Source organism: Raphanus sativus, chromosome 4 (genome assembly GCF_000801105.2).
Source record: "Raphanus sativus cultivar WK10039 chromosome 4, ASM80110v3, whole genome shotgun sequence".
In the NCBI taxonomy this organism is placed as follows: Eukaryota; Viridiplantae; Streptophyta; class Magnoliopsida; order Brassicales; family Brassicaceae; genus Raphanus; species Raphanus sativus.
Genome location: NC_079514.1, coordinates 33,208,671 through 33,350,314, shown reverse-complemented (window position 1 = coordinate 33,350,314; position 141,644 = coordinate 33,208,671). Strand labels below are relative to the sequence as shown.

Below are 141,644 nucleotides of genomic sequence, written 5' to 3'. Positions count from 1 at the left end.
TGCAGTTTTTTGGTAATGATTAACTGCAAAGTTCTTTGCATCGTATACAACAAAGTCTTTGTTATAGGGCTTCCAGTAAGTATACACTCGGTCATAATTCACAAACACATAAAAACATATTTTAATGGAGTATCGTTTTATCAAGTAAAAAAGCATAATATTTTTTCCCACAAAAATTAAAAAGCATAAAACTTTAAATATTATATTTTTTTTTGTTTGATGTTGAAATACATTTTTGTTTTATTGTCTACTAACTAATAGTATTCCATAATATATATTTAATAAATACTTCCTTCGTTTTATTTTAGTTGTCATTCTAGATTTTAACACACATATTAATAAAATATTTAATTTTATATATTTACTAGATAAAAATATCATTACCAATACATCTAACCACATTTCAATTAATAGAAAAATATATTAGAATAATTTATAAATTTTGCATTGAAATCATAAAACGATACTTATTTTGAAACAAAAAATTTGTTTTACAACAATAAATAATTTGAAACGGAGGAAGTATATATTTTGTTTTCATTGGCAAAAATCAAATATGATGTAAAACTTAGAACCGTCTGAAGCTACACTTTGTATCTCTAGATTTCAATATATGAATAAAATTCGTATTAGCAGTGTGAATTAATTGCTGTATGGCGTCACCACAAAATTCAAATTCTATTTAGACTCAATTGATAAATCATAGACGACTAGTCAAACAAAAAGCTGGATAATATAGTTTATAGCTTCATATCTAACCAATTGTATACTCTTCTGTCTATATTACTTTGTCTTCGACAATAATGTATGTCTTTTGTTAAGAAAATAGTGAATTAAGTACGCAAAACAAACATAACTAATATACAATTATGTATCTTTGTGGGTACGATTAAAAGAATTGACTGCAATGATGAGAAGATAGTGGCTCTTTAGAGTGTATATAATAAGAATAATTTGACTAGATACACAGCTTAGAAGAAATGTTTTGTGAGACACACCATATGATCTATGGACTGATCCATTATAAGTTTTTCAAAGTCAAGTATTAGATATAAGACGTGGTCCATAAATTGTGAATTATAGTAATCAATTAAAAATGAATTTAGTTAAATCTGAGTTAGTTAATTAGTGATATTTACGTATTACGTATGCATGATTTTTTTTAAGTTGGCTAAACTTTAAAATTGAAATTATTTAAAGAACGAAAATTGCTTTGCCAAAATATTATTTTTTTTCTGGCCCAAATAACTTTGTGTAACTTTGTAAATATCATTTACGTTGAACCATATCCATCAAATTTCTCCACACCTATATTTCGATCCATATCTAAATATTTCTTTTCTAAAACCAAAAATAAAATAACAACACACTAATCTAACCCTTTTTTCACCACACAATAAAATCACAACGTAGGACCTCACTGATCGGTAAGACAATCAAATCATATTGGTAACCATTAAACATTTGTAATTAATAATGGCATACAATGTCGTATCCATATATAATTTTATATCATGAAACATCATATCTTATGTTGTTTTGAGCTTTATGGCTCTCTCATTTTGTTCGGAAACAAAACAAATTAGATTTTGATCCGCGCTTGGAAGCGCGGAATATTTTACGATGAAAAATTTCACTAATAATATAACAAATATTTTGGTAATTTTAAAGAGTGTATTTAGAATATTTTTGCATTTAAATCAGTATTTTTAATTCAACCCGATTGTGATTATACCGGTTAATCCGGAGATCTGACAATTCAATTTAGGTTTTTAAAATATTCATATTAAAAAAAAATCATTAAAATCCGAGACTAACCGATTGAACTGTTGGATGACCGATATGTAATCTAATTTGATTTAAATTATAGTAGTTTCATAATCTGTAATCTTATAATCCAAATTTTAAAGTTTATTATTTTGCAATTTATGAAATTATGACGTTTCTACAAAATTTTAAAGAGAAAATGATAGATATAAAATAACTAAGATTAATTATTGTATTGTTTGGAAACATTGATAGTAGTATAAAAAATATATTGTTTGAAAACATTGATAATAGTATAAAAATAAGTATATTGTTTGGAAACATGGATAATAGTATAAAGAAAGAAACATTAATGATTTAATGCAAGTTTAACTATAAAGTATAAAAGTGTATTTAATTTAAAAACTTACAAAATAAATGTTAAGTCCAACAGAATGTTTCTGTTTTAATAAGATAGATTAATAACAAAAATCTTGATAGGAAAGACCAGTCCAAAAATAAGTAAAAGAAAAACAGTCTAAAACTGCATTTATCCCTAGATACTTAAGTTATAAGCTAAGAAAACAAATCTTTGTAAACCAAATGCCCAAATGTAAGAATAGTTGGATATAGCAGGTGGATGTCAATGATTTTCTTATCGTTATTTTTGAAGGTGTATATTTTTCTCACTGGGTGGTGGGTGCAATATTTATCGGTCATTTTGCAGAAATTGGGACCTCATGAATCTTAATTTTCTTTCAACCCTTCGAACGAAAAGAAAAATAGCCACTAGCTTCCATTTCACTGGGACCAATATTCTTCTGAATCCATTGACTACAGACTAGAGATATATACAACGCTCCTACATTTATACCATAAAGATTCGCCTGGACCCTTAAATTTATTTTAAACAGATGTCTTAAAAGATCTCTAAAGCAAGAACGTAGTGGTTGTCCAAAAAAAACAGGAAAAAAAAACAAGAACGTAGTTAAATATAAAAAAGCAAGACATGATAGCTTTTCGAAGGCCTTTTACAAAAAAAAGACATGATAGCTTAGTGGTGCTCATTCATCTATGGTTTGAGACAGTCAATGACCCAACGCAAGAGAACCCTTATTCAAGGAAGTCTCAGCTTAAATAATGGTCTCTCTCCGTTTAACATATTTATGGAAATTTGAATAACATAACACCACAATATTTATGTTGAACCGCCTTAATACGAGTTTTTCTTTTCGAAAGCGGATATTCATTGGTGTCATTCTCTTCAAGTTCAGGAGAATATTGGGAAAATGCCTTCCAGTCATGTGAATCGCTCTCCTGCCTCAACCAGTTTTATAATTCTTGTTTATCTACTCTTTTAGGGGGTTAATTTCCTGTTTTTATGACTTTTATAGTAACATAGTGATAACAGTACACTAGCATTTACATGAATCCTTAAGTTGTAGCTAGTGGCAAAGAATATGATCAAGAACAGAGAAAAACAGAGAGACGAGTGATCTAGCTCAAGATCATAACGCTGAAGGTCGACAAAATTGCAGAGGCGAAGATCAGTCCGATTAGATTATTCCGGCAGTGATTTGCGGATTTATAAAGGATACGATAAGTGAGCTTAAATTCCTTGTATAAACTGTTTTTCATAGATTCACCAAACATTGTTCAGCGAGTAGATCAGCGAACACCAGGTGACCAAAATCTTTTGTGTATTTGTGTCTTGATTGATATCATACACACCTGTAAAACGAAACAATTCGAAAACAATCTCAAATCAAGCTAAAACCTAAAGAAAATGATCTAAAACTCTACAAAGTTCTTTTAATTTCTGTCGGCTATTTAATTTTTATTACCGTACTTAAATTTATTCAATTTATTTTCGGTATTTTCTATATTCGTTTGTTTAGATTTTATCATTCTATTTTTATAGTTATGTATTCTACATTCTTCGACACATAAATTTAGCTTCATATTTATATATTAACTATTTTACATTGATATATATATTTCTATAGTTATATGCTTGTTATAATTATTATACTTCATTGTATTCAATTTGGGGTTTTTATATATTTGTTTCTCATTATATATATTTATAAAATTTGTTAATATTTTGCAGTTTTAACATGATTATATTGTATATATTTAATTACAAAAATCTAATGATTATTAACCAAGAAAATTATCTATATAGTATCCTCAAATACATATGTTGTATGTCCATTGATGATTTATTTTGTCAAAAAATAAATAACGCATGAAAGAATCATCAAGCCATAAATGATCCATGCAAATTATGGTTGTCAAACTGGTGATTTTTGCAAATTCCCTTACGTTAGATCTCCGCTGACCACCAGAACTGCCTTAAATGGTAAGAATACGTGGCTGCTGCGAGCTTCGTGGAATTAGTCAGTTGATTTCGGTCGGTGGATCCCCACGGTTATCAAAAAAGAAAAAAAGAACATTTTCTGATCTTGACAGTAACATTACAACCAAAGTCAAATATGATAAGCATCTAAAATGATTTGGATCTAATAAAAAGTTATTTAGTTGGTATGAGGAAAGCACCAATAAGAAGACATGTATAAGTGTGGTTTACATAATTGTTCCTAACGAAGTCAATGATGAAGTGCACTAACCACAAAGAAAGTCACTTAGAAGTGATATATATGTGCTTAGCCACTTTTCCCCTCCTTTGATAAGACTCGTTGACATTGATCTCTATTTGCTTAAAGGGAAAAAATCGGGAAAATCGCATCAAAATTCTTAAAGTGGCAACTAGGTCTCAGTAATTCAGATATCGTTTCGGTTTGGTTGAATATTTCGGGTAGTTTAGATGGAGAGCTAGAATATCTATTTACTACTTTGAACTATTTAGGTTCGATTCGATTCAGATAGTAAAATTAAAAGCCAGAAATATGTAAAAAAAAATTGGTTCTTATTTGGTTTCGGTTTGGGTTTGGATAGTTCAGGTAGTTTGGTAGTTAAGGTAAAATATAAGTTATTTAGAATAAAATATCAAATAAATAAGATGATTTAAGTAAAAAAAATTGGATATTTTGGATTATAGATATTTCGAATAGAACTATCCAGTTAGTTTCAGATACTTTCGGATAGTTCGAATACTTTATAATAATTTAGTTATCCTCAACTATTTTCATATATTTTCTATAGATTTTTAAATTAAAAATATATATTTAGTTATGTTATATATATAATTAATACTTCTATATATTAAATTCGATTATTTCAGATATAAAAATATAGAAACCATTCAGATATCTGAGGGTTTCGGTCAGGTTTCCGATTTCGGGTATTTCGATTCGGTTCCGATTCGATTCTTCGGTTCCGGTTATTTTTCTGAGGTCTAATGGCAATCACTAACACTTTAAATCTTGAATTTATTTAACAAATATTTTAACCTTCAAAATGACACTTGTATCATAAAAAAAACTTTCAATTTGTCTACATCAAGTAAAAACTGTAACCAATACTGTTCAAAATCGATGACATGTCAGGTTTGTTTTTTTCAAAAAAAAATATTTAAATGATATCAATAAATAAATATAAAAATAATGAAAAAACAAAATTCGTAAAAAAAAATTCAAAACAAATCATAAAAGTCATTAAAAATTCACAAAAATAAAAAATCATTACAAATATTTATCTAATATTATTATTAAAATAAATATAAAAATACAGAAAATATAAAATTTATAAAACTCATAAAAAATTCAAAACAAATTTACAAAAATAAAATAAATTCGAAAAATAAAAATAAAATAAAATAAACATAAAATAATAGATAAAAAAATAAAACTAAAAATATGAATTCGGGAATAAAAATTTATATTTGTTTTATAAATAATTCAGAAAACATTATATTTTAGTGTTTGTTGGTTAGGGATTTTCTAGATTTTTTACCTAGATTAATATAGGGTTTGTGAATAGCTGCTAAAACTTGGACTTTAATTTGTTTGCTTTGATTTGGTTCATTTGAAGATTTGAAGATAAATAATTGTTCTAATCTGAGTTAGACCAATCGTAATCCAGAAACTGACTGCTATTTTGGATTTTTTATTTGTTATGTTATGTGTGTATGTTGATTGAATTTGGGAAAGTTCAGGATTGTGAAACAAATGGAAGAATGGATAATAATGATAGGTTGAGGGTAGCCTGTTTACAGCACAGCCTTAAGGCACGCTACTACTAGGAACAAAAATCCAGAAAATCCTCAACCAATAAACACTAAAATACAGCATTTTCTGATTTTTTATAAAACAAATATAAAATTTTATTTTGATTTTTGTGAATTTTTTATTTTTGTGATTTTATGATTTTTTTTGCCTTTTATGATTTCTGATATTTTATACTTATTTTATTAATAAAAATATAAATATTTTGTGAATTTTTTATTTTGTAAATTTTATGATTTTTTTTAACTTTTTATGAATTTTATGAATTTTATATAACTATATATCTATTTTAGTAATAAAATAATATAAATATGTTTTTTTGATTTTCTTAAAATTTATTGACTTTTTATGATTTGTTTTGAGATTTTTTTAATGAATTTTTCTGTATTTTTATATTTATTTTATGAATAAAATTCCTTTTTTATGAATAAAATTTCTTAAATACTTAAAAATGAACTAATATGTTATCGATTTTGAATAGTATTGGTTACAGTTTTTACTTGATGTACAAGTAAATCATATTGAAAGGCTTTTATGATACAAATATTAGTATGAAGGTTTTAATTACTTATTAAATAAGTTCAACGTTTAAAGTGTCAATGATTGTCACTTTGAAGATTTTTTATACGATTTTCTCGAAAAAAATATGTGAGATTAAAGAATATGTGTATCAACACAGCAGGAAGGGAAAGTGAAAAATTACCTGTTACTGGCAAAAAAAATATTTTTGACATGTTGAACCAAATTTACACAGATTTTTGAAAAAAAAATAATAAAAAGTACTACAAAATTACAAATGTAAAAAAAAATACAAGAGAATTGTATGGATAAACATTGGGGCACTCAAGCCATAGAGAAGAGGTTTGCCTAAATCTAGAAGGTGAATTATTGGGAGTAGTCTAAAGTTAATCCAGGATTCTTCTTGGATAAACTAAAATATCATGATTTGGTATTCCACTTTGTGTGAAAAAGGCTCTTTAGTAGTCTTTACATATACAGGATTACCCACTAATAACCAACTTTTATCCTAATTATCACTTGAGAGACTTTTGTGCTAACAGTAAACAAATCAAGCTTTGAATATAATTAGAGACAAGAAAAAGTTGGTCTTCACGCTTGGTGAGAAAATTAAAATAGCGACTGTATATATAAAATCGAAATTTAATTAAAAACCATGTGGATGAACATTATTGCAGCAGAAACAAGTGAAAAAGTATTAACTGGTACAAAAGCATTTGGTTCTAATCTACCAAATTCAGTGACTCATACTTACATCGGAGTAGAAATGTGTTCTTGACCCTCTATGAGAGCTGAGTTTTTTTTTATCTAGAATGAAAGAGTGTTTTTGGTTGAACTAATTTTATATATATTAAAAATAGAATAGCAAGCTATAAATATTTTGAAACATAAATATAAGTCTTGAAAATTAAAACTGAACACACATCAGAGCAAGTGTATTTGTTCTAAACAAGCACAAAAGAGATTCCGAAGTCTTAACAAACACAGATTAGTAAAAGACTAGATGACAAGAGTTTTCAAACACACATCAGTTTAAGAAGACTGAAACATTGGAGGAACTGTGCATAATGTTTTGTTTTGAGCCTCTCAATCTTTGTTCTTCGATTTCTCCACTGCACTTGGAGCTGAACAAAGCAAACCAACAGCCATTAGGTTTTGTATTCAGAGATATCAGAGGAAGATGCTTGGCAAAAAAAGAATGGATCTTACCTAAACCAATAGAATCAGAGCCCTTCATGATCTTCAATTTCCTACACGTTTCAGTAAATATCCTGCAAGTAAGGAACAAACAACTCATAAATGAACCATCTTTTCAGCTCATGTTTGGTCCATCTTTAGTTCAAGAGAAGCTTACTCCCAAGGGACATCTCCAACAAGCATCCAGTCACCATCTTTGTCTTCATAAGTAAGCACAAACTCTGATCCGTGAAGAAGATCCTTCAACTTCACCTCACTCATTCTTTCCTTCCCATGAGCTCCATGAAGTCCACATTGACCTGAGATCACAAACTCACTGTTCTTGTTTCATTTCTTTGTAATCAAGAGTTTGATTTTGAACTCACCAAGAGTGAAGCAGCTGAACATCTTCTCAAGTGCAGAAGACAAGTGTTGATAGCAAGTGTAGGTTCCCAAATCAACTTTCCTCAGATAGGGAGCACCATCCATGCTCACCTTCACAAACAGAGCGCCGAGACCAGGTTTCCCATCAACCTCATTAGTGTTCTTGGAAGTAGAAGAAGCCATTGTGTTCTTCCTGAAGGATCTGATTGGAGGCCAACCAACAACCTGTGCCCTACAAAACCAAATGATAACATTTAAGTTCATTTACTCATAAACAAACTCATAGACTAGTTGGCATTCATTACACACTTGGCAGCAGGTGCATTGTTGGAGCCACTCTTAGCAAGATATCCTCTTTTGTTGCCTGAAGCAGAATGGTCTTTGCAAGGGAGCAGCGGGAAGAGAAGTTTCTCATCAGGAGTTCTCGGACTCAGCAAACCGAAATCAGTTTCTCTCTGAGGAGATTGAGAGTCAGGAAGACCCAGCCTTAGCTCTGTAGCTTTGAAGTTGAGGCTGCTGCTCTTCTTGTCAGCACTGGGAATGGTTGAGCTGTCAACAGAGGAGCAATCAGACAAACCGAAGTAGTTGCGTTCCTTCAGACCAGGTGATGTACCCAAACCCTCCTTGTCCACACTTTCCAATCGATAAGACATGAGATCTCTTTGTTTGCTACACAACTTGTCTTTTTATCTGCTTAGCATCATTACAAGAACAAACCAACAAGATTGCATGAAGAAACTTTCTCAAACTCAACACAGTTCAAGCAGCAACGATCTACATTGAAACTTATTGTTCTTGAATGTTAACCTAAGTGAAGCTTATAGTAGAAGTACCTGGAGAGAGAAGACGGAACACAGTAGAAGATCAAACTAACGAAGAGAGAGAGAGAGTGAGTGCACGAACGAAATCAGGAGAGAGAAGGGAAGCAGAGGTCAAGGTCCATCCATGGAAAATGATATAACAAAAGCGCAACATTCAAGAACAAGAGAGAAGAGAACAAAAAATGGAAGGAGTGGCAGTTTTGGTAATAAAATACAAAAAGCAAGGGCTCTTTTGAAAAGATAGAGATCCGACGGTTGAGAATGAGTAGATGAGAAAAGAGTCTGAGACGTTGGATCCGTGGGAGGAGTATAATAATAAATACATGTCGTTGTTACAGGTAACATGGTTTCAGGTTTCTTGTTTGGAACGAAGCTCTATAAATATATATTTTTAAAATTAAAAGTATCGTAATGACCATTTTGTCCTTGCTTTCTTTTTTTGTTGGTCCACAAATAACGTGCGTGTGTTTTATTATTGTTTTCATTTTTTTTGTCGACAACCTATTTGTTTTTCTTTTTGAACTGGACAATCTATATTTGTTTCATAATATATCATTTGTATTAGTACATGTTTTATGTTTCATCAAGATAACGTTCAAGATAATATTTATCAGATTATTTTCGTGGATGAAGCTAAGAAAATGATTAAAATAGAAATAGGACCAATGGACCATCCTAATGATTTAAGAGTCTGAGCGGTCTAAAATACCTATAAATTAATATTTTTATATAACTTAGTTTTAATAGTTATGGGACCACATATCGGTTGATATTTTGTCTGCCTGAAATTTGGCAATATTTCCCAATGAATATTAGTAAAGAAAAAAAGTAAGACAGAGCAACAAAACCAAGGGGTAAATTGGGAAATTACGAAACAATTATATAGTGTAAAAGTAGAGATAAGTTATTAGTATTAATTAGTTAATGGACTGTGAAATTATAAAAGGAGACGGATGAAAGAAGCGAGCGACAATAAAGCAGCAACTGAACTTGGTTTTGCCTGCTGTATTTCTTGTACCTAATCCGATATTTAGTTACTAATTAACTGAAATGTTTATCTACTAGTTTACCATTTCATTTTATCTATAAAAGGAAAGATAGAAAACTGCATGTATACAAAATAGCAGTTTTGCTGTGATTTTAAATAATATAAAAAATATTCATAGATATAAAAGAATTTTGCACGCATATTAAAAACAAATAATTCTTTTTTATAATTTATCATATACGTCAAAATAGTCTATTTAACAGTTTTAAGCTACAATTTGTTTCTATAATATGTTTATATAATAGAAAAAAATTGTTTCTATAATATGTATCAAAAGTAGGATATAGGTACTTAAATATCAATTCTTTTCTACTAACAAACACATATATACAGTAACTAGGTGTCTTCCTGCACCATGTGCAGAACTAAAAGTTTTAAAATTTAAATTTATTTTAAAATACAAATTTTGTTAATTTTTGATTTTGTTAATTTTTGATTTTATTATTTGCTTACAATATATAATGTTAATTTAATCATATGTAAAACTTTAATATTAAGATGTCAAAAAAAAACTTTAAGATTAAAAAAATATTTTTTATTCAATGTATATTTAGCAATATGTATTTATATATTTAAAATTACAATTTTGAAATATTCTTTAATTTATATATTTTTGTTAAAATATATTAAATCAAATTTTGTAAATGCAAGAGAAAATTTTGTTAAGTGTATAATTATCAAAACATAAAACTAAATAATTCTCTAAAATTTATGGATATTAAAAATAAACTAATAGTATTGGATTAGAAAATTACATTTAAAAACTGTATAATTTTGAAGAATTGTTTTACTAATAATAATTATAAAATAGAATTAAATTTTGAAAAATTCCAAAATAATATTATATTTTTATTTATAACATTATATTATTTATTGCTATATTAATAGGATCTATGAGTTATTACCATATTTTAAAAACTTACTAAAAATACAAATCAACAATAAATGTAAATGTCCATGTCATTATTTAAATAAATTTTTTTTTTTTCAAAATGCTTAGTATTTTGAAGAATTGTTTTTGTAATAAAAATTATATACTTATAAAATATAGCTAAATAATATTTCGAAATTTTAATTATTATTATATTTCTATTTAATTTATTATTTATTGTTATATTAATTATGATATATAAGTTATTACCATATTTTAAAATTTTACCTTAAATATAAATCAATATTAAATGTAAATATGTCATAATGATCTATAAGTTATTACCATATTTTTAAAAATTATCTTAAATATAAATCAATACTAAATGTAAATATCCATGTCATAATTTATTTTATGACATGTCATCAATGTTAGTGTGCCATGTCATAATTTTTCTTTCAAAATTAATATGGTGATGACACATGTCAAAATCACTTCTCAAATATAGACTAGGGGATATGTAAACACAGCTATATATATCTTTAGTCGTTTTGTTTTTGTTATATTATATAAGGGGTTTTAGTGAATTCTAGATAAAATTTATCAAAAGATGAATTCTAGGTAAAATTTTGAATGCAAAGAGATGAATAACTTTGGTTACTTAACATTCTAAAGTTCACATTTTTTTATAAATAAATGAACATAAGAACAAAAAAATAGGGTTATAAACAACAAAACCTTTTGATTTATCTCACTTTCGATGATTCATAAAAAAGAAAAAAAACACTAAATTTGTTTTTTCGGGGATGAATCGTGATTGTTCATGTCTACTGTTAAAATGAGTTTTAAGAATTTCATATCGTTTTCTGCAATTAAATGAAATATTACGTTTTAATTTAACAGGCTGCTGTTCAGAAAAGTAGATTTTGTTTATGAAATATTACAGTCATTAAAGATTTAATAGTTGATGGTTAAAAGCATAAAGTTTTAGTTGGAAGATTTTTTAACCAATTTAAAAATAGTTAAGAGTTTAAATCACTAAAATATATGTTGACTGTAAACATTTCGTGTTGTTTTGTGATTATATGAAATGTCGTATTTTAATTTAATGGGTATTAGTCTAGAAAATGTTTTTTGTTAATGTAAGGTTAACATCATTAAGATCATTAACAATTTATTAATTGAAGATTTAAAAAAATTTAGTTAAAATTTTTTCATCTGATCTAAAAATAGCTGAGTGTTTAAATCACTAAGAAAACCCATTATATAACCCAAGAACATTTTCAGTTTATAATATTTTCTCTTTAAATTACATTTTAAAATAAGTATTTTCTAACTTTAATGTATTTTGATACGATTTTAATATTTTCTAACTCTAATGTATTTTGAAAAACGCTCTCTCTCTAGACGAAAACGCTCCGACCTCTCAAAGCTCCGCCGCGACTTCCGTCACCGGCTGACAGGGTGGGCTACTGTAGCCACCGTCAGCCAGGTCTTCCGTTTGCGTTCCTTAGGTGTTTTCTTTTAGCTTAGTATTAGTAGCGGCTCGGTCTTTTTTCCCGACTCTTGACTCCGGCGGAGCGCTTCCCTATGGTGGTCGTCCGGCTTTGTATCTGGCGTCATCGCTTTCCTTTTGGTGCTGGCGGCCGGCTTTCGGTAGTTTCTAGGTGTCTTCGAAGAATCATATCCAGGAAGAGCTATCGAATTAAATCGGTGATGCTCTTCGCTGAAGGTGTGGTGGTGTTGAAGTTGGATGCGTGAAGGACGCATGTCAAACGAGTGCTCCGGTGACGCGTCGTTCTTTTAGCGGCGGTCTTTAGCAGGAGGTTTGCGCGCTGAGGGAATCATATACCTTCGATACTGTTGTCGGAGGTGGGTTCTCGTCGGCACTGATGACGAAGTAGGGTCTCCGATTTGGATCTAGTTGGAAGATGGGAACCGGCGACCGGCAGCCTTCACCGGCGTTCTCTGGTTTCGATGTGAAGTTGGAAGGACGCGTGTGCTGCGGGGCGGTGGAGGCGGACACGTGGGCAGTTTCTCTGCATCGATCTTAGACGCGTGGAAGGATGGCGCCGCTTCCTTTTACCATTGGGTTTTTGTTTAGGCCCAATTGCTTTATGTTTGTCTTGTATGGGCTGTACTTTTTTAGGCTGTTGGATGTATGTTATCGGTTTTGGGCTTGTCCCAGTTGGGCCTGTCCTGTTTTTAATATAAACTTATAGATGGCAAAAAAAAAAAATACGACTTCGGATCTACTTCAACTTCACAAAGGTAAAGACCACGTGTAAACCAGCTAGATCAATGTATAATGTGTGATTTCATGAGCTATAAGTCTAAGTTTATATTACTCTTACTTCGTTATCTACCATGTTCACGTGATATTTTTGATCTCTAAGAATTGATCCGCCCATTAAGAGATGTACAAATGAAATTACACTAGTGAGCTATTAAAGCGAACAACACAAAGACATCCATGACCTTATGTGAAGATCAACACGTCCTAAAGTTCAAGAAATTCGCCCTTAATATCCCCTGTATATTAATCCTGGAACATTGCAACATTATTTGGTAGCCACGTGTCATCATGAGAATTATTCTGAGGATTGTTAGAGAAATAAGTTGGTCCATCTACACATATATTATAGTTTTTATTAAATAACTATTAAATCAATTATTAATAAACAAAATAATATTCTCTATTGTTTCCTTAAATAAAAGCTACGGAACTTCCTAATATGATTGACATATATATCACCATTAATGATTATGAATAATAAAGATTTGATAATAATTTTTTATCCTCTATACTTTTCGTTTAATTTTATTTGTTAAAATAAATTAAACAATCACATTAAGCATATAATAAAAAAATTTATATTTTTTCTTATATGTTGTATTTCAAATTTTTTAAAACGATTATAAATTACTAAAAATGGTACAAACCTCATATTGAAAATTTTGTGATCAATGGTAACTTTTTTTCAGTTCAGCCTATCGTTTTTAATGGGTCTTGAACATTTTTTAATGATTAACTAAATAAATCACGTACATAAAAAAGTGTTTTGGTTTAAAAATTATTGCATACCCAAAATCAGTATGAACCATCGTCACTTTCATTTAAAATTTGGTTACAACAAAAATATATGGTTGGGAAAAAAATCCAAATCCAAATAACCGAACCAAATCCAATCTACAAAATAGTATAGAACTTTAATCAATTTGGTTAGATATCGGAACATGTTTAAAATTTTGGTATCTAAAAACCAGAACCGAACCCGATTCGGACCAAAATATTTTGGGTATCCGAATATATTCGAATCAAATTTATATACTTAAATATATTATTTAAAAAAATTAATATCTCAAAGAAATATACAAAATACTTAAGATGTTTAAATTGTCCAAAATATTTAGAAATATATAAAAATAGTAAAAATTATATATTTAAAATAACTAAACATTACTCAAAATACCAAAATACTGAAAATATCTATTCATTTTCTATCTAAATATTTAAGTTAAACCAATTTTTATGTTAAATTTAAGTATTTTGATATAAATTATTCAAATTTATATGTAACATATTATTTTATTTTTATGTTTCGAGAAATTTAAAGTATATATGAATTTTAAGTTCTTAAAAAATTAAATGGGTTATCTGAATCTAAAACCAAACCGAACATATAAATATTAGAACCAAATTTGCAAAGATCCAAACCGAACCTAACCAAACCAAATGATACCTACCCACATGTCATCCCTAATCAAATGTAAAAAAAATTATTGATAACAAAAAAATGTATTATTTATTTAGATACAACATATTTAAAAAAAAATTCACCCCGCGCAAGGCGCGGATTATCATCTAGTAATTTAAGTGAAACTGGAACAATATTTTCCTTTCCAAAACGAATCGTTTTTGAAAAGTAAAAATTAAATTCTTATTAAATTAAAGTAATACCATTTATTTTGGAGTTTATTATTTTTTCTAAAATGGTATATTAGAAATGCTAAACAAGTGTTGTTATTCAATTCAACGTATGGGCTTTTCAATTTTGTCTTTTGTTAAAAGATAGCGGTAGTTATGAAATTCGAACAGAAATACTTAACTAAAATGTAATTATTTAGAAAAGTAGTGAAATAATTACACGAATGAACAAAAATCTAAGAACACAATCAACCCGATAGTAAAAATAACAACAAATAATATCATAAAATACTAGGTGTTTTTCTGCACCATATGCAGTAGAAGAATTTTTTAACAGATAAACTATAAATTATATTTTAAAAAATTATTAATATTTTAAATTTTATTTTTCTTATCAATATTTTAATATAAATTTTATTTGATTAAACATAAACATTAAGATAAAAATAATTTTTTTAAAAATTATATTTAAGAATATGCATGTAAATATTTAAAATTATAATCTCAGATAGATTTTTTATCTTTTTATTTTAATTACATATATTAGATAAATTTGTAAAAGTTGCATAACTATCAAAAATTAAAATTAAACAATATTTATAAAATTTATAGATATATAAAAAATTAATGAGTTTATGATTAAATTTTTATAATTTTGTAAAAAAAATTGTATACATTTTTGAAAACTTAAGTGATAAAATTTTATAATTTAAAAATATATAGTTAAATGATATTTCAAAATTTGTAATGCCCATATTTGAATATATTTATTTTAATGATGATTTTATGAGTTATTAATATATTATAAAAAATATAAATCGACATTAAATAAAATATATGAGATATTACCATATTTTAAAAAATTTACAAAAATATAAATTAACATTAATTTTAATTGTTCATGTCATATTTAGCTATAAGTCATGTCATTAATTTTAGTAAACATGTCATATTATTTTTGTAAAAATGATTATAGAAATGACATGTGACAAAATCACTTAGGGGATGTATTCAACTAAGGGTTTGAAGTGATTTGTACTAAAATGACAAATCCACTATTATTCAAACATGGATTTTAAAAAACACTTTAAAATTCAGTGTTATTGAATTTGACATTTTATAAAACACTCTGAAATCAACTGTTATTGAACAAAATTTAAGTTAGAGATTTTAGAGTTATTTAAATGTTTCTAGAGTGTTTGAGGGGAGTTCCTTAGTTATAAAAATAAAAATACAAATCCCACTATTTTAGTTGAGATTCTAGAGTGTTTTAACAAAAATCACACCAAATTCTCTAGTTACTCTGCAATCATCTAAAAACTCAGTAAAAATCAAATCACTTCAAATTTCAGATTCAATACATCCCCCTTAAGGATATCTCTAATAATTAATCTCATTTTAAATGAAATAAACTCAAAACAAATTTATGTTTTGTTCTGATATTTTTTCTTATTTCTTATTCAAAAACAATATCTAAAATATACCATTATTAGTACATATTACTGATTCTAATAATGTTCTTGTTATTTTAAAATTTTATTTTGATTAGATTATTGTTGTATACATAAATATTCTAAAAACATATACAATGATTTATATAACTTTATAATTTTCTTATAATGTTAGGATTAATTTTATTAAAGTTTAAAAATTAACTCCTATATTTTTAAATATAAAAATATATAAAAAAAATTTCCTAAAACAAATTGTGTATAGTTTAGATCAAAAAATATTTCATAAATTTAATTGTTCTTTTAAAATAATGTATCATTGAAAAATGTTTTTTTCATTTTTTGTTATTTTTCTATTCGAGATTGTCAAAAAATATAAATTTCCTGATTTTAATATAGATGATGTTTTGGTAAAATATTTTGTTTTAGTTTACATGAAGTTTTGAAGTTTAAATACTGACTTTATTGAAATGTTGTTCAAACAATTAGATTTTGCAATAGTTTTTATAATTGGTTAACTGATTTAAAGTTATATATTTTTTAGAAAAATGTAATTTTTAAAAAAACTCTGTGCGGTGAAAGATATTAGGAAAGGGAGGGAGCAGAAGTTATACATTATTATCATAGTCATCATGACCAAAAAAGGACACGTTTAGGGAGAAGGGAAACAAACAAATCAGGCTTTGCAGCTTCAAAGTTGACATGCCTGTCACCTAACTCCATCATCACCCGCACAAAGCTGATATGACTATTTTTTGTCTTTTGTTTCTCTCTAAATTCTTCGTTTAATGTAAAGAGCAGGCGTACATAAAATGATCGAACTTTATATAAAACCAAACTATTCGAGGTTTCTATTAATTCCCATGGATTCTCGTAGTTTAACTTCTAAAGAAAGCAAAAGGAAACTGATATTCACTTGAATATGTCCTTTGTATCATCTTATTATTATGTTAACTAATTGACAGTGTCCTGCCTAGTGTTTAAGAGGCATATGGCAATATTTATGAATATAGTTTTTATGAAAATTTGTAAGGATAACTAATATCGTAGTAAAAATATATAACTAAGCAGTGGTAACTCAGTAGTAATCACTTGTGGCTTGGTGTATATCCACATTAATCATGGATACAATTCCTAGCCGAGAAGGTTTATAATATATATATATATATATATATATATATATATATTATATTTATTTATTTATTTTTCATGTAATATAAAATACATTTAAGTAAATATGAAAATATTTCTGAAGAGAACAATATATTACATAAAGTGACAAAGAAAAATATTCAAATTTTATATGTAATATTGTGATCATCAATGCTAATTTAAGTATAAAACATATAACTAAAATGTATAAAATTATATAGTATTCCAAATATATGAAAAACAGTGGAAACAAAAAGCTACAATGATAGATAATGCAAAGCCCATAAAAATAACATAAAAATGAAAATAGATTAGTCCAATAAATATGTAAAAATGTTTACCATGTATAGGGATGGCAATCAAGGACCTGGACCGCGGATCTGGCCTATAAAGGCTTGCTGCAGGGCGGGATTGGGCCTCCATTTGATAAGCCCGCAAAATTGCGGACCTCGCGAGACGGGTTCAAAACGGAACGGGTTCAAAGCGGGATGTACTCAAAGCGGGACGGGCCGAAAGCGGGATGGATTAAACCGCGGGATTTGGAAGATCCTCAATCCTAAATCTCCATTTCTGCTTTCACCTGAGAGAGAGAGAGAGAGAGAGAGAGAGAGAGAGAGAGAGAGAGAGAGAGAGAGAGAGAGAGAGAGAGAGAAGGGGATTAGACATTATGGAGCTCCGTTGATGGTGGTTTCAGGATCGATGATGCTTCCGGTCTCCCAAGCGCCTCTGATCTGCACTAGTGGAGGTTCTTTAAGCCATCATAAATGATGATAAATCCATTTGTTTTGTAAAAGCTTAATGTATTGATCTTGTAAGAGTATGCTCGATAATATGCAAGTTGAATCTCAATTCTTGTGTATGTTTATTTGTGCATGTAAAAACAAGTAATGTAATATTCTATGTCCTCGCGGGATAGCCCGCGAAAGCCTATATATTTCGCGGTACGAAATTAAACAGTTAGTTCGAGGATCGCATCCCGCGCGGAACAGGCCCGCCGTATACCGCCCAATTGCCATCTCTAACCATGTAGTAATGTATACTAATGACTAAAATATAAATTCTTTTAACCAAATAAAAAAATGGGGTCCTAAAGTTACTATATGAGAAGTGGGCCTGAGGCCATTGCCTCTTTCTCAACACCATAAGCACGCCTATGCTAATTGATCCTCCAAAACATAATATTGTGTTTAACTTCATCAATCAAGTACATGGTAAAAACAGGGTCGACTTTAAGGGGAGACAAGGATGCGACCGTTCTGGATCCAATCCCGTGTTGCCCTATCTTTAATATCTTATAATAATTTAAAGCATCTCTAACTCAACTCTAACTTTTACTACAAAATAGATTAAAAGTAAATATAAAATAACAAATACTTCAACCCAATTCTATATCTCACTTTATTTTGATGTTTACTCATTTTGATGTTTACTCCATTTATGGAGTAATCTATTTTTTATTTGTTCATGACTTCACTACGGATTGAAAAATGGAGTAAAATTGGAACATTTTTACTCCATATTTATTTTTACTCTATTTTGAAGGAAAAAATAGAGTTTTACATTGTAGATGCATTTAGGATCCTAATTTTTTATATGCATACATATTTTATATAAAAAATATTTTTTAGGAAAATAAATTGTAGGAACCTAAATTATTTTTATATATTTTCAGTGTTTTAAAACCCGACCCGGATCCGCGGTTGAACCGATAAATTCGGTAACCCGAAATAAGTCCGGTTTAGGTTTTGTAAAAAACCCAAAATTTAAAATCCGCAAAAACTCGTAAAACCCTACCAAAACTCGAAACCCAGTACTGGTTGAACCAATAGATAACTTTCATATTTTAAGTTTTTAATTATGTTTTTAGATTCTATTTATATTCTAAATTTCCAATTAAAAAGTAAGATTTCTTCAGTTTTTTTTGCCTGTCTTTCTCTTCTTTTGCTGACTTTACTGATTTTGTGTATCTCTCTTTTTCTTCTTTTTCTGCTTTTTGATTATTTTGTTTATTATAAATCTGTAATACTAGGTTTTTACGTGTTTTAAGTCCTGTGTATATTTTTTTTGTTGATAAGTTTTACAATTTAAATTAAACTTTCAGATTTTTAATCATACATAATACCAATTACACTATTTTATTTGTGTAAATTACAATTTAAATTAAACTTTCAGATTTTTAGATTTTGATAAAGAAATTCACTATGCCACCGGGAAAAAATGAAGTGAACTATGGTAAAACAAACCAAAATTAGTTGAGGTGTTGATTTGGTGTTAGTTTATTTTTGTTATTAACAATTTATTACAGTGACGTTTTACTTTTGGTTTATTTTGGATTTGAAGTTTAATTTATTACATTAGACATAAATATTTATAAATTTATTTTCTGATTTTTTAGATGTCATAACTCTTAACTAATTACATTTTTTTTAAATAGTCTAATTTATTTTTTGATATTTTGTATATCAAATGAAAATAAAATATAAAAAAAAAATTTAAGCATTTTCTAAATGTTTTTTAAACTTAAAATATATACATATCGAAACTATTATTTTATGTTTTAAATTACTTTTAGAAAATATTAACTTTAGTTTCTATATTTTTCTTTTTATAGTTAATATATTATTATTTAATAAATTAATTCATTTATTAATTTGTGGTTCACCTGCGGTCGATTCAATAACCCAGTAAGTCGTCAGTTTCAGTGTCCGGTCGGTTTTCAGAACATTGTGTATTTTTAATAGAATTTTGGTGATAAATTTGATAAAATCTAATTTTTGAGGGTCCAAATATTTTATTATCCAAGGGAGACTCATATAAATATATTGGGCCGGCCGCTTGCGGCCTCGAATGCTACAATGCGACTTTCTTTTCACATACAGTAGTGTAACTTTTTTTTTCTCGTAACACTCATATAGTGTAACTTGATTGCTTACTCTAGGTTTGGTGGAAGACATATACAAGTACCAACCATCAATATATTTAAGCAATAAGCTTAAGCTTCAGTCAGAGTACATTAGGACATCAGCATTGGGTATGTCTTCACTAGTGTCCAGGCAACATTATATATAAATATAACAAGCTTTCCATTTTGACAAACAAAAGAAAAACAAACATGAGTGAAAGAAAACACAAAGAGAAGCTTTTATTTATTATACAAACTTGACCGGTTTGGTATTGATTTTCAAACCACAACGGTTGTCCTCCAGGCGCAACCACTAGAGTCACCCCAACAAACACCAGATTATGCTGCTTTCACCATGTCTCCGAGTCACCCCAACAAACACCAGATTATGCTGCTTTCACCATGTCTCCGCATTCACCGCTACACCCACCGCCGCAACCGCCAGCTTTAGCTGCTTTCACCATGTTTCCACATTCACCACTACAACCACCTCCACAGCCGCTAGCTTTTGCTGCTTTGACCATGTCTCCGCATTCTCCACTACAACCACCTCCGCAGCCGCTGGCGTTTGCTGCTTTGACCATGTCTCCGCATTCACCACTGCAACCACCACCACCACAGCCGCTGGCCTTTGTTGCTTTCATCATTTCTCCGCATTCACCACTGCAACCACCACCGCAGCCGCTGGCCTTTGTTGATTTCATCATGTCTCCGCATTCTCCACTGCAACCACTACCACAGCCGCTGGCGTTTGTTGCTTTCATCATGTCTCCGCATACACCGCTACAACCACTACCGCAACCACTAGCCATAGCTGCTTTCACCATGTTTCCACATTCACCGCTACATCCACCACCGCCACAACCACTACCTTTCTCAGGTGCTATGATAGCAGCTACAGTCTGCCCATTTGTAGTGTTTCCCTTCACTTTAGTTTCCACCGTAGCTACAAGTCTGGTCTCTTTGCTTTCCTCTTTTAGTACATTACTTTTAAGGCATTCCTGTTGCGCCATTTTGGTTGTGGTATCAAACCCATTGGATCCTCCTTTCTTCAGATGAGTATTGAGTATGAAAGCAGATACAATCCCCGGCAAAACCAGCCAGTTCTCCTCTGCCTGCATGTCGAATAACAGAGCCAGATGAGCATGGCAAAGACACAAGAAAGAAAAGTAATATGCCGAGTAAAACCAAAAGTTCTACACTTGCCTCAATGGAACCAAACTTCAAATCCAACAACGCCACAGCTTTTCCATATGGATGCTGCTTAGAGAATTCGACAAGGGTCATGAAATCCTCCTCACTTCTACGTTTTGCGCAGTGTTTTGGTTCATAATCCAGCTTTCTCCCTGAGAAAAATTTCACCTGTAAAACCAATAAAAGCATTTCATCATTGAAAGGCAATACAAAGTCAAAACAAGAAGAATCTTTTGGAGTTGAAACAGCAGAACGTACCACTCTAATTCCCAAAAGCTCAAACAGTGGATTATCAACATTGGTTTGCTTGAGTGACCATTTCGAGTCCAGCAAAGACCAGAAAGTGCCAGTATACTCTGCTAGCACACGAGTTTCACCAAATTCCATCTCACCAATCACTTGTCTTTGAGCAGTGTAATCACCTTTAAGTGCCGCTCCATCACTATATAAAGTGGTTTGTGTCATCATATAGGAAAATGCGTTCATTTTGCAAGAGAGAATGTTGTTTATATACTGGCATACCTCATTTGGAGTGAGATAACCTCTGTTTCGGTTTCATCAACAACATGTGTTGAACTCTTAGCATGACGGGACTTTCTGATGATTGGAAAGAAGCAAGAGCCTTTGCACGATGGTCTCGACTGAACCATGTGCAAAACAGACGGACAGCATGTTGGCGGAGTGAACGAGACTGCAACTCTCAGGCTTATGGGTTTCGGATCTGTTTTACTACCTTTACTGGGCGTTACCTCCAGCCACTTCTCGACAGACAGTTGAGTGATAACTGGTGAGAAAAACTCATTTAGTGACAAAGATGCAAAACCTAAGTTCTTAGGTTCCCTCGAAACTGGTATTTTAGAAGGTGAAGAGGAGACAAGGTGGAAATGAAGCTCTCCTGTTGGTTCACACTGGAAGAAAGCAACTTGCTTTTCCCCAGCTTCAGATAAAATGGTCAGTCTACGCTCAGCATCGAAAAGAGAATCAGGCTGAGTCTTGCTAAACACAACGGAGAGCTTTCCTTTATGTCCATCTGGTATGTTACTAACCTCGATAATCTCCAAGAGAACCTGCAGGTTTGCAAAAAGTATCACAAGACTGCAATTATAAAAAGTGGAAAAACTGAAGAAACTACCTCAATGACTTCCACTTCTGGAACTTGGATTAAATCATCTTTTGTATTCGGTTCTTTGGCCAAAACATCAGAAACATAAGGTGAAGTTGCGACAGGTGCAGGTGTGCTGCCTCTATACATTGCACCGGCTTTCCAGTATCTTCTACCAAACGTCTCCTCCCATTGAGCAGTAGTGTTAGAGAAACCAGTATCGAGTTTCTTACCTTTGCCTCGGTCAGAATCTGTGTCATCATGCTCCAACACCTTACCGATGAGCTTCTCCAAATCATTACAGTAAGCAACCGGGTGGAGCTGATGCGTGTGCCAGATGAGGTCAACATCATAAGTCGGAACGCAAAACCGTCTCAAAGACCTTTCTCTGTTCTTCTTAATCAGGTACAGGAACCCCTTATACCTAGCAACAGCTTCTTGTAGAAAAACGTCGTTGCTTACATATGTCCTCGAAACCTGTCGCAAAGTACCACACCAACAAGATCAGAAAACATAATCATAACTGTTATCATGATGATATAGCAACAGCAACAACAACAAGTCGTCCAAAAAGTTACCTGGTAGTAAAATGGGCTTTGCCTCTTTACAGCTGAAACCAAATCATACTTGGTGCATTTCTCAAGATCTGAAATTTTTTCAGAGACTACCTTATCCAAGTCAAGGTCATAAGGCTCCTCAGGATACAACTTTTTCCATAGCTCTTCAGTCTTAAGTTTGCAGTTCCCATTCACTGAAGAGACAACGCCAGATACGTCGAGTACCCTTCCGTAGAACTGCTCACAGTCAGACTTATACCTCACCTATGGATTCAGGAACATATCACATCAAAAAGATCAGTTTTTTTCTTTATTCTTCCTAGAGATGAGAAAAAACTCTGAGTTAGCTTACCGGGTTAAGCCTGTGACAGTGCCAAATCCATTCACAGTCAAGAGGAGGAACCAAAGGCCCTTCACTAAGTGATGATGATGACTCAGAGTGTTTTGCAAGCAAAGGAAGCCAACAAGCATTGTACCTGAAACATCAGTTAAAAAGAACCCCATCAAAGAGTGGTCTGACACAAAGTAGAGAACCTATGAAGCTTGGGATCGTACCTGTAGATGGCTCTATCAAGTGCATGACCGTCGTAGAGCCGACGGTTACGATCAACAGCAGCGAGGAAGAGAAGCTGTTGCTTAGCTGCAGCAAGTAAGTCAACGCTAGTCTCTATCTTCTGCGCTTCAAGCCACTCCACTTCATGATCCATCGAATCCAATCAATTTCACCTTCAGGAAACCGATCAAAAACCCCAAATTAAACAAAACTATTTGTTGCCGGAGACTCCGAGAGAAACGCTGGTGGTACCGTGGTACTATATAACGACTTGAGAGAATCGTACGATCATCCCAAGGAAGAGGCTTGAGACACTTGTACGATCCATCACAAGGGGAGAGCATGATCAAATGACTAAATTACCCCCAACTATAATATTCGTTTAACCTACCATTATTGGATAGAAAAGGCCTAAACGAACCACTTTTAACGTCTACTGAAAGACACACACCGGTTTAAGAACATACCGGTTATCTTAATGTGTTCTAGACTTCTAGTACAATAAGAACCATATACCGGTCTCAAAAAGGGTTCGGATAAGAGTTATGGATTTGTGAGAAAGAATCAGTGAATCATGCAGAATTTTATTTGTACAAATGTGAAATCTAAACCGGTTATGTTATATTACTAACGCCCTTCACTTCTTTAAACCGGTGGATTCTTTGTATTAAGTGTGTGCCTTGCGAAAGCTGTCTTGATGAATCAGAGGAAGAAGCTTCCAGAGGATTATGACACAACTCATTTCTTCAGGGTATATAGATCATACTACTCAATAATGTTTCGTTTGTATAAATTCAAACATTCTGTGTTTTGGCCTCTGTCACAATGTTAAAGAGACAGATCCAACCGTGATTTGATTATAGATCAACAAACGCTTTTGGTTATAAACCTTTTGTGACTCTTTAGCAGCAACACAAACAGTGATCTATATATAGCCTCTTTTAGACTTGGAAAGGGCTTCTGTCTTTTTATTGGGAAGCAACATCAATGAATGGACAGATTCTTGATCAAGAAAATGATTAATAGTTCAACTTTTATTAGATTTTCACAGTGATTTTGAGACACTAATTAATTGTGTATGAAATGGTTCTTTTTAGGGAGCCTCGCAAAGATCAAAATGAAGAATAACTCCAAGTGACATAGTGAAATAATTTGGCATTCAAAAGATCTAACAAGTTACATCAACACTGGGATAGACAAAGATACAAAGTTCATGTGTGGATTCATATTATAGTTTTGGAAGAAAGAATGATTCAACGGTTCACATGCCAAAGGCTCAGACTCTGACTGTGTGTGTTTCAGGTAGCAAACAGAGAAGGATTAGCCGTGGCGGTACTCACTTGGACCTCGAGCATCTCCAAGCGACGTTCCAGAAGATCCAACTTCTCATTCAGTGATGCCAATTTGCTCTTTGTCGTCGATTCTGACCAAACACACACACAACAACATCAACTCAGAGTTACTATTAACGGAAAGCTTAGCTCAAGAGAAAGTTTCATCTTCTAAAAACCAGATGGAACTGGAGCTGACAAGATCAAAGATCTTGGATCTAAGAAGATGAACGTCAACACAAATTAGATTTCAAAATAAATAAAGTTACGAACTTTTTCATCTAAACCCATCACACCAAAACCAATCTCCCAACCCTAAAAAAAAGTTTCTAAATTTAGCAATCAGAGTCAAAAACTCAACACAGAGAAAGAAAGAAAGTTTTACCGAATTGGACGAGGAACTCGAAGAGACGACGGACATTGAGAGAGATGTGCGAGATGAACTCACGATTCTCCCAATCTGCTTGAACAGCGATTCCTACGTTCACCGCGTTCGTGATCCCTCCTGCTTTCGCCATTACTTAACTTCCCTCTTCTTCCACAAGACGCAATCAATCACACAACTCACTGTTTTTTTTTTCAGATTCAATTCAGCTGGTGAGTGAACGAATGATTGGGTAATCGATTAGAGAACGAGGGGTCACCTCCTTTTTTCTGAGTTTCTCTCAGAAAAAAAGTTATCGATTTCTATCTTCCTTTACATCGCAGGTTTGTCTTATGATTGAAGAAGGAGAAGTGGATTAGAAGAAACGGGCATTTGATGAAAGAAAGAGAAACTTAAGGGGCTGAATTGTGATTATAAGTTTATATGAAATGCGATGAAATTTTAAGAAAGGAAAACTAAAGGAGCTGAATGGTGATTATATACGTATTAATATCTGTCAATCGATAAGCTCAATATGAAATGTGATGAACGTTTGTTACATTCGGTGGGCCGGTTTGGTTTGGTAATATCATTGTAGAATGCGTAGTTTAGTATCCAATCTTTTTCGTTCTATTCAAATGTCACCATCCATTAACGAATTAGCAATCCCTGGTTCTTTGTACATGGATAAAGGAAAAAAAGATTTGTTACAACTAGTGTTTTGAAATTCAATCTGGACACTGAATCAAAAAGTTTTTCGGCTCAGCGTGTTATTCGGTCGACTATGGGTGAGTTAATAAGTTAGGGGGAAATTTCATAACTACACTTTGTGTAGTACCACAATTCAAGTTTACCACCACTTTAGGGACATTTTCACAAATACATTTTTCAGTAGTGTGAAAAATACTAAATTAACCCTACCCTATCTCTAACATATCACATCTCTCTATCGATACTTTCTTCTCTCTGTCGAGACCATCGTTTCTCTTCTTCGAATCCGTCGTCGTCATCGTCGTCGTCGTCATCGAAAATCCTCGTCGTCGTCGTCGTCATCGAAACATCGTAGTCGTCGTCATCGAAAGTCATCGTCATCGTTCCGTTGAGATCTCCGACGAGCTAACACACGGATTCTCTCTCTCATGTAATCGTCATCTCATCCCTCTCTCACACACCGTGGATCAGATGTCGAATCCTTCTCCTGTTCAAGTTTCCCAGCTGGTATGCGTATATCTCCTTTCGATTTTGTGTATTTCTGAACGAAATCTGAAACAACGAACGTTAGTAAACATTTGCTTTTATCCAAAAGGCAAACAAGGTTGATTTGGAGTTCAAGTTGAGATTAAGTCTTTATAAATAAGAACGATTTAGCAATAGAGGAGTAGTGTATATTACTTCTAGTGTTGAGATGTAGTGTCTATTACTTGCAGTGTTGAGATTAAGATTTTGGAATAGCGAACACTGTATTTCTTACAGAATTATAATCCCTTATAAATCTGGATTTCTGGATATTGTTAAAAGTACAACTCGACGATTAATAAGTCTTTATAAAGAAGAATGATTTAGCAATAGAGGAGTAGTGTCTATTACTTCTAGTGTTGAGATGTAGTGTATATTACTTGCAGTGTTGAGATTAAGATTTTGGAATAGCGAACACTGCATTTTTTTACAGAATTATAATTCATTATAAATCTGGATTTCTGGATATTGTTAAAAGTACAACTCGACGATTTATAAGTCTTTATAAAGAAGAACGATTTAGCAATAGAGTAGTAGTGTCTATTACTTCTAGTGTTGACATGTAGTGTTTATTACTTGCAGTGTTGAGATGTTTATGTTTAGACCATTACTAAAAATATTAACAAACATAGTATTAAGGTTTGGGATTATGAAAGCACGAACATTGTTTTAATGATCCCACATCTTTTATATTGTTTATAGATCAATTTTAATTAGTATTTGAAGTTTGAAGATTGAAAATTTAGAAGAGATTGAAGGAGTTGTGGAAGTCGGAGCTCGCCGTATCTTCAGAAGCAAACAAGTGTTGATTGACGTGTTCCAAACAAGGCTTATCTCCTTGACGTGTGTCTCATCTCACCGCTTTCATTACGTTTTTATTTTCTTATGTTGACCTTTGTTCTGTTGCCCAAAAAATGTTGACCTCTGTTTCAATTTGGCCTTTTTTAAACTGTGCCAATTTATGTTTTTATGCCAATAAGAGTTTATAAAATCATTTATAAGACTTTATAAATCGTTTATAAGAATTTACAAATAATTTATAAGATTTTATAAATCCACATATAACTTATATGATATAAGGGTTTATAAAAATATTATTAGAGTTTAACAATCTTCATAATATAATTTATAAGAGTTAACAAATCATTTAGAAGAATTTACAAATCCTTACAACTATAAGTATATTTATAAGTGTTTATAATTTCTTATAAATCTTTGTAAATTATTTATAATTATTTATGAATCATTGATAAGAAATTAAAAAATATTTTTAATGGTTTGTAAAACCATTTACAAGAGTCTGAAGCGGTGGAGCCTTGCTTGCTGTCCGCATGTGCTATAGAATCTACCACGTATCATCATCTCTTTACAAAGCCTGCACGTGTTCTTTAGTTTTATAAAAATATTTAAAGTTATTTATAAGGATTTATAAAATCATTTATAAAGATTTGAAGAAACCCTTATATAATTATCTATGAGTATATAAATTCATTAATCATAGTTTATAAAGGTTTATAAAACAATTTATAATGATTTATAAACGTTTATAAACTGATTTATAATGGTTTACAAGTTATTTTTCTAAAGTCCCTCCAAAAGACAATCAACACAAAAAGGCAAATCTGATGAACTTGAGAATTCTTGTGAGGAATGTTAGGCAGAATGAGTATAATAAACTCAAAAATGATTTATAAATGTTTATAAACTGATTTATAATGTCTTACAAGTTAATTTTTCTAAAGTCCCTCCAAAAGATAATCAACACAAAAGGCAAATCTGGTGAAAGAGCCACGTCCTTCAACAAGAGATATATTTCATCAACCCTCTATGTAGACTGTACAGAGACCATGCTTGTGATCAGAATCAAACAATCTCATTTCAAGGTTTAGTTTTATAAATACTACTACGTACTTTAACTCTTGTGGATGGAGAATAGAATGTGAGAAGAACCAAGATCACAAATGAAGGAAGTGGAATCAGCAGCTTGTCCTCCCTAAGAGCTCCATCTACAAGAATAATAATATATTAAGAAGACAATTCTACAACTTTTATAAAGCTTTATAAATATGTAATTCTTTGATCGTACAAACCACGTTGTTGTTCAGAGTTCCTCTTGCTTCTTCAAACAACTCACCAACCTCGTCGATCTTCAAAATCTGAATGCAAGCCAATCACATATTGTTCCTACGAATCAGCACTCACTTTTAAAAACAAAATATATCAAATCGTTAATGCATAAACACTATGTTCGTTATGGCTATATTTATAAGGTTTTATAAATTTGAGGATGAAAATTTTCTTCAGAAAAAAAACTCCTTTTCTTTTCCCAGAAACACATCGCACATCGATTCTGAGAAATCAAAATAAAATTAATGAAATAGAACAAAAATCTCATCTATTATCTTGTCACCTTCGTTGACGTCGTGAGAGAGCTTGGTCAGTTCGTCGGATCTCGTCAAGTTTTTCAGGTTCGTCGAAAGGCTCGCTGGAAAAGTCGTCAGAGAGCTCGTCAGAAAAATCATGAGCGTCGTCTAATCTCGCCGGAAATCGTCAACGTCGTTAGATCTTGCCGGGAACTCGTCATCATCACCAAATCTCGCTGTAGCATCGTCGGATCTCGCCGCATCTTCTTCGCTGGATCTCACCGTACAACTCAGCGTCACATGATCGTTTTAATATCGCCGGAATTAGTCACCGGAGAGAGTTGGCGTCGAACTTTTTCACCGGAATATATGACGATGACGATGAGATTTGGAGAGGGGAAGAGAAGATAATATGTTGTGTATACGAGGGTATAGTAGTCTTTCATCTCATTAAAATTTAATGGTAAAGTTGGTTAGTGTATTTTTGAAAAGTGGTATAAGAAAAGTGGTATTTTTGGCAATTTCCCATAAGTTGTTTTTGTTATATAATAATAAACTAGTTATTTAGAATATAAGAAATATTTTATTTTTAAAAATTTATTTAGAAAATTACTTATTTAGTTTTTTTCATTTCACATATTTAATATAAAATAATTAAGACTATTGAACAATTGGGTTTATTGACGTAATAGCCAAATTTAAGACAAACTAGATTTAAGGGCGGATATTTTTTTCACATTTTTTAATTTTTTTTATTAATATTTTTAGTTATATTTGTATTTTTATTTGTATAATATTTTTAAATGGTTAATAAGAATTTTTAATCTATTCTATTAATTTTGCAGCATGACCTATTGATAAAATGTTGTGTCTAATTTAAAATACAATGCATCTAAAATATAACTGCATAAAATAAACTATAATAAAATATAACTACTCCACGTTCCATAACTACCATAACTCAAATTGTCTGTTTTGTTCCCTGTTTTTACGTTATAAACCGTCGAGTTCAGTTCCATTCAAAACAAATCATATTTTTTCTTGCATTTAAAAGATCAACAGAACTACAGACGCATAAAATATATTGCGTTGTTGATTTTTGGATGTTCAACAAAGAAAGGAAACCACAAGAGTATGTTTTTAATGTGAATGTCTAAAACTAAAAATAGACAGATTAAAAACCACCTATTGATATACAATCATACATACAACAATGACACAAACATCAATACTATTAAAATATAAACATGATCTATTGATATAGGTTTGGTTCCACTATTTTAATATGATTATTAAAAATAATTATTAATATTTTAAGAGAAATACTATACAATAAAAAACACAAATATAATTAAAACACACAAATTTAAAAAAAAAAAAATTAAATGTAAAAAAAATATACCCGCCTTTTTAAAGGCGGGTCAAAACCTAGTAATCATATTAAAATAGTTGGACAACATCTATATTAATATGTCATATTTATGTTTTAATAGTATTGATTAGGTGAATAATACTGATTTGACATAATTCAATATAAGACTTTTATTCCACATTTCATCCGATTATGTAGTTTGTTTAACAGGATTCCAGTTGCAATTTATAAAATAGGTGACCTAATTTTTTGACATATTAACAATCAAATAAAGATATGAAGTGCGTGTTCCAGCTATATTTACCACATATGATTTAATGGTATGGAACAAAATGAATCGATAATAGTTGTACGCGTTACAGAATATAACATATCGGAGAATCAAAAGTTATAGACACAGCTATTTTATAGAGCAAAATAATATAGATTACCAAGATGTACATAATGGATTAATGCTTCTCCAATGTCAATCCCAAGCATACATAAACTAAACCCTACCAACTAATTACTAAATCTTACATGGAAATATAAATCTTAATCTAATGTAAATTTTAATCTTTCATAAACTAAACCCTAGCTACTAATCACTAAACCAAACACTTGAATATAAACCTTAACCCAAATTTCAAAATGTAAAAATAATAAATTTAAATATTCTAATTACAAAATAGCATTAGTTACATTTTAATTCAATAAGTGGTTCAACTAATAGGTGGCCAGGTCTCGGGGTTTAACATGTTTTTGTGAGTTTTACCATATTTTAAAATAATTGTTTTTTTTCTGAAACCCAAACCGGATTTGACTCACCGAATTTATTAGTTCAACTGCGGATCCAAATCGAATTTCAAAATACTAATTACGACTAATCTTTAGTCTTTCGATTTAAGATAATGTCAGCAAGTTAAGTGAATAATTTGGTAAACTAAAGAAATATTGATATAATTAGATTTTAGGATAAATCTTCTAAATGTTACAATAGTTTTCTTGACATCATCATAAATAGTTTTTACATAAATAGTACACAAGGAAAAATAACTAATATAGTATTCGACCAGTTTATTATGATAATACATTTAGCATAAATTCTAATCATAACCTATAATCCTTAAACTCATACCAAAATTTAAATCCTAATTCCCAACTATTGAACTTTATAGATTTATGTGTGTGTGTTTTTAACTTTTTAACAATGACTATTTTATGATTTTCCCCTTATCTGATATTTTGAGTCATAAAATATATTTTAATACTATTTCAGGATATTTCTCTAAATTGTATTGCTTTTAAATTATATAAAATAATTAACATTTAGCTTTTAATGCTTAGGTTCTAAAAGATGACCAAAGGAAATGAATAAAAACGTTGAATTCTTCTTCATTTTTCAGAGAGAAAATATCATAAATAATACAAAAACTATAACAAAAATAACACACAAAAACTCTAAAACAACATTAACTAAATGACTAAATTATTATAAACTCTAATTTTTACTCTAATTTCATTTTCTAAATACTAAACCATAAAACCTAATCATTAAATCCAAATAAAATATCATCTAACTTTCAATTAATATTATTTTAGAAAAACTTTCATCATCTGCTATTGTTTGTAATAAAAAATATGTTTTGGTGCCACTGTAGTATTAGAAACGGTCCATGATATATCAATATATCTCACATCAGCGGTAATAGTAGTGTATTTTAGGCATTATATAAGTATATGAGCAATTTTCTACTCTTGAACTACTTTTTGGGTGTGAGTTATACATATCACTATTATAGTATTAGAGTCTATGGTAAAAATCTAAGAGGTAATTTTCCATATAAATAATTTACTACTTATGTGGTGTATAAAAGTGGTCCATCTTGATGTGGTATGCCAAAATACTGGATTCAGATTGTTTTCATTGGCCCGTTTTCCACCATATTATAAGATGAGCTATTAATATATCATATATCAGTGGTAATAATATTCATTGGGCAATATATAAATATATGTACCCTTAAACGATTTTGGTGAGAATGCATGAGAAGGCTCCATTCCACGTGTCACTCTCTGAGCGAGTTTAAGAAAAACGGATCATTTAATTCTTTGCTTTATTTCCTTATTTGCTTCCATTACAAGAAACGTAACCAATTTTTTTTTCATTCATGGTCGCACTGTTTTTTTGTACATTGGTTTTGCATAGCTCCGAATTAAACGTCTAGAAACAACTACATTTCCAACTTATGGTTTGAATCCCCATCTCAGCATGTGGATAAAGATCGTACGAAACTCACCACCACGAACCAGAAACATTTAGAAGCATTTCCTGTCGACGATGGAAGGATCCAAGTCATCGTTCTCTCGCTTCGAGTCTTGCCGTCTTTTGTCGCTGGTTCTTGACCCGAGATCGATGAGGCAGTCCTTAGCGCTGACGAGGAGGACAAAAGTTAGGGAGAACATAACAGGTTTGCTACTGGAAAGCATGCAAAATTAAACTACTTGGCTTCTCTCCCAGCATACAAACGTCTCTGGACAACTCTCATGCCCGCGCTAGGAGAAGAAGACTACATCTACGGTAACCAAATCCTCAACAAAGAAGTCGATGTCACCAAGATCGACCGAGAAGAATGTGCGAAGTTCATCGACATGGTATTCAAAGCGCAGAACAGGACAACGAACGGATCTTGACGAAGCTAAGGAAGGGGATCGATAAATTAGGGATAATGCTTCCGTCAGTGGAAGTGAGGTACAAGAATTTGAATGTGAAAGCTGATTGTTACACCGGTGATAGATCTCTTCCTTTGCTTACTAACACGGTGAGGAACATGGTAGAGTCTCTTCTTGGTTTGGTGGGGATCCATCTTGCAAAGAAAGCACAGCTTACGATTCTTAAAGATGTTTCTTGGATTAATTGTTAAACCTTCGAGGATGACGCTTTTGTTGGATTCTCCCTCTTCTGGGAAGACAGCGCTTATGTTGGCTCTTGCCGGCCGGAAGCTAGATAAGTCTCTTGATGACACCGGGGAAGTGACTTACAATGGTTACCGCCTTAACGAGTTTGTTCCCATCAAAACATCTGCTTACATTAGCCAAAACGATCTTCATGTTGGTATCATGACCGTTAAGGAGACTCTTGATTTCTCTGTTCGGTGTCAAGGCGTTGGTTCCCATTATGGTGTAACTTATTAAACTAAACTGTTATATATTCTTTTATGTACATTGTGTGACAAGTTATGTAGTCTAATGGTACCTATCTATTATATGGCAGATCTATTAAACGAGCTGGCGAGGAAATAAAAGGATGCATGGATTTTTTCAGCACAAGTGTCTATTAAACAAGACACTATGTACACCATTTATACAATTACTTCTCAGTAATTTCAAATTTGCAGGATCTCTTTATACGCATGTTTTAAAATAGACAATATTTAATTAAAATTTTTGGTTCGGTAATAAATTATCTATGCTGGCTAAACCGGACTATTATGCTTCTGAGATTTTTACTTCATATTGTTTCCTTTTGTCATATGTCCTCTCATTGTTTCTGTTGTGTCTCAAGACCTAGACGCAATATATTTTTGAAATAGAACAATTTAATATATATTTATTTATTTATTTTAAAGAGAGTTATTTAATATATATATATATATATATTATTATATATTTATTTGAAATTGATATATTTAAAATAGAAAATTTATAGTCTTTAACTAAAATTGATTATATAGTTAGTTAGATCTAAAACTTAATATCCAGATAACCAGATCTGAATCTGATCCAAACTAAATATTTTGAATATCAAAAGTTTCTAAATCTTATTACATATTTATGTTAATTATTTACATATATTTATATATATTAGATATTCAAAAATATGAATATATCTAAAAATTATCAACGTAGTCACAAGTATCTATCTAAAAATAACCAAAAGTGTTCAAAAAACTGAAAATATTTCTTTTTTCTCCATCTAAATATTTAAATTGAACTATTTTATATAAATTTAAATATGTAGTCTTACATTATTCTAATTTTTATGTTTTATGTTATTTTATGTTTGGATTTTGAGGATTTAAGTATATTTAGATTTTTGTTAGAAAATACATAATTAAAATGGGAACCCGAATCGAGAGAGAGAGAGAGAGAGAGAGAGAGAGAGAGAGAGAGAGAGAGAGAGAGAGAGAGTTTAGGGTATATCCAAGAATTTAGGGTTTAGTGTTTGGATTTTTACCCATGGGTTTAAACTTTGTCCATGGGTTTAGGGTATAGTGTTTAGTGTTTATGATTTATTTTTTTTGTGACGGTTTTAAAATTGTTAAAAAAATTCCATCTTTTTGCAGATAATAATATTTTTCTTTTATTTTAAAAACTTAACACAAATTATTATTATTTATTTATTATATTTAAAAAAAATTGTACATTAATTGGCAAACTATGATTAGTTGGTAATTCACCCAAGAAAAATTCATGATAAAATATTAAACTAGGAATCATTTCCATATAAATAAAAATTATGGTAGTTAAAAGATAATCGATGAATTAAAAGAATGTTTACATTTTTATATTTTTCAAAAAAAAAGGTTTACGATGAGGGGATACCGAGAGAGAGAGAGAGAGAGAGAGAGAGAGAGAGAGAGAGAGAGAGAGAGAGAGAGAGAGAGAGAGAGAGAGAGAGAGAGAGAGAGAGAGAGAGAGAGAGAGAGAGAGAGAGAAAGAGAGAGATTTAGTGTTTAGGGTATACCCAAGAGTTTACAGTTTAGGATTTACCCAAGGGTTTAGGGTATATCCAAGAATTTAGGGTTTTGATTTTTACCCAAGGGTTTAAGTTTTGTCCAAAGGGTTTAGGGTATAGTGTTTAATGTTTATGATTTACTCTTTTGTGACGGTTTTAAAATTGTTAAAAAAATTTCATCTTTTGGCAGCTACTAATATTTTTCATTTATTTTAAAAATTAATACAAATTACTATTATTTTATTTATTATAGTTTAAAAAACTGTACATTAATTGGCAAACTATGATTAGTTGGTAATTCACCCAAAAGAAATTCATGATAAAATATTAAACTAGGAAACATTCCCATATAAAACAAAATTGTGGTAGTTAAAAGATAATCGATGAATTAAAAAAATGTTTACATTTTTATTTTTCTCAAAAAAAAAGGTTTACGATGAGGGGGATACCAAGAGAGAGAGAGAGAGAGAGAGAGAGAGAGAGAGAGAGAGAGAGAGAGAGAGAGAGAGAGAGAGAGAGAGAGAGAGAGAGAGAGATTTAGTGTTTAGGGTATATCCAAGAATTTAGGGTTTAGTGTTTGGATTTTTACCCATGGGTTTAAGCTTTGTCCATGGGTTTAGGGGTATAGTGTTTAGTGTTTATGATTTATTTTTTTGTGACGGTTTTAAAATTGTTAAAAAAATTTCATCTTTTTGCAGCTAATAACATTTTTCTTTTATTTTAAAAACTTAACACAAATTATTATTATTTTATTTATTATATTTAAAAAAATTGTACATTAATTGACAAACTATGATTAGTTGGTAATTCACCCAAGAAAAATTCATGATAAAATATTAAACTAGGAAACATTTCCATATAAATAAAAATTGTGGTAGTTGAAAGATAATCTATGAATTAAAAGAATGTTTACATTTTTATATTTTCAAAGAAAAAAAGGTTTACGATGAAGGGGATACCAAGAGAGAGAGAGAGAGAGATTTAGTGTTTAGGGTATATCCAAGATTTTACAGTTTAGTGTTTAAGATTTACCCAAGGGTTTAGGGTATATCCAAGAATTTAGGGTTTAGTGTTTGGATTTTTACCCAAGGGTTTAAGTTTTGTCCAAGGGTTTAGGGTATAGTGTTTAATGTTTATGATTTACTCTTTTGTGACGGTTTTAAAATTGTTAAAAAAAATTCCTCTTTTGGCAGTTACTAATATTTTCATTTATTTTAAAAACTTAATACAAATTATTATTATTTTATTTATTTAAATTTTATAAAACTGTACATTAATTGCCAAACTATGATTAGTTGCTAATTCACCCAAGGAAAATTCATGATAAAATATTAAACTAGGAAACATTCCCATATAAAACAAAATTGTGGTAGTTAAAAGATAATCGAAGAATTAAAAGAATGTTTACATTTTTATATTTCTCAAAAAAAAAAGGGTTTACGATGAGGGGGATACCAAGAGAGAGAGAGAGAGAGAGAGAGAGAGAGATAATAATTTAAACCTCAAAGTATATTGAATTAAGTAATGTCTAAAATGCTTATAGTTTTGAACCACAAAGACTGAATGGAGAACAAATTTAGTTTTAATAATACATCAAACATTTGATTAGATGGGCATTAATACGATTCGTATGTTTAAAATAAAAATATGTTAAAATCTTAATCTTATTTTTTTAAACACTCATCAATATTGATAAAATCTGAGAGAGAGAGAGAGGGAGAGAGAGAGAGAGAGAGAGAGAGAGAGAGAGAGAGAGAGAGCCATAGAGAGAGAGCCATAGAGAGATAAACAAAATGAGTTCGAGAGTAAGATGCAAAGAAAGAAATATAGAACAAGTTTGATTACACAAAAATTTACATACATAATAATTTGATTATATATTAATAATATTTATACATAAAACCTATGCAAAGAGTGTGATTACACAAATATTTACGTACATATATTTATCTTACTCGAATTAGATATTATACACAAAATCAGTTCTTCTTACATGGTTCAAAGAATACAGCCAAGTTCTGTGGAATCCTTACATGTTTGAAGTTAATGACCTATGAGGAAGGTATGTTATTATACAAAAATCATGCATATGAAAATCAAATTGTATAATAATAATTATATCTTTATATACAAGTTCTTGCAAATGAATCAGAGTAAGATAAATCACATCGGTGATATGTATAACTATTGAGACTATGGAAAAAGAGGTTTATGGACAAGCTTTTCAAACCTCAACAGTTAAGGATTTGTATAGACATCGAGCCATTCTCACTCCTACAAATGATGAAGTGGATAAAATAAATGATTACATGCTTTCGCAGTTGCCAGGTAACATGTTTTGTGTTTACTCTTATGTTCCAGTAAATTTTTACATGTCACTAAAGTAAAGAATTTACATATGTTTCTATCTCAGTGACGTCTATACCGTAAAATCAGCACCACCGAGATTAAATACAAAAAACACACACAAAACCCAAATTCCAAACTATATATATATATATATATACTTTCTAATATTTTCGAAAAATTGCTGATCTAACCATCTCATTCCGCGCAAGTCGCGGGTTACTACCTAGAATTAAACTACAATGCATGAGAATTACAAAATGTTTCTGCAGTTTTAGTGGTTAAAAGTTAGTTGTTGCCCCCACTCAACCTGGGTTCAAAATCCTTTTGCTCTTTTTTCCTTCTTTTTTCTGAGTTTCCTATTTTATGCCCCCACTCAAATTTTTTTTTAGATTCGCCACTACTTGCACCCTGAACTATATTTTTAGACGTGAATTAGACTCATTAATAAAATGATATAACCAGCTTAAGGCCTGATAAAAAGTTTTAAAAATTTAGGGCCAATTTTAACAAAAAGTGGTCAGCTGATGATATTATTGTGTCAATAATAACTGGTATGGAAGTTTCACATAAATGATAAAATGTATGGTAATAGCACCATGTTTATGTATGATAAATCTAGCTGAAGTAGCTCTGGGACTGAAAGTTCAAGCATCCTCGGAGGAAAGAGCCTTACGCTTGATTTAAAAAAACTCGATAGATATCACTGTAACATATAGAGATGAATAAATCCCTTGTGTGCTTTTGTTTGGTACTTATCCTTGTAGTGGGACTTGCTTTGTATGTTCTTAATATCGAAGTAGCTCAACTAAATTAGGGTTCTAAAGCCAAAATGATTTCAAAATTCAAATCTAATATTTAAATATTTTAACAAAATCAGCTCTTTATCAGTTTTTTATATGTCAATATATCTTAGTTCCAGAAAAAACTAAGAAAACCAAAATATGTTTTTACCCTAATAACAAAGGCTTCTTCATCATCATCACCACTCAAAACAAAAAGGTAAAACAAAGTCTAACAAAGTATGAACCCGAATAACATTCTCATATTTTAATTACTATTCACTGAAAACCGAGAAACAAACAAACTGCAATCAAGCCGAATTTCAATTTGAGCACCCTACTTAACTATAAACTGTATGCTTTTGCTTAATATTTGTTAACTCTTAAGTATATACTTAAAACCAAATGAGAAAGCTAAAACGAATATAACCGACACGCTGCTCCATTGCTCATATATATATATATATATATATCGTACATAGTTGAAACCTTCGGTTTGTCCTCTGATTATACTTGCACTTTGTCCTACATGAAAACATATTGACACATTATAAACGAGATTTCGCTATTATTATATATGCATGTATATATGTTTGAAGGGTTCATGAGAATCAGGAACACACAAGTATCTTTTCATTTTTATCTTAGCTCTTTGATGGGGAATCATAACAGGACTGTTCAGGCTGACTTAGCTGCAGCGTAACTTGTGCATGTGATTGATCGGCTGCATCTTCAAGCTCACCAAGTCCCAATAAATTTGTGCTTGACGCTGCATAAACCTGCAAGACCATTAAGTACAACTTTTGTATGTCTAGCTTCAACTAGGAGATTTTGATTCAAAGGATGAAGTTGCAAATTGAAACTTAATTAAAGTAATGAATATAGTGTTTTTATATTACTTTCTTGTGTAGTTCGACGTTTTCTTGATGAATCCTTTGTACTTTTCTCGACAATTCGAGGTTCTCATGATGAATAATATTCCTCTACAAAAGATATAAACCAGTTATAAGAACCTAAAAAATAGAAATCAGAACATAGATTATGTGCTTAGATGTGTAAGTAGTTTTATGTACTTCCTAGTTAAACACAACAAATTTATTTATTTTCCTGTTCAACCACATTTGTAAACACAAAAGCGAGTTTATAAGAAATTCAACCGTTTGCATTTAGGACTCGCAAATAATTTTGTGATAAAAAAAAATCGTTTAACATTCTGAGTGTACTTAGAATCCTAATGATAAATATCATATAGTACTGACCTTTTTGGTTAGCTCTTTGATTTCATCGGTCAACATTTGTTGCTGTAAGTTTCGAAAAATGAATATTAGTTCGAATTTTTGTCCACTATATGGTCAATCTTACATCATGACAGACGAGCTAGAGTGAACATGTATATAAACAATGAGAAATAAATTAACCTTTTTCGTACGAATTCCACGTAAACTCATTTCAAGTCTGCTCTCTATATTGTGCAATTCATTAACGCTCAACCCATTTAATTGCTCCCCCATTAGCTGTCTGCTTCATTACAAAATTTTATTGCATGTTGTACATACACAGATTTTTGTTCTCTTAACACATATTTTATTGCCCTAGTTACATGTTTACACAAAGAAATATATAACATGACTATACATCTTTCTTCACAACACATGGCTATATATATATATATAATGGTACTTACTAAGGACTTAATATCCATTACGGGAGCTTTTTCACAGCTCATAATCATAATAATATCACCAAAAGAGAAGGTGGTTACAAGAAGAAGAGAGAAGTTTTTGTTAGGAATCACATATCGCAAGTGATAGAGGCAAAAACCAATAGATAAGAAACAAGAATTTATGCACAGACTACCATTTAGATTTGAATTGAAAACTCGTGATTATTTGCAATTTTAAGCAAGTGCGTACCGATGATTTTCCTGTAACGAGTGCAGTTCTTGCCTTAGAGTTGCGGCCTCTCTCTGCCAAAACTATAACACACAACAAAGTTTAACTCATCAACTCTCAAATTCAAGTGTACACAAACATGACTAAGATCTTTGTTACGAAACTCTCCTCTCGTATGTTGTGTAAGTTTTGTATAGATATATACGTACCATAACTTCTGATGCAGGGTTCAATAGTTGTTGCTGCTCCATCTTGGTCTTGTTAAATCGTTCAATGGCCGATTTCATACTGTTCATTTTGAGATTTTTAACCTAGAATTAGTTCATAGTGTTTATTCCCTGGTAGCAAATAACATTTCCATTTCCACTGCTGATGAAAGAAAACTCAGTACATAAACGGAACTATCTTATTATTGTATTTTCTTTTGTTTTTATTTTTTATAATAAAAAGTTTCAGATTATTGTCACATAAAAATATTATAGGCAGGCATATATAATTCACTAATAGTAAATATTCACGATGATTTAATTTTCAAAGATTGATCGTTGAAACAAAGATGAAGTATATATACCATATTTGGAAGTAATATGTTTTCAAAACTTTGCTGCTAGTTTCTAGGTGTCTAGTTCACATACGGGTACATATTATAAATATATATCTGCAGCGGTAATTTTCTTGAGCTATTCTATATACACATCAATGATGATCGGTATCCCTTAAACTTCTAAACTTTAGAATCGACATATTTGTGGAAGCCCCCTTGGTCCAGTGGTTTGATTAAGAGTTCAATTGCTTCTACACCCGGAGGTCTGGGGTTCAAACTCCAGAAAATACCAAATTATGCAGATTATGGAGAAACAGGTTACAGGAGATCTTCAGTTTGGTGCAGGGCGTACCATTGAACATGGATCTCATAGGACGGCTCAGAGTGGTGCGGCTCAGAGTGGTGCAGTCAGGCGGGTATTCTCACATGGTGGTAGAATTATCGGCTGTAAAATCGTCTTTGTAATATTCTCATCATTGTAATAGCATAATTAATCGATAATAATCGATCCAGACGTTAAAAAAAAATCCACATATTTCGAGCAATATTTTAAATAAGTTTTCCTAAGTAAATAAACTATTACACTAATATTAGTTAAAATCACAACATTTTCTAATCATTCTATCATAGTCCTATATACACAAAAATATTAAGATTTATATTTGTACATACAAATTTGCATGAGAAACATCATACTACATATCAATATATCGTCTCCAAATGTGTTTATGGTGATCATCTTATACACTCATTTTATCATCTTTTAGTATGCAAACGTTGTACTTGTTTGAGCTTTGAGTATGCAATGTCCTCTACTTCCCAAATGTTTCTAAATTTGGAAAAGTCATACTTCCGTACTCTAGATACACAATTTACAGATAATGTTAACACACACATATATACATGATATAAGATTATAAGTAGACACAATGGCACATGTCCATAGACACAATAAGCCACAATGATCCTTTAAATCAGTAAACTTCCTTAATTAGTTTTTTTTTTGCTTTGGCATCCTTCATTCAAAGTCAGTTTCATTTCCAAATATTAGTTTTAGGAGAGATATATTAACCACGTTTTTATATAATTTAAAATGAGTAAGATGCAGAAAAGTTTTCACAACAAATGAGCAGATCACACAGCTAAACACATCTCACTCAATAAATCCAACCATTCCAAGCAAATAAATACTTGATATTATATAAGTACGCACATGTATACTTCCATGTACTAATAGATTTACACATAGATATTAATATTATGTATTTAATTTAAAAAAAAAGTTTAAGATGTTTAGAGATCGAGTGAGTTACTAAAGTAAAAGAGAAACCTGGAGCTGGCAAAGTCATAGAGCTTGTCCGTATTGGAGAAAATGATAAGACCAACCTCGGCATCACAGAGAATGGCGAGTTCTTTAGCTTTCTTGATGAGACCCTTTCTTCTTTTGGAGAAAGTGACTTGCCTACTCGTCGAATCATCGATCCTTTTGATCACAATCTTCCCTCTTCCCATCAATTCTTTTAAGTTAACCCTATTTCGGTCTTCCTCTCGACCTTGGTGATCTTCCCCGTTCTAGGGTTTTTCTAGATCTTTGCAACACCGAAGGTCGATGAAGAAGAACGAATCAGGAGAAAGAGAAGAGAGAGATAAAGAGAGAAATTAAAGAAAAAGAGGAAGTAAGGGTCAATAATCTCTTCGAGGAATAAACAAATAGTTATAGTCTATTTTGAGTCGTATTGGTAGATACAACTCGAGGGCTGTTTAGTAAAGTACCAAGTTAAGACCTAAAGATGCGTAGTTAAGACCTATAGAACAGATAAGATAGGAGAAATACCTCAGAAATTACTTGGACCATGATTAATCCTAATTTCTTAATTGGGGTTTTTAAAAAATAAAATATAGTTTTTACTTTTTTAAAATTTTAACTAAAAAAATTTAAGAACCGTTTTTAAATAAAAAATATATGAACCATTTTTTAAATAAAAGATATATAAACCATCTTTTATCCAAGATATAAAAAAAAGAGTCAAATCATAAATTAAAAACTAACTTTAGATAAGAGATCGGATTAATCATGTTCTTACAGTTCAATTGAATTTAAGCTGTTTTCATGTATATATATAATATATATAATGGGCGTTACTTATGTCGTATCTCCACTAGGAATAATAACTAATATGGATCTATACGTGCTACGAAATCTGTTCCAAGAACTATTCTTGAAATGAGATAAACCAATTAAACGTCTTTATTTTTATCCAGTCACTCCGAACCTAATTCAGAAAAGGGTTTTATGAACTCTTTGGAATCAAAAGTTTATAAGAACAAAACTTAAGTATGAAATAACCCAAATCGTATCAAAATTAACCAAATGATATATGGTTTATATATATAGATATATATCAACTATTTGCATATATAATTAGCGGGTTAGTCTAGTGGTACTTGAGAGAGCTTCGGCTTCAATATAGTTTCGGATTCTATTTTCACTGACCACACAAATATGAACACATTGCTTTCAGCTCATTTGAATATCTAGAAGATGGTTTATCTGTGGACTGTACATCTAACTGAGGATTAGATCTGTATCATCATTGACTCGAATTTAACCATTTTATTTTACAAAAAAACTATTTGCATATATATTCATGATCTGAAAAAGATAATTCAAAACTGTAGTGACACAAACAATATATTAAATTAATAGCATAAAATGCTAAGCTATTTATTTTAGTCAGAAAACATTAAACAACATAATAACTAAAAAAGTAAAACTAATTTCGATTAAAATATTAAATGAGTTGAGAATAATTATGCTACATAACTCAGTACATCTAAACAAATATAAAAAAAAACATGACACTATTTTCTTATATATCAATAAAAAATACAACACAAAGTACTTTTGTTTTGACCTGTGTCATACATGAACTTGGAGTTGCGGACATTACGTTCCATATACAGATTAGATCATTTACAAGTTTCCAATTAAGGAAAACATATTATCAGAGAATAATCAAAGTTGTTAATTAGTTGTTTATATCTTTAATAAATCCAAAACACTTCGTTTTAATAAGAACTGAACCATTCTTATTGAAATTATATTATGTTGCATCCGTATGTTAAAATGTAAGACATATTATGGCGACAAAATCTCCTTAGATCTCTGACTAATATCTATTTTTATATAAGAATGAACTCTAAAACACATCTATAGTTTTGCTTTAATGTGTTCTTTTATAAAAGAAAATATCACAGTATGTTTTTTTTAGAAAAATGGTTTTCTCTATATTTCTCTGTTGTAGATGAATATATTGCAATAAACTCCGTAAGTATTTTAAAGTTTCTTTATTATAAAGGAAAACAAATATAAATGGTTTATAGATTTCTTACAATTCAGCTCAGTTACCATTCTCAGTATGTAATTACAAACATATAAACCAAAGAATATCTTACATTTTTTTCAAAAAATAAATAAAACAGATTTATATTTCCTTTCCTTTTATAATATTAACAACTAAAATAATAGCCACTTGTGCAAGTAATATGATAAAGTGGGAGTATACAAATGTATAACAGTCCTAGACGTGGGGGTAGCAGAAACAGCACCTGAGAATTTACCAATTCAGAGATGCTTTCGCACGTTCCTCGGCATTGATTCCATACACCTGATCCAATTCTTTAATACAATTTCTTTTCGGTGCAATTCTTCGATACAAATTTCTTTTGCTACATAAGTTAGATATATATATTTAGTCTTAATTACAGATAGTTGTTTGTCAAGGATCATTAACTTAGATTGAAGGGAGAAAAATACCAACTTGGATTATGGATGGATGTGGAGACAAGGGTTACAAAGTACACGTGTTTGGCATTTCTATATATACCTTGAACTACCTTCATTACCGACATTCAATTGCAAAACACAACTTAGCTATTTACAATTTATGACAATGATCTGTTGTTTCTCTAAAGTTCTCTCTAAGTTCTCTAAACACAACTACCCTCATCTCTACGTAAGGATAATACTGGTTTACTAATAATATGTTAAGGCTCTGGTTTTGTAGATCGTACCAATTATTCTTATTTCCATGACCAACATGCACCAAACCTAATATGAAGTGCTGTATCAGATTTCCTTTCTCTACTTATGTTTCAGTTGCAGAAGTTTTATATTTATTTGACAAACATAAAAGTTTTCTTTTTTATTAAGAATCCGTTATAGCATAAATATGTGTTAATTTGTATGTTTCAATCAATAATGAATATCAAAGATGTCTTCACTTCTTTGCCGGGAATCCAGACATTGTAAATAGTTTATTTTATGGCGAATTAAATTTAGATAGCAGTTATAACTACCGCCCAAGAAAAAAGAATATCAAAGATATATATATATATATATATATATATATATAATATATATATATATATATATATATATATATATATATATATATATATATGTTTCATTGTTCATTTATAAATTGATTTAGTTATTAAATTTTGAGTTTTTGGTTTGTAACTTTATTAATTATATGATTATTCATTATCTGTAAAGAATAATATATATCATTACTTTTAATTTGGGGCAGATAGTTCGGCCTCTATATTTACTATAACAGTCTCCAAACTACATGTAGTAACAGATTTCAGATATATAACAACTATTTTTAAATAGAAAATATAATTTTCAAATATATAAGTGTAGCCTTTAATCATCTTCAGCCTTTTACTTTAGAAAAGCAAGTATCACTAGATTCACCATGTTAAAGCTTTTGAAGGTAAAAAAAGCTTTTGAAGAGTTTTTAGTTAGACCCAAAAGGGAACAAATACGATGAAGAACCAGTGACCACGTGGGCATCACTTATTTTGGTCTCGACCAATCAGATCTCGATCTCCAACCCACATCTTCAAATGTTTTAATTTCTTCTTTATATTTATTTTCTAAATGAAACTTATAATAAAGGGCTACTTGCCAGGTGTCAATCATCAGCCGTCAGAGTACCATTCTGATTTCTGATCCTTTCATAGAAAAGTGTTTTGATTTTCCTAAACAATAAAGGGAACACTAGTTGCTTTTAACCTTTATCTTTGGAAAGTGTATTTATATAAAGCCCCATAGTCGACAGATACTATAGGTTTATTCATATATAATTAAGGTATACCAATCACCAACAAATATGTAAATCAACAAAAATGCCGTGATCGATATGTAGTATATTAAAAAAACATGTCATATGTAATTTTCTACAATATAAAAAAAACATTCTACAATATTATTATGTAGGAGTTGTATTCTTCATCAAGTAAGATCATTTGAGATCCACTTCTATTTTCTTTTCAATAAAATAGAAGTAAATTTTGCTCAAATGTATTTCTATAGTAGAGAAAAATAATCGAGTTAATTGTAACTTGAAATTTGAGTCCTTGGAACTTGAACACTGGTTATTGTACTCATATGTTCCACGGTGGTTGGCCATGACTTCATTAACAGTTTATAGGATATTAAATTTTCAAAATATACACACTTAACAACTGATTTTATATACTGCTAGATTCGATCTCCGCGCTACGCGCAGATAAGTGTTAAAATTGTTAAGTTTTAGATCATAAGTTTTGGATTTTATCTGGAATTGGAGTATTCTTTTTTTTTGTCAATTGGATTGGAGTATTCTATTTCATACAATTATTTGAAATCTGGTAGTTATTAAGTGCATGTAACCAAAAAAAAAGAGTAAAAGGGTTGCATATAGTAACGTAAATAATGTAAGAAAAATTTAAGTATACTGAAGAATAAAGTTTTTGATGTGGTTCATAATAGAAAAATTATTATACGCCCGAGTTTATTTCATAAATTTTTAATTTATTTTAAAATATTATTTATATTTAAATATGTAATATATATTGGAAACTCTGGAAAATATAAATTATTAAAATGAAGTTTCACATCTTAGAATTTAAAACGTAAATAATGATAAAAATACATATTACATTATTTAAAATAGTTAAAACTCCAATAATTTAAGATTTTGATTTCTTAACTATTTTGTTCATTCTATCTGATTCGTATTGTATAATTAGTGACTAAGAGTTTAAGTTCTTCCCAACAAAATCAATCTCTCTAGAAATACACATGAAAGATAAATTGTTGAATTTTCTTACAATTTCAAAAGTGTTGGATCTAATAATTTTATCACCTTGATAAAAGGTAAACAGTTGATTTATTGAACATTTTCAGAAATTTCATAAATGTTGTTAGAGGTAACTGGTAAGTGCTCTGAGTATTTTTACTGTTCTTTTTATTTTTACAATCATTTTGATTTATCAATTACTTTTTTAAGAAAATAATTTAAAACTACAGCCCAAAAGTTAAATTAGGAAATATATTGGTTTTGGAAATAATTTTTAAATATATATACATTTAGTATTTTGAAAATAATTAATATAAATTTACATCAATCTAATCTAAAGTCACAGAAAAAAAAACTTACAACATACATTCTAAATCAAAATAACTAAAGTCACATCCTCTACCAATCCAACATAGATGTTACTCTACTTAAAAATGTTCCAGTAAAACTAAACCGAAATAGAAAAAATGATTTGAATTTGGTAATACCGAATAAACCGAATGGATGTTAATTTAAGAAATAACGGTATCTGAATATGGTTCGGCATAAAACCGATAAAACCTAATAAATCGAAGAAACCAATTAAATAAAATATGTTAGTATACTACTATACATATATACGAAATTTATAATAAAATTAGTAATATATACATGAAAACACTGATTTTATTAATTCTTTTATTTTTTCTAAGTTTAAAAAAATTCTCATTTTTCATTAAATTAAATAAAACATATTTTCATTGGTACATATTTATGCTAAAATATAGTTATTTAACACTATTATGATATTAATAGTTTTCTTATTTATATTTTTAATAGTAAAAATGAAAAACAATATAAACCCAAATAAACCAAAAATCGTTAGTACATATACCAAACTAAACCAAATTAGATATGATATCAATATGGTAGCTTATTTTTATAAACTGAAAAACCAAAAACAAAAAAAACGAACCGACATGTGGATTGAACACCGTTACTCTATCTAAATGAATGTATGTAAGCCGTGTTTGTGATTTTTTCTTTTGTTGTGGTCATTGATTTCGAAGATTTGTATGGTAGAAAGATGATGAACTTTGCTTTAGAAACCAATCACAATTAATAGGAAAAACATCAAAGGATTGACTAATCGCCAAAAGCTAAAGTGAGACAAACGTGGGTGGCCTAAATGACCAACACCTTAATTACATAGCATAAAGTTAAAGAAATGATATTAACTAAATGAAAGGTTTGAATCTTTCACATAAACATTTGAAAATGGAGTAAGAAACTCTGAACTTTTACCACTGATTCGATTCATAACAAATCAGATAAAGTGAATACAAATACTCAAAATTTGTGTTTTTAGTTCTCCGGAATAACCCTTAAAAATGATGATGGAGGTGGTACCGCTCTGAGCTGAGTATTTTTGACCTTTGAGAAACAACCCACTACTTGTAAGGGATTGATGTCTCCAGCCACACACCTTTGAAGGAAAATTAATTTTGAATGACGTCACACCTAAGTGTTTGCCCAATACAATTATAAATTACCTTAAACCCATTCACAATGACATGTATATGTTGTGGATATCATGTTGAAAAGAAAAGAAAAAAAAAGAGCTGTTGATAAGAAGAGATTGACCTTCATTATAAATAGATGTTTCTTCACTTTGCTTCACAGCCTCTACATGGACAGTGAAGACACGCTAAGAACAACCACCTGTTTTTCCAATACAAACACACAACAAAATCAACCCTCACGCTCTCTTTGTTTACATTCAAGCTCTACTTCACATTATTTACTTTCGAGCATTTTTAAACAAATAATAATTTAAAATTGTAGGTTGTTGACCATCTTCTCTCAATCACAATATGAGAAAGAAAAAAACCTCATCAACTGCTGTATATCTTCGTTCTCAAGCGTTTCATTACTTCTAGCCCTTATCTCTTCCTCTGATAAAAATCCATCACCTCCTCTGTTACCAGCATTTGACCAGTCATTAAAAGGCTGAACCAAGTGTTGGTTTTACAAAAGTCTTATCTAATATCTCAGTATCTAAGCCAAAGTCAAATGTTTTTAATCTTTCAATCTTTTTGTTCCAGTAAAATTAAAATACATAAAAACTAAACCTGGCTTTCTCAAAATAAATGTTCTGCTGACTGGCTTTTTGATTTTGCTTGAAGGCATCACACCATTGCAAAGAGACTGCATCGATGTTATGCTTCATGAACTTTATCTGTTGACAGCAGATTGCCAACAACAAAACACATAGAAAAATGTTGCTAGTATCTCCATTGGCGAGTAACTTACTAATCTGTGGAACTATAATAGGCTCTGTAAAAAATAAAGGGGTTAAGAGTAAATGTAACCTACCTCCATGTACCTCGCATGGTACAGCTTTAAGGGGTTCCAAGTAATTCTCGAAATCTAATGTTGACATTGCCCGCAACAAATCCTCACCATTCACAGTTTTCCATTTCTCTTTCTGGCACTTGTCTATGGCTCTGCATTAATCAAAAATTCAAAATTCGAAAATCAGATAAAAAGGTAAAGACTTTCTAAGCTACAAATTAACCTGATAATCTAAATTCCAAAGAAAAAAAAATTATGTGTTACAGACGCAATTAAAGAGAAGAAACAACATGCTCCCTGGTAATGAAGCTGATGTACTCGGAGACGCATTCCTGGACTGTATCTTTAGCATCTTTACCGATCATTCCGTTGGGAGGCAACGCACTCTTCATGATCCTGCTTATATTAGCTATTGGTAGGTATCAATCCTGCTCCCTAACCGAACCGAAGCTTAAATCAAAGTTTACCTTCTCATTTCCAGCCCTAACCGCCAGTTTATCAATGAGATAAGTAGTGACAGCAATTTGCTTCTTTGTAACATTCTTAGATGTAAAAGTTTTGGTGAAAGTTGCTCTTATATTGTCTATGTTGTTCTGCAGTTAGAAAAAAGAAATATGTTGCTAAAAAAGAGAAACAGTAATAGTGTAAGCACAAGCTTCAAAAAAAAAATGAAAGCTGCCTACCATAAGATTTTTGGCTTTCTCATACTTCTCCTTGTCACTCTGACCTTTCAAGGCACTGCCAGCTGCCAAGAATACATAGTTGAACTCTTTTGGGTTGATAGGATCATTCCAGAAAGCTAGCCAAGTGACGGTGTTGTGTTGTCATGCTTTACGTCTTTCCATCTGCAGTGTCACATCTCACATAGCTTAGTAATATCTTTATAAAATGTTTTTTTCTATTTTGGAGGTAAACCAAGGGGAAAAATCACAATACTTTTTACCAAGGTTTCGATTGGACATTCTGGAACAGGAACACCTTTCCCAATGTTCATGGTGATATCAGATGGATGGATACGCATACGCTTCTTTAGTTTTCCATCTGAAGACAATAGACAGGTTTTGAGAGGGAAAACAAAATAGACAATGCCTTACTCGAACCCACAACGTCAAAGTATATTGATCACAAATAGTGCCAAACGGACTCTCACGATTGTCAAATTTCATTTATAAATATTTTGGACATGTGTATGTCACTATCATTATGATAATTACAACAACAACATTGTAGCAGCAAAAAAAAAGGATAATTACAACAACGATGTTGATCCTTGTTTGGACCACACCCACTCTGATCCCTTTGCCGGTTTTGATACGTGTGTATGGATACATACACATAAATATTTATTTACAATATGGTTTTGTAGTTTTTCTCTCGTCGTTATGCATGCACCAATTTAGTACCTGTGATGTCCATTTATGATTTTATCCTAGGTTTGTTAAGATGACAATGCATCAGCATTACATGGATTCTTCTTAGCAGAAGATTTTAGTCTTCTTCTGATTCTACTGAGAATGAAGCGAGAACCGGATTTCCCACTTTTCGCATTGTTGCATGTAGTTTCTGTTCCAGGTGATGAACCAGGAACCAGTCCATTTGGTTCAGGCTTCAAGATTACAATTGTTTGTGTTTCTTTGATTCTCTGAGAATCTCCTGAAACTGGTGAAGTACCAATGTCCCAGAATGATCCTTGTTTAGAATCCAAGAACTGAGATGCATCCACAAGGCTCTTGCAGTTCTCTACCTCGCCACTGTATCAACTCACTGAACTTCTCTTCTGAATAATCATCTACTGAGTCAGCATCCCTCTGATGATCCTCTGGTTTCTTGTCTGCATGATCATTAACATCCTCACTGTTGGTTTTGCTGCATGTTCTTCTTCTCTTCTTCTCCTTTATCTTTCCTCTGCATTCAGTATCACACTTTTACTGAGTCTCCTCCTCTTCAGTGAGGTTCTTGACACACTGCATTTCAGCTTCACTCTCATGAGACAACAAAACACAAACAATCTAAATCAGTTACTAACTCCTCACAGCAATTTTACACAATCCCCACAATAATAAGGCTAGGTTCTCTCAAGTTGTTGACACATCAGACTTTTAGAGTGTTGAGAAATGGACATGTCATTAACTGAAAAAAACATTGAAAACCAGTTATAACATTTAGTTTGTCCATGTCATTGCCACTGTGTTCAACTCTTCTTCTTCATTCATTACGGTCTTCGACTTTTCCGAGGTTTACGAAAGAAAAAGTAAAATCAAATGAGTTTCTTCTCTCTCTCTCTATGTTTCACAGCTACTGCAACAGATCAGTCTTCATTGCTGCAAAGTCTCCTCCTCACGCCATAACAAAAACAAATAAAGAAATGTTGTTGGGTTCGGTCATGCCTTTTGTCAAGTATCATGCTTATTGTCACCGATACCTTCTTCTTCTTCTTCCACCTCGCCACAATTTCATTTCCTTAGATGTAGAAACGGACACCTCTTCTTCCTCCTCCTCCTCTTCCAATGTGTTTGAACCCATTGAGAAACCCATCTTTGAGCTCATAAGCGACGCGATTGATTCAATATAGAAAGAGACCGACTTGGTTGTGATTACGGACACAGATTCAACCGATTCGGGTCGGGTCCGGGTTGACCCGGTTCATGAAACCGAAGAATCCACCGTGAGCGATGCAGTAGTATCTCCACCACCGAAGAAAAAGCTAATCGAACAGATGGGTCTCCGTCTCTCCTTGGTCCACTGCTCAAAGCAATCGGCTTTCAATTCAATTTGATGACCAGCCTCGTAAAGTCTCCTCCTTTCGATCCCTTCACCACGTTCAAGCTCGCCAGACGATTCTTACTGACGCAAGTTTCCGTCTTTAGTGAAATTTTATTTCCAACTCTTAAGCTGAGTGGGTTTAAAGATACCAAACGTACGGTGAACGTTGCGTGCAAGTTCGGATGGGGTTTGTTTAGGGCCTTTTATGTTGGCGTTTTGCTGTATGGTCTCCCTCAATCTAGACCGGCTCTCTCAAACCGCTGGGGTTTTTCTGTCAAAGCAGATCGACTTGTACCTATAGTCGAATTGGGAGATGGATACATCCGCCTTTCTCACCATGAACGGAGATCTAATGGAGTAAAGAGTTGAATTGTGATATGGATTGTATTTTGGTCTCTCCTCCAAACGATAAGGGAAGAAGAAAGTGATAATGATAGATACGCTCTTGTCAGAAACTTGAAAGCACATGATTTTTTATTGTTAAGTGATATCATGTAGTGGATCATTGTGTAAAATGGTATGAAGGTTTAAGGGTGAAGATGTTGGAGTTGCGCTGATCTCTTAAAATGGGTACATTATCGTGTAAAATGGTACCAAGGATTACCGGCATTTGTTTTTTTCTTTTGTTATGTTACAGCACTTTCATGGATAGTCTTAGAAAGAAGTTATCTGCTCTGGTTTCGTATCTTCTTTCCCTCTATGGTGATGCTTCAAGATAGATTTGAAAGCGGGCAAAAATCGTTTTCAGTTTCTCATCCAGTCAGAATTTGTTGGCACCAGTGTGAAAGAAGCTGTAGCGACTGTGAGAAACGGCACGAGTTATGTGAAGTGTAGAAATTTCTGATACTAGATTCTTTTATTATGAGTGATTAGTTGGTTAAAATCTCCGTGAAGTAGATCTTGTATAACAAAACATGGAAAAATATATATATATATATATATATATATATATATATATATATATATATATATATATATATATATATAACACCAATATGTATTAAGTGGCGATAGAGCATGTAGATAACACAAGTTCTTTATTTAGTCTCTTTCTAGAGAGTTGATATTGATAGAAAAATAAAGTTAGTAGAAAGGCACATATACTTGATAAATGAATGTTTTGTTCTTATTAAGATTTTACCATCGTTTATTGGTTTGTTGAGCCAATAGCATGTAGTATTATAAAGTCCAACAATTATTTAGCTAATTAGAAATAGACGAAGATGGTGGAGGTGTATAGATTTGCGAAGATATGTGTTTGGGGGAAAGGAAGTGAAAGGAAGCATCATGGTTAATAAAGTACTTCACAGACTACAAATGTTAAATCCTATTTCGGGTTTAAATATTCACCCTTTCTAACATTTATTTGTGTGTTGCATATTCACAGAATCTCTCAACCATTAAAATTACAAAGAAAAAGACAATATGAGAGGACACAAATGTAGAACAAATAAGTTTTAAAAGGTTATAAGAAGTAACACTTTAGAAAATTTGCATAGGCCATGAAAGACTCATCATAATCGGATAAAGTAGAGGAATTTTAGTTTTTTTTTAAATAGAGCAATTTATTTGTCGGGATCTAATTCGGTATTCAAACAATAAAAACTTAAAAAAAACTTGGAGAAAGAAACAGCATAAGTATATCGTTTGGAATGATTTAGTTTAATTTCATCCTAAAACATGTTCAAGTAAAAGACATGGAGGATTTTATGAATTAAAGTTACATATTCATGTTGCATAACTTGGAAGAAACAAACATACACAAAAGTCAGTGATATTCTTTTATTTTGAAGGTTTAACAATTTAAATGAAAAAAAACTTTTTTTAAGAAAACAATTTAGAAGCAAATACAATAAAGCATATACAGGAAAAATTCTATAAACTAATATCTGATTAATTAATAAATACATATTAATAAATTTATCGATTCTTAATTGGTTTTGTTAAAATATGACATATATCAATAAACTATTAAGATAATAATTGTTAGAAAACTCTATGTAAATATAGAGTCATATTAAAATAATAATTTTTATATATAATGCTAATAATAAATTTTATTACTTCTTTATATTGATAAGGGGTATATTTTTGTTTTTTTTAAGGTTTCATATTATTTAATAAAATTAAAACTAAAATACATTTAAATTGTATGATGCATATTTCATATCTCTATAATATTATTTGAGAAGTCAGTTTCCTATGTGTCGCACTCACATTAGTTCTCACGATGGTTGATTACAATGATATCCTTAATGAATCAAATATGTCTAATTACCTTATTAAAAATATTTATGTTTTCCTTTTTATTGTTGTTTCCTTTTCTTTATATAATAAAGAGAATTTAAAATATCTTAAAACGAAAAATATATATTAATATAATATGATTCATTAAAAGTAAAGTTTACAAAATAATCTTTTGTTTCAAAGTAAAGAAATAATCTTCCATTAAAAGAAGATAATCTTGAACAAATAATATATTTTTAAAGTAATAGGCATTTTATTTTAAATCAATCTATTTTTATAGTTATTAGAAAAATAATTTAAATAACAGAAATAAGATATTTAATAAATAATCAATATTATTCTTTTTAGTTTAACTTAAGTTTCTTTTTTTCTATTTTTGATATAATTTCTATAACAATATACATCATAAAATTTGAAACGAAAATATTTTTATATATAATGTGATTTCATAAAAGAGTTTACGAAAATAAACTTGGCATTAAAGTAAAATAAATCTCTTTTAAAATTTATCAGTTATGTTCTTATACTACTTTGTACTGATCATCACTTTATTTTTTTCTGGTTTTAGTTGCAAATTAACATATAACCATTTCTTTTTCAAAATCAAAAGTGTACTTACACATTCTAAGATGAATATCCAGACTAATACAATGAATACAATTAGTTCAATTTTGTTGAATTCGATTAAAAATAGTTGTACTTTACTCTGAAGAAATATATGTAACACAATATATCCACAAAATAAGTAATTAGACCAATCCAATTTTATTTAAATCTAAAATCAAAATTTGGCAAAAACTAATATATTATAATTTATAGTAATATTTTATTATTTTATACATATAAATTATAAAATGTCCGTACATAGATAAATCAATACAAAATTCTCAATAATAATATACATTTATTACCAAAAAAATTCAATTAAGCTTGATTTTGTATTATTTATATATATGCATGATGTTTGAAAAGATTATTGTTGCTATTTTCATTGATGTAACTTTGAATCAATTAATAGTTAATTTTTACTATTTGATTCTCAAAACAACATGTATTAAATTATAGATATCTTAATTAAATATATATATATATACAAATCTAAGACAAGAATGAATTAAATGAAATGAAAAAATAAATCAAAACTGTAAAATGTAGAACAAAAATATTACTATTGAATTAGAAAAGTACATGTTATCCAATACATCCGAATAATAACCAAATAGATAAGATATTATATATTCAAAAGCATACAGATATTTTGTAAAATATTTATATTAGAGTTAGCTATAATTTGAAATATTATGTTATAGTTTCACAGTATAAAGTAAATTAACTAAATTAACAAAATTAAATTATTTGATTAAAAAGTAAAATAAAATCCCGCTGCGTAGCGCGGGCAATTACCTAGTAAAAAACAAATTTGATTCTCAAATCCAGTACCTCAAAGTAGCAGTCACAGGTAAGCTGCTTCTCCACCATAGTCTCAACACCTGCATTATTACATTAACCAACAAAATGAGAATCCATTTTTTTTTTGTTTCAGACACATTTTCCTAATGATGTCCCAAAAGGAAAAAAGAAACTGAAACCTACGATTCTTTTGCTTCCACGTTTCTTATCCATCAAAAGCTTATGGATAGATCCACCATGTCTGAAATCAAAGATGTTGTTCATAAACATCAAAACACATTATATCCCTTCTCTTGAATTATGTATTCTGTAAATCTCTTTCTCCATTGATAATACTTCACAGTGCTCTTCTTCTCTCTGTTTTCTACACAACAGTAAATATTATCATTTTTAAAAAAAGTTACCAAAACTGTGAGTACAATCAAAGAATAACATGTCTGAATCAAAACTGATTATTATTATTATATGATTCATTCATGCAGTGTTGATCAAAGAAAGAATAGAATATAAAAGAAAAGAAAAAGTATAAAGATTTAACCTTTTGGAATCTGAACCAATGCTTGCAAGAAGAGGAATGCCGAGATATAAAGAAGTACTACTGATAATAATAGTACTTGCCCTACTCACCTCGAGTTCTGCCTCCATTGTTAAGCAGAAAATGAATCTTATAATATTATTGTTTTTACAGAGTTCACATAAATGCGGCTTTATATAATAGTGTCTTTAATTTGTTTTATGAATTTTACTGGTTAAACAAAACAGTAGTGAACGTAAGTGTAGATTTCAAATTTATTATTAATGTAAGAGAAGTTCGAATGCATTATGGAACAGAGGAGCCTCTTAACTGCGAATGCTGTATGGAAAGTTTCAACGACACAACACTAACATTTTCAATGCATGTTGATATGATTTATAAGATCTAATTTCTGATAATGGATCAGCCGAAACCTAACCTCTCCTTCATGTGGTCCGAGAGTGACGTCTTCGAAGAACATCGATTCATAAACTTTGCCGGAAGAAACAGCGCTGCGAACGTTTGGCTTGTTCGGCATGGTAGAGGAGGCAGCGGCTTTGCCCTTAGCTTTGATCGATACGCCGGAAAAGACACCGGATACGCCGGAGGAGACACACGTTTTGCTGATCGATCAACCGGATGAGACACCAGTGTTCACGATTGGTTCGATCAGATTGGGAGAGGAGATAACGGCCTTGCCGTCTTGTTTCCTCCGGAGACATTGGATTCGCCGTTGGGATTCATCGTGGAGATCACAAAGAGTTTTGATTGAGATTAAAATTTGAAGAAGAGTATTATATATAATTTCAGAGGAATAAAGGCGAAACGGTGCTATTAATGACGTTAGTAGAGGTTTGATTGCAGAAGAGTTGGAGAAAGGGAATGGACAAAGAGGAAGACAAAGGAATCGACGAAAAGTGAAAGGGCAGAGACGTTTTGCACATCAGTGACGTGAACGAAAAATCTTTTCATGATTGGTTGATTTAATTTGCTGAGTTGGACACTCTCTACTTTGAGAGTATTTGCCTTTTAGTATAGTATAGATCCCTTTAAAAGAGTTAATGAAGTATCAACAATTTATAAAAACTACATCACTACTATAGGTGGTATACTAGGATAACACCAACAGCACCTGCAATTGGAGCGGTCAAATAGGATCCGAGTTGAAAAAAAATTAAAAATTTATTAAAATAAATATATAAGTTATGATATATAATTTAAAATTTAAAACATAGTACTAAATAGAGCTGATAATTTCAAAAAAAATATCAAATATATATAAACTAGATGGTTGGCCCGCTCATGCGAACATAATAATCTTACCGATATTTATTAATACATATATTATTATTTTAATAATTATCATGATAAGTTATGTTTATACTCTTAAAATTTTAAATTAGCGATATAAGTATCTATAATGAAGTTTCTCATTACAATATATATATATGACTATTATTAAATTTAATTTTTTAATCATTATGATTAAAAATATTATTTTCAGATAACAACATAATATCCCCTAGTCTATATTTGAAAAGTAATTTGCCACATGTCTTCTCTACAATCGTTTTCACAAAAAAATTGTGACGTGGCTATTAAGATTGATGACATGTCATATGGTTAAATATGACATGGAGAATTACATTTAATGCTGATATATATTTTGGGAAATCTTTTTAGAATATGGCAATAACTCATATATTACATTCAATATTGATTTATATTTTTGGTAAACTTTGTAAAATATGGTAATAACTCATAAATCATCACTAAAATAAATATATTCAAATATGACATTTTGAATTTCAAAATATTATATAATTTTACTTTTATAATTATAAAAATTTTATTATCTAAAATTTTCTGAATTTTTTTTTAAAAAATCGTAATATCATTAGTTTCTTTTAGATATCTACAAATTATATAAATATTATTTAGTTTTAATTTTTGATAACTATATAATTTTATATGATTTTTTAGTAATTTTGTACAAGTTGATTTAATACATTTAACCAAATGAAATAAATAATTTTTTAATCTAAGATTTTAACTTTATATATATATATATCATATATATTCTTAAATATAATTTTTATAAAATATTTTCTCTTAATTTTATGCTTAATTAATGATATTTATAGTATTTATTGGTAAAAATAAAATATATAATATTAATAAATTACATTTTAAAATATAAAATTTAACTTTTAAAAAATTAATCATCACATGGTGCAGGAAAACACCTAGATTAATAATTGTAAAAGTCGATGACAAAAAAAAAAGACATGGCTATTAAAATTGATGACATGTCTTATAGATTAATATGACATAGACAATTATATTTAATGTTAATTTATATTTTTGTTAAACTTTTTAAAATATGGTAATAACTCATATATTACATTTATTGCCGGTTTATATTTTTGGACTTTTAAAAATATGGTAATAACTAATAAATCATCATTAAAATAAATATATTCAATTATGGCATGTCAAATTTCGAAATATCATTTAAATTAAAAATATTTCAAAAATATATACATATTTTTAGAAATTTATAAAAATTAAATCATAAAATCAAATTAAATCGTAAAATCATTAGTTTCTTATATATATCTAGAGATTTTATAAATATTGTTTAATTTTAAATTTTGACAATTATGCAATTTTACATATTTATTTAATATATTTAATTAAAAATAAATAGATAGAAATATCTACGTAAGATTATAATTTTAAATATATACATGCACATTCTTAAATATAATTCAAAATAGACAAAATTATTTTTATCTTAATTTAATGTTCAGATAAATCAAATTTATATTAAAATATTGATAAGAAAAAAGAAAATTTATAATATTAATAAAAATTAAATATAATTTATATTTATCTATTAAAAAATATTTTAAAATTCTTTTACTGCACATGGTGCACGAAAACACCTAGTATTATTAGAATTGTGCAACTACTTTCTATGTAAAATTTGCACTCGATCATAATATCAACATCTTTTAGCAGAACCCTTTCATTAAGAACATTAGTTAATGGTGGATGTGATTGATCATCTGCACCATCTTCCTCCGGTGACTTCCTTTGACACCATTTATTTTTAAAGATGGTAAAGTTTGAGATTATATCAGTCCTCCTAACCTTCTGTTGCCTTCAGAAGCTTAAATACATTCCTTGAAACTAGAGATTTATATTTTGAAAGCTTTTAATTAAAAAAAAAAAGAGAAAGAACTTCAAAAGCAAATAGTAACCAGCAACAAAATGGAAGATTATTGTATCATTTGGATTGTAAAATTTATTGTAAATTTTGTTAAATTTAAAACCTAAAAAAAAGTTAGTACTAAAACGGTGATTCTGCCTTTTCAATAAACCAACGTCTGTGGTTTTGAGAGATGAAAATGGTAGTTGGATCTGTGGTTTTAGCCTAAATATAAGGCTTTGTTCTGCACCTTTGGCTGAGCTGTGGGGTGTCTACTATGGCCTGTTGATTGCTTGGCAGAAAAGAGTTCGGTGTGTGGAAATAGAAGTGGATTCGGCTGTGGTGGTGGGTTTCTTTCAGACAGGGATCGCGGAGACGCATCCTTTGTCCTTCCTAGTACGACTATGCTATGGCTTTATTTCTAGGGACTAGATAGTCCGTTTTAAACACGTCTTCAGAGAAGCAAATGGTCTTGCGGATGGCTTGGCTACTTATGCTTTTTCTCTAGCATTAGGATTTCATTTTTTTGATGTTGTTCCAGTAGAAGTTAATCTTTTGTTGATTGAGGATGTTTCAGGCCCGCCTAAGTCGAGGCATGTGGTCGAGTAGTACATTTATGTTGGAATAAATTAAACTTGGGAGTTTTTACTCCCTTGTATTCACCAAAAAAAAAATAAACCAACGTCGTTTGATATATAACACGCTGCGTTTTGTTCTTTAAAAGAGATGACTACGCGCGTTTTGAAGTTCGTTTAAAACGGAAAGTTTGAGAGAGAAGAGCGAAAGAAAGAAAGAAAAAAAAAAGATCAGAAGAAGAACAATATCGTTGCTGCGATGGATGGTGATCATAACGTTCCGCCGACGATGGAGGAGAATCACCAGAAAATGATCATCTCCTTTATTACTAAGATCACATCTTCTTCGAGACAACTCGCTAGACTCTTTCTTGAAGCTCATCAATGGGATATCGACGCTGCAGTCTCATCCTTCAACGAAGTCGTTTCCGTCGCAGCCGCCTCCGCCAGGAGAAATGTTACAAACCCTAGAGACTCATCACGAACACAGTCTTCGAATCTTGGAGTAGTAGATATCCCTGTTTCATCTTCTTCTCCGCCGCCCATACGGTTGCGATCACCACGGTCTCCTTCTCGTGCACGTAATCCCTTTAATAGAGAAGCGATTCAACGAGCTGATGACGACTTCGATGAACGAGAGTAAGTTGGTTAATTATATTGTCTCTTTTTTTTATTCTTTTGTGGAAGAGAGATGAATCTTTAATTTAGAAAGAACACTATTGTGTATGATTATGTTGAATCCATGATACTTCTTGCGACCATCTTGCTTAGAGAAAAAAAGAATGTCTCTTATTTTATAGATCATAACAAAAGGTTTTTGGGGAATTTTCAAAAATACCACTTTCAAGATACCATTATTCATCTTTACCACCACTAAAGACACATTTTCAATAATACCTTATTTATTAAAATGGTAAAAACTTTTATATCTTTGTTTTTATATGTTTTTCAAAATTCTAATCCCAAATTCTAATTCCTAAACCTCCAATTCTAAACCCTAAACCCAAAATCTTCAACTCTAAACCCTAAACCCTAAACTATATACCCTAAATTCAATATCCTAAACCATAAACCCTAAAGTCTAAACTATAAACCCTAAATCCTTAACTCTAAACCCTAAATCTTAAACTCTAAACCCTAAACTATATACCTTAAACCCTAAAACATCAAATCTAAACCCTAAATCCTAAACCTTTAAATCTAGACCCTTCATTAAAAGTAGTGGTAAAAGTGGTTAGTGTAAACATGAAAAGTGGTACTATGAAAATGGTATTTTTGGCAATTTCTCAAGGTTTTTGAATAAATTGTATGTATTTTAGGCACGAGGCTGCTAAGGAATCAGATGATGATCTAGAAAGAGCTCCTCTACTACCATCATCAATAGGACAAAAGGTCAGAAGCGTAAGCGATATTCTTTCAGTAATTCCTCAAGTGATCCCGCGCATTGTCACTATATGGAGGAATGGTTTCACTCTCGAGGATGATAATACATTATCGACATTGGATGATCCGGGAAATGCAATCTTTCTTGAGGTTTAGTATCTCTTTTTTTTTCTGTTCACTTCAGCTTTTTCTAGCTTTATTCACTTGGATTTTGATTAACATATTATATACGTTTCCATGTTGATCAAGGTCATAGAAAGCTTGAAGTCGCCACGTGTACTCGATTCTCCAGATGGCAAAAGGCGTTTCCTAGTCAAAGTCATTAGGCATCAACAAGAAGACTTCCCTGTATATATCTCTCTGTTTCTCTCGTAATGCTTATGCATTTATATTCTCTTGCTGAAATGTTGAAAGCTCTTTGGTTATTATATCTCCTCTTAACAGCAGGATTCACCAAAACCGTTCCAAGGTGTGGGAAGAACTCTAGCCGAGCCAGACTCTGTCGCTACTGACCCACCAGCTTCGTCCGACTCATTGACCACCGAACCAACACCATCAACGGATCCCACAGCGCCAACAACCTCGATCCAGATCGTACTAGCAGATGGCACACGCATTAACTCCCGGTTCAATACTCACCATACCATCAGAGACGTTCGAGGCCTCATTGACGCGGCTACACCAGATGCTGCCTCCAGAGACTACCATTTACTCATCATGGGCACGTTTCCTCCTAAACCACTGACGACCGACTTAGACCAAACCATCGAGCAAGCTGGCATCTCCAACTCTGTTCTCACCCTGAAGTTCTAGACCTTCCTCTTAAGCACATAAACGATCACATTACACACATGTAGATACACGCTTTTTGTTGTTTTGACTTTCTTCTCTCTAGGCTAAAAGTTTTTCAGGTGGTTAACCCTCTTCTTTTACTTCAGATATAAATAAAAGAGGGTTGACTTTTCTTTATTAGGTTTTCAGTGTTCATTTCGCTTATTGAGTTAAAGTTTGATTTGGGCGAAAAGGAGCGGCCTTTTTGTATTTTATTTTTTAAGAATTTCATATGCAAATTGCCTAGCTTTAATTTAAACAGCTATATATGTTTTTAACTCTTATTTCATTTATAATGTATACATATTACTCTAATTTTAAGCTTTCTAAAATTCTTTATTAATTCATATATTTAAAGAAAATGTGTTTTCCAGAAAAGGAAACAATGAAACCAAAAATTCAAATAACACATAAACAAAAAAAAAAGCAAAATACATGATACAAACGAAAACATTTTGTTACAAAACAATCTACAAATAATTAAAATAGTTATCATAATTAGAATATAATTACAAATAATATACAAACCCTCTCTTATTTTATTAATATATTGTATGGTTGATGAAATAAAACATAAAAATCGCAACATATTTCACTATATAATACAATAATATAAATAATTATTAATTTAAATATTCTATTTTATCAAGTAAATACATATTTATATAATTTAAATATCTAAATTATAATTTTATTATATAAATTATCATTATTTTAATATTAGTTTTCTAATATATTCTATAAATTAAAGTATATTTTAAAATTTAGGATTTGTTTTGTTATTTTATGTGTCTATATACCTTAATTTACTTTTATTATTTTAAAATTAATTAATAGACTAATTTATTGAACTATATTTATTATTTATTTAAATATTTATACTTCTATGAATTTTCATATGTAATTTTCTAATTTTATATTATGTATGTAAGTTGAAACTAATATTAATGTATTTATAAAGTTAATCAGAATTGCTGATTCATGTGGAGAAGGAGAAAGAACAAAGACAAATCTGAGCTTGAGGTTGAAACTAGAGATTTGTATTTTGAAAGATTTTCTTTCATTTTCTTGCTTGTTGGTTTTGCTTTTGAAGATTTCATTTCTCGGGTATATTTTCATGTATGCAATGCAATAGAAGAGTGTTATATCTCTAAGCCATTTGCTTTTAAAAAAAAATATTGTATCGTTTGGATTGTAATTTTTGTCAGATTTAAAACCTAACTAGTAGTACTAGACTAGTTATTTTGCCTTGTCAAGAGACCATAGTTTAATTAAAAAAAAAACAAAAAAACAAAATTCAATTTTAAAACGCTGCGTTTCATTCTCTAAAACAGACGACTACGCGCGTTCGGAAGTTGGTTATAAACGTTAAGTCTCAGAGGTGAGAGTTGGAGAAGAAGGAAAGAAAAAAAAAAGAAAGAAAGACAGATCAGAAGAAGAAGAAATCTAGCGATGGATGATGATGATCATCATAAACTTCCGCCGCTCACGACAGAGGAGATTCGCGAGAAAATGATCAGCTCCTTTACTACCGAGATCACATCTTCTTCGAGAGCCGTCGCTACACACATTCTTGAAGCTCATCAATGGGATATCAACGCTGCAGTCTCCGCCTTCAATGACGCCGTCGCCGCCGCCGCCTCCATGCCGAATGTTCCAAACCCTACACGAACAACTCAGTCTTCGAATCCTCTTCGAGTAGATGATATCCCTGCTGCTTCATCTCCTCCTTCGCCGATACGGTTTCGATCACCACGGTCTCCTCCTTCTCGTGCACGTAATCCCTTTAGTAGAGAGGCGATTCAAGGAGATGACGATGATGATTTCGATGATAAAGAGTAAGTTGTGTTACATTGTCTTTTTAAAGAATATTTTTTTTGTTGAATCTTGCGCTTAGATGAATCTTAGAGGAAGAGAGATGAAGAATCTTTAGTTTCGTAAACACAATTAATATGTGCGATTATTATATGTTGAATCTTGCTTAACTAGATCATAAACATATAAGATTTTTTGTATTTCTTAGGAACGACGATGCTATGGAATCAGATGATGTAGCAAGAGATCAACCATCATTACCAAGAAGGCTAATTCTTTCGGACGTTACACCTCAAGTGATCACGCGCACTATCACTATTTGGAGGAATGGTTTCACTGATGTTGATACTACATTATATCCATTGGATAATCCGGAATATGCACAGTATCTCCAGGTTTATTATCTCTCTATTCTTTTTTTTTTTTGGTTCAGTTCAAGTTTTGTGCTTTTATTTCGAGTTTATAAGCTTGGATTTGATAATTAACATAGGGGGTTTTTCCATGTCGATTCCAGGACATAGAAAACTTGGACTCACCACGTGTAATCGATTCGCCAGGTGGCAAACGGCGTGCCGTTATCAAACTCATTAGGCGTCAACAAGAAGACTTCTCTGTACATATATTTCTCTCTTAATGCTTTTTATGCATGTTCTCTTACTTAGAAATATTGAAAGTTCTCTCTGGTAACAGCAGGATTCAACAAAAGCATTCCAAGGTGTGGGAAGAACTCTATCCGAGCCAGACTCTGTCCCACCAGCTTCCTCCGACTCACTGCCCACAGAAGCAACACCAACAATCGATCCCACAGCGCCAACGACCACGATCAAGATCATATTAGCAGATGGCACACCCATTGTCTCCCTCTTCAATACTACTCACCATACCATCAGAGATGTCCGAGACTTCATTGACGCGGCTACACCAGATGCTGCTGCCTCCAGAGACTACCAGTTACTCATCATGGGGATGGGGTCTCCTCCTACACCACTGGCGACTGACTTAGACCAAACCATCCACCAAGCTGGAATCTCCAACTCTGTTCTCACCCAGAAGTTCTAGACCTTCTTCCTCTTCTTAAGCACATAAAAAGACCATATTGCACATGTTGATTGATACACACTTTTTGTTGTTTTGAATTGTTTCTCTTAAGGCTAAAAGTCTTTTTAGGTGGTTAACTCTCTTCTTTTACTCTAGATATAAACAATTTTTTTTTGACTTGGAACCAGTTAAAGTTCATTTCTTTTGTTATGGTGGGAACTGTTGAATTAATAGAATGAAAAGAGTTCATTATATACGATTAAAAAGCTCTATAGAGTTTAAATTTTCTATGATGTCCTACAACTCATGAAAATGTTGTATAAGTCCCGTTTAAGATACAGTTTAAGCATATGAGATCCCAAGAAAAAAAAAAGACACTGCAATAGATTGTGATAACTTAGACCAGACCATCCACCAAGCTGGAATCTCCAACTCTGTTCTCACCCAGAAGTTCTAGACCTTCTTCCTCTTCTTAAGCACATAAAAAGACCATATTGCACATGTTGATTGATACACACTTTTTGTTGTTTTGAATTGTTTCACTGAAGGCTAAAAGTCTTTTTAGGTGGTTAACTCTCTTCTTTTACTCTTAGACTAGATTATGACCCGCGCTTTGGAAGCGCGGAATATTTTACGATGAAATTTTTTACTAATAACTTAACAAATATTTTGGTAACTTTTAAAAAGTGTATTTAAAATATTTTTGCATTTAAATCAGTGTTTCTAAATTCAACCCGATTGTGATTATACCGGTTAATCCGGAGATCTGACAATTCAATTTAGGTTTTTAAAATATTCATATTAACAAAAATCACTAAAATTCAAGACTAACCGATTGAACTGATGGATGACCAATATGTAATCTCATTTGATTTAAATTGTAATAGTTTCATAATTTGTAATCTTATAATCCAAATTTTAAAGTTCATTATTTTGCAATTTATGAAATTATGATGTTTCTACAAAATTTTAAAGAGAAAATGATAGATATAAAATATTAAGATTAATTATTGTATTGTTTGGAAACATTGATAGTAGTATAAAATATATTGTTTGGAAACATTGATAGTAGTAAGAAATAAGTATATTGTTTGGAAACATGGATAGTAATATAAAGAAAGGAACATTAATGATTTAATATAGGTTTAACTATAAAGTATAAAGGTGTATTTAATTTAAAAACTTACAAAATAAATGTTAGGTCCAACAGAATGTTTCTGTTTTAATAAGATAGATATAAACAAATTTTTTTGACTTGGAACCAGTTAAAGTTCATTTCTTTTGTTATGGTGGGAACTGTTGAATTAATAGAATGAAAAGAGTTCATTATATACGATTAAAAAGCTCTATAGAGTTTAAATTTTCTATGATGTCCTACAACTCATGAAAATGTTGTATCAGTCCCGTTTAAGATACAGTTTAAGCATATGAGATCCCAAGAAAAAAAAAAAGACACTGCAATAGATTGTGATAACTGCTAGTCTCCAGAGAAAAGAGTGGAATATTGGGATAAAGATTGAGTTTTACCTCAGGAAATTTTTGTTTATTAAAACAACATCTCAAGTACAAAAGCAGAGCTGTAAAAAGCAACAATAGGTGAAGAATGATCACTGATCAGAAAGGACTGAAATGAACAGAGACATGGCTGTCTGGGTTTGCTCAGGATTCCCAGAGAGTAAGACCGTCGCTTCAACTCCTGCAGGATGATCATTGACATCAACTCTGGCTCCTGAAATCTGTTGGTTTGCAGCAACAAGTTAACAAAAATGCTTTTCAAAACCTATCAACTTTTGCTTTGGACCCTGTAATGGGCTGACTTGGGCCAGAGGCCTCTTTATCTTTTAATTAATGAAGTATGTGTTACCAAAAAAAAAAACCTATCAACTTTATTTGGTTTTTGTCTTGCATGTAAAAAATGATTCAAAGTACAGAAGGAAGAAAAACCTGTTGTAGATTGTCTAAACCGGAACCATCTCTTCCACACAGTGCAGCAAGTGCATCTTTCTCCACAGCTAGCTCCAAGGTAACGTTTCTCAAAGTCACACCTTTGCTTCTGCTTTCAAAAACAAAATCAATCACCAGATATAACGCCAGGAGATTGTTAATAAAATAGATTACATTGTAGCTAGCAAGAACGTACCGTGTTGGTAAAGAAGACAAGTATTCATTGCTACAAAGTTGAAGCTGTTTCATTCCGTGTGTCAAGCCGTTGACTTCATTCGCGTCGGTGTGCATACAATCGATGGACTTCATTATTTCTGTACTGATTCTTAACATATTCAAGTCTTGTTCACGGTCATCTGATGCCGAGAGAGAATCGTCTCTCCCTGCGTTCTGCGGTTTTGTTGAAACACATTATGAAATGGTTCTCAAATGGAAGCAAGCAACGCATCATTAAAACGTCTAGCTTACGAGCAAAGAGAACACACTTACTTGTTGTGATGGTTGCAGATTATATGGATTACTAACTCTAGCTCTCACTTCTTCTACGACCTTCTTTGGTAGTAATAGGTTCTCACGTAACTTAGAAGAAACCTGACACAAGGCCTTTTGTACATGCCTATACTCTCCCATAATCTAATAATAAACAAAAGAGACAAAAACTTGTCTTTATATGTAATAATAAAAGCTTATACTTACTAATTACAAGAAAAACCATAATCTAATAATAAACAAAAGAGATAATAACTTGTCTTTATATGTAATAATAAAAGCTTATACTTACTAATTACAAGAAAAACATGCGCTTACCTCAATCATCAGTTCATTTTCTGAAAGACAGTCTAGAATCTGGCTACCTACTGGAATGTGTACATCAACACCAGTTACTATAACAGTTTCTCTGTTTCCAACAAAGTCATTAGCAAACTGTGAAGGTACCAGTAGCTTAGCTTTAACTAAAGCACCCGGGAACAGACTTTTCCCAACATCAATCTCAACAGATCTTGCAAAGACAAGACACAGAGCCTTTTGTGCAGGAGAGTGCCCTGACTCAAGGCTCTAGGAAAAAGAAAAAAAAAACAAAGCGAGTTAAGATTGTGATTACATCAAAATGTAGCAGCAAGCAGAAAGGAGATTAAAAGCTATACCTCACGTGCAGTAATGGTAACAACACGTTCACCGGATGCTTTTAGTGGAGCTCCGATGGAAATAGACGCACCTGCTTCATTCTGCATAGCTCTGATGATAGTTCCTTGTTTCCCAATTATGCCTCCAGCTGCAACACTTGTGCAGATTAGTTTGAGCACAACCTTCCGGTATGTATCTTTTGAGTCCTGAAAACGGTTTCTTGATGGTAATAGAGTATTGGCTGCAGCAGTTTCAGAAGCATTGGGCAATAAAGAGCGCAGGCTTGGAAAATACTCAGAGTGAGGATCGCCGGTAGATGAATCATAGGCCTTGCTGCAAAGTGGCGGTGTGTAGCCATTGAGAGGTGGACTATTCTGAAGAAAATTTGATACCATAACCAGTGCCTTCTTCACAGCCAAGACATCGCCAGTTATCTATGTACAGAACATAAAACAGACATTCACTATATAATCAAATCCAAAAATGCAACACAAAAGTTAATTTTAACTTTTCAGAAAAAGAATACCATAAACACTTCAAAAATACATAATCTAAATTTTCACAAACCTAAATAACTATTTAAATATTCAATTACATGTTTATTCTGATCCGACCATTAAAAATACATAATATAAACTTTTCTTAACCGAACTCAAAATAAGTTTGGATCCAAAATAGACCTTAAAAATATCTAACCTTAAATATTATTAACCGAATCTAAAATGAGTTTGAATCCACAATGAATCTTATAAACAGCTACAAAATTTACTCAACCCCCGAACTATTATTAACTATCAACATGTTAAAACCTAAAAGAGACATTTTACCAAAAAAAAAAAAAAAACCTAAAAGAGACTTAAAGAAAATTCAACCCGAACCTGAACGCAGTAGCAAAATGAATTTAGTTCGCCAGAGTTATTATATAAAAATATTATTCAACACAAAAGCTTTTGCATAAACACTTGGAACGTTCATCACCACCATGTCATTGCTTCTTCTACTTCTACACATTGTCACATGTTGTGTAATATTATATATACCAATTTTACAAAAAGCCATGCGTTGACCAACAGTTGACTGAGACACCAAAGACTTTGACTTTATGTTTTGACTTCCAAAAGTGATCATAGGAGACAGAACACAATACCTGAATCAGTTCATCACTGTTCGTACCACAACTCGGAGGAGGCAAAACCCTAATCATCGCCCCAGAGTTTCTCCTCATCCACTCAACGTTCTTCCCTCCCAACCCCAAAACAGCACCAATCTGACTCCGATCAGCTAGAATCCCACAGTAAGCCTCTTTATCATCCCCCTCCACCACTCCGCCGCTATCCTTCGCCGCAAGAACCGCCCACGACCTCTCCAAAACCCTGATCAGCGCCGTCTGAGCACCGGAGACGTCGCAAGTCACCCAACCCTCGTGCTCGCCGCCGGAAGAGAACTCTCCGACTCTATCGGTAAGTAGGATGCTTTTGTTAACCGCGGTCGAGCCGACGATGAACACGACCCAGTGATCGGAACCGTTGGTCGGAGACTGGCAGTGGATTTTTGCGCCGGTCTCGCGCCGGAGCGTGGAGACGACGTGGCCGTTTGATCCGATTATGCCGCCTATAACCGACCCGTGGCAGACGACTCGTAACGCCACCTCGTCTGGTAACACGTGGATCACGGGCCGTCGCTGCTGCTGCGTTCGTCGGTTCTGATTCGATGCGGTGGTGGTTGTTGTTGCTCCGCTTAGGTTATTCATGGTAGCGAAGTTTAGCAAAGGGAGGAAGGACTCTTGGTTCTCTTCTTCAGTGTAAGTCAAAAATGGTAAGACTAGTTTCGTTTATGGGAAACGCGTAAAATTTATCATATCACCATCATTTTCGCCTTTTTTACACGAAAGGAAAGTTTTAACGAAAATTAGCGATTCGTTTCAGACGCTTAAGTATTTGCTTGCATTGTGGACATTAAAAGACAGCGGCGTTTAAGGGAAGTATTTCATTTTATTTGCTCAACGGTATATATAGTAATAATAGTTTTGCTGATTGACTTGGGAAAGAAATGATTTTGAAGTTTATATATGTCATTTTATGGTATTCATGTAATAAATTTTCTGATTTCGTTCTAGTGTTCTAGTAAAACACGGTCGAGCTTGACTTCCATTGTTTGAATTTTATTTGGATAACTTGGGCAAGCCCGGCTCCTACTAAATATGGGCCCTGTGCAAACTGCTTTTTACCAAATGTAAGGTTGAGCACGCTTAAAACTATGTAATATAAGTTACGTCTTAATAGTCACTTAATCGTGGCTTAATATCCTGTCACTGCAACAGATGTATCAACTGGAAAATTTATCAATAAAAAAAGGAAGATAATTCACTAGAATTTTCCGAATCTGGTCCTCCTCTGTGTAACATTAAATTTCATTATTTCTGTGTTACAGGATTCGTCTGACTCCAAGTTAGGAGTGTTGATCTTGTCGAAGTTAGTCTAGCCAAAGAAAAAATGGCCTTGTGTGATTGGAAAGTGAGTTTAAATAGTTTAATGGTGGATATAATTATAAACTATAAAGGCCCATAAACTGGCTTTCGGATAACCCAGCAAGGAAAAGAATAAACAAAAAAATGGAGATGCGGGGAAAAATGGAGATGCGGGGAATCGAACCCCGTGCCTCTCGCATGCGAAGCGAGCGCTCTACCATATGAGCTACATCCCCGATTGATATATTGTTATACAAATATATTATTAAGCTTATAACGAGTGATGAAAACAAACTCGTGCAACTGAAGAAGTAGACCCCAGTGAAGGATGAGGAATCTCAGGTGAATAGAGAAGCTTCGGTCTCGTCATCGTTAAAGTTTTTAATGGCTTCTGGACCGTTGGCTCAGGCAACATGGTTACAACTTCGTTACAAAGTGTTTGTGATGTTTTGCTTGACTCACACGTTTATATGATTGAAAGTGGTTTGCCTTTTTGATTCCCACAAAGCACGACGAATAGATATCGAAGATGGTGGAGGAATCTTCTAGAGAGTTTCTGCGATCGTAAATGGGCTCCCTCTTGATGGGGTTTAGGGTTCCATGGAGATAGATATTCAAAAGATAACTCTAATGGTTTGTGGATTGGTTTAAGCAAAAATGTTTATAAGCTTTTTTCATAAAGCATTTTTCTTTTTTTTTTTTGCTGATGATCAAACTTTTCTGTATACTGTTTAGGAATGTAAAAAAAAAATTCTAAAATGAAATGTTCAGTCTCATTTTTACACTCAGATTTGAGAGACAATGTCTCATAAGATGGTTGCAGAACTGTTGTCTGTATACTGTATTCATACCATCATGAAAACACAAATGAACAAACAAAATCACAAACTCTGTTACTTGTAATGGTTCTTGACATACAAACTTTTGAATAAGAAAATTAAAAAAAAAAAAACTGGGAGACAATATCCTCTTGCTTCACCAGTTATAAGTTTACAACCGGTCAATCTACCAATACTCAATAAGGATAAGCCAACACACAAAACTATTGTTTCAATCTCACAATCCAAGAAAAAAGGAGATAAAAAGGTTCATTCTCCCTAGGGAAAATACAAAGTCAAAAAAAAAAAAAATCAATAAATCAAATCCTCCATGAATCTGAATTAAGTTTACAGTATAAGAATCAAATTAAACTCTCTTAGATGGTATGTGTATTATATATATATTATATTACCTATTACGTTGGTGTAGAAGAAGAAGAAGTCTTCATCTTTCTGTATAGCGAAGGATGCATGCACGAGAATATAGACGGCTTTGTTTTCTTCTGTTTGGACCCAAAGATGAAAGACCTCAACGGCACTCTGGACCTACTATCCGAGTGCTGCAGGTCGAGCTCCGACCTGTTCTTCGAACCCGAAAGCGCGTACTCATCCGTCAGCATCCCCAGCGTCTTGTCAATCTCCAGCTGAAGCGTGGTGATGTGATCAAGCCCCGCCTGCAGCTCGTCCGCCACCTTGTTGTTCTCCTGCTTCATGTTCAACACCTCCCCTTGGAACTTTGCGGCCTGGTAGCTCGTGAACTTGAAATCATCGTCCTCCGCGCTCGACTTCAACGCCTTCGTGATCTCCTCCTGTATGTTGCATAGAGACTCGAATCTCGACTTGAGCTCTTCCTTGAGTGCAGCTCCTTTCTCGAGCCAGAGGCCGAGGTCTGTGTTGATCTCCCTCAAGTGTCTGAAAAGCGGTCTTACGTCTGATCTGAGAGCGTACTTAGCAGTGCTGCTCCCGTCCTGCTTCTTCCTCTGCTCCAGCTTCGATATCTCGGCTTGTAGATCTTCTATGGAAGTGTCGTAGCTCTGTATCTGCCCGAACGCCGTGCTGAACCTCAGCCAGAAGTCGAGGTTCTCCTCGAGCAGCTCGTCGATGTTGAGCCTGAACTGTTCCTCGACAAGGGACATGCTCTCGTTCTCGGCGGCCATGAAACCGGTGGAGTAGTCGTCGTTCGACATCTGGCTCTCCAGAAGCTCGTTGCTGTCTGCTAGACCTTTCTGCAGGAGGATCATTTTCTCTCTGAGCAGCTTGATCTCGTCGTCCTTTGTGGCGTTCTTTGTTTTCGTCTCCTCTAGGTCTTTCTTCATGTCCTTGTAGCTTCTTAGGATGGTTGTGTACTCTGTGAGCAGATGCTTCTCTCTGTTCTCCATTCCTTTCATGAACATCTCTTTCCAGTCTGGTTCACTCTCTCCCTCCTTCTTAGAAGATATCTTCTTCTCTAAGACATTATCTGGAACAGAATCTTTCTTGTCTGATTCAGACTGTTCCTCTATAACATTATCAAGAACTGAGTCTGTCTTGTCTGGTTCAGGCTGTTTCTCTAAAACATTATCAAGAACTGAGTCTGCTGTCTTCTCAGACTGCATCTCTGAAGCAGAACCAATCTTTTCAGTAGATTCTGAACATTTACTTGGGATGATGATATCTTCTGCAACTCTTGTTGTCTGCTCAGAGCTTTCACTCTTCTCCACTGCCAGATCAGACACACTCTCTGGCTTCACCTCATCCAACTTCCCAGTAGAGAGGTTATCAAGATTACTACACGCTTTATCGAAGTCCGTACTCAGGCTGCTACTCTTAACCATAACGTTCCTGTCCAAGTCCTGCAACGCCTTGAGCTTCTCCTCCATTTCCCTCAGCTTCTTCCTCAGATCACTCTTGTCATCAGCAAGCACAGCCTTATCCGTCTCCAGACTACTGATCTGCGTCTGGAGACCGTTGGTCTCGTTCCTCAGCCTCTGTATCAAAGCGGTCTGCGATGAAACCGCGCTCTCCAAACTAATCACTTTGTTCACAAGCTCATCGACTCTCTCAGCCATCTCGGTTGCATCCAGAGAAGAGTTCACACCGGACTCGAAATGCTCTCTGATCTTCTCCTTCACAGACTCCAGCTCTTGCTTCTTCCTAGTCATCTCTCTCATCTCATGCTCCAAACTACTCCCAACCTCATCATCTTCTTCAGGAGGGACGACACTCTCCTCCCCTAGAAGCTGGCTAGCCATAGACCTCAGCTTCTCTTTAGACTCAACAATCTTCACATGCTCCTCTCTAGCTTCCTCGTAACTCTTCTCCTGCTTCTCCTGCAGCTCCACCAGCTTCTCCTGACACGACTTGATCGCGGTCTCGGTCATCAACCTCCTCGCTTCCTCGTCTTCGATCGCCACGCTCTCCCCAAACTCATCCTGCAACCCGCAGATCCTCTCCTGCTTCTCCTTGATGCTCTTCTCGAACTCCCAGTACTTAGACAAACCTTTCTCGTAAGAGCTCTTCACGAACTCCTTCTCCGTCTGCAGCGACAGAATCTCCTTCTGCAGCTTATCGATCTCCCCCATGGCCTCGGACTTACTCAGCCCCGAGGTTTTCACGACCACGTTCGTCGCCCCGCCCGTGTACTTCATGGACTTCCTCGGCTGAAGCTTCTTGGTCGCCACTCTCACCGCGCTCTTCAGGTCTTTAACAGGCAGCTTGGGGACGTTGGGAGCACTACCAGGACCCGGGAAGTTGGGTCTTTTGGAGAATTTGGAGGAGGGTGCGTCGTCGTCGTCGTCCATGGCGAAGTTTGGGACTTGGTCGGGGAAAGCGGAGGCGATGGTGGTGTTTGCGTTTTGGAGCTCGGTGGAGATCTTGTCGTAACGCTCGGCTAATGCTCTGTATGCTCTGAATGTTTCTTCCACGAAGGTTATGAGCTCTGGTCTCTTCTTGTAATACATCTCCGCGCGTTTGGCGAAGGAGTCTCCATCTTCTTGTAATAGCGTCAACACGTACTGCACCTTCTCTTCGATATCTGTTTTTTTCAAAAAGAGTTTTTTTTTTTAAGATCATAAAGATGCCAACTTTATAACAAAAGAGAAAAAAAAAACGGTTACAGAGAAAACGAATCATATGTTTAAATCAAAACAATAAAAAAAACAGAGGACATATATGGAGATGGAAGATAGATCAAAGGAGAGAGACCTTGAAGGTTTTGTTCGAGCCATTTAGATTGTTTGGTACGGATATGACTCGCCCACCACCATGAATACGCATTACTCGCAGCTCTCTGCAGCATCTTCTTCTTCTTCCTCTATCACCGTAACAGAAACAGAGAAAAAAAACTTATTATGACATATGTATGTGTGTGTGTTTCTTTCTTTTCTCTCTCTAGATCTCAATAGGTAGGAAAAGGAAGAGAAATTTTCGGTGAAGCCTTTTAAGACCAAACAATGAAAGTTAGGACTTGTATTAATCTCTTTTGATCTGTCTCTCTGTTTGATTGGATCATGGGTGGGAGCAAACCTCGGTCTTCTGCCTAAAATTTTAGTTAAAAGATTTTAATTTTCTTTTTAGGACTCATTTATTTATTACTCGAATTAATTAATGGATATTTGGGAATATTGACTTTTATGAATGTCTTTATCAACCAATGTTATAGTGCCAGCGTCCTGGTCGGAAGCATTCTCTCCGATTATTCTTCTGTACCAAACGTGTTACAGAACATGTCAGCTAACGAGAAGATATTTAAATACTGCTAGAAAATAAAAAAAAGGAATGTGAAATGGTCGTCTTTTGTGATATTTTACTAACAAAAAAGGTGTTCAATTAATTGGATCTTTACAGAACCTTTTCCTCTCTTTTTGACGATGGTTTAACCATGAAACCGGATACGTTTCGATGAAACGGTCAAAGGTCCGACTAGAACCTTCTTTCTGGTGCAAAGAATCTACCGATTGTTTTCTTTTCAAAATTTATTTTCATAAATAATATTATTTATTTCAAATACTATTAGTCAGAAATGTGTAACTAATAACAACTTTTATATATATATATATATATATATCCGTCATTTTTGAAAATGTCAAAATAACACTTATTTAAAAATAGATGATCTTAGAAAACAGAACAAAATAATGAAAATTTACCAAATTATATTATACTTTTAAAATAAAATAAAAAATAGTAACTGTGGTATGAAATAATTTTAAAACATATTTTTAACCCCATCAACAAAATACTAAACGCCTAACACTAAATCATAATCTTAAATCCTAAACTCTTACCTACGGTTTAGATTTTAGTGTTTATGAATTAGTTTTTAAGATTTAGAGTTTAGAGTTTTACCGATGGTGTTAAAATATCAAAAAATATATTTTTTAATAAATCCTAGGGTTTATATAAACTTTAGGTTTTAAGATTTATCCAAGGATTTAGAGTTTAGGGGTTTAATATTTTTAAGATTTAGTGTTTAGTTTTTATAATTTACGGTTTAAGGTTTATCCAAAGATTTATGGTTTAATGTTTTGCTGGCGCTAAAAATATTTTTTAAAAAGGTTGGCAACTATTAATATTTTTTTAATTTTAAAAACATAATATAATTTGACATTTTTTATTATTTTATTTCTTTTCTAAAAGATATGTAATATTAAATAACAAAATGCTATTGATTGCTGAACATATAGTTCACCTTAGGAGATAAACTCAATAAATAATTTCTTTTGCCTTTGCGACACTTACAGGTAGGAAATAACTAGAAAATTCTCAATAACTAGTTCATGTAAAAAATAATTAATTTTCGTGCTCCACCTTCCTCCTCGATTCAATGCTTTAGACGCCCTCTAGAGTTGCTGGTTTAGTGGCCGGGGCACGGTCGCCTCAATTACCTCCGCCTGCTAACTCTGATTTTTCTCTATTCCCGTGAGCTTGGAGCCTCTGCTTCAGTGAATCATGGATAGTGGTAAGAGCATCATTAACCCTAGATTCTAGGGGGTGCTTGTTATTATTTTAGTCAAAAAAAGAAGGAAAGAGAAGAGCAGAAGACGAAGAATAGTTTAAATAAGCGTTCAATTTTGCTGTTGTTTGCACTGTTCTGCGGGTCCCACTAACACATGGTGGCTCGCAAGTGATTCATCTATTAATTTTTTTTTCTTTTAAATCCGAAAAAAACAAAAAAAAAATGTTAAGCACCCCATTTTAAGCAATGGGGGTTAATGATGCTCTAAGTATGCTGAAGATTCAAGAAAAAGGCCTTTCAGTTTAGTTTTTATCTCTTTTTTTTTTGAATAAGAAAATATATTAGTTTCTAATTCTACCTTTGTCAATGGCTGGGGCAGGGTATGGTCAGCCTTCATTCACCTGTTGATAGTTGAAGCTCGCCTTTTGGATGGTGTCGTGTTTTAGCTTGCAGGGATGTCAACTCTCTCACAATGCCTCACTCATTTCAGTTTTGGAATTTGCTTTTGTTTCATTTTATTCAACCTAGCATCAGTTGAAATTAGATCCTAATTTTAATTGGTCTTACGATTGTTGTTCTAGTCTAACTTTTTTTTTTGTGGTAGATTACAACCTTTGTGTTTTGTTTTAGTTTCGATGTCTTGTACCTCTTGCTTCATTAGTTTCGAATGATAACTCACATATTTGATAAAAAGAAAAAGAAGAATTTACGATGTCCATCCACAGTCTGTCGATGATAACACAGAAATGCCAGAGCTAATATATCATAGAGACCATAAAAGGAACCTCTTCTTCAGACAAAAACTTACATAAAACAAGAGAAATCACAGAGAATTATGTCCTCACTCCATCAACTTCTTTTTGTGGTTCCAACTAACCGCCATACGGTAAGCGTAAGCTGCAAGAAACCAAACATTAAATCATTTTAGTTCCTTTAGGGTGATTCAAGTAAAATGGCTATATATTTCAGTGACATTTGCAAAACAAACCGTACACTTTCTTTTTTTCTTCTGAACCCCAAACAAACCGTAAACTAATGGTCTATTTTGCACGTTAGATTTAAATACATAATGTTCAATATCATATAAAATAAGGAACACGCCATAAGACCATCATTAACGCTGAAACCGTGAACCGGTGTTTTTGAAAAAAAAAACAAAAAGCGAATCAATCGCAGGTCGTTATGTATCGGTGGAGTCTGCTAACAGTGCAAAATTAACTTTTGAGTAGTATTTAGAAGTTTGAAAAAGTTTTTTAACTTTTGAGTTAAAAATTAAGGAAAAGTTAAGAAACAATTTATTATTTTCTCCTAAGAAACCTGCAATGATGATGGCCTAAAAACCGATTTTTGCAAAAATAATCATAAAACAAAACTTAAAATTGATATACATATTTCAAATCAAAATAATATTTAAAATTGATTTATATAAATAATTGATTCAAAAATATACTCAAAATTTTATTTTTACTAAAATATTTTTCAATAATCATTTTAAAAAATATTTTCAATATATATAAAAAAATACAATACAAAACCAATATCAAATACCAATTTAAATTATGAATTTTACATTTTACATTAATTTTTAAAAATATAATAAATGTGATTATTTATATGATGGTATGTATATAATAGTATTAATTATATGGTTACTTATATAATGATACATATAAAATATATAAAATATGATTAACTATACGATGACATAGTGACATGAAAACTAATAGCAACATATTTTTGAAAATACATATAGGCGTATGTGCAGATTAAAGTCTAATCAATCACTAAATAAATGATAAACATATGATTATTTAGGGATATACTCTTCTTTTTAGAGATTAGTTTTTACAAATAAAAATCATGTCAACTTATTAAATCAGGAAAAGTAACAAAATTAAGAGATATAGTGAAAAATAATGAGTTACCCGAGCCTAAGGGAAGTATCGGAGCTCTCGGAGTCAACAGGAGCACCGGTGGAGTTTCCAGCGTTGGTAATGGACTCCGACGAGTGGCCTTCCTCGTACACGGCGGTGTTCTCCGACTCAACTCCACCGTATCTTTCATGCATATTATTATATATCTTCACCGTAACCAGATAAAAATTCCAAAATTAGCATTAAACCAAAAAACAAAAAAAAAAACATGTTCGAAATAATACCGACTTACTTGCTCGCCTAGCCGCTCGTTCTCTTCTGTTAGTTGTGTTCCCTGCAAAATCAAGATTGAAAAAAAAAACATGAAAGAAAAATATCAATATCATCAAGTTGAACCAAAACCATCCACAGTACTCCCACATCTAGGACCAAGTGTACACTGCTTTAAACTTAGGGACTAACTAGCTATTTTATATTTTCATTAGACACAAATACACTATTTAACCATGCTTGGTTTAGCCATTTAAGTCAAAATATGATCAAAGATATGGCTATAGGACAAATATAGGATAAGATGCGTACTTGCTGCCTTAGCCGCTTGTTCTCATCCATCAGTTGCATTCCCTAAACACCAAAATTAAAGAGAGAATATTTGAACTATCACAAATTGCTAATGATATGAATCATAATAAACCTCATTTTGATATTTTTTTACCTTTCTTTGAAGGTCGCTGATCTCATTCATAATCTTCTCGCTCTGAAAACAACATCTTGTCATAGTAAGTTACATATCCGTAAGCTTAGAGAAATCTTGTACATTGTACCATACTGTTGTACTACTTTTAACATCAGCAATTAATAGGTAAAAGACAACCTTTGTTCCAATCACGCGCGACAAACCAGCTTCAAGGGCCTTTTCCAGCTGTTGCAGCTCTTCAATGTTAAGTCCTTGAAGTTCCTCTCCTCTCATTTGCCTACATAGAATTATATATAAACACACACTTGGAAAAATGATGGTTAGGAAAAAATTCGTAGAATATGCATCTATAGTGTACCTTAGTTGGTGGCTCTTATCTGCAATTTCTTTGCTCAACCGGGCGTTGTCACTGTTCTCAACCAGCTAACAAATAAAACATTGACTTAGGCACTTGAGCAAATCAATTCAGGTAAATCTCTACACATGACTAATTCTACATGTCTATAGCTTAGCCTTAGAGAGCTCGCAACCATTAATCATGTAAGAAAATTTTTAAACCAAACTTTAATTATACAGAGAATCATAAACCAAGTCTCTTTAACACTCTTAGTTCGTTTGGATCGCATATAGTCTAATCACATACAATCAATATAGTGCTTGGGTCCTATCAGAATAATGTTTTAGAGTTTCTTGATCAAACTTATGTACATTAGGAATTTAGGATACATTAATTAAAAATGGTAATATAACAGAATATTTTTTTTTTGGTCTAAATGTTAAAATAACGGAATGGATTTTTTTTGGGTTTAAATGTTAAAATAAGGGAATAGATTGTATAGTTAGAGAATAGCAAAGCTAACCTGTAACTCCAGAGATGGCTGATCAAGCTTCTCCAAGTTCTTTGACTGCAAGTTATGCCTCTCTAATACTTCCCTCATGCTTCAGTATATTATGAAAACACATTCTAATAAGTACCTTACTACATTAGACTGTTAATGATCTACCATGATGTTATAACAGCAACATCATTGATTTGTCCCTATACGATATAAAAATAGCGACAATGTACCCAAAATGTGAAATCAAAAGCTACCAAAAATTCACAAAAAAACAATCTAATTCTCATACAGACAGTATTTCACTGTTAACACTGTTTTTAATTAACATCTATACTTATATGTGAGCGTGTATGTGTATAGATGTCCCGAAGATAGGAACTGAACTGATAACTAGTGGGTCAGAAATCTAAAATCATATCTTTATGATAAGTAGTTTTAGATTCCCAACATCTAGAAATTTATGGTCACCACATATTTATAAATAAATATGACATTGATGGCTTCCATATATCATCCACAATAACTTTATATACAAAATTATACAAAAAAATATAGCATTATATACAAATGATAATATTTGCATTATCTTGAATATTACTGTACGTAGATACCTAATTTTCCCTAAATGAAGAGTTAACCAGTTTTATTTATGAATGTTTGGTCATTAATATTCTTAAATAAAAAGTAAGTGGTCCAATACGGTTTGATACAGTAAACTTCTGTGTATAACATATACATAAAGCTTTTTCTGGATCTAGAGGACGGTTCTTTCAAAGATTTTGAATGTTAATGACAAAGATAGAGAGAGACCTTGAGCTACAAAACTCGAAGAGCTTTCCGGTGGAAGAGAAGACGATGAGGGCAACATCTGCGTCGCAGAGAACGGAGAGCTCTTCAGCTTTTTTGAAAAGACCTCTTCTTCGTTTAGAGAAAGTTACTTGTCTCGCCGTCGCGTTGTCGATTTTTCTGATCTGAATCTTCTCTCTCGCCATCGTAAAAAAGGAAAGAAAAACCCTAAAACAATAACTTTTATTTGATCCTGAAAACCCAAGAGGAAAAGTATGAATGGGATGAAGAGAAGGAAGATCTTGAATTAAGATTCAAGAATGAGTGATTAAAGAGAAAGTAAAGAGAGAGAGGAAGAACCAGAAGGAAAAAAATTATGAGAGAGGGAGAGAGAATTATTGCTAAAAAAGGAGACTTTAAAGATGAGAGAGAGTGTGACAAGACGACTGAAATGGAAAGTAATGTGCGTTTTTTTGCTAAATTTAGAAGAATAATATGATTTTCAAGACAGTAAAAACCCTAGCTTTGAAGATTTAAAAGAAAGGAAATTAAACTCACATCTAGATGATGAATCCATAATTACGACTGAATAGGTTCAAACAAAAACTCAGAAAGAAAAATAAATAAATAAAACTAAAAAGCTAAAGGAATTATATATATATATTTTTTAAACTAGCTAAAGCAATATAAATTCTTAATTTTCCACCTCTGAGGTCAAGGAAAGAAGTAGACATGAAAGGAGCTTGATTGGTGACGGTGATATATATATTTATGGAGAGACTTACGAGAGGGGTCTATTATTTGATAATATTATCAATACGATGGGTTTCTTAAGTGATTATTTTTGGAAAGAACAAATTTAATATTATTATTATATATCTTAAATATTGGTGCGTGTGTGTGTGGTAGTTATTGGATGTGGTGAGGAAATAGATTTTAGTCTCCAATGAGAAGAGAAGTGTTTGTTTGGGAATACTCAAAAATCATACAAAAAAATTGCAGTAAAAATGACTTAAGCTAATTATACACACAACTAAAATGTTTGACTAAACTAAAACTTACTATTTGATTCTAAGTTTCTAACAAGATCTTTTTAAAATATAGAAATTTACTTTCCTAACAATTCTTTTTGTGTTAAATTTTTTTTTTTGGAAATAGTCATTGTTTTGTTGTTCATAATATTCGATTGGATTATTACTTTAATGATACAACACATTTATACTAATCTTGTGTTGGAATGATTTGAAATCAAACCATTTGGATTCCATTTCAATCCATGTATTTTAGAAATTTAATGTTGTAAAATTTTATCATTTTAACTCAAAATAGACAACAATCTTAAATGATTAAATCTTTACAAATCTTCTAAGGTTTCATTGAACATTCCAAATTAGGAGAATGTATTAAATTTAAAAACTGGAGCAATTTATATTAAAATGATAAATTATTTATTATTCAAATATTAATTTAAAATAATAATATTATTGAACTTGTGATTTTAAACTATAATGTTATTAAAAATATTTAAAATCATAAATTTTAGAAAAAATAATATGATAAATGTTTTTGTGGGGTTTAGTAATCAAAAATATAAAATCCAAATTATATGATTTTGCTTGGTAATGTATTCTAGACTATTTAATTAAAATCATGATAACTTTGTTTTTTTTTTTTGCTTTAACTTTCGTCATGATAACTTTCTTATTCATCTAAAAGTTATCGAAACTGAATCTTTTCAAATACAATTTTTAATACACCTCCATAATGTATTTCTCATATAATGAATTTTTTAGTTTCTAATTTCGTTTAACTTTTAAAGATTTGTCTTACTCTCTGGCTAGATTGACCAACTAATGTTTTATTTGTATAATTTTTGGTTACGTAAAATTCGATTGAACATCCATCATGTCATCCAATCCACGCCATAGAAAAAGGATGCATACGTAGATGAGTGCTAAACAACACAGAGATTGAAACGCTTCAATATTTTCTGAATCATTTACATTTTAAAAATTGAACAGTATGGGCCGCACGGGACTGTTCTCTTTTGGGTTTTGATTGGTCAAAGTGTCAGAGTGACCATCCCAGCCACTGAGTAACATTGCCCCTAACCATTTAGCTATTTTAGGCCTCGACAGACCCTACTCTGTACTCACTGACACTTCTTTCCATGAAATGAATCATACAACAGTGACAGTTACTAAAAACCAAAAATCACAATGGGCCTTTAACTGAGCCAATTTCAAAGCCTATTTCGTTATGGAACGTACCAAAAGAGTAGCCTTATGTCTTATACTCAGTCTAGTGCTTCCCATTTAGGTTTTCGGTTCAGATTGGTTTGGGTCGGTTCGGATTTCAGAATATTTGGGTTTTGGAATATTTAGAAATCAGATATTTTTTGGATCCGTTCGGATAGAATAATATCGGATTCGGTTCGGGTTTCTATTTTTCTATAAAATCCGAAGTGGAACCGAATTATAAATAATTCGGATTTGGTTCGGGTTTAAAACCAAAAAACCGGAAAATATCGAAAACCTGAATTAAACCCAAAAAAGCCCGAAAAATATTTGGGTAATTCGGATAGTTTGGGGTTTTTTGGAAATTTTTCATTTATAAATTTTGTTTTACATATATTAAAATTAAAAATAATTAATATTTTAAATATATTCAAAATATTCGATACCCATTCGGTTCGGTTTTTCGAATTTAGAAATACAGGAACCGTTCAAGTTTTTGTTTTTGTAATTTTCGGTCCAGTTTTTATCTCGGTTTTTTCGATTCGGTTTCGATTTGGTTTTCCGATTCGGATAATATGCCGAGGACTAACTCAGTCAATGTTGGCCAAAGCATCGCCTACAACAGTTAAAATACCAAGGTCCCCAAGGCAAAGAAGAAACTCTAACATAAGGATAAATAAAAATTAACCATTTAGCCAAGTTGTCTATCCATGTTGAGAAATCACATTAAAACATATATATCAAATGACAAAAGATAAAAAGACCAAAGAAGAAACTGTGACAAAAGATATTGTGATTGGTTTGAGATGGCTTTCAAGCCAAGTTTCCTTCTTCAGATATGTCCTTGCGCAGTCCATTTCGCATCCAAGAAATCACTCACCAGGACCTTGACATTGGAACTCGGCCACAGCTTGCTGTAGAGTTCAAACATCTCGATGACCAGTTCAGACACTTGATCGTTTCTGAGCTGTGTAGGATCATTATCTTCAACAAAGACGTCCAGCCTCTTCAAACACGGAAAATACTCCAAGAAATGCTTAATCATGTTCATCTCTTTCATCGTTCCTCGAAACCCTTGAATCTCTAACATCTTCACTGGACAAGACCTGAGTGAACGACCTCTGTCTTCTCGAGCAATGCAGGGACAAGCATCCCCGCATTTATCTGTTACATAGTGTAATAAACCCTGAACCAAAGGAGACACAAGGTTTAGTGTAAGTAAAAAAACACGTGTAGAGTTTATAAATCTACCTGAATGATTATAGTTTCCAAATGAGGACAGTTCCTCAGAAGAGCAGGCATTGCTTGCCATCCACGACCCTCTTCACCCGGTACACCTAAGAATTTGAGGTTGTTGAACACTGGCATTGTATCACAGCATTGAGAAAGCACCTAACATCCCAACAAGAACTAGACATTTTTTGCAACTTAATGTTTCAAACGAGAAAGAAGAATACAAATCAAAAACTGACCTCAAGCGTATCAGAAGTCAAGGTAAGTCTCTGAACATTTTGTATGCCGTTCATGAGCTTCACCACATTACCAAAGTGGATAGCAACATCCCCCTCCTCCTCCTCCTCCTCCTCCTCCTCATCCTCTAGCAACAACAACTCATCATCATTATTATTATTTGGCTCTCTTAGTCGCTTGATCTGAGCATCAGTTACTATCAAACTGATCGTAGCCTCACTTAGTTTCTTCATATTAACCAAAGGATAGTCTTCCGCAACCAAATCATAGTAGCTCAACACAAGCAGATTCGGAGTATCAAAAGAAACACTCTTCGGATTCACAAACCCTTCACAACCAGTACCATGTAGAATCAGCCTTTTTAGGATCGAACTCGACACTCTCACATCTGGTTCCCCCCACTCCATATTAGCCATCCTTAACTCCTCAAGGACAGGGAAGGAAGGAACGAACATCTCAATCTCACCGCAAAAGATCAACTCCGAGTCAATATCAAGACTCTTAAGCATCGGCAAGGAGAAAAGAGGAGAGGAGGTAAACGCTCTGCGCCACCACCAATCAACACAGTGCTCGCTTCTTAGTTTCAGCTCAACGAGAGTGCTACTGAAGAAGAGCTCTCTAGGCAGACGGTAAAGATCGTCTTCAGTATCCTCGTCTGAGAAATCAGTGAAGAGACTGAGGTACGAGACACCACGGTACGTATCCAACAGTTCACGGTATCTGGATGGATGCCAGTGATGCATTTCAAGGAGAAGTTGTTGATGGGAGAGTCAGCCTGCATAGCTAAAACTCTGTCCACGAAATCACTAAAGCTCTGCTGAATCTCTTGCCTTTCACCTCTATTACCATCTTGGGGATGGAGAAAGACAGAGTCGTCAATGTCGAGATTAGGGAAGAGTTTCCAGAGGTTGAGCCATCTCTTTGAGAGGACCCAAGTCAAAGCAGCGTTCTTTGTTGGAAGGAAAGACAAGACGTGTCAAAGAAGCTCGTCTGGTAGATTGCTGATACGATCCATCATGAGAACTGAAACAGTCAGCTGCCTTCAAACATACAAACTCAACAACTTTGTCTCTAGAAGAGGCAAAGAGAAGAGACTAGAACACAGTTAATTAACAACTTGTATAGTAGAAACAGGTGGAGAGATATGAGGGATATCATCTTGACACTAACAAGACTGTTAGGAGAATATACTAAAGCATATCTAAACTATATACAAAGATACTTATCTTTTATCTAATAATAATAAACCCCTATGATAGAATTGCCCAACACGTAAAATTAGGGTTTTTTCAGACGTGACAAAGAAGCTCGTCTGATACGATCCATCAAAAACCGTCACCAGTTGCTTTAAACATCCAAAGTTCAACAACTTGGTTCGTAAAAAGACATGAAATTTGAACAGGAACCCCCTAAAAATAGAATACAATAGAAGCAAAAGAGATGTGGAGAAAGCTTGAGCAATTACCTCGTTACAAACGCCAAACACAACAACTACAGTAGGAGATGAGATGGTTTAGAAATGAAATCTAATGTGAATGTCTGTTTTATGTTAACCGGTTCTTTTTGAAAATCACCGGTTTAGCTTGGTAAACGAACCGGGAATGCTTAAGCTTTGGTGGGCTACAAACAATGGTAATAATAATCATAAAATAAGCTCGAGTAGATATGCCTAGTGGCCCAGTAAGAACATTATTAATCATTTTTTGAAGTCACATTTTGCAATGGGAATTCTTTGTCTATTGGATTTCTCAAGTCCAAATGAATTGAATTATTTTCCCAAAGATCACTTATCAATGAACTACTAGTGGATAATTAATGCAAAACGTAAAGGTGAAGCCAACCAACCAATATCTTTCTTTTCCATAAACGTAAGTCAGCCACTGTCTTTATTATAAACAAAGAATTTAAATTAAACTTCATTTACAAATTATACTTTGCTATTTAAGTGCTAGTATAATAAAACATCTGTAAATTAATATTACGATAAATTAAATAACTTTAAAAGTCAAACAATTTTTTGATAAATCATTCTCATTAAATTAATATAATATTATAAATCTTATTGCGATTTGAAATATAATTTACTTATAGACTTTTTCCCGCCCGGTGGGGGAGGGGAGACGTTAAAAAGAGAGGAAATTGAAAAAGTCAAGAGTCAACTCTGGGGACACTCCGACATCCTCGGTGACACGTCACACGTGTGAGTTTTGTAAGAAAGATCTAAAGAGAAGGAGTAAGACGTGCAGTGTCGTTGGATGGTTTTGTATTATTATTATTTTTGTTAACCTCAAATTTACGTTTTTTGTTTTTGTTTTTTTTCTTGTTTGTCTCTCTTTCTATTGATTCATCTTTCTCAGGGTGATGAGATGATCTCTGCTTTTGGATAGATTCTATAACAAGAAATCGGAATTTAATATCAGCATTTATGTAATGATCGTGTAACAGTAGAGAGAGAATTTCAACCGAGAGCTTTCAATGTTTTTATAGGAGGATCTTATTTTTTCAGATTAATGTCAGATCTATTGTTCTGAGTTTGGAGGAATTGCGCTTGAGAATTCTGATCGATTAGGTCTTTAATGTTTTATGCTTATATAATATTTTAGGACCAAGACGAAGCTGGAAAAAATAAACAGAAGCAATCATGCTTACCTTGGTGACCGTGATCGCTGTGCTCGTCGCCCTCGTCTGGGCTTTCTTCAAGTATGTGTGCTCTTTTCTTTTTTCTCTATGTTTGGTCTTGAAAGCGTTTCTCTGTGATCATTTTGTCGCTTTCTGATTTGAGTTTAGTTTTTTTTATTGGTTAGTTTAATCTAGTTGCTGATTTACTAAAGTTTTTTGGAACTTAGGATTGGTAGTTGCATATGATATGTTCTTGTTATATTAATCGTTGATTTTCTCCTATCATTATAGTTGAGTTCTTGACCTTTTGGAAATTACTCAAATTCTACTAGGTCAATCCCTTGGATCCTCCAGCAGTTCGCTGGAATAACCCTCGACTTCAAGTTTGATGGATGGAACTGCTTGAAAGATGTTTCGTTGCATTTCAACAAGGTTTGTATTATGTTTTCCATTTCAAAAATCATTTCATCTTCAACAAAGTTTCAAGAATATTTTTTCTTTTTTCTGGGGGATTATGTACAGGGTTCTATGGAGTCTATATTCGTTGGAGAATTTAAAGCTAATCTAAGTCAATCTCTGGTTGAACTTTGCGCAACCGCTTTTATCCAAGATCCTAAAGTCATATTCTCTATATCTGACCTCAAAATCGTCACTAGACCACCCTCCAGCTCGAGTAAACGCCCTCGTAAATCCAAAACTCGCAAGTCTGGCTCTGGTGGCGGTGGCAAAGGAAAGTTGATGCTACTCGCTAATGTCGGTAGATTCTTTTCGATTTCTATGACAAGCATCACTGTTCAGGTAAAAATGCTTCATGCTCTATATAATTCCATTTCATTCTATCTTGTGGAACTAACAATGAACAAAGGCTTTATAGTTAAAAAAGATTCACTAACAATGATCTTAGCTATTAGAATATATACTTGTAAATAGCTTTTTATTTTTTTTCTGTGCTTATATTTAATGTTAAATCATTGCAGACACCTAAAGCAAGAGCAGAGATCAAGGAGCTTGAGCTTGATTTATCCAAGGACAGAGGATCGGCAAGCTTTTTCATCAAACTGTACCTCTTGCCGATATCTGTACAGATTGGTGAACCACATGTTGTCACTTCCACTCCTTCACCTGACATGAACAGTACTGGTGACATTCTCCTCGCTAAGCAAACATCAGAGGGCTCTTCTTCGCCTTCTGTTCATTGTGAAAAAGTTTCCTTCTCCTGCGAATTTGGTCATAATAGGTACTTTCTACGTATGGTTACACAGATTCATTATCATCTAATGCCCTGTAGTGAACAACATGTAGATGTATATTTTGATATTCATGGTTGCCATTTTGTGGATCTTCTTGGAGCAGACACTCAAGTTCAAGTATAAAGAACATCGAAGTAGATATATCTGATACTATTTGTAACCTCAACGAGATGATGTTGCCGAAAAAGAAATCCCCAACAAGTGATACTTCCACGGGTGAAGTGATTGGATCAAGCTCTAGTCACACAGCTTCAGAAAAACCTCCAAAGCAACCAGTGAATGTTTTGGTTGCAAAGCATGCTCCAAAACTCCCTGAGAAAGTGAGTAGTTTTTTTATTTTAAATTTTGAGAGAGGTGGCTAGTGCATTATAGTCAATATTCATGAGCTAAAATTGCTTACCCATTGCCTTTGAATTTATGTGGGTAGGTATCATTTGGTTTGTCAAAGCTTGATATCAGATTTGTGCATCAAGAACATGATTTTTCTATCGCAAATAGCATCAAAGGGCTTCAGCTTAAAAGTGTCAAATCTCAATCCGGTGAAAAGGGCAAGGAAGAACCATGTCTTGATGTTGTCATAGGCCTCCAGGAGATGCATGTATGTAAAATGAAAAGTTTTCTTAGTACCAATACACTGAATTATTCTTTTTTTTTTCATATTTTCCATCTTCTAATGCTCCTTTTGGATCTCATATTCATTTCAGCTTATAAGAGAATCTGAAGTTTCTGTCTTGGAAATGTCAAAACTTGAAGTTTCCTCCAAGGTGTTTTGTCCAGTGCAAGTGAGTCCTCTGAGTTTATTCTAATTTTGAACAAAAGGGCTTTCATGATTTTGATGTATTCACCTGATCTTGGTGTTATACTGCTCTTAGGAATCTTCCCCTGTTAGAGCTGAGGTTGAAGTAAAGCTGGGAGGTATAATGTGCAACGTTATCATGGCGAGATTTGAGCCTTTGTTGCGTTTGCACTTCTCTAAGAAGAAAAAGATTGTTCTCAAAGAGGATAATAAACCTACCATTCCAAAACCAGAGTCTAGTGGTTTTAAACCTGTTGTGTGGAAGTGTGCCACTTCAATCCCTGATGTGAAGATTGTGCTGTATAATCTCGAAAGCTCTCCTATAAACCAAGTAAGCATTAGCATTAACAAGTTTTAGCAAGAACCTCTCAATCTTCAAAACAGATTTTTAATTGTATGTGTGTTCTTGCAGCTCTCCTCAGATTCATTACTGGTCACTGCAAATAATATGTCAAGTAAAGGAACATGTGCGCAGATGGAGCTTAATGAACTGAGTTTATGCACGGTAGATGAACAAGGAGGGTGTCTGAAAGAAAGCCTCTTTGGTTTGGAGTCATCTTCAGGTTCTTTAATCAGTGTAAGAAAAGTCAAACTAGAGAGCGGCAAGAAAGAGGAAGCTAATGGTTCTTTAGGTAAACAGACAATGGTTGTCAACGTGTCTGAAATCTCTCTCTTGTTTTCTTACAAGAGCATCGAAACGCTTGTGGTACACGCAATTTCGATTCAAGGTTTCATCAAACGTTTAACCGGTTCTACTAGTAACAAGAACACACAAGCACCTAGAACAAAGAAGCCATCATCATCATCTGGAAAAGGAACTCAGCTCTTGAAACTCAACGTAGAACGTTTCTCTCTAAACTTCTCCGGAGATTCGAACATGGACAGTATAGTCATCGAAGATCCTAAACGTGTCAACTACGGATCACAAGGTGGAAGAGTTGTGATCAGCGTTTCAGCCGATGGAACACCTAGAACCGCTACCGTTAGCTCTACATTGTCCAAGGAACATGAGAATCTAAAGTACTTGATCTCGTTTGAGCTGCTCAAGTTCGGTTTTACACTAAACAAGGAGATTCAGTCTACGCAGGTCGAACTCGAGAACGCGAAGTCAGTCTACCAGGAGTTCTTGGACGAACCTCATCCAGTTTCGAGAGTGACACTTTGTGACATACAAAACGCAAAGTTTGTGCGTCGTATCGGCGGTGTTAAGGAGGTTGCAATCTGTTCTCTCTTCAGCGCTGCTAGTATTGTGGTTAGATGGGAGCCTGATTTGCACATATCAATGGTTGAGCTTGGTCTGCGTTTGAAGTCACTGGTCTCAACTCAGAAACTTAAGCAACAAGGCAACAAAAGCCCTGAAGAACCAACTAGTACTACTACTAGTACTACAACAAGTTCTGGTGATAACCCAAAGAAGAAGGAGTCTATATTTGCTGTTGATATAGAGATGTTAAAGATATCTGCTGAGGCAGGGGATGGTGTTGAGGCTGAGTTGCAGATTCAGTCTATCTTCTCTGAGAATGTGCGTATCGGTGTGCTCTTGGAAGGGTTTATGCTTGGCTTCTGTGGTTGTAGGATATTCAAGAGTAGTAGGGTGCAGATATCACGCATACCTTCGAACGCTACAGGAGCTCCATGGGATTGGGTGGTTCAAGGGCTTGACATGCGTATATGCATGCCCTTTAGGCTACAGCTCCGTGCTATAGACGATGCTGTTGAAGAGATGATAAGGGCTTTGAAGCTTGTGACCAACGCTAAGAAAAAACTCATGTTTCCTGTCAAAAAGGAAAGCTCTGCATCATTAAGCAAGAAACCTTCTGGGGGGAAAGGGTTTGGTCGTGTGAGATTCGGGATCAGGAAGCTAGGGTTTGAGATTGAGGAAGAGCCGCTGCAAGGTTGGCTTGATGAGCATTACCATCTTTTGAGGAAAGAGGCTTGTGAGTTAGCCGTGAGGGACAAGTTTCTTGATGAGTTGGTTGCTAGTGAGAGTAAAGTTGTTAAAGCCGAGGGAGATGAGTCATCAGATGGTGGTGGTGGTGGTGAGAAGAAGGTTTCTTTTGAAGGAGAAGAACTAGACGTGCAAGATCCTGTGGTTATGAGTGCGTTGAAGGAGAAGCTGTATAAACAGGCGTTTGAGTCTTATTACAGGTCTTGTCAGAGCTTGAAACCTGCAGAGGGTTCAGGTGCTTGTAAAGAAGGGTTTCAAGCTGGTTTCAAGATGAGCACTTCCAGGAGATCTCTTCTCAGTGTTTTCGTTACTGATTTGGATCTAAGTTTAACTGCTATCAGTGGTGGTGAAGATGGGATGATTGAGATGGTTAGGAATCTTGATCCTATATCTCAAGAAAAGGACATACCGTTTTCAAGACTCTACGGAAGCAATCTCGTGTTGAAAACTGGAACCCTAGCTGTTCAGATAAGAGACTACACTTACCCACTTCTCTCAACAGCTTTGGGTAAATGTGAAGGCCGTCTTGTGTTGGCTCAGCAGGCGACAGCGTTTCAGCCTCAGGTGCTCCATGAGGTGTTCATAGGAAGATGGAGGAAGGTGGAGATGCTACGTTCGGCTGGTGGGACAACACCTGGGATGAAAACATACTTGGATCTACCGCTGCATTTTGAGAAAGGAGAGGTCTCTTTTGGAGTTGGATATGAACCGGTGCTTACCGATATAAGCTACGCCTTCACCGTTGCTCTCCGTAGAGCTAATCTGAGTCTCAAGGGTCCTGGCCTTATTCTACCTCCCAAGAAGGAGAAGAGCTTACCGTGGTGGGATGAGATGAGAAACTACATCCATGGAAACTCAACCTTGTCTTTCTCCAAGACACATTGGACTATTCTTGCTTCTCCTGACCCTTATGAGAAGCATGACAAGCTTGAGATAACCTCCGCGGCGGTTGAGATCCAGCAATCAGACGGCCGTGTGCATTTCTCAGCTGAGGAGATGAAGATTTACATGACGAGTTTCGAAAGTTTAGCTAGGCATTACCCTAACTCTCCGCCTTGTCCAGCAAGCTACCCGTTCCTCGAGGCTCCACGGTTCAGTCTTGAAGTCAGGATGGATTGGGAATGCGAGTCTGGAAGTCCGATGAATCATTATCTCTATGCTTTACCTGTTGAAGGTAAGTCTCGTGAGTATATCTATGATCCCTTTAGGTCTACTTCTCTCTCCCTACGCTTTGACTTCACCTTAAGACCTCAGAGACATGAGGTGAAGCCTAAGAAGTCATCTATTCACCCTCCTACTTTAAACGTTGGTGCTCATGATATGGCGTGGCTGATCAGATTCTGGAACATGAACTTTCTTCCTCCTCTCAAGATCCGCACCTTCTCTAGATGGCCACGTTATGGTGTTCCAAGAATCCCAAGATCAGGGAACTTGTCTATGGACAGAGTGATGACAGAGTTCATGCTCCGTGCAGATGTTTCACCGATCTGTATAAACCACAAGACACTTGATCCTGATAACCCTGCAAGAGGCTTGACGTTTAACATGACCAAGCTCAAATTTGAAATGTGCTTGAGCCGTGGCAACCAAGTTTTCACTTTCGATTGCGTGCGTCAGACTCTTGATCCTGTATACCAAGGAATAGACCTACATGTACCCAAGGCCTTTATCAAGAAGGATCATGAGGAAGTTAAGATGACAAGGACAAGCTCACAGTCTGGATCAACTAAGAACGGCAGTGATGGCCCTGAGAAGCGTCCTGATGAAGGGTTTCTATTTTCGTCAGACTACTTCACTATAAGGAGGCAAGCTCCTAAGGCTGACCCTGAAAGAATGATGGTGTGGAAAGAGGAAGGGAAGATATACCGTGAGAAAGTTGATGCTAAACCTACAAATGAGAAAGATAGTGAGAGTGATGAGAACTCACATTCTGATCCCAGCGATGATGATGGGTTCAATGTGGTGATAGCTGACAACTGCCAGCGTATCTTTGTTTATGGTCTGAAACTGTTGTGGAACATCGAGAACAGAGATGCTGTTTTGGCTTTTGTTGGTGGTATGTCCAAAGCATTTCAACCCCCTAAGCCTTCTCCATCACGTCAGTATGCACAGAGAAAGTTACTCGAGGGCAATCAGAAAAGCTCTGAAGTAGAAGCTCCTCAAGATGAAACTCTCACTTCCCAAGCTAAGGAGCCTGTGGAAGCTGTTTCATCGCCTTCAAAAGAGCCAATCAAAACAGAGAACTTTGCATCTTTCCCACTTGGTAAGTCTTGGTGACTCCTCTCTCAAGCAAATCTTTTGCTTCATCATGTTCATTTGTCTTGGTGCAGAAGCCATGAATGGTTCAGAGGAAGAAGGAACTCGGCATTTTATGGTGAATGTTATTGAGCCACAGTTTAATCTCCATTCAGAAGAAGTTAATGTAAGTACATGTCAAACTTGTACATGCGTTATATCATGTAGTAAAGTATGACCACAACTAAAATGATTGTGCATGTAAACTAAACTTATCAGGGTAGGTTTTTGCTGGCTGCGGCTAGTGGCCGTGTTCTGGCACGTTCATTTCATTCGGTTGTTCATCTTGGGTATGACATGATTGAGAAGGCAGTTCAAAATGAGAATGAACCTGATAAAACTCCTGAAAATGATGGCACTGACATGACATGGACAAGGCATGAAGTGTCCATGATGTTGGAGCATGTACAAGCTCATGTGGCACCAACAGATGTTGATCCAGGAGCCGGAGTGCAGTGGCTACCAAAGATTAGAAGAAGCTCTCCAAAGGCAAAGCGTACTGGTGCACTGCTTGAAAGAGTTTTCATGCCTTGTGACATGTACTTTCAATACACCAGGCACAAAGGTGTGAGTCCTGACCTAAAGGTAAAACCTCTAACAGTATATTACCCCCCATGTTTCATAAAAAGTGTGTGTTTACAATTTATTTTTTTGTTTATTAAAGAGTAATGTTTTATATTTTCAATGCATAAGTTCAAAATAAAATTCAGTTTTAACCTCATTGTTTTAGTTTATTATTTAGAAAAAAAAATATTTAATGTATGAGTAGAAGGTTTTTAAATGATTTTTTAATATGCATGAAAAATTCTAATAAAATAAATAGAGAAATATATTTTATTTCTTTAGTAACGTTATTTGAATGAGAGACTTATATAACCAAAATATGATACAGGTGAAGCCACTTAAAGAGCTTACTTTCAACTCACGTAATATTACAGCGTCCATGACATCACGTCAGTTTCAAGTTATGTTGGATGTTTTGTCCAATCTTTTGTTCGCAAGGTTACCAAAGTAAGTCTGCAAGTAACTAACATCTCTTTTGTGGTTTTAGTGTATCCCTCTGACTATGTCTTATTACTATCCAATCAGGCCTCAGAACGACAGTTTGAAACTTTCTGGTGAAGAAGAAGATGAAGTTGAACAGGAGATTGATGAGGTGGTTCCTGATGGAGTTGAGGAAGTAGAACTTGCGAAAATCGAACTTGAACATAAAGAGAGGGACAAGATGTTGCTTCTTGATGATATAAGGAAGTTGACACAGAATGAAAGTAACTCAGGAAACAAAAGTCTTGAAAAGGAAAGTGATTTCTTGTGGATGATCACTTGTGGGAGGCCAATACTGGTGAGAAAAGAGTTCTGTAAAAAGTTATAATAAATTTTTCTTTATGCATTGTGAACTAAGCATATCATATGTATAGGTGGAGGAACTGAGAAAAGGGTATCTGGATGTGAGACAATCAAGGAAGACAGCGTATACAGCACTGAGGGTATCAGTGAAGAATGCTGCAGAGCTAAGGTTGTTGGAGAAAGACAAGAACAAAAGACCATCCTCTGCTATGCGCATTTCTCTACAGATAAGCAAAGTCGTTTGGTCTATGGTTTTAGATGGCAAAACATTCTCTGAGGTTGAAATAGACAATATGGTAAGTCCATGACTCTCAGGCTACTATGTCTTTCTATCTATTTTTGGAAAGAAAGTCTCTAAAGATGTTTTCACATTGATTGCAGATTTATGATTTTAACCGGGACTTGAGAGATATAGGGATTGCACAGTTCACAACAAGATACTTTGTCCTGAGGAACTGTTTGCCTAATGCCAAGTGTGATACTGTTCTTTCTGCATGGAACCCTCCTCCAGAATGGGGCCAGTGAGTTCATTTAGACATCTTTAGGGGGCTTTATAGATAATCATAATGTTGTTGATGGTTTATAATGCTCTTGCCACACTACTACTATATGCAGGAAGGTGATGCTACAGGTAGATGCAAGACAAGGACTCCCAAAAGATGGACAAGCTTTTTATGAACTATTCAAGGTAAGTCCTTTTATCTTGTACAAGAGGCAAGAAGCTTAGAGTTACTGCAAAGAATGAAGTCTTTTAATCTTGTGTTTGGTTGACAGGTGGAAATATATCCTCTAAAAATCCATTTGCAAGAAGCAATGTACACAATGATGTGGGAGTACATCTTCCCAGGAGAGGAGCAACATTCCCATAGAAGAGAGGTTTGTTTAATTAGCTAATTGGATGCTTTGCATTTATGTTTATGACTCGCTCACGCTCTTGTGTTTTGTATGCCTCCCAGGAAGTCTGGAAGGTGTCAACAACGGCAGGTTCAAGGAGAGTCAGGAAAGGTTCGTTGGCTCAAGAAGCAGCAGCGTTGCTCTCTGCATCTGATCTAGGCCAGGTGAAGCTTTTCTTCTTCCTTTCTTACTTACATTAGTACCATCTTTTGCAAATATAAAGGTGTGTTTTCTTGAAATGTTTTCAGGGCTCAAAGAATCAAAAGTCAAGATCGATCCGTGGCTCAGGGTCAGAACTGAGAAGAACATCCTCTTTCGACAGAACATGGGAGGAAACTGTGGCTGAATCTGTAGCTAATGAGCTTGTACTACAGTCCATGGAGCATCAGGGTGAGTCATCAAAAAACAAGCTCAAGGATTCAAAAACTGCCAAGGCTGGTCGCTCGGTTCACGAAGAGAAGAAGACACCGGATGACAAGAAACCGAGGCCCCAGAAGATAGTGCAGTTTCAAACCATCAAGATAAGTCAGGTATTGTCACTTTATTTAAAGCAGTTATATCAAGTTTTAATGAATACTTAATCGTTGAAATATTGGTTTTGAGATAGGTGGAGTTGTTGATCACTTATGAGGGTTCAAGATTTGTTGTAAGCGATATGAAGCTGTTGATGGACACGTTCCATCGGGACGAGTTCAGTGGAACTTGGAGGAGACTATTCTCTCGAGTTAAGAAGCATATCATATGGGGAGTCCTCAAGTCAGTAACCGGAATGCAAGTAAGACCATTTTATACACCAACCATCAATAAAAAAAATGCATGTGTGTTGATGTGTCACTGAGTCACTTTGATGCACCTCCTAAATTCTAAACTCTAACCAATAATAATAACTAGCACTAAATATAAATGATAGAATATTTTTAATTTAGTGTATTTTTTTTTTGAATAAATTTATGTTTGAAAAGTGATAGGCAGCTTAGGGTATTTTAAGTAATTTCTCTTGTATTTTGTAGATGAAGAAGTTCAAAGACAAGACGACACATGTTCCAAAAGAGGAGATTGGTTTGAAAGACAAGGACGAGTCAGGGAGGTTAGATCAAGATTCAGGGGCATTGATGAAGCGTCCTGGTGACAATGCAGGTGATGGGTTCGTCACATCTATTAGAGGTATTTTCAATACTCAAAGGAGAAAGGCTAAGAAGTTTGTGCTTAGAACAATGAGAGGAGAGGCAGAAGAAAGCTTCCCAGGGGAATGGAGTGACAATGAAGCAGACTTCTCTCCTTTTGCAAGACAGTTGACCATTACTAAAGCTAAGAAACTCATCAGGCGTCACTCCAAGAAGTTTCAAAACCAAAACAGTACTAAAGGTAAATTTGTTTTATATATATAACAAATGAAGTTGCAAAAAAAAAAAAAAATAATAAGAGAAACAAATCTCTCTGTTGTGTTGTGTTGCAGGTTCTAAGAAGCTTGAGCTCTCGCCTACTCTGTCTCCAAAGGAAGAAGATCGATACGAAAGTGACTCTTCTAGTGGATCTTCTGCTTATGAAGAGTTCCTTGACCAGAATCAGATGTTAACATAGAATTCAAAATTTTGTTTTTTTTTCAATCCGAATTCAGAATTTAAGCTTTCTTTTTTTTTTTGAAAATAAACTTGTAAAGAGTTGCAGATTACTTATCTCATCCATCACTGACTCACTGTTACGCTTTTAAAGATTTTGATTTCATCTACTATATTAGAGCATGTTTATTGGGGTTGCTTAACCCTGTCTCTTAAGGTGTACTAGTTTTGATAAGACTTGTTTATTACCAGTGTGACATGTAAGAAGAAAAAAGATTTCTCTTGGTGATCTTGTATGCACTGTTCACATAAAGCATAGATTTTGCACAAAACAAAGATAAGAATTGCCTAACAAAAAACTTACAAAAATAACTGAGGAAAGAGGTGACAACATGTTGTTACTCATCATCCGAGCTTCCTCTTTGATGCGGTAATGGTCTGAATAGATAGAAAGATTGCAAGACTAACTCTATAAAGGGAGGCATTAACACTTATTGTCAATTGTCTTTTTAATTAACACATCTATTTTTTTTTGTTCAACAATTAACACATCTATAAATTTTATATTTTCTAATAAATTTTGATAAATAAACGATGTGTGACTACTTAAATATACAAATTATATATAGTATATGAAATTATGTTTTATAATATTATATGGAAAATATAATATGATAACTAAAGTAAGGCAGGGTTTTTCTATCAGATATTAAAAATACTTTCAGTCTAAGGTTGGCCAACAAAGATAAAGTGCTAATGTCATAGTGGCTTCTAGTTAAGAAGTCTTTCTTCTGCAACAAGTAAGTTCTAGTAAGTTGCACCAACAATCAATTTCTTCAAACCTCCCTCACCTAATTCTCATCAAACCTCAAGCCCTAATTAACTCCTCTATAAATACGCACAAACTCCTTCATTAACCACTTCACTCACAATCAAACCCCAAAATACACACAAACCCCTCCTCTCTCTCTCTCTCTAGTAACAACAACTCAAACAAATCCCAAAAATGGCTTCTTGGTTATCATTTCTTGTCATTGCAGTGACATTCACAAGCTTGTTCACCGGTCTATCTGCTCGTCGCCATCTTCTCCAATCAACACCAGCGACTCAGCCACCGGTTACAACAACATTCCCACCTCTTCCCAAACCCACAATGCCACCACCAATGCCTTCTTCGCTCCCTCAACCAACTCTTCCTCAACCAACAGCGCTTCCACCATTACAGAGCACACAGATACCTTCATTGCCTAACCCAACACAGCCCATTAATATCCCAAACTTTCCACAAATCAATATTCCTAATTTCCCATTTAACATTCCAAACAACTTCCCCTTTAATATTCCCACCAGCATTCCTACCATCCCTTTCTTCACTCCACCACCTTCCAAATGAGAAGCTACGCTCTTCAGCTGCTGTCACACAACACTTTACGGTCTTTTTCTCACACACTTTGTTTGCACATGTTTGTAATGTTTCTTATTCTTTTGCTGTTGCTTGATGAATGTACTCCTTGTTGTTGGTGTTGTGTGTTTCTGGCGTCATTTAGTTGCTTTTGTAATATCTATACGGCTTATTATTGTTCTAATGAATTCTTGCTTTCTTCTTCTTGTTGTGCTTGTTTTGCTTGATCTCTATGACCAAATAATAATAGAAGAATTACCATCCATAAAGTACCTTGAAATGTTTGCATAAATAAGTCATTCCATGAGACATTCTCCAATGGAGAAGAAGTGCAAGTTGCTTCTAAAAATTATGTAGAATAGTAACTTGTTAGCAAATTACAAAGAGAAATGACAATGCATCTTTGATACAGTTTTTTCTCATAAGTTGTTAATCAATCGTTTAGTATCATCATCTAATATAATCCATCTTCAAGGAAATCACCTTTACCAATAATATAGTTTCTCCTGAATAAAACAGGTTCAAGGAAATCATCTCGTATGTTTCCTTTTATATGCATAGTAGGCCCAGAGATAAGCCCAATATAAATGATGATATACAGGCTCACTAGAGCATCTCGATAGACCCGTTTATTATAGAGACTTATTTTTTCACCCCCGGAGGCCGGAGAAAAGACTTTCTTGTTCAAACTCCGACATCCTCGGAAACACGTGTGAGTTTGTAATAAAGATTTTAATAACGGCTTTTACCCGGCGGGAGAGGTGTACAAGTCATTAGTCAACTATATGTTACTCTTTTTGGCCCAAATGTCCTCTTTGAGCCACTAACCATAATACTTCAACTCTGATTTACTTATTTTATTTACTTATCTAAATATAATTTATTTCCGTAAACATGATGACTGCATGTGACTTGTATTGGATAACTGTGACAACTAGTTTGTTCCAAAAAAAATACTGTGAAAACTAGTTATAAAATGATCATCATACATTTAAATAAATAGCTTAGGTTTGAGTTTGTACAACTGATTTCTTAAGGGTTTCAACAAGGATTAGTGAAGGTGTATGGGAAGACGATGATGTAGCAGAGCTGAAGTAGTTCATGAAGAGTGACATGAACTACTACATCAGAGAGGTGGTTCGTGAGAAGCACGTATCAAGACCGATGCATTAAAAGAAGATTTAATGAAGAGGGACATTAAAGGAAGACTTGAAGAAGAAGCAATCGATCTAAAAAGAAAAGGAAGATTGGCTTATTCGCTGAAGTAGAAGAAATGGAAAGTTTCCATTGGGTAGATAGATTAGATCTAGGGCTTCCTGAAAGATATATAAAGGAAGCGTTGGCAATGTGTTGCCGGTTAACACACAGGGAGAGCTTTTAGCAATAGAGAGTTTTGTACGTCCTAAGAAGGAGAAGCAAAGCATCTAGGGGTTAAGAGCTTAGGTGGTTCAGAGTCTGTCTTAGATCTCTGAACGAGTTGACTAGCAAACAAGTCGAGGTTTGTCTTGAGCTTGTTTGATTTATTGCTTTTAAGAAGAACGTGTAAGAGCTTTTGAAAGAATAAATATAGTCGTATTTCTTGGAATTGAATAACCCTGTACTACTGTGTGTTCTACATAGCGTAGCTTGTTTATCTTACATTAACAATTGGTATCAGAGCAGGTATCTGTGCTTTGTTTATTTAAACAGGTAGATCCTGCGGAGTAAGATGGATAGCTATCGCGAGTTGGTGATAAGTTCCAAGGTGATCCTTGAAGTAGGAAACTATGGATTCTGGAAGGCGCGCATGAAGGCTACAATCAAGGGTATTGACCCATTGGCGTGGAAGGCTGTGGAATCTGGTTGGAAATCACCTGTTGCAAGAGCCGAGGATGGAACAGACGTTCCAAAACTGGAGGAGCTCTGGACTGATGATGAGAACAAGATGGCTAAGTTCAATGCTCGTGCACTAACTGTCATACATTGCAGTGTAGCAAGGAAGCAGTTTGAACTAATTCAAGGATGCGAGGCAGCAAAGGATGCATGGGATATTCTGCAGAAGCATTTTGAAGGAACCTCAAAGGTTCAGAGTTCTAGAAAGGATATGCTTGCAACAAGATTTGAAGAGCTCAAGATGGAGGATAATGAATCTGTTGGAGATTTCAGCTCAAAGATTAGCTCACTAGCACAAGAAGCACTTACACTTGGGAAGAAATACAAAGAGAAGAAACTTGTGAAGAAGTTCCTGAGGTGTCTGCCGTCTAAGTTCATGGCATACAAAGCAGCTATGACCGTCTCCTGTAACACTGACGAGATGACATTTGATGAAGTGGTTGGAATGTTACAAGCTCATGAGATGGAAGTAGCTAGTGTGTCTGGTGGAATGAAGGAAAAAGGAATTGCGCTTGCATCAGTTGAAAAGGAGCCTATGGATGATAACGACCCTGTGAGTCTCCTGGTCAGAAGGTTTGATAGAGCTCTACGAAAAGTGGAGAATGGGCAGAAGAAGTTTAGCCAAGGTAGGAAGACGTCTGAGCCAGAGAAGAACTACAGGAAGAATGATGCTAAGTGCTATGAATGCAAGGGGTATGGTCACTTTCGAACTGAGTGTCCCACAGTGAAAAGAAGAGAGATTCAGTGTCATAACTGCAAGGGATATGGACACACTCAAGCTGAGTGCGAGTCGGATGGTAGGAGAAAGCCAGAAAAATCCATGATAGGAATCAATGACAGCGAGTCCGACAGCGAAAGTGAAGAGGAAGTGAACAACTTTGTGGCGTTTCTAGGAATCGTGGAGTGTGACTCAGGATCTGAGAGTGAGGCTGAGCAAGAAAATGACTTAGATGAAAGCTACAAGGAAGTTCGAGAGACGCTAGTGAAGCTGGGAACAGAGAATTTGGCATTGGCTAAAGAGAAGGCACGACTGGAAGTTGAAGTACAAGTGTTGAAGGATGACCTCAACAGAGAAGCTGAGTTGGCTAAGGAAAGTGTGAATCTGATTAAAGAAAAATTGGTCCTGTCTAAGCAAGCGGACGAGCTCAGAGAAGAACTACTGGCTGAAAGAAAGAGAGCAGCTGATCTTCAAGCTGAATTAGATCAGCAATATCGGAAGATTAAGATGCTCACGGGAACCAAGCAACTTGACAAGATTCTGAGCAGTGGAAGAACTGAAAACTCATTGATGGGACTTGGTTACACTGGAAGACAGAATAGCTCAACAGGTACAACACGCTTTGTGTCTGGAGGTTTTGCGCATGCTGAAGAAGCTAAGACACAAACTACTCCAGCTCAGATAAGTGGATGTTTCTTCTGTGGGAAGTTTGGTCATTACAAGAGATATTGCTACAAGTATCTGGAACGGGTCAAACAAGTATGGAGACAACACAAGTTTTGGAGAATAGGGAAGACTTCTCGAGGCTGGATGAAGAAAACCGACTTGTATCCTAAGATAGTGACTGAGCCGAGAAGCACCATACGATGTAACATGGCGCGAGTGTCAAGTGATTCTGAATCTGAGGAACCATGGTACTTCGACAGTGGATGCTCTAGACACATGACAGGAAACATTGAGTATCTAGACAAAGTGTCAAAAGTAAAAGGAGGAAAGGTAACCTTTGGAGATGGAGGATGTGGTGTCATTCAAGGCAAAGGTACAACGTGTAACTCAGAAGTACCTAAATTGGTGAATGTCTACTTTGTCAAAGGATTAAAGGCTAATCTGATCAGCGTGAGTCAACTGTGTGATGACGGACTTACGGTGTGCTTCTCAGCAATTGATTGTCGTGCCATAAACCAACATGGTGTAACAGTACTACAAGGTGTGAGATCTGGCAATAACTGCTACATGTGGGAAAAGAAGGTTAAGTGCTTGTCAGCTCAAGGGAATATTGATCTATGGCACAGACGTTTGGGACATATGAACTTCAGGAATCTAACGAATCTAGTGTGCAACGACTTGGTTCGAGGAGTACCCAAACTCAAGATCGATGACAAGATTGTGTGTGGTGCATGCAATGAGGGAAAGCAAGTCAAGATACAACACAAAAAGGTACCAGATGTTCAGGCAAAGGCACCATTGGATCTAGTTCACATGGATCTCATGGGTCCTATGCAAACCGAGAGTATCGGAGGAAAGAAGTACGTGTTTGTACTAGTGGATGACTACACCAGGTTCACTTGGGTTCGTTTTCTCAGGGAAAAGTCAGAAGTGTCTGAAAGTTTCAAAATCTGGGCGCTTCAACACATAAATGAAAAGGGAGGAATCAAGAAGATACGCAGTGATCATGGAGGAGAATTCGAGAATGAAGCCATGACTACCTTTCTTGAATCAAGAGGAATAGCTCACCAGTTTGCAGCACCTTGGACACCTCAGCAAAATGGAGTGGTTGAACGAAAGAATAGAACTCTACAGGAAATGGGAAGAGCAATGCTCCATGGTAACAAGATAGCCAAGAGGTTCTGGGCTGAAGCACTCAGCACGGCGTGTTACACAATCAACCGTGTGTATGTCAGAAAAGGGACAACAAAGACACCATATGAGATGTGGACAGGCAAAACTCCTAATCTTAGTTACTTTCATGTTTTTGGATGCAGGTGCTACATACTGAATGACAAGGACTACCTTGGGAAGTTTGACTCAAGAAGTGATGAAGGATTTTTTCTGGGTTATGCACAGTCTAGTTCAGCATACCGAGTCTACAACAAACGGACAGAATCAATTAAAGAATCAGTTAATGTTGTATTTGATGATTTGTCTGTGGTTGTAGGTGATGACATGGGATCAGATGAAGAGGAAGAAGGTGGATCATCCATAGCTGCGACTGAAGTCATTGAGGAAGGTCCGATCTCAGATACAGTACCGCAACCAGTGATTCAGCAAGTTCATCGCAATCATTCGAAGTCTGATGTGATTGGAGGAATTGAAGAAGGACGAAAAACGCGTGGAAAGGTGATCAACTTTAAAGAAATGGTGCAGTTCGCATGTTTCGTTTCATCAATAGAACCTAAGACACACACTGAAGCACTACGTGATGAATATTGGATTGTCGCGATGGAGGAAGAACTTGAGCAATTCACCAGGAACGATGTGTGGGAACTGGTTGCTAGACCTAAAGGAGTAAACGTGGTTGGCACTAAATGGATATTCAAGAACAAGACTGATGAGCATGGAGAAGTAGTTCGTAACAAGGCAAGGCTTGTAGCTCAAGGATACTCACAGATTGAAGGAGTAGACTTTGAAGAAACCTTTGCCCCAGTTGCAAGATTGGAATCCATTCGGTTATTTCTGGGAATGGCGTGCATTCTGAATTTCAAAGTGCATCAAATGGATGTGAAAAGTGCTTTCCTAAATGGAGTCCTTCAGGAGGAAGTCTATGTTGAGCAGCCAAAGGGATTTGAGGACCCAGTGCATCATGATTATGTGTATCGACTGAAGAAAGCATTATATGGGTTGAAGCAAGCACCGCGTGCATGGTATGAACGACTCACAAGGTTTCTGTTAGAAGCGGAGTATATCAGAGGGAGTATAGACAAGACGCTGTTCTTCAAGGAAGTTGGAAAAGAGATAATCATTGTTCAAATCTATGTGGATGACATTATCTTTGGAGGCACGTCACAGAAGCTGGTGGATGAGTTTGTTCAGAATATGACTCAAGAGTTTGAGATGAGCATGTGTGGTGAACTGAAGTACTTTCTTGGACTTCAAGTGTCTCAGTCAGAGAAAGGTGTCTTCATATCTCAGAGTGCATACGCTAACAGTTTGGTAAAGCGATTTGGTATGGAGAACTCCAAAGTGTCTAAGACACCCATGAGTACATCACTGAAGCTGGCACGAGATGAAGCAGGAGAAGATGTGGATGTCAAGCTCTATCGAGGGATGATTGGCAGTCTATTGTACTTAACTGCGAGTCGACCGGATTTGTCATTCAGTGTCGGTGTGTGTGCACGATATCAAGCTAAGCCAAAGGTATCACACCTGAATGCAGTTAAGAGGATCATCAAGTACGTCAAAGGAACAGAGAGCTTGGGCGTGTATTACTCGAAGAATTCCAACAAGAACTTGGTGGGATACTGTGATGCTGATTGGGCAGGATGTGCTGATGATAGAAAGAGTACCAGTGGAGGATGTTTCTTTCTTGGAAACAATCTTATCTCGTGGCTGAGCAAGAAGCAGAACTCTGTATCACTCTCTACGGCGGAAGCAGAATATATTGCCATGGGTAGCTGTTGCTCACAACTTATCTGGATGAAGCAGATGTCAGCTGATTATGGAATGCAATCGGGTCCCTTTCTTGTGTATTGTGACAACAAAAGTGCAATTGATATCTCGAGGAATCCGGTCCAACATTCAAGGACGAAGCACATTGACATAAGGCACCACTTCATCAGAGAATTAGTTGAAGACAATCAGGTAGTAATCGAACATGTAGTTACTGATTTGCAGTTGGCTGATATATTCACTAAATCTCTTGAATTTAATCGATTTATCACATTAAGAAATGCAATTGGTGTGTGTAATCTTGATTGTTGAGTCAAGTTGTGCAGAGAATAGTGCAGGTGCTGATTCGGGATGTACATATGATTCAGATTGGTTTTGGAACCCGAGAACGCTGTGGAAAAGAGCTGCTTGATATGCCGTCAATGTTGTAATGGTACAGGTTTCACGTCAATCTGTGGCCCCCCCCTCTCAATAAAAAGAGCCAGCAATGATACAGAAAGATGCTCAGAAAATAAAAAAAAAAAAATTTTGATAGATTCATGATGGGAAACAACAGGGGTTTCACAGCACGAGAATAAAGAATGAAAACCGGCAGCATTGATGAAGGCATATCAATGTGAAAGCTAGCCATAAAAAGACAATCGGCTGCACCAGAATATAAGATCTAGGAAGAGTTATATGTGCAGCTTGAATCACGCACTGAGGCAACTCGTGAAGCACTTCACACAAATGGTAACTGAACTGAATTGATCTAATGCTTTATAGTAATCTTGATTCAGCCAATTGTGAGTTGTGACTTGTGTTTTATTACTATCTTGAAAGTCTGATGATACATTAATAATTCACGAATGTGCCTAATGTTTGTGTGTTTGGATGAGAGAAATTAAAATGTTGTAGGCATGCAAAGGAGAGGATAAAAAGTCAGGGACCAGATCTGCAATATCAGAAAAAGTTGATTCAGTTTTATTCCGTTAAGGGAAGTAGTGGGGAACAAGCCCTAGAAAATCTCCATCGTGCTTAAGAAGCTCAATCTCGCAGCCTCTCTTCACCTCTCACACGATTCTCACACAGAAACTGACATCTATCATGGGGAAAGGAAAGAAATCAGCTCAACAAGCCGAATCATCCAAGGAAGAAAAGCATGCAGAGGCTGAAGGAAGTCGAAGGTTACTCGCTGATGGCGAACCTGAATCGCCTCCACCGAGAAACGATATGCCCGTCTCCGATGCACTCCCTGAGGTCACCGAGGAGCTTGACTCATTCAATACCGCTAATGAGAAAGCCCCTTCAGAGGAGAGCGATGAAAGGACTCCAGGTCTTGGAGAGGAGCCATCTGTGAAGGTTCCTGAAGCAGATCCGCAACCGCAAATCGGATCCACTGGTGCTGCCATTCAAGATGTTCCGGTCACTGCTAAATCACCAGAAGAAAAGGATGAATCTGCTCTACCTCTGGCGATCATTGAAGTTGAGAAGGAGCTAAGTGAAGCTGAGTCTGATTCAGCCAAGAAAGTGGACGATGAACCCAAGGATGATGCTGTTACTGTGGGTTCTGAATCAGATGAAGCTTCCCAGAAGGAAAGGAGGAAGAAACGGGTGCTGAAGAGATTAGGGTTGCGCTCTGGGAAACAGAGAAAGACAGGGGAGTCTAGTACACCAACTCAATCTCAGTTTCTCACACCAGAAGATGCAGCCAAGTCTCCATATTTGGCTAAGGAAGCAGGAGCCTCGCCTCAGCTGAGATCGAGAAGGTCTGGTGATAAAAGTGCTGAACCAATGCCTCCTCTCATCAAGAAAAGGTATGATCAGTTCCTTAAGCGTAAGGTACTTGCTGAGCGTTCGGTGGATCTGAAGGAAGCTGATCAGTGGGGTTACTTGGCCGTTATCAAGAAAGGATCTATGGAATCAACTGTCTCGAATCTTGCAGTGTATGTTGAGCAAGTTGTAGCTGAGTTCTATGCAGGTCTGCCGAGTACTAAAGCTGAAGCGGATGTTGATGAAGTGGTTGTCTCTGTACGGGGACAAGAGTACAAGTTCTCACCTGCGCACCTCAATAATGCCATAGATTGGGAACCACTTACTGAGGAAGAAGAGGAGGAAGCCGCAACGTTGGATGATATCTCGGTAACTGAGTTAGCTTCTTTCATCACCGGAGATACAAAGACAGAATGGGATGGTCTCACTACAGCGGACCTTACTCCATGCTACGGGGCCTTGATGATCATAGCTGCATACAACTGGATTCCCTCGACTCACAAGACATATGTCTCACTTGAGAGAGCAAGACTGATCTACAAGATGGCTCATGGAGTCCGTGTTGATTTGGGGAAGATGATGTTCAGACAGATTCTTAATCTTGGAGTGATTCAAGTCAATGATGCCCGCTGGTTGATCTTCCCTCGCTTGATCATGGCACTTCTTCAAAGTCAGCAGGCGGTTCCATCCTATCCTAGTGACAAGCTCCAACGTCCGGTTCTCTACAAGAAGGATAAACGAGTGGGCGAGATCTATGAGCAGAGACTGGCAAAAGGAAAGGGACCAGCTAAAGCTGAACCAAAGAGAAGCTCTGCAAGGACAACCCGTCAGGCATCTCCTGCTCCGATCCCTGCTCCACGAACTGCTACACCAAGCTCCAGAACTGCACCACGTCGTGTATCCCTTTATGAACTTGGATCAGTTGCCATCCCTCAAGGACCACTCAGCCGTGTTGATTTGCAAGTGGCACTACAGGACACAACACGAGCCCTTCAAGCGCTAGCTGAGATAGTTCAGGATCTTCAGAGTGCTGTAGCAGGTTAGTATCCCTATCCTTATGAATATGTGAGGTATTTTTCTTGGTGTTTTTAATCCGTGTGCTCACAAGCAGGGGGAGAAGAAGAAGACTAGGATGTAGAAGACCAAGATTGTGGGGGAGCTGTGTTTTGTTGCTTTGTTTTCATGTCTATGTTATTTCAATTGCACCACTTGTTGCAATTCCTTGTTATCCATGTTTTCAGACTGGCTAAGATTATGGGGGAGCATTTGCATATGCTATCTTTTGATATTATGTTTTACTTTGCTTAAACCCGGTTTTAGGATAATATAAGTATGTTCTTAATTGTCTTGAGTTGGTTGGATTAACGTTTAGACATATATACTGGTGCTGTTGTGTGTGGTTGGTTCTTGTCTTCTATCTCAGGTACTTGTGAGACGACGAATTAAAAAGGGGGAGATTGAAGGTGTATGGGAAGACGATGATGTAGCAGAGCTGAAGTAGTTCATGAAGAGTGACATGAACTACTACATCAGAGAGGTGGTTCGTGAGAAGCACGTATCAAGACCGATGCATTAAAAGAAGATTTAATGAAGAGGGACATTAAAGGAAGACTTGAAGAAGAAGCAATCGATCTAAAAAGAAAAGGAAGATTGGCTTATTCGCTGAAGTAGAAGAAATGGAAAGTTTCCATTGGGTAGATAGATTAGATCTAGGGCTTCCTGAAAGATATATAAAGGAAGCGTTGGCAATGTGTTGCCGGTTAACACACAGGGAGAGCTTTTAGCAATAGAGAGTTTTGTACGTCCTAAGAAGGAGAAGCAAAGCATCTAGGGGTTAAGAGCTTAGGTGGTTCAGAGTCTGTCTTAGATCTCTGAACGAGTTGACTAGCAAACAAGTCGAGGTTTGTCTTGAGCTTGTTTGATTTATTGCTTTTAAGAAGAACGTGTAAGAGCTTTTGAAAGAATAAATATAGTCGTATTTCTTGGAATTGAATAACCCTGTACTACTGTGTGTTCTACATAGCGTAGCTTGTTTATCTTACATTAACAATTAGGACTTGGCAAAATGTATATCGTTTCAATCGGTTATGTAATTTTACAAAACATAAATAATATGAAAAAATGCAACGATGGTATAACGTGTTACCATGTTCAACTATATGCAAGCAGACTTTATAAGCAAACAAAAACGATATTCAAGTTGCACCTTGCAACTATCTTCGAGCTATTTTACATGACATGAGGTATTCTAGACCAGGACCCGATTAATCCTTATCCTCTCTTAGTATTAAAATGGAAGCAAAAATAGAGAGTAATCTTTAAAGAGTACTATATTTTTTAGTTTGCCATTTTGACGACGTGTCGGCACAAGATTCCTTCTCAGATCCTTAGGATATTACGGCTATTGCCATTGGACAGACATGCATATTCGTATGTCCCTTATACATAGTTTCATATCCGCATATGTATAAAAGGGAAGAAGTTAATTTCGGAACCATATTTATTTCGAAATCGAATTTTGATTATTCTCTTCCTTTCCACTTTCTATATTTCTAATTGATCTTTACGAAGATTTTCCCAATTTGTTTCTAATATGGAAATTGAATTTTGACAAATATTAAATAGTGAGTGAGTTATAAACTAATTAGATTCGTTTTTCCATAATTTGCATACGAAATTTACTGCATTATTTTCACTTTCTATATATTTTGTCCACGTGATTATTTCATTCCTTTCTACTTTCTATATTTTGAAATGATCTTTAGGAAGATTTTGTAAATTTGTTTTGCATATGGAAATATAATTATGACTCATATTAAATAGAGAGTGAATTATGATCTTTTTATTTCGAAATCGAATTTTGATTATTCTCTTCCTTTCCACTTTCCATATTTCTAATTGATATTTACGAAGATTTTCCAAATTTGTTTCTTATATGGAAATTGAATTTTGACAAATATTAAATAGTGAGTGAGTTAGGAACTAATTAGATTCGTTTTTTCATGATTTGCATACGAAATTTACTGTATTATTTTCACTTTCTATATATTTTGTTATAAGATCAGTCATTAGGGATTACGAGTATATATTTTTTCAAATAGTTGTTCAAATATCTTAAACATTTATTATGATGTTCACTTTTTTATCATGATCAGGTGGGCTCAACCAAGTGAGAACGATTGATGGATTTTCGAGAATTTTATTCGAGCATGACGATGTTCCAGAGATCCAGTCTTTCAGAAAGAGGTAATACCATTTGATAGTGAGATAGACATTACATAATATACTAACTTAAATTATATTGTTTTAATAGGATTTCCTTCTATAATACTAAGGAATTTGGTATGGATGTGCTGCTCACGATCTTGGATTTTATTCTATGGTTTAAATTCGTTTTGTTGTTTTCCATTATGAGTTCACATTTTCTTATTTTGGTGTTTTTCATTCTGTTATCTTTTAATTTTAAACTTTAATTTATAATATCTTTTTCCCATAATTACTTTTTAATTCAAATAAACCTGAAATTATATATATATATATATATATATAAATAAATAACATTTATAATTGACTGAACAAGTATTAACATTAAACATAAAAACAGTGGAAGTATACATATATATATATATATATATATATATATATATATATATTAGAGGCCATTATCCAATTAAGTGTAACATGATTTTTTTACATTTAAAAAAAATATTTATTCATAATTTTAGACAATTGTGAATTAAGGCACAACAAAACATAATTATTATATAGACCAAATTTTTCAAGAATGATAATAATGGCAATAACGCCAAATATATCATGTATATAGAGTATATTTCATTTTATAAAATATGTATTTCTAAATTCTAGATAATTCCCTATAATCTATTCAGAATAGGAAAACAACATTTCATATTTCCAAAAAAAAAATTCAATATCTTATGTACTGCCCGATTTTATTACATTTATTAGAACTTAATACTTCTACATTGTATTCTTTTAATTTTATAAATACATAATGTTGGAAAATAACATTTCAATTAAAAAAAATTAAAGTTATGAATTTAATACCAGGATAGCTGTCTTTAACCGATCACGTCGTGTTGACAAAGTCGTATTGATCAAACGAGTTCGATGATTTTCCAGGTATAGGGAGCGATTCAGGCACTACCTCGGCCTTTTCGATCAAGCTCAACCACTGTTAGGATAATCACCTCCCCCGAAAGTCGTGTTGACAGAGTCGTATTGACGGAAACCGATCAAGGAGAATTACAGCTAAGAATTGGATCGCATCTTGTGTATGGAAGATAGGAATCAGAGCTTATCAAAGATGAGATAAGGTCTAGAAAACTAGAGAACTTTAGAGAGACATTAGAGAGAGAAACTTAGAGAGAGGTTTTTTTATGAAATTATTTGATGATATTTCACAAGGGGGTACACACATATTTATAGATGAGGATAAGGCGCTGACATAAGCGCTTACCTCATTGCTTGCATCATGCTTACATAGCGATTACATCATCGCTTGCATCATGCTTACATAGCGATTACATCATCGCTTTATTTGATTAAAAGCACACATATTTTACATAATTATACATTAATAATGGATGCTTATTTTAATGATCAATCTCGAACTCGATGATATGCTTGTCGCAGCATCCGTAATATTCACCTGGGCAGACGTACTCTTCTTCATAATCTTCAATTATTTTTGCTGCTTCTTCATCAATTTCAATGTTGAACTTCTTTTCTATCTCATCGATATTCATCTCGTCGTCTGGAAGTTGCGCATCTTGAAAGAACTCTGGAGGGCACTCTTGTGGTTGTTCGTTTTCTTGCGTTGCTTGGGCTTCTATGGGAGCTTGAGCTTCTATGGGCCTTTTCTTCTTGGGTTCTAAGCTGGCCGGCAGAGGGGCACGTTTCTCCATAAAGAATTGGAGATCTTCATCAAGATCCATCTGGTAATCAATAGGGTAGTAGAACCAATTCGGGTTGAAAGGAATAGGGAATGTCTGAATTGCATTGTTGAGTCGGAATGCATGAGTTTGGAAGTCTTCGTAGGCTTTGGTGTCATTGAGGTTGAAATCAGGTCTGACTCCTCTTTGATAGTCGTTGTGGTGGATGAGTGTAGGTAGTGCATGGACCTTTTTTGTTTTGTTGTTGACTTGAACAGGACGGTGAAAGAAATAGATGGTGTGAGGATTGAAGAAGGGGTTAAGACTTCCTTGGCCTCTTAACTTCTTGAATGGTAATCCAGTTGCTTTTGCTGATTTTCTTAATTTACCGTTCCAGGCAGATAACGGCGCGAACCATGTTAAGAAAGTGGAGAGGCATTCGTTGTGTCCTCGGAGAGGGTCGTTGAATTGAGCATTGATGTATTGGTACAGCCATTGAATGTCAAAAACTATACCGATGGTGAAGCTCGAGCAAAGATACCAGAGGAAGCAAAGGACCTCTTCTGGCATGAAGGCGTTCTCGATCCTGTAGAGATGTGCAAATGGGAAGTCAGGGTGAATCCCCATTGGGCTGATGAAGTGATTGCTGGGTCCATATCTTGACAGAATAGTTGACTGGTATCGAAAGACCATTTGTCTGAGACGCTCGTGAAGAGTGTTTTTGTTGATGAGTTCTTGGGCGTCTTCAGGCATGTTGGCTGCGAAGTTGTAGAAACTCTTTGAGTTAGAGCTCTCCATCATATGTATTTCTTCTGGTGGGTTTCTACTGAGCATGTCTGCTAGAGTGTTCTTCGAGCCCTTTAAATAGACGGATTCGAAGTCGTATTTCGAAAACCACCATCTCAATAATTGTTGGTGTGGGACCATCTTCTGCTTGAATTGTAACATCTTCGGAAAAGATGATATATCCATTTCGATTCGAAATTTATGTCCAATCAGATGAAACTCGAACTTCTCGATAGCTTTCTTGACCGCCAATATCTCTTTGAACGTGGAGTGATAATGCATTTCAGAATCTTTAAAGCGTCCGCTTCCGTATCCGCAGATTTGACGTTTCCCGTTTATCTCTTCAAATAAAATAGCTCCCCAATATTTGTCACTTGCATCAGTCTGCAGTATGCGCGTTCCTGTGGAAGGAATCTTTAAAGGTGGTAGCCTCTGCACCTCTAGTTTTAGGCTTTTGACCGCCTCGGTTTGTCTGTTTGCCCATTGAGGTGGATTCTTTGTCAGCATCTTCTGGAGTGGTCTTGTCAGTTGCGAAAGTTGCGGGATGAAGTCGCCGACATAATTGATTACACCAAGAAATTGCTGGACTTGTCGCTTAGTTAGGTTTTCGTCGGGAAAATCGAGAAGCGTCGTAGCTAAATGGGCCTGAGGTGTAAAATTGCCATCTTTTATCTGCATTCCAAGGAATTCAATGTCGGGCTGGGCTATGACCATCTTGCGGGCCGATAGCATAATTCCATACTGTAGGACGATACTTTGGAACTGTTGAAGGAGTTGAACATGCTCCTTCTCATCTGACGAGAATAGCAGGATGTCGTCTATATATATTAAAGCCGATTCGAGAAGAGGCTTGAATATACGTAACATTGCCTCCTGAAACAGTGACGGTGCTGTCTTTAGACCAAAAGGTAGGACATTCCACTGGAGGTGCCGGTTTGGCAAACAAAATGCGGTCTTGTATCTTTCTTCTGGTTGAACGCCAAGTTGCCAAAATCCAGACTTGAGGTCAAACTTTGAGAATACAGTCGCTCCTTGAAGGTGCTGAAGAAGTGCTTTTTTGTTTGGTAGGGGAAATTTGAAGTCTTGGAGAAATTGGTTTAATGGCTTGTAGTCAATTACTAGCCGGAGTTTTCCTCTTGCTTGCTCCGCACGGTTATTGACGTAGAATGCTTTACATGCCCATGGAGAAGTTGTGTTTGAAACTACTCCTTGCTCTACTAGTTGATCGCATTCTTCGTTAGCCTGCTTCAAAAGGGTTGGTGGCATCCCAGCGTGACTTGCTTTTGTCGGTGTGGTTAGGACGTTTTCTTTGAAAGGTAACGAAACAAAGAACTGGGAGTTGAGCCATAGTGGTTTGCTGCACTTTTGAAGGAATTCCGTATGAGACTCTGCACATGAATATTTCGTCATTTCTTCTTTGATTTTTGCATATGCCTGAGAAACATATTCTTCCACTGCGAAAAGTCGTGGTACAGTAGTGAAAGATTTGTAGAAATTCTTCCACCGTATGCCTTCTGGTTCGATCGAGATGTTGAATGACTTTTTGAGAGTGCAATATGAATCCCACCCTAATATTACGTCTTTGCCTGGTGCTGTTGACCCAAGGACTGTAGTTGTGATTCGGCATCCTGGAAAAAGCTCAATTGTAATTGGCTTTGATTTGAGTTTGATGGATAATGATCCTGAATTTGCCACACGAAATTCTTGTTGATGCGGTAGCCACATAGAAGACGGGAGAATTTTTGGATTTATTATCGTCGTGTGGGCCCCAGTATCTATGAATGCGATGGCATCGACTGGTTTTTCTTTATGGGCCGGATCAGAGATCTTCACCTGAAGATGCGGGGGTATTTTTCTTCTTGCTTCGGTATCTCTGTGATTTTGAAGCAGCAATCTTCGTCTTCGTCGTGAGATGATTCAGAGGAATTGTCAGAGTCGGAGTCGGAGTATCCACAAATGGCTCCGCTGTCGTCACTATCATAAGATAGAACTGATTCCAAGTCGTGGGTGTCGATGTCAATATCTGGTGCGATCTTCGATATCGAGCTGATTAGATATTGTTTTTTCTTCTTTGACTTGTTAGGGCAATTCTTAGCATAATGTCCTTCTTTTCGACACAGAAAGCACTTTGTTGACTTCTTGAAGCTTCTTTTCTTTCGAAAGAATCTTTTGCGCCTGAAGGTTGGTGAGCGTCTTGAGAAACGCTTTTTGAATTTCTTGCGCTTTCCATTAGAATCACAAGAGCATGATTTCTTGGACTTCGAGCATTTGATCGATAGATCCGGTCTTGCACATATTTTTGATAGCTGCTTCGATCGATCCATAAACTCCATCCAGAACTCCTTCTGCTTGCAAAGTTTGTCGAGAGTTCTAAAGACATACTGCTGGATTTGACCAATGGAGATTTCTTCAATTGTTTGTCCTTGATCTCTGATGTACAACTTAGTCTGCTGACTAAGATAATCATCAATGGACGATAGATAGACATGCTTCAGGCTTGGATTATTGAGTCCGTTTAGCGCATAATATCTTCTCGTCTGTCTTTCAAAATGCTTCGCAAGATCTTTCTTTTTCAGAGAACAACATTTTGCTGAGAAGAATTCTTCTTGAATTTGTTCCTTTTGATGTGTTGGAGTGCCAATGAATTCTCTGTGGATTTCTCCTAGTAGCAACGGAATTGTTGTCTGATAAACTTGCTGCTGTCTGTATTCCCCGAGGGAATTCCACCATTCCTTAAGTGCGCCAGACAGTCTCGCTGTGAATTGTTGAATCACCAAATGCAGGGGAGACGTAATAGCTTCTGAGTTCATCCATGCATGGAATTCGTCCAACCGATCATTCCATTTGTCGAAAGGGATATCGTCGAACGTAAATACCATAACCTTCGAAGAGAAACGCTTATTGCGAGTTTCTTCTCTTGGAGCTTCATAATTCATGTCTTCCTCACTTGAATATACTTCGTTGACGTTTGGCTCTTGTTTAGGAGTACTTGATCCTTCACCAATTACATACTGTTTTGGGAGCGATTCTTCATCACAATCTATATCGTATTCACTGGAGCTTGAGTCTGAGAAGTGCTTGATGTTGACGATGGGTGAGGGCTGAGTTTCTTCTTGAGGAACCGGTTGATTCTCCAGTAGTTTGGTGGTTTCGACAATATTATCTAGCAAACTGGTCATCGAAAATTCGATGATGCCGATGTCTTTTCCTTTGTTGTCCACCGACTCATGGCTAGATGATGACGTAAGAGTTGGCCTCTTCGGTGGGTTGACTTGAAATTCAGTTTCTTTGTGTCTTCTTGATTTTGATCTGGTTTGTTTTGGCTTTTCTGCGAAAATCGAAGATGAGCCATATCTTGATGTAAAGGTTTCATCGGAAGATAGAAAACCAGGTAGTGGCGATCTCATTTTTGGGGTTTGGTAGCTCGAAAGGAATCCTGGAGAGTACGATCCTTGGTACATCGGTAAATCTGTCGATGAACTCCCCAAAGGGTTGAAGTAAGAGTCTTTCTGTCGTTGACTGTAGATTAGACTCTCTAAGCTCCGTTGGAGGTCTTTTAATTGATTTTTGAGGCTTGCCGTCTCTGCTTCTTTGCTTCGAAATTGAGTCGTGTCAACCATCATGTGCTTCGCCATCGTCATCATCTCCTGATGTAGACTGTTAAGCCGACCGTGTATTTCTGTTATCGAGTTTTGAAGGCTAAGATGCCTTTTGTTAACTCCTTCAGTCAGTTGATCGACCTTTTGGTTTATTGCTGTTAACAGATAATTCTGAGCAAGAGAATTTTCTGTTTGCCAGTTTAGAACCTTTTCTGCTTGGCTAAGCTGAGTAGGTCCAGAAGAACCTATTGCTGCAGAAAGGATTTTTGGGGTATGAGCAACGTCGTCTTTGATGAAATCTTCTGGTGGAGGAAAGTTGTTTGGGCTGATCATCAATAAGTCTTGCTCTGGTTCTTTTTTTGCGCTGGGGTATTCGACTATAAAGTCGTACCTATCATCGCCTAGCGGACCAACAGAAGGATCTCCTTCGAGATACCTTTTGTACAGAGGGTCCTTTTTCTTTCTTCTTCGTCTTCGTTTTTCATCGTCGGATTCGTAGCTCCAGTAGGCATCTGAACAGGCTGTGCAGTTGCAGATATCAAAGCGGCAGTGCCCATCTTCGTCTATGAAAGGATAGACTATATTTCCGTCTTTGTCGAATCGACAGGGCCTTGGGATGTCTTGTTTCTTAGCTGGGCCGTAGAAATCTCTTTCGTCAACCTCGATGGCAAATTGAGTAAATAATTGTTGTCTGAACGACGAAGATCTTGGTTTTTCAAACGTGATTTCCGTTGTTCCATCTTTCCGTGAATGAAAGCTAACGTCTGAAGATTGGACTGGCGATTTAGTGGCTTGATGAAGCTTCTCGTAGCTTGTCACCCAAGACTCCGGTAGTCGTCTTATTAGCTCTTCGCGTGATATCTGGCGAGGAATTTGTATCGAATTTGGTGCCTGAGATGCTGATGTGACTTCGAGATACAGGGCTTCGTCAGACGAAGGAAGTACAAGATCGAGTGCGTGATCTTGAATTCGGTAGACGATCTGATGATGCAAAGTGGCTGCTACACTCTTCTCTTGCATAGGTGCTCCAATTAGTGGAAGCTGTACCTTGAGCGTCTTCAACAGATTTGGATCTTGTAGCGAAACATTAAAGTTTGGAAACAGCGTTACGAATACTGTTCCTGCATTTAATGTTGTCTGGATTGTTCCGATACATGCTTGTTGATATGACTTTAATCGGGAATCGATTAAAGCTATTCTAGCAACGACTGGTAGACCTTTTCTGGCGTGTAAGGTCAGACCAATTCTTACTACACCGAAATGGAGATGGGTGTAGCCTTGTTGTTGCCATAATCTGGGTAGATGCTCCGGAATGTTCAATGATATGAACTGTTCTTCTTCAGTTGCTGGTACTTGGCAAGATGAGAACTTGCTAGATTGAACATACTCCATAACCTTTCGGTTAGAGGATGGTTTTATGAGTTCACGAACGCCTTTAACAGAGAAGGCGCTAGGCTTTTTTGCAAAGTATTCATATGGATTTACTAAAGGAAGGGTTGTTTCTGGTAACTGGTCACCCGGAATATACTCGATTTCGTAAAGGGAGTTTATAGTGGAAGAGGAAGAAGAAGAGCGACTTTTGCTTTTAGGAAGGGTTGAGATTGCAAACTGGGAATCGATCGAATGAGGTTGTGAAGTAGACATTATTAAGAGGGATGTTTTCTAGAACACTCAAAACATTCATTAATAAACAAAGATTCTATCACCCAAAACACAAGACGAAGGCTCTGATACCAGGATAGCTGTCTTTAACCGATCACGTCGTGTTAAAGACACGACGTGTTTTGGGTGATAGAATCTTTGTTTATTAATAAATGTTTTGAGTGTTATAGAAAACATCCCTCTTAATAATGTCTACTTCACAACCTCATTCGATCGATTCCCAGTTTGCAATCTCAATCCTTCCTAAAAGCAAAAGTCGCTCTTCTTCTTCCTCTTCCACTATAAACTCCCTTTACGAAATCGAGTATATTCCGGGTGACCAGTTACCAGAAACAACCCTTCCTTTAGTAAATCCATATGAATACTTTGCAAAAAAGCCTAGCGCCTTCTCTGTTAAAGGCGTTCGTGAACTCATAAAACCATCCTCTAACCGAAAGGTTATGGAGTATGTTCAATCTAGCAAGTTCTCATCTTGCCAAGTACCAGCAACTGAAGAAGAACAGTTCATATCATTGAACATTCCGGAGCATCTACCCAGATTATGGCAACAACAAGGCTACACCCATCTCCATTTCGGTGTAGTAAGAATTGGTCTGACCTTACACGCCAGAAAAGGTCTACCAGTCGTTGCTAGAATAGCTTTAATCGATTCCCGATTAAAGTCATATCAACAAGCATGTATCGGAACAATCCAGACAACATTAAATGCAGGAACAGTATTCGTAACGCTGTTTCCAAACTTTAATGTTTCGCTACAAGATCCAAATCTGTTGAAGACGCTCAAGGTACAGCTTCAACTAATTGGAGCACCTATGCAAGAGAAGAGTGTAGCAGCCACTTTGCATCATCAGATCGTCTACCGAATTCAAGATCACGCACTCGATCTTGTACTTCCTTCGTCTGACGAAGCCCTGTATCTCGAAGTCACATCAGCATCTCAGGCACCAAATTCGATACAAATTCCTCGCCAGATATCACGCGAAGAGCTAATAAGACGACTACCGGAGTCTTGGGTGACAAGCTACGAGAAGCTTCATCAAGCCACTCAATCGCCAGTCCAATCTTCAGACGTTAGCTTTCATTCACGGAAAGATGGAACAACGGAAATCACGTTTGAAAAACCAAGATCTTCGTCGTTCAGACAACAATTATTTACTCAATTTGCCATCGAGGTTGACGAAAGAGATTTCTACGGCCCAGCTAAGAAACAAGACATCCCAAGGCCCTGTCGATTCGACAAAGACGGAAATATAGTCTATCCTTTCATAGACGAAGATGGGCACTGCCGCTTTGATATCTGCAACTGCACAGCCTGTTCAGATGCCTACTGGAGCTACGAATCCGACGATGAAAAACGAAGACGAAGAAGAAAGAAAAAGGACCCTCTGTACAAAAGGTATCTCGAAGGAGATCCTTCTGTTGGTCCGTTAGGCGATGATAGGTACGACTTTATAGTCGAATACCCCAGCGCAAAAAAGAACCAGAGCAAGACTTATTGATGATCAGCCCAAACAACTTTCCTCCACCAGAAGATTTCATCAAAGACGACGTTGCTCATACCCCAAAAATCCTTTCTGCAGCAATAGGTTCTTCTGGACCTACTCAGCTTAGCCAAGCAGAAAAGGTTCTAAACTGGCAAACAGAAAATTCTCTTGCTCAGAATTATCTGTTAACAGCAATAAACCAAAAGGTCGATCAACTGACTGAAGGAGTTAACAAAAGGCATCTTAGCCTTCAAAACTCGATAACAGAAATACACGGTCGGCTTAACAGTCTACATCAGGAGATGATGACGATGGCGAAGCACATGATGGTTGACACGACTCAATTTCGAAGCAAAGAAGCAGAGACGGCAAGCCTCAAAAATCAATTAAAAGACCTCCAACGGAGCTTAGAGAGTCTAATCTACAGTCAACGACAGAAAGACTCTTACTTCAACCCTTTGGGGAGTTCATCGACAGATTTACCGATGTACCAAGGATCGTACTCTCCAGGATTCCTTTCGAGCTACCAAACCCCAAAAATGAGATCGCCACTACCTGGTTTTCTATCTTCCGATGAAACCTTTACATCAAGATATGGCTCATCTTCGATTTTCGCAGAAAAGCCAAAACAAACCAGATCAAAATCAAGAAGACACAAAGAAGCTGAATTTCAAGTCAACCCACCGAAGAGGCCAACTCTTACGTCATCATCTAGCCATGAGTCGGTGGACAACAAAGGAAAAGACATCGGCATCATCGAATTTTCGATGACCAGTTTGCTAGATAATATTGTCGAAACCACCAAACTACTGGAGAATCAACCGGTTCCTCAAGAAGAAACTCAGCCCTCACCCATCGTCAACATCAAGCACTTCTCAGACTCAAGCTCCAGTGAATACGATATAGATTTGATGAAGAATCGCTCCCAAAACAGTATGTAATTGGTGAAGGATCAAGTACTCCTAAACAAGAGCCAAACGTCAACGAAGTATATTCAAGTGAGGAAGACATGAATTATGAAGCTCCAAGAGAAGAAACTCGCAATAAGCGTTTCTCTTCGAAGGTTATGGTATTTACGTTCGACGATATCCCTTTCGACAAATGGAATGATCGGTTGGACGAATTCCATGCATGGATGAACTCAGAAGCTATTACGTCTCCCCTGCATTTGGTGATTCAACAATTCACAGCGAGACTGTCTGGCGCACTTAAGGAATGGTGGAATTCCCTCGGGGAATACAGACAGCAGCAAGTTTATCAGACAACAATTCCGTTGCTACTAGGAGAAATCCACAGAGAATTCATTGGCACTCCAACACATCAAAAGGAACAAATTCAAGAAGAATTCTTCTCAGCAAAATGTTGTTCTCTGAAAAAGAAAGATCTTGCGAAGCATTTTGAAAGACAGACGAGAAGATATTATGCGCTAAACGGACTCAATAATCCAAGCCTGAAGCATGTCTATCTATCGTCCATTGATGATTATCTTAGTCAGCAGACTAAGTTGTACATCAGAGATCAAGGACAAACAATTGAAGAAATCTCCATTGGTCAAATCCAGCAGTATGTCTTTAGAACTCTCGACAAACTTTGCAAGCAGAAGGAGTTCTGGATGGAGTTTATGGATCGATCGAAGCAGCTATCAAAAATATGTGCAAGACCGGATCTATCGATCAAATGCTCGAAGTCCAAGAAATCATGCTCTTGTGATTCTAATGGAAAGCGCAAGAAATTCAAAAAGCGTTTCTCAAAACGCTCACCAACCTTCAGGCGCAAAAGATTCTTTCGAAAGAAAAGAAGCTTCAAGAAGTCAACAAAGTGCTTTCTGTGTCGAAAAGAAGGACATTATGCTAAGAATTGCCCTAACAAGTCAAAGAAGAAAAAACAATATCTAATCAGCTCGATATCGAAGATCGCACCAGATATTGACATCGACAGCCACGACTTGGAATCAGTTCTATCTTATGATAGTGACGACAGCGGAGCCATTTGTGGATACTCCGACTCCGACTCTGACAATTCCTCTGAATCATCTCACGACGAAGACGAAGATTGCTGCTTCAAAATCACAGAGATACCGAAGCAAGAAAAATACCCCCCGCATCTTCAGGTGAAGATCTCTGATCCGGCCCATAAAGAAAAACCAGTCGATGCCATCGCATTCATAGATACTGGGGCCCACACGACGATAATAAATCCAAAAATTCTCCCGTCTTCTATGTGGCTACCGCATCAACAAGAATTTCGTGTGGCAAATTCAGGATCATTATCCATCAAACTCAAATCAAAGCCAATTACAATTGAGCTTTTTCCAGGATGCCGAATCACGACTACAGTCCTTGGGTCAACAGCACCAGGCAAAGACGTAATATTAGGGTGGGATTCATATTGCACTCTCAAAAAGTCATTCAACATCTCGATCGAACCAGAAGGCATACGGTGGAAGAATTTCTACAAATCTTTCACTACTGTACCACGACTTTTCGCAGTGGAAGAATATGTTTCTCAGGCATATGCAAAAATCAAAGAAGAAATGACGAAATATTCATGTGCAGAGTCTCATACGGAATTCCTTCAAAAGTGCAGCAAACCACTATGGCTCAACTCCCAGTTCTTTGTTTCGTTACCTTTCAAAGAAAACGTCCTAACCACACCGACAAAAGCAAGTCACGCTGGGATGCCACCAACCCTTTTGAAGCAGGCTAACGAAGAATGCGATCAACTAGTAGAGCAAGGAGTAGTTTCAAACACAACTTCTCCATGGGCATGTAAGCATTCTACGTCAATAACCGTGCGGAGCAAGCAAGAGGAAAACTCCGGCTAGTAATTGACTACAAGCCATTAAACCAATTTCTCCAAGACTTCAAATTTCCCCTACCAAACAAAAAAGCACTTCTTCAGCACCTTCAAGGAGCAACTGTATTCTCAAAGTTTGACCTCAAGTCTGGATTTTGGCAACTTGGCGTTCAACCAGAAGAAAGATACAAGACCGCATTTTGTTTGCCAAACCGGCACCTCCAGTGGAATGTCCTACCTTTTGGTCTAAAGACAGCACCGTCACTGTTTCAGGAGGCAATGTTACGTATATTCAAGCCTCTTCTCGAATCGGCTTTAATATATATAGACGACATCCTGCTATTCTCGTCAGATGAGAAGGAGCATGTTCAACTCCTTCAACAGTTCCAAAGTATCGTCCTACAGTATGGAATTATGCTATCGGCCCGCAAAATGGTCATAGCCCAGCCCGACATTGAATTCCTTGGAATGCAGATAAAAGATGGCAATTTTACACCTCAGGCCCATTTAGCTACGACGCTTCTCGATTTTCCCGACGAAAACCTAACTAAGCGACAAGTCCAGCAATTTCTTGGTGTAATCAATTATGTCGGCGACTTCATCCCGCAACTTTCGCAACTGACAAGACCACTCCAGAAGATGCTGACAAAGAATCCACCTCAATGGGCAAACAGACAAACCGAGGCGGTCAAAAGCCTAAAACTAGAGGTGCAGAGGCTACCACCTTTAAAGATTCCTTCCACAGGAACGCGCATACTGCAGACTGATGCAAGTGACAAATATTGGGGAGCTATTTTATTTGAAGAGATAAACGGGAAACGTCAAATCTGCGGATACGGAAGCGGACGCTTTAAAGATTCTGAAATGCATTATCACTCCACGTTCAAAGAGATATTGGCGGTCAAGAAAGCTATCGAGAAGTTCGAGTTTCATCTGATTGGACATAAATTTCGAATCGAAATGGATATGTCATCTTTTCCGAAGATGTTACAATTCAAGCAGAAGATGGTCCCACACCAACAATTATTGAGATGGAGCGAGTGTTTTTCGAAATACGACTTCGAATCCGTCTATTTAAAGGGCTCGAAGAACACTCTAGCAGACATGCTCAGTAGAAACCCACCAAAAGAAATACATATGATGGAGAGCTCTAACTCAAAGAGTTTCTACAACTTCGCAGCCAACATGCCTGAAGACGCCCAAGAACTCATCAACAAAAACACTCTTCACGAGCGTCTCAGACAAATGGTCTTTCGATACCAGTCAACTATTCTGTCAAGATATGGACCCAGCAATCACTTCATCAGCCCAATGGGGATTCACCCTGACTTCCCATTTGCACATCTCTACAGGATCGAGAACGCCTTCATGCCAGAAGAGGTCCTTTGCTTCCTCTGGTATCTTTGCTCGAGCTACACCATCGGTATAGTTTTTGACATTCAATGGATGTACCAATACATCAATGCTCAATTCAACGACCCTCTCCGAGGACACAACGAATGCCTCTCCACTTTCTTAACATGGTTCGCGCCGTTATCTGCCTGGAACGGTAAATTAAGAAAATCAGCAAAAGCAACTGGATTACCATTCAAGAAGTTAAGAGGCCAAGGAAGTCTTAACCCCTTCTTCAATCCTCACACCATTTATTTCTTTCACCGTCCTGTTCAAGTCAACAACAAAACAAAAAAGGTCCATGCACTACCTACACTCATCCACCACAACGACTATCAAAGAGGAGTCAGACCTGATTTCAACCTCAATGACACCAAAGCCTACGAAGACTTCCAAACTCATGCATTCCGACTCAACAATGCAATTCAGATATTCCCTATTCCTTTCAACCCGAATTGGTTCTACTACCCTATTGATTACCAGATGGATCTTGATGAAGATCTCCAATTCTTTATGGAGAAACGTGCCCCTCTGCCGGCCAGCTTAGAACCCAAGAAGAAAAGGCCCATAGAAGCTCAAGCTCCCATAGAAGCCCAAGCAACGCAAGAAAACGAACAACCACAAGAGTGCCCTCCAGAGTTCTTTCAAGATGCGCAACTTCCAGACGACGAGATGAATATCGACGAGATAGAAAAGAAGTTCAACATTGAAATTGATGAAGAAGCAGCAAAAATAATTGAAGATTATGAAGAAGAGTACGTCTGCCCAGGTGAATATTACGGATGCTGCGACAAGCATATCATCGAGTTCGAGATTGATCATTAAAATAAGCATCCATTATTAATGTATAATTATGTAAAATATGTGTGCTTTTAATCAAATAAAGCGATGATGTAATCGCTATGTAAGCATGATGCAAGCGATGATGTAATCGCTATGTAAGCATGATGCAAGCAATGAGGTAAGCGCTTATGTCAGCGCCTTATCCTCATCTATAAATATGTGTGTACCCCCTTGTGAAATATCATCAAATAATTTCATAAAAAACCTCTCTCTAAATTTCTCTCTCTAATGTCTCTCTAAAGTTCTCTAGTTTTCTAGACCTTATCTCATCTTTGATAAGCTCTGATTCTTATCTTCCATACACAAGATGCGATCCAATTCTTAGCTGTAATTCTCCTTGATCGGTTTCCGTTAATACGACTCTGTCAACACGACTTTCGGAAGAGGTGATTATCCTAACAGTGGTTGAGCTTGATCGAAAAGGCCGAGGTAGTGCCTGAATCGCTCCCTATACCTGGAAAATCATCGAACTCGTTTGATCAATACGACTTTGTCAACACGACGTGATCGGTTAAAGACAGCTATCCTGGTATCGGTTAAAGGCTCACCTCCCCCGAAAGCTCAACCACTTATTACAAAATCATAACTTTAATTTTTTTAAAAAGGTTTATCTCATCCCGCGCATGGCGCGGGTCTCACCCTAGTGGGTAAATATAATGGAATATTTTATTCATTTTTGATTTTGTAATAAATGTGAAATATGACACTAGTTTGGACTTTGGGCTAGTTAAATAGAAATTGAAGAGTAGGCCTGGGCAAATTATCCGGATCCGAAGATCCGAACCGGTAATTACCCGAAAAATCGGGTTTCGGATCGGGTTTGGTTCTAGAAAAATACCCGGTCGGATGAAGTTTTAAAATTGGTCGGGTACCGGATCGGTTCCGGGTATATCCGAGATCCGTACGGGTATCCGAGAAATCCGAGATCCGTACGGATATCCGAAAAATCCGAGATCCGTACGGGTATCCGAGATGTAAAATTTAATATGAATCACTAGCGAATCGAACCATGAACCTCATCCTACACTTACCACATCACGTGACACTACACCAATGCATCATATAGTGTTTATATATGTATTTTAAAGTTTATATCTATATATATATATTAATAAATTTATAAATATTAATCGGATCCGTTAACTTTTTGGTTACTTCGGATATAACCGGATCCGAACCGGATCCGACAGGTACCGAACCGTATCCGAACCGAAATTTTAAATTATCCGATTGGTACCATTTTCACTAGTTCCGAAATATCCGAAATCCGAAATATCCGACCCGGATCCGAACCGGTAATCCGAATGCCCAGGCCTATTGAAGAGTTGTGAATAATGTTCTAATATCTGACTTAGACAATGAACAATTATTTGTTGGGTCACCAGATCACTGATTCGAAGGTTATTTTTACATGATTCGATGGTAAACCGAGAGTGCATTTTCTTTCACGAATTTTGCAGTGCGTTTCACCATGAAACTATATAAATTCAAAAAAATATATAAACTTTTGAGATTGACTATACATCTGTATCATTGTTTTAAACGGCATCATTTTAGCTATTTAAAAATAAAAAATTTAGTCATTTATGAAAACTGAATCGCGATAAAAATAAGAGCAAATTAGCTCAATACCCTTAAAATAAGTGGGATACCATAAAATTGAAGAAAAATGATAAAGATGGGGAAAAGAAATTGGGGGGGGGATAAGGTATCGAGTGCAAATAACGTAGATTTTTGTGTGTATGGAATACAAATACTCTAAAAAAATTTAAACTAAACCACATAAACTACTGGACTGAAAAGATTTATTCACATTTTTATGTAAAAAGATATATATTATAATATATATATATATACTGAAATCAATTTTTTTAAAAAAAAATCATTTCCTGTGAAACTTAAAAACAAAAATTAAACTCAGTCAACAATAAATGTAACCACTTACATAACGAAATATTTTGGTCATAATACAAATTGAATATTATTTGAATGTATCATTTGCTTAGTTTCGTTAATATCAGTTTTCTTCTATTTTAAAAACAATTTTTTTTTCTTTCTTTTTCTATCGAAACTTCTAAAAATTAGTTTGCAAATATATAAAAATAAATGTGAACTCAAATGTTGTAGGTTTCGATGGAACAAAGCAAGTGTCTAAAAAAAACTGGTATTTTAATTAACAGAGACTATATAATATGTTAAAATAATATTTAGTTTGCTTCGGTCAAATTTTTAGATGCTTTAGTCTGAGCATTTTTTGCGCTATTTTTATATAATATAAAATTCTTAAATTTATTTTAATTTTTAATATAGATTATGTGTGTCTTAAGGCGGCATCTCCAATTGTATACAAATAATTACTCTATATTGCACTCTAAAATACTATACTCTAAAATAGAGTATAGTATTATATTATAAGTTGAATTTTACTCCAATAATTCACTATATTTTTTTAGAGTAATTATATTTATAAGTTGAATTTGCTCCATTAATTTACTGTATAATGAGTTAGTCTATAATAGACTTACTTTATAATAGAGTGGATTAGAGAGAAATATTGCTTTTTACTCTATATTTAGAGTGAAAAAACAACATTACTACTATAATTCACTCTATTATAGAGTGAACATTGTAGAAAATCCAACTCTATAATACAATTATTCTATTTTAAAATGAATATAGAATAGATTTTTGTATGCTATTGGAGATGATCTTAAACGATGACGCCATATCAAATGTACATTTAAATCAACCGACTGCAGTTAATTTATATCATTTCTATTATTCGAGAAGCATTCTTAATAACAAACATTTGCATTCATATGTGATTAACAAGAATGCAATTGTTTATGTGTCATTATGAGAGCTGTTCTCAAAATCTTTAGTAAAAAAACTATCATTTTCCTAGAATACTTATAGTAATGTCATTGTATTATATAATATCCATTGCTTATTTTCTAATTTATGTTGCATATTATAATTTGGTTCGGATGATCTCTATGTGTGTGGTGTCTGTATTTATATTACAATTGATATATGAAAGTAAAGTAAATAAGACTATTGAAAAGATTCATCTAGTCTTATTTTCATGCGGTAGTTATTTTTTTGATTATGCATTTTCGATTTGACACTCAAACCGGTCGTGTTAATATACTTAATTTGATTTGGCTAAACGGATTTTAGTATAAAAACTTTCATTTTCACATATATATTTGAAATGGTGTCTGATAATTTGGTATAAACCATTATATATTTTTTCTCATCGTATTCTTTTCTATTGTTTAAGTATGTTACCTTTGTTTTATATGATAGAAGTTTGTGTTATAAATTTTCTTTATATATATGTACGTCTTAAAGTTTATTACATATATTATATATATATGAAAGTAAAGTACAAGACTATAGGGAAAGATTCATCTGATCTTATTTTAACATGTGATATGTGCCTTATTGATGATAATTTTTCTATTTGGCAACTTAAACTAGTCGTGTTAATTTTATAGGTTTAACACTAATTTTAAATCTATCATAAATATTAAATCATTTGCGCTTAAATGATTTTGATAGGAGCATTGATTTATGGAATATGAACGCCGATTGAATATGATCTTACGTATTGATTGTATAATACAAATTTACAAATTGCATTTAATCCCTTAACTTAAATACCAAGACTCTAAAAGTAAGAAAACATCACACAATTACTTTCAATCTAATTATTATTTTCTATATGTTGATTTCTTAATTATATTAACTTTTCATTACTGTAAAATTTCGGGATTAATACGATTTGATTATGGCGAGGAAATATTCTTTTGTCTCTAGTCTTTTATTATTCTATTTATGTTTCATTTTATTCATATTTATATTATAAAAATAATAACTTTATTTCCTATGTTTTATGTTTTGTTTTAACTTTAATTCATAACTAATTTTATAGTATAAATCTTTGTTTACTCATATAGATTTACTTTCATGATATACTTCATAATTAGTTACACAAACCTTTTAAAGAAAATTGAATCTTGCATTATATAAAAATGCACAATTTCATTCAAAATTTCATTATATAATATATAATATTTGTGATTATAATTTTCAATTTTCTAATATCTATAGATTAAAAGTTATAATCTATTTTAGTCCATTCACTTTGCGCAGAACCCGGATTACCACCTATTATTTAAGTAGGATTTCAAAAATTTCATATTGTTTCTTTGAAATACAGTAAGTTCATAATGAAATATACAAGGTTACATAATTTGTGAAGAAAAAAGCACGAAAAAATTTGAGGTTGAAGATCTTTCTCTCAAAGTTAATCACATTAATAAAATTAAAAATGATATATTACTATCTATAAAGTTTTATAGAAAATAATTTTAAGGTATTTATCTTGAAGAATACGATGGTTAACAGTAATCATAAAGCTATTGAACATTCTACATCCAACTTTTATGAGAAGGTATTAATGGCTATCAATCAGTGGCGGAGCCAGAAACATATTTTACCGAAGTCATAAATTAAATAATATATATATATATATATATAAATAAAGATAAATGTTCAAATAAGTATAAAATCATATACTAAGTATAAAATCATATACAAAATAACTATGTGTACAAAAAAATTCAAGAAACATTTTTATACGGTTGCATGAAAATAGTATTTTTATATATTTTGCATTGTATGATAATCTTTTATTTCATTAATTTGCACAGTATCATTATTTTAAAAAAAATATATATTTAGAGAAAAGTAATTGATGAAAAAAGAGAAAGTAACTAAATAAATTATGTTTTAAAAACTAATAAAATTATATAAAATTTATAAGAATAAAAAAGATTCAGGGTACAAGAAACTATACAGTACATTATCATAAAAGAAAATATTAGTAACAGAAGATATGAAATAAGAAATCGAGTCATATAGATACATCATATTTTTTCTTTCAACAGAAAAAGGAAATAATGCACCCATTATCAACACTTCAACTGTTTTTTTCTTTCAGAAAATAACGAAACGGATGAATCAAACTTTGATGGGGTCATACAAATATTTAAAGGGGGTCATCTACCAGCAGAACCAACAGAACTTTTCATATTTCCTTATTAACTAAAATATTTTTTGAAATTTACTGGGGTCAGCTGACCCCACTCCTTCTCAGCTAGCTCCGCCCCTGCTATCAATGGTGTAGTGAGTGAGAGGTAGGTAAGTCGGGTTTAGTTTGGTCTGAAAACATTGGCATATACTTAAAACCTGATAATTTTGAATATTAATTTTGCATGTGTTCTGTATATATATATAAGACATAATAATTAAATAAAGAAACGCGGAATATATTTTCATGATATGCATTAAGGGCATCAGTGGTCTAGTGAGAGGTAGGTTAGTCTTTGAGGCTGTAGGAAGATTCTTTGATTTTAAACAAATCTTTTTATCATGTTCGAAATGGATGGCTCTTAGACCGCTAACACTCGAACGTTACCAACTTACCATATGGTTTCTTTTTTTCTGTTTGTAACTTGCCATATGGTTTCTCTGATACCATATTCGATATATCTTTTTATTTTTATAAATTAAATGAACAATGCTGACCAAAAAAAGTTAAATGAACAATGCGTGCTACCCCAAAAAATAAAATAAATAATAGATATATTGCACTAAGAAATATAACTACATGCAAGTAAAAAAAAATATAGATGTAACTTTAATCACAGTTAGAAGCAATATACTCAAGCAAACGAATAAAAAATAAGATCATGAATACAAGCTTTTTCTAAAATTTGGTTATACATACAATTTTACAGGAAAAGAAGATTGAAGGTCGAAGGTCGAAGTTCGGTGAAAGGAATAAATGAGAAAAGCTACATTTCTTTTTTTTTTGTTAAAGGAGAAAAGCTACATTTCTCAAAACAAATACAAATTGATCTGAAAAAGCTGATTAGTATATTTTAGTTTATTCTTTTAAATCCTTCAGATTAAGTAAAAAGTATTAAACCAATACAAAAATTGAAAAATAGCTTTAATTTTTGTATTTTAATAACAAAACAATACCTACAAACCTTAAATCAAAACCTAATTAATAACCATAGTATGTAGCCCTTTGAAAATCAGCGCATTCCATTGGTAAGTAACATGAATACAATTTTATGAAATGAATTTAAAACAGTTTGGTCAGGAAAAAGCATATATTATTCTTGGAGAATAATCAAACATGGACAGAAGAACTAGGGAAGCATCTCATTAACAAAAAGGAAGCATCCCATGTGATGATGTGAATGTTGGGTGAAAAATAATTCATTTGGGGGAAAATTGCCATTGAAATTTCTAACCAATGAATACACTACCAACCCGGTACGATAGTGAAAATGATGCCAAAACAAATTTAGCTGTATTTGTGTCCGAGCAAGTGTAAAACTAGTGTCACGCACTGCACGAGAATGTTACTGGATCCAACAATGTTAACACTTAACAATGTACTCATTTGCAAATTTTAATTTGGAAAATATTTATTTGATTATTCATATAAATGGTAAGACTATTATTTTAAAAACAAATATATCAAACCAGCTTTACTGTATTTAAATTCGTAATTTGTTTATGTGAAGATAAATTACGAATTTAGCGACTACTACAACTTTTATTATTAACTAACAATCGATCTTAGTTCTAGGCCTGGGCATTCGGATTACCGGTTCGGATCCGGGTCGGATATTTCAGAACTAGTAAAAATGGTACCGATCGGATAATTTAAAATTTCGGTTCGGATACGGTTCGGTACCTGTCGGATCTGGTTCGGATCCGGTTATATCCGAAGTAACCAAAAAGTTAACGGATCCGATTAATATTTATAAATTTATTATATATATATAGATATAAACTTTAAAATACATATATAAACACTATATGATGCATTGGTGTAGTGTCACGTGATGTGGTAAGTGTAGGATGAGGTTCATGGTTCGATTCGCTAGTGATTCATATTAAATTTTACATCCCGGATACCCGTACGGATCTCGGATTTTTCGGATATCCATACGGATCTCGGATTTCTCGGATACTCGTACGGATTTCGGATATACCCGGAACCGATCCGGTACCCGACCAATTTTAAAACTTCATCCGACCGGGTATTTTTCTAGAACCGAACCCGATCCAAAATCCGATTTTTCGGGTAATTACCGGTTCGGATCTTCGGATCCGGATAATTTGCCCAGGCCTATCAAAACAAACAACAACAAAATCTAACAATCGACTTGAACCACTTTGGTCAAAAAGATTACTTTTTTTCTTTTACCTTTGTGTGAGACTGAGTTAATAAATTCCGTTGAATATTTAAAGTACGTATTAAATTGAGCTTCCCCTTCTTGGTCAAAAAAGACTATTTCAAAAACTGATGATATTTAGGAAAGTCTCAATATACAACCAAATTAAAAAGGAAAACGTGTATTATTTTACTCGTCGGAAAATAGTAAACAAGTCTCCGCGCTTCCTCTATTTAAACAGCTGTCTTCTCTCTTCATTTCAATCAATCTCTCACCACTTGTCTCTCCCTCTCTCTTAATAAAAACTGTCTGAACGGCATATGTCTCAGAGACCTCAAGTTCCTCATTCTTCTTCTATAGCTTTCGGTCTCCATTCTCATCTCCTCATTTCCAGTGAAATCAGCTCTAATTCTAACTGGTCTCTCTAAGAAAAAGAAAAAAAAACTAACCTTTTTAAAATTCTCTCTCAGATTTTCTCGGAATAAAAATCTAACCTTAAATTTTTTAATTTTTCGATTTGATTCAAAAAAGAAATGGGTCTCAAGGGTTTCGCAGAAGGAGGCATCGCATCGATCGTAGCGGGTTGTTCGACCCACCCGCTCGATCTAATCAAGGTCCGAATGCAACTCCAAGGCGAATCAGCTCCTGTTCAGACAAACCTCCGACCAGCCCTAGCTTTCCAGACATCCTCCTCCTCCTCTGCCGTCCACGCGCCTCCTCCTCCGCGCGTGGGCATAATCGGTATCGGATCACGCATCATCCGACAAGAAGGCACGCGCGCTCTCTTCTCCGGCGTCTCCGCCACCGTCCTCCGCCAGACCCTCTACTCCACGACCCGCATGGGTCTATACGACATCCTCAAGACCAAATGGACCGACCCGGAAACAAAGTCCATCCCTTTAACCCGCAAACTCGCCGCCGGGTTCATCGCCGGAGGAATCGGCGCCGCCGTCGGAAACCCGGCGGACGTCGCGATGGTGCGCATGCAAGCCGACGGTCGTCTCCCTCTGGCCGACCGGAGGAACTACAAGAGCGTTCTCGACGCGATCGCGCAGATGGTCCGCGGCGAAGGCGTCACGTCTCTGTGGAGGGGATCGTCGATGACGATCAACAGAGCGATGCTCGTGACGGCGTCGCAGCTGGCGACGTACGACTCGGTGAAAGAGACGGTTCTGGAGAGAGGGTTGATGAGAGACGGGCTCGTGACTCACGTGACGTCGAGTTTTGCTGCGGGGTTCGTGGCGTCGGTCGCGTCGAATCCTGTGGATGTGATTAAGACGAGGGTGATGAATATGAAGGTGGTGGCGGGGAAAACGCCGCCGTATAAGGGAGCGGTTGATTGCGCGTTGAAGACGGTGAGAGCTGAGGGAGTCATGGCCTTGTACAAAGGGTTTTGGCCGACGGTGTCGAGGCAAGCACCGTTCACGGTGATTTTGTTTGTGACGCTTGAACAGGTTAAGAAGGTGTTGAAGGACTTTGACTTTTGAGATGATGATGATGATGATGATATGATGATGATGATGGTGGAGATGATTGGCTTATAGAAAATAAAGTATTATTTGTATTTTTCTTTTGATTAATCGGATAGTTTAAATTTAAATGCTCATTTATCGACTAGTTCTGTCTGTGGAATGATAATTTGCTATCAATGAGAAAGAAACAGTTCATCTGATTCGATTTGAAGGGAGTGGGTTTCACAATCAAATAGTAGTCGGTAGATCCATTTATGTTAGTGTTGAAGTACTATGTAATAACTAATAGTAATATTCTTTCAGAAAACCTTTTACTTTTCAAATATGATTTTTATGAAATTTGATGTCGCTATTCTATGGAACATTTCTGAGCTTGTCTGCAAGTGCAAATCAAACAGTATAATGACTTGTTCAACTTCTTGTAAAGATTTGGTCAATTGTTATTTTATGAGATTTGATTTTCTACTATATCATTTATATATTATCATCAGTATTTTAAATTGTAAACCATATTGCTCGTTATACTTTTCTATCTTGTTTCACATACTTCCTAATATAATTTGAGACCTTTATTAAACTAATACTATATGATTTTGTTAGAATTAAATTTAGACGACAGCATCAGTGATTTATTTAAATACTTTTGATGAGATAGTTACCTTAGAAGTGTTCAAATAATTTTTGAAGAACTGTTCCTAACTATTCCGTGTATCAGAGTCTAGATCAAATAATTGATCTCAAATCAAAGTTATAGACAATGAAATCTTCAAAAACGTGAACATATAACGTAAGCCCAAAATATATAATAAAACAAATCGAAATTCGGTGGAATCATCCACGTGTTTTTAAGATGCTTTAGTTTTACAACATACGTTAAGTCTTCGAATCTACTCAACAGTATCATCTAAACCGTTTCTACGAGAAGATGAACATAGTCACGATCCGTAAAACTATCTATCTTTTGAGTCATCAGAATCGATACCATCATAGTTCGTTGCGTTTGTATGGATTGCTGTCTTATTACGGGCAAATAGATTCTTTTTTAAAGGATATGTTTTGTTTGTCTCGCTTTTCTTTACTTTTCGGTAGAGGAATGTTAAATTTTCAAAACGAAATACATTTGTTGAACAGACAAACAAGAAAAATATGTTCAAAAATCAGTAAATGTATTTTTATTCAAAATAAAATACAAAAATTCTTAAAACAACATTAATAAAAAATAAAATGCTTTCATTTTATATATAGATTTAAGTTTGTTATTTAGTGTTGACAAAAAAAAAAGTATGTTATTTAGTGATATTTTGCTAATTTATCACTTGTGTTACACGTGTTTGGGTCAGTATATTGGGCATCATATAAGAATGTTTTACTGTATCTGTATTTTTTCTTGATAGGCTTTGAATACACAATAAGACAAAAATATCTATCATTTTTCAAGCAACAATGTCTATATTAGTTAATTCAATTTGTAACAGTGTCTGGATGAGCCATTTTACAAAACCAGACCACTGGCATAAAAAAGACGAGTAGAGAAAAACTCCACATTTGAACACTGATTGTGTTTGTCTTGGGACTGGGGGCACAACTAGTCGAGGGTTCTTGACATTTATATCTGGTAGACACTCATAGAGTATGGTTCGCTAACAAAGGATTTAATTTTTAAAAAAAAACAGTTTTTTTAGAAGACTTCAAAATGTACAAAACGTTTACAAGCTTGCTGTTTATAAATCCAAGATCATGCTCGTCCATGGCTTGATCATGCTAACTGAGCTGCGGTGTTTGCACTTGTTAGGATTATAATGTGTAAATACCAAAATTGAAAACTTAAAGATGTAAAACTAGTTAAGCAAAGATGTAAAAATGGTGAAATTTTAGTTGCTCAGTTAACCGCTCAGATCGACATTAAGTCGACTGACTCATTAAGCACAAAAAATGCTTTCAATATATATATTTTCTCATCATAGCAACAAAAGCATTACTTGACAGAACACACAGAAGACGAAAACAATAAAAAAAAAAGTGCAGAATTCGATAGAAATATACAAGAAGGATGGGGTTGCTCAGCTAACCGCTCAGGTTCGACATTTTTGTCGACCGTTCATTAAGCGTTTCCACTTTCAATTTCTTCATAAAGATCTCATCATTACAACCATCAATGGAAAATAAATTCTTTCAAAAGCACCTAATCAAATAGACATAGAAAACATAATTTGAAAAACCTTAAAGATTAACTTTGTTTAATGAGAATTCGAATGCAAAACCAAGATTTTTAACAAGAAACCGAATCAATTATATAAAAAGCAAGAAGCAGATGTGAGCTTAGGTTTTCTCAGCCCTCGCCGGAACTCAACGAAACTCCTTACGACAAGATTAGATATTTTATAGGGAGGAAGATTCTAGGGTTTTAGGTTATGGGCTTTGAGCTACTTACTAATTAGGCATCTTAAAAGGCCCGATTTTGTTTATGGGCCTGATTGTCATGTCCAAAGTGGTAAGACACATAATTCTCGGTCTTTTTTTTTTCTTTCTTTCGAACACCGAATTCTTTTAAACGCATAATGATAAACTTATTACATCATATTAGCAGAAAATATTCTATTGATCTTTTTTGTCTATAGCTAAAGCTAATCTATATGAACAATGATCACACTATCAACAAAAATGATTAGACTCCGAATTGTGGTCTGATTAGTCAAAATGATGTTGATTAAGAAAATATTATGAAACGTAAATCAAGATTTATAATAGTCTTTGCTCTTTGACCGGTCTCTAGAGTGAAAATGTAAATAGAATGGTGGTAAGAGGCATTTTGGGTAGTTTAGTTAAAAGCCAGCTAAGATATTTAAACATTGTCGAATAATCATCATTGCTAAATAAAACTTATATGCTTTGGATCACAAACATCCAAAGTTCCAACAACTTTCAAACCATTTTTAGTTACCCAAAAGTTAATGTGCCAGAAAACATAAATTTCATTAAAAAAAATTGGACTCTTTGCGTTTTATACTTTTGTGTATAAAACTTACAATATAAAATATTTTTTCCTCGCGAGTTACACATAATAAGTGGGATTTTTAACCACATTGTAAAGTCATCTATTATGTAGTGAAAGGGGTAAAGCAACATAGATAGTTTAATGACACTCTGATCCATTATGATATAGTGGTCTCCGTTTTACACATCTCTTCAACCTATGAATCCGATTATAAGATCTAAAATATATATACATATTTTTATAGCTTATGCTAAGGTCCTTTTTCCACTTGTACAACCCATAATTTATGCTAAAGTCTAAATTATAAAGTTTATTCTTTAAAGGGAAACTCTGAAAATAAGTAAATCATATTAAAATCCAAAAAATATCAATAACGTAGTTTGATGATTCTCCAAGGTTTTTTAATAGATTTTGATCTCATCTGAAATGGGATACAAACTTTTGCTAGTTATATCTATCTCGAATGTAGATTTCGGTTAAATGTGACATGAAACACTCGATTGCCTTTACCTGTTTCTTTTTTTTGTCATTTTTACTAGTTAGTTGCTAAGCAAGTCTTTCCACAAGTTTATGCTAGTGATGTTATGTAGTGGTCGTGTGACTCGTGTCATACTTTTTGCTCGCTGATATATCATCTTCACATATCACCATGTTAAAGAGCATATCCGATGCTTAAAAACTGTTTTGACATTCTTAGCAATATAAATAATATTTTTTATTATAATTAAGTCAAACAATTAAATTTTAGTGTTTTGGATAGTTAGCCAATATAAATGTAAATCTATTTTAAAATTTTATGTGAATTTTCATGATTTTTTATATTAATAAAAAATTCTAGAAATTTCAAAATAAAAATCAATTTATTTAAAAGATTTACCTAATGACTGAGATACTAATCTAAGAACTTGGGATATAAGCTTACTGGCTAATCTATACTATACTAAAAGGCTAATAAGATCAAAGGAGAAGGCCTCCACCTCAGCAAATTAATTCCAACCAATAGGAGAAGAGATTTTGGCCACGTCAGATCCGTGATCTAGCTCTACTGGGCTACAACTGCGTTTCACGTTTGGGCTTTATTTCTAAACAAAATAACAATGTGTTTCTCTGCCACGAGCTTCTCTCTTCTCTACGCCTTACCAAACCCTAACTCTTCCATTTCTCATCTTTACGAATCCGTTTCGATCAGTAAATCACCACTAACTGCTCTAGTGACTCCTTGATTAAACTCTTTCAATGGATTCCTTTCGCCTTCTTCTCTTCTTTCATGTGTTTTTTCAATCAAAACTCTCTCAATTTGTTATCGCAGTGAAGTCGGGAAAGCCATAGTCTCTGACAAACCTATTGTGAAGAAACCAAACGGCAAGGATGCCGTCTCCTCCGCCGTTCTGGATCAACCAACCGGTAAAAACGCCGTCTCCTCCGCCAAGGTCCATAAGGTGATGCCCGCTGTCTCCTCCGCTGTACCGATTCAACCAAGTAAAACCGTTGTTTCCTCCGTCAAGGTTGATAAGGTGATGTTTTTATTCCATTGTTCTTCGTCTAATTCGTTGTTGATGTTATTACTATGTATGTTATTGATTAGCGGAGACATGGTCAGCAAGAATAGGTTGGTAGATTCACACCTTTTATTTCAGTTTCTTTGCTTGGCACATAATTTCAGATAAATATCCAGATTTTCTGATTATGGATTGTACAGGAGTGTGGCAAAATTTCTGGGAAGACGTTTCTGGAGCCGAGGGAGAAATGTGAAGAAGAAAAGGAGAGTTTGTTACAGCTTTGCAGAGGATGAACTCAAAAGGAAAGCGCAAGACTCTTCAACGGGACTTTGGTATGTCACATCTGGTTTCTCCGTCCAGTTTATCTTTGTGGGATTTATGGGTTTTCAAGTTCTGGTAACTCTCTGAATTGATTTGATATTGGCAGTAAAATATTCTAGGTAAATATCTTTGCCAAGGCTGATGACTTTCAGAATCAGGCTCACTCTCATGAAGATTATTCAAGGAGGTTTAAACCCAAGGTATTTACCGTTTCTGAATATTGATTGCCATAAAGTTTTAGTTGTTTGATTTCGTCTTGATGTGTGTATTTTTAAGTGCAGCTTATGTCGATTATGATTGAATCCTACTTTTGTTTTTCTTTCTTTGAGTAGGGTAGTATCTTTGCCAAGGCTAATGACTTTCAGAATCAGGCTCAACCTCCTGAAGATTTTGCAAGCAGGTTTGAACCGAAGGTATTTACCAATGCTGAATCTTGCCAGAAACATTTGGGTCTTTCATTTCGTCTTAATTTGTATAATTTTACGTGCATCTTATGTTTATATTTGAGATCCTATACTAACTAAGGTCAAATAACTGATGAAATCTGTAGGAAAATACAAGTGTGGTGACTGTGGTAGGAAATACTTTGTTAATTGGTATCAAACTATCATTCGAATGTTCATCTTGAGGTAAGTAAACCCAAAAGATTAACACTGCTAGACCAAAGATTCTATTTTATGAAAAGCTGGTTTGTATTTTATTCTCTTACATATTTCATAAAATAATCTATTGTAAATCTTAAGTCTTTTGGTCTTTGGGTTTAACATGTTTCAGATTTTACAGTCTGCAGAGAAACCACAAAATAATGTTGAGCTTTCCAATTCTACTCCACTTCCACCTTCAAAACCAATGCTGTTAAGATAAAAAAAAAATCTTAAAACAAATAATCTCCAGTGTTGGCATAGTCTGCTCTTAATTTGCTCTATGTTTCTTCTGCAGACAACTATTGGCTCAACTTCCAATCACATCCAGCAACATGGTGCTTCCTTAACAGAACCAATGGTTATATGATTATCCATTATAAAGGTCTAAAAGTGGTGGCTGCGACTCTTCTTCTAGAGAAGACAGAGATCAGGTTCCTTCTACAAACATCCCCATCTCAAGACTAGAAGTAAGGGTTGATAATCCTTGAGCATTTTTTTGATATATGGTTCGTACCGTTGAAACGCATCCATCAAGAAAAGTCAACATTCTCAGACAAAAGATTGGTGTGGTTCTTACAGTTTTTGAAGGAGCTATTAAGAGAAGCATCAGTGGGAAAATAAACATAAAAACGGAAGACTTCTGTGCATTGTCAATGAGGAATAATGTAGGAGCTTTGGTATTTCCACTTATTACTTTAATCCATGTAGAACTCAAGATATTTTGGAATTTTCATTTCTTATTACCATTACTGATTATTCAGTGGGATCTGGCAGGTCAAACACGTCTTAGAGCCATCACCAGAAAAGCTCATGGAATCATTGTATATTCACTATTACACTAACCTTATCTCTATGTTATCTGATATCCGTGAATGAGACTCTGAACCATCATATTTACTTCATTTTTGTCAGGTGGCATTCGATGTAACAGACCAAGAGGGCTTCAACAATGTCAAGATCAAATCTGTCGTACGCCAGTGAGAATAGGAGCAAGCACCGGGTTGGGATCTCACATCCCAGAAAGTTGTATCAACTGAGTCAGCCAACGTAATATCGTTTTATGATGCTTCACAGTTGAGGTTCTTTGACACACTGGTCTTAATGATTTTCTCTTATGTTTGTTCTTTCAACACAGGATTAAGCCCATGAACTTGGGATCCCATTCCTGGAAACAAGTGCGAAGAATGCTACCAATGTCGGAGAAGCTTTCATGGCCATGACTACTGCAATCAAGACAAGGTAACTCACGTAATTTGTTGTCATCGACTCATTGTCAGATTTCATTGATTGGTTACACTTACATAGTAGAAGTAAACAAGATTTATTTTCTCTTCCAGAATGGCGAGCCAACCTGCAGGAAGATCCAAGCCACCTACCGTCCAGATCTGAGAACAAAATGTAAACCAACAATCAGGCTGCTCTCTTCTTAATTCGTTTTGGTAACAGTTAACCATATATCATCTCATAGTTTGCATGTAAGACATGAACAACGTCGTCGCTTCGTTCAGTCACTTAAAGCCCAAAATCTTCTAAGTTCTTTGTTTTACTTGGAACAATAAGCTCTTTTGGTTAAAGTTCACATGTATTGTGTGCCTAAATAAAATTAAAAAGCTAAAAGATTACAGCTAATTATAAAGGAGAAAGACATTTTTCTACCTCATTTAACTTAATAAAGAATCCCTTGCTTTGGTTCGTAGAACCAAAAGCTTTCACCTCTCTCAAGAGAAGAGTACAACAATAACAATGGAACCAGAAGAACAAAGCCTAAACCAGGTAAGAGATTACAAAAACAAAAGAGCATCATCAAACACTAGAATATTCAAACCCACAAGAATTCTATGTAACGACTCATATTGCGGAGGTACACAGTAACCTTTATACCAAAAATAAATAACATCCTCCCTCCCCCCCAAAAAAAAATCCAATCTCAAAATCAAGATAATGCAAAAATAATAAATCCGTTGCATACCAGTAATTCGGCCCGTTAAACCAATAATAAACCCACAGCAACGTAGAAACGTTCTACAATACAAAGTACACATGGATCACACAAATATATAACTTTAGATATTTTAACATCGAAAATAAGATTTTCATACACTTTATAATTCGACGGTTGTGCCACAATAATATAAAAAATAATTTAGACTACAAATTAACTTATAATTTTAACAAAGACATTGTCAAGTGAGTTCAAAAAAAAAAAACAAAGACAAATTGTCAACTACATAAAAACTTGCCATAGATATGACCAGCAGCCATGTATAGATACCACAACCAAGACCGGCTCTAAGCAATACGCGGACAGTGCAAATGCACATGGTCCTATAATTTTGCTTAGTTTTTCTTATTCGAAAAAGGGTCCAAAATTTAGAGAAAAAAATTCTCTCTCTACAAAATAGCATAGATGGCGAGTGAAAAACGAAAGAGCCTGAAAAAAATTTAGGTTTTCTCTCTGTGATGAAGAAGAAAAACACGTGATAGTTAAAAACAATGTCACATGAGGCTTGGTTATTTAAACAACATTTAAAAGAAACCTGAAAATTTTAGGGACTTCATTCTAGCACATGGACTGTTTTAAGTTTGGCTGGGCAACACCGAAAGGAAACACCTCTTTAAAACACACACAACACAAAACATTAAAGAAATAAGGATAATCCAACCTTTTTTTTTGTCAACAAGGATAATCCAACTAAAATTTGTTATAATCATAGTGGATCAGTTTTCAAAATAGTCAAGTGCAAACATTGTTGCTATTGTAGAATTGTGCACAGACGTATATGTACAGAATTTTAAGTTGATTACTTTAAAAACAAAACTGCATCAATGGAAGAAGTAGTTTCTATTAAAGAACTAATGATATAATCTAATTTATAGATCATTTTCGTTAAAGAGAAATCTATGTTAGGACACTCGAACACATTATTCATATGCTGAGAATAGTTAATAATAAGTGATAATATGAAATAAATAAACATATAAGCACATCCTTACATTTAATACCCTATTTAAATAAAGTTAACTAACTTATTTTTTATCCATTTGAGGCTATTTTTATTATGGACCACATCAAAAATTTTATTCTTCAGAATAATTAAAAAAAAATTTATATTATTTACATTATTATAAACAATCCTTTTACTCTTTTTTAATTGGTTACATGTACTTAATAAATATCAGATTTCAACTAATTGTAGGAAATATAATATTTCAGTCCCAGACAAAATCCAAAACTTATGATTTTAAAATTAAATTTTAACACTTATCCGCGCGTAGCGCGGAGATCGAATCTAGTTAATCTTTAACATGGAAATATAAATGCATATAAATGTAAATCAAGCATAAATATATTTTATAAATCAATAATGTTTTATCATTGAACTAAAACAAAACCACATGGCTGTTTACATAAGTTAAACAATATATCACTAATTACAATATAAAATTTATAAAATACTATTATGTCTGTTTCACAAAAAAAATGTCACTATATATTTATTTTTTCAAAAGAATATAATATTATATTTTCAATATAGTATTGAGTCTAATATCTTTTAACTTTTGAAATACCCAGTAACTTTTTATTTAATTATTTTCATTTAAATAATACACTATCAAATGATAAACCAGTATGCTTTTGAAATCCTTTTAATCCACATACAATTTTTCAAAATATCATTCTCTGCGAAAAAGATAATATTAAATATGATTAATTAATACAGTTTGAGTCTTGTTCAGTTCAGTAAATACCATAAATATATGTTTATGTTAAAATCATAAATTTATAAATTACACATACAGTTTACATAAAGTTTATATAAACCCAAATAGATATATATTTATCATTTGTTTTCTTTTAAAAAATCATATATAATATAATTTATATTTAAAAATATTTTGATACTATTTTATTAATCAAGATGTTTGATCAATATAAACACATACTA

The 141,644-nt window shown here is 34.3% G+C and overlaps 13 protein-coding genes, 4 long non-coding RNA genes, 3 other non-coding genes and 1 pseudogene across 26 annotated transcripts; 8 read left to right on the top strand and 13 right to left on the bottom strand.

The window, feature by feature from the left end:
• Positions 1–7,330: 7,330 nt before the first annotated feature.
• Positions 7,331–9,006, bottom strand: LOC108848453 (auxin-responsive protein IAA8). Its single transcript, XM_018621820.2, has 6 exons — positions 8,846–9,006; positions 8,322–8,702; positions 8,015–8,244; positions 7,807–7,948; positions 7,662–7,723; positions 7,331–7,576 (listed from the first exon to the last, which is right to left on the bottom strand). Exons 2-6 carry the CDS (start codon positions 8,663–8,665, stop codon positions 7,539–7,541), a joined length of 816 nt encoding a protein of 271 aa, XP_018477322.2. The 5' UTR covers positions 8,666–8,702; positions 8,846–9,006; the 3' UTR covers positions 7,331–7,538.
• Positions 9,007–20,238: 11,232 nt separating this feature from the next.
• Positions 20,239–23,860, bottom strand: LOC108854728 (glycine-rich domain-containing protein 1). Of its 2 annotated transcripts, XM_057007111.1 has the most exons (9): positions 23,594–23,860; positions 23,391–23,514; positions 23,060–23,302; positions 22,512–22,958; positions 21,902–22,446; positions 21,638–21,821; positions 21,388–21,547; positions 20,597–21,296; positions 20,239–20,549 (listed from the first exon to the last, which is right to left on the bottom strand). In XM_057007111.1, the coding sequence occupies exons 1-9, from the start codon at positions 23,743–23,745 to the stop codon at positions 20,525–20,527; spliced, it is 2,580 nt and encodes an 859-aa protein (XP_056863091.1). In that variant the 5' UTR covers positions 23,746–23,860; the 3' UTR covers positions 20,239–20,524. The 2 variants fall into 2 exon arrangements, with proteins under 2 accessions (XP_056863091.1, XP_056863090.1); XM_057007110.1 differs by having other exon boundaries at positions 20,239–21,296.
• An 871-nt stretch (positions 23,861–24,731) lies between these two features.
• On the bottom strand, positions 24,732–25,650 carry LOC108837970 (protein BRICK 1). Its single transcript, XM_018610959.2, has 2 exons — positions 25,308–25,650; positions 24,732–25,014 (listed from the first exon to the last, which is right to left on the bottom strand). The coding sequence occupies exons 1-2, from the start codon at positions 25,438–25,440 to the stop codon at positions 24,890–24,892; spliced, it is 258 nt and encodes an 85-aa protein (XP_018466461.1). The 5' UTR covers positions 25,441–25,650; the 3' UTR covers positions 24,732–24,889.
• A 556-nt stretch (positions 25,651–26,206) lies between these two features.
• LOC130510861 (uncharacterized) lies at positions 26,207–29,402 on the bottom strand. Of its 3 annotated transcripts, none has more exons than XR_008944650.1 (4): positions 28,933–29,402; positions 28,613–28,706; positions 28,434–28,528; positions 26,207–26,549 (listed from the first exon to the last, which is right to left on the bottom strand). It is a non-coding gene; the product is annotated as an uncharacterized LOC130510861 (long non-coding RNA). The 3 variants fall into 3 exon arrangements; XR_008944649.1 differs by lacking the exon at positions 26,207–26,549 and adding an exon at positions 28,239–28,356; XR_008944651.1 differs by lacking the exon at positions 26,207–26,549 and adding an exon at positions 28,239–28,356 and having other exon boundaries at positions 28,613–28,678.
• Positions 29,403–38,345: 8,943 nt separating this feature from the next.
• Positions 38,346–42,224, bottom strand: LOC108855392 (agamous-like MADS-box protein AGL17). The gene is made up of 8 exons (XM_018629200.2): positions 41,869–42,224; positions 40,204–40,282; positions 40,016–40,077; positions 39,521–39,620; positions 39,362–39,403; positions 39,002–39,085; positions 38,726–38,881; positions 38,346–38,627 (listed from the first exon to the last, which is right to left on the bottom strand). Exons 1-7 carry the CDS (start codon positions 42,048–42,050, stop codon positions 38,747–38,749), a joined length of 684 nt encoding a protein of 227 aa, XP_018484702.2. The 5' UTR covers positions 42,051–42,224; the 3' UTR covers positions 38,346–38,627; positions 38,726–38,746.
• Positions 42,225–47,767: 5,543 nt separating this feature from the next.
• Positions 47,768–56,901, bottom strand: LOC130511055 (uncharacterized). 2 transcript variants are annotated; one of them, XR_008944839.1, is made up of 13 exons: positions 56,377–56,901; positions 55,962–56,058; positions 55,607–55,787; positions 55,454–55,503; positions 49,940–50,044; positions 49,687–49,848; positions 49,471–49,596; positions 49,294–49,399; positions 49,025–49,155; positions 48,781–48,887; positions 48,540–48,626; positions 48,293–48,370; positions 47,768–48,169 (listed from the first exon to the last, which is right to left on the bottom strand). It is a non-coding gene; the product is annotated as an uncharacterized LOC130511055 (long non-coding RNA). The 2 variants fall into 2 exon arrangements; XR_008944838.1 differs by lacking the exon at positions 55,962–56,058 and having other exon boundaries at positions 48,293–48,626; positions 56,377–56,899.
• A 3,002-nt stretch (positions 56,902–59,903) lies between these two features.
• Positions 59,904–62,081, top strand: LOC108853344 (plant UBX domain-containing protein 5). Of its 2 annotated transcripts, none has more exons than XM_057007329.1 (4): positions 59,904–60,365; positions 61,046–61,259; positions 61,359–61,457; positions 61,557–62,081. In XM_057007329.1, the coding sequence occupies exons 1-4, from the start codon at positions 59,986–59,988 to the stop codon at positions 61,920–61,922; spliced, it is 1,059 nt and encodes a 352-aa protein (XP_056863309.1). In that variant the 5' UTR covers positions 59,904–59,985; the 3' UTR covers positions 61,923–62,081. The 2 variants fall into 2 exon arrangements, with proteins under 2 accessions (XP_056863309.1, XP_018482267.2); XM_018626765.2 differs by having other exon boundaries at positions 61,554–62,081.
• Positions 62,082–63,300: 1,219 nt separating this feature from the next.
• On the top strand, positions 63,301–64,916 carry LOC108853215 (plant UBX domain-containing protein 5-like). Of its 2 annotated transcripts, none has more exons than XM_018626661.2 (4): positions 63,301–63,778; positions 63,964–64,150; positions 64,270–64,368; positions 64,449–64,916. In XM_018626661.2, exons 1-4 carry the CDS (start codon positions 63,393–63,395, stop codon positions 64,812–64,814), a joined length of 1,038 nt encoding a protein of 345 aa, XP_018482163.1. In that variant the 5' UTR covers positions 63,301–63,392; the 3' UTR covers positions 64,815–64,916. The 2 variants fall into 2 exon arrangements, with proteins under 2 accessions (XP_018482163.1, XP_018482162.1); XM_018626660.2 differs by having other exon boundaries at positions 63,302–63,778; positions 64,446–64,911.
• Positions 64,917–66,161: 1,245 nt separating this feature from the next.
• LOC108852655 (KH domain-containing protein HEN4-like) lies at positions 66,162–69,833 on the bottom strand. Its single transcript, XM_018626152.2, has 7 exons — positions 69,010–69,833; positions 67,883–68,296; positions 67,545–67,793; positions 67,227–67,370; positions 66,934–67,127; positions 66,738–66,846; positions 66,162–66,529 (listed from the first exon to the last, which is right to left on the bottom strand). Exons 1-7 carry the CDS (start codon positions 69,610–69,612, stop codon positions 66,401–66,403), a joined length of 1,842 nt encoding a protein of 613 aa, XP_018481654.1. The 5' UTR covers positions 69,613–69,833; the 3' UTR covers positions 66,162–66,400.
• A 659-nt stretch (positions 69,834–70,492) lies between these two features.
• Positions 70,493–70,565, bottom strand: TRNAA-CGC (transfer RNA alanine (anticodon CGC)). The gene has a single exon. It is a non-coding gene; the product is annotated as a tRNA-Ala (tRNA).
• Positions 70,566–71,197: 632 nt separating this feature from the next.
• Positions 71,198–74,656, bottom strand: LOC108855676 (protein NETWORKED 2D-like). The gene is made up of 2 exons (XM_018629551.2): positions 74,331–74,656; positions 71,198–74,160 (listed from the first exon to the last, which is right to left on the bottom strand). Exons 1-2 carry the CDS (start codon positions 74,422–74,424, stop codon positions 71,564–71,566), a joined length of 2,691 nt encoding a protein of 896 aa, XP_018485053.2. The 5' UTR covers positions 74,425–74,656; the 3' UTR covers positions 71,198–71,563.
• A 2,088-nt stretch (positions 74,657–76,744) lies between these two features.
• LOC108855391 (MADS-box protein SVP-like) lies at positions 76,745–80,709 on the bottom strand. The gene is made up of 9 exons (XM_018629199.2): positions 80,304–80,709; positions 79,515–79,593; positions 79,013–79,077; positions 78,832–78,931; positions 78,673–78,714; positions 78,540–78,581; positions 78,250–78,291; positions 78,009–78,163; positions 76,745–76,980 (listed from the first exon to the last, which is right to left on the bottom strand). The coding sequence occupies exons 1-9, from the start codon at positions 80,483–80,485 to the stop codon at positions 76,956–76,958; spliced, it is 732 nt and encodes a 243-aa protein (XP_018484701.1). The 5' UTR covers positions 80,486–80,709; the 3' UTR covers positions 76,745–76,955.
• Positions 80,710–83,348: 2,639 nt separating this feature from the next.
• Positions 83,349–85,001, bottom strand: LOC108855677 (F-box/LRR-repeat protein At3g58930-like; annotated as a pseudogene).
• A 1,245-nt stretch (positions 85,002–86,246) lies between these two features.
• On the top strand, positions 86,247–96,877 carry LOC108854793 (protein KINKY POLLEN). Its single transcript, XM_018628456.2, has 22 exons — positions 86,247–86,686; positions 86,938–87,037; positions 87,128–87,403; positions 87,583–87,842; positions 87,959–88,175; positions 88,283–88,453; positions 88,560–88,637; positions 88,728–88,982; positions 89,064–92,862; positions 92,930–93,021; positions 93,114–93,479; positions 93,787–93,905; positions 93,984–94,236; positions 94,313–94,537; positions 94,623–94,762; positions 94,857–94,929; positions 95,016–95,117; positions 95,198–95,299; positions 95,384–95,665; positions 95,743–95,910; positions 96,146–96,500; positions 96,592–96,877. The coding sequence occupies exons 1-22, from the start codon at positions 86,628–86,630 to the stop codon at positions 96,714–96,716; spliced, it is 7,617 nt and encodes a 2,538-aa protein (XP_018483958.2). The 5' UTR covers positions 86,247–86,627; the 3' UTR covers positions 96,717–96,877.
• A 597-nt stretch (positions 96,878–97,474) lies between these two features.
• On the top strand, positions 97,475–98,300 carry LOC108854792 (verprolin). The gene has a single exon (XM_018628454.2). It carries the CDS (start codon positions 97,701–97,703, stop codon positions 98,085–98,087), a length of 387 nt encoding a protein of 128 aa, XP_018483956.1. The 5' UTR covers positions 97,475–97,700; the 3' UTR covers positions 98,088–98,300.
• Positions 98,301–104,839: 6,539 nt separating this feature from the next.
• Positions 104,840–108,032, top strand: LOC130510617 (uncharacterized). The gene is made up of 2 exons (XM_057007083.1): positions 104,840–107,083; positions 107,156–108,032. Exons 1-2 carry the CDS (start codon positions 105,379–105,381, stop codon positions 107,173–107,175), a joined length of 1,725 nt encoding a protein of 574 aa, XP_056863063.1. The 5' UTR covers positions 104,840–105,378; the 3' UTR covers positions 107,176–108,032.
• Positions 108,033–123,376: 15,344 nt separating this feature from the next.
• Positions 123,377–129,529, top strand: LOC130511602 (uncharacterized). The gene is made up of 2 exons (XR_008945098.1): positions 123,377–124,030; positions 129,309–129,529. It is a non-coding gene; the product is annotated as an uncharacterized LOC130511602 (long non-coding RNA).
• Positions 129,530–130,984: 1,455 nt separating this feature from the next.
• On the top strand, positions 130,985–132,438 carry LOC108835058 (mitochondrial uncoupling protein 5). The gene has a single exon (XM_018608363.2). It carries the CDS (start codon positions 131,300–131,302, stop codon positions 132,251–132,253), a length of 954 nt encoding a protein of 317 aa, XP_018463865.1. The 5' UTR covers positions 130,985–131,299; the 3' UTR covers positions 132,254–132,438.
• A 1,675-nt stretch (positions 132,439–134,113) lies between these two features.
• LOC130512245 (small nucleolar RNA snoR128) lies at positions 134,114–134,205 on the bottom strand. Its single transcript, XR_008945802.1, has one exon. It is a non-coding gene; the product is annotated as a small nucleolar RNA snoR128 (small nucleolar RNA).
• Positions 134,206–134,294: 89 nt separating this feature from the next.
• Positions 134,295–134,387, bottom strand: LOC130512244 (small nucleolar RNA snoR128). The gene has a single exon (XR_008945801.1). It is a non-coding gene; the product is annotated as a small nucleolar RNA snoR128 (small nucleolar RNA).
• Positions 134,388–137,999: 3,612 nt separating this feature from the next.
• On the top strand, positions 138,000–138,924 carry LOC130511453 (uncharacterized). The gene is made up of 4 exons (XR_008944916.1): positions 138,000–138,164; positions 138,277–138,374; positions 138,472–138,518; positions 138,610–138,924. It is a non-coding gene; the product is annotated as an uncharacterized LOC130511453 (long non-coding RNA).
• The last annotated feature ends 2,720 nt before the right edge of the window (positions 138,925–141,644 follow it).

What these genes read in the sequence shown, in the direction of transcription:
- LOC108855391 (XM_018629199.2), bottom strand. Translation starts at nt 80,485, where the DNA reads ATGGCGAGAGAGAAGATTCAGATCAGAAAAATCGACAACGCGACGGCG. An exon ending in ACAAGCGGCTAAGGCAGCAA is followed by an intron (nt 78,292 to 78,539) that starts GTACGCATCTTA and finishes TTGATTTTGCAG; the next exon opens with GGAACACAACTAACAGAAGA. An exon ending in ACGAGCGGCTAGGCGAGCAA is followed by an intron (nt 78,164 to 78,249) that starts GTAAGTCGGTAT and finishes GTTACGGTGAAG; the next exon opens with ATATATAATAATATGCATGA.
- LOC108835058 (XM_018608363.2), top strand. Translation starts at nt 131,300, where the DNA reads ATGGGTCTCAAGGGTTTCGCAGAAGGAGGCATCGCATCGATCGTAGCG.
- LOC108855392 (XM_018629200.2), bottom strand. Translation starts at nt 42,050, where the DNA reads ATGGGAAGAGGGAAGATTGTGATCAAAAGGATCGATGATTCGACGAGT. An exon ending in GTGGAATTCGTACGAAAAAG is followed by an intron (nt 39,404 to 39,520) that starts GTTAATTTATTT and finishes CGAAACTTACAG; the next exon opens with CAACAAATGTTGACCGATGA. An exon ending in TCAAAGAGCTAACCAAAAAG is followed by an intron (nt 39,086 to 39,361) that starts GTCAGTACTATA and finishes TATCTTTTGTAG; the next exon opens with AGGAATATTATTCATCATGA.
- LOC108854793 (XM_018628456.2), top strand. Translation starts at nt 86,628, where the DNA reads ATGCTTACCTTGGTGACCGTGATCGCTGTGCTCGTCGCCCTCGTCTGG. An exon ending in TCCATTCAGAAGAAGTTAAT is followed by an intron (nt 93,022 to 93,113) that starts GTAAGTACATGT and finishes TAAACTTATCAG; the next exon opens with GGTAGGTTTTTGCTGGCTGC. An exon ending in TTGTTCGCAAGGTTACCAAA is followed by an intron (nt 93,906 to 93,983) that starts GTAAGTCTGCAA and finishes CTATCCAATCAG; the next exon opens with GCCTCAGAACGACAGTTTGA.
- LOC108852655 (XM_018626152.2), bottom strand. Translation starts at nt 69,612, where the DNA reads ATGAATAACCTAAGCGGAGCAACAACAACCACCACCGCATCGAATCAG. An exon ending in TTGTCTTCTTTACCAACACG is followed by an intron (nt 66,847 to 66,933) that starts GTACGTTCTTGC and finishes TTTTGAAAGCAG; the next exon opens with AAGCAAAGGTGTGACTTTGA. An exon ending in GTTTAGACAATCTACAACAG is followed by an intron (nt 66,530 to 66,737) that starts GTTTTTCTTCCT and finishes GCAAACCAACAG; the next exon opens with ATTTCAGGAGCCAGAGTTGA.
- LOC108853344 (XM_018626765.2), top strand. Translation starts at nt 59,986, where the DNA reads ATGGATGGTGATCATAACGTTCCGCCGACGATGGAGGAGAATCACCAG. An exon ending in GACGACTTCGATGAACGAGA is followed by an intron (nt 60,366 to 61,045) that starts GTAAGTTGGTTA and finishes TATGTATTTTAG; the next exon opens with GCACGAGGCTGCTAAGGAAT. An exon ending in GAAATGCAATCTTTCTTGAG is followed by an intron (nt 61,260 to 61,358) that starts GTTTAGTATCTC and finishes ATGTTGATCAAG; the next exon opens with GTCATAGAAAGCTTGAAGTC.
- LOC130510617 (XM_057007083.1), top strand. Translation starts at nt 105,379, where the DNA reads ATGGGGAAAGGAAAGAAATCAGCTCAACAAGCCGAATCATCCAAGGAA. An exon ending in TCTTCAGAGTGCTGTAGCAG is followed by an intron (nt 107,084 to 107,155) that starts GTTAGTATCCCT and finishes GCTCACAAGCAG; the next exon opens with GGGGAGAAGAAGAAGACTAG.
- LOC108854792 (XM_018628454.2), top strand. Translation starts at nt 97,701, where the DNA reads ATGGCTTCTTGGTTATCATTTCTTGTCATTGCAGTGACATTCACAAGC.
- LOC108848453 (XM_018621820.2), bottom strand. Translation starts at nt 8,665, where the DNA reads ATGTCTTATCGATTGGAAAGTGTGGACAAGGAGGGTTTGGGTACATCA. An exon ending in AACAATGCACCTGCTGCCAA is followed by an intron (nt 8,245 to 8,321) that starts GTGTGTAATGAA and finishes TTGGTTTTGTAG; the next exon opens with GGCACAGGTTGTTGGTTGGC. An exon ending in GTTCAGCTGCTTCACTCTTG is followed by an intron (nt 7,949 to 8,014) that starts GTGAGTTCAAAA and finishes TTGTGATCTCAG; the next exon opens with GTCAATGTGGACTTCATGGA.
- LOC108837970 (XM_018610959.2), bottom strand. Translation starts at nt 25,440, where the DNA reads ATGGCGAAAGCAGGAGGGATCACGAACGCGGTGAACGTAGGAATCGCT. An exon ending in CGAGTTCCTCGTCCAATTCG is followed by an intron (nt 25,015 to 25,307) that starts GTAAAACTTTCT and finishes GTGTTTGGTCAG; the next exon opens with AATCGACGACAAAGAGCAAA.
- LOC108855676 (XM_018629551.2), bottom strand. Translation starts at nt 74,424, where the DNA reads ATGCTGCAGAGAGCTGCGAGTAATGCGTATTCATGGTGGTGGGCGAGT. An exon ending in GCTCGAACAAAACCTTCAAG is followed by an intron (nt 74,161 to 74,330) that starts GTCTCTCTCCTT and finishes TGAAAAAAACAG; the next exon opens with ATATCGAAGAGAAGGTGCAG.
- LOC108853215 (XM_018626660.2), top strand. Translation starts at nt 63,393, where the DNA reads ATGGATGATGATGATCATCATAAACTTCCGCCGCTCACGACAGAGGAG. An exon ending in GATGATTTCGATGATAAAGA is followed by an intron (nt 63,779 to 63,963) that starts GTAAGTTGTGTT and finishes TGTATTTCTTAG; the next exon opens with GAACGACGATGCTATGGAAT. An exon ending in GTCAACAAGAAGACTTCTCT is followed by an intron (nt 64,369 to 64,445) that starts GTACATATATTT and finishes CTCTGGTAACAG; the next exon opens with CAGGATTCAACAAAAGCATT.
- LOC108854728 (XM_057007110.1), bottom strand. Translation starts at nt 23,745, where the DNA reads ATGGATCATGAAGTGGAGTGGCTTGAAGCGCAGAAGATAGAGACTAGC. An exon ending in CTTGATAGAGCCATCTACAG is followed by an intron (nt 23,515 to 23,593) that starts GTACGATCCCAA and finishes CTGATGTTTCAG; the next exon opens with GTACAATGCTTGTTGGCTTC. An exon ending in ACTGTCACAGGCTTAACCCG is followed by an intron (nt 23,303 to 23,390) that starts GTAAGCTAACTC and finishes CTGAATCCATAG; the next exon opens with GTGAGGTATAAGTCTGACTG.